This window comes from Pectinophora gossypiella, chromosome 16 (genome assembly GCF_024362695.1).
Source record: "Pectinophora gossypiella chromosome 16, ilPecGoss1.1, whole genome shotgun sequence".
In the NCBI taxonomy this organism is placed as follows: domain Eukaryota; kingdom Metazoa; phylum Arthropoda; class Insecta; order Lepidoptera; family Gelechiidae; genus Pectinophora; species Pectinophora gossypiella.
The window spans coordinates 2,358,815-2,475,774 of NC_065419.1; the positions used below are offsets into that span (position 1 = coordinate 2,358,815).

At 38.6% G+C, this 116,960-nt stretch overlaps 10 protein-coding genes and 1 non-coding gene across 17 annotated transcripts; 5 read left to right on the forward strand and 6 right to left on the reverse strand.

Moving 5' to 3' along the window:
• Window positions 1-390: 390 nt before the first annotated feature.
• Window positions 391-7,458, reverse strand: LOC126373975 (nucleosomal histone kinase 1-like). 3 transcript variants are annotated; one of them, XM_050020389.1, is made up of 6 exons: window positions 7,058-7,458; window positions 6,615-6,684; window positions 6,011-6,207; window positions 4,943-5,159; window positions 3,883-4,056; window positions 391-3,043 (listed from the first exon to the last, which is right to left on the reverse strand). In XM_050020389.1, exons 1-6 carry the CDS (start codon window positions 7,277-7,279, stop codon window positions 2,289-2,291), a joined length of 1,635 nt encoding a protein of 544 aa, XP_049876346.1. In that variant the 5' UTR covers window positions 7,280-7,458; the 3' UTR covers window positions 391-2,288. The 3 variants fall into 3 exon arrangements, with proteins under 3 accessions (XP_049876346.1, XP_049876347.1, XP_049876348.1); XM_050020390.1 differs by lacking the exon at window positions 7,058-7,458 and adding an exon at window positions 6,816-6,859; XM_050020391.1 differs by lacking the exons at window positions 6,615-6,684; window positions 7,058-7,458 and adding an exon at window positions 6,717-6,822.
• Window positions 7,459-8,505: 1,047 nt separating this feature from the next.
• On the forward strand, window positions 8,506-31,589 carry LOC126373990 (outer mitochondrial transmembrane helix translocase). 2 transcript variants are annotated; one of them, XM_050020423.1, is made up of 9 exons: window positions 8,506-8,812; window positions 10,536-10,644; window positions 13,385-13,529; window positions 14,250-14,417; window positions 15,256-15,384; window positions 16,016-16,155; window positions 16,630-16,761; window positions 17,565-17,744; window positions 24,606-31,589. In XM_050020423.1, exons 1-8 carry the CDS (start codon window positions 8,640-8,642, stop codon window positions 17,730-17,732), a joined length of 1,164 nt encoding a protein of 387 aa, XP_049876380.1. In that variant the 5' UTR covers window positions 8,506-8,639; the 3' UTR covers window positions 17,733-17,744; window positions 24,606-31,589. The 2 variants fall into 2 exon arrangements, with proteins under 2 accessions (XP_049876380.1, XP_049876382.1); XM_050020425.1 differs by having other exon boundaries at window positions 10,548-10,644.
• A 1,537-nt stretch (window positions 31,590-33,126) lies between these two features.
• Window positions 33,127-48,540, reverse strand: LOC126373994 (uncharacterized). Of its 4 annotated transcripts, XM_050020432.1 has the most exons (5): window positions 41,473-41,601; window positions 38,674-38,855; window positions 37,405-37,934; window positions 34,205-34,542; window positions 33,127-33,318 (listed from the first exon to the last, which is right to left on the reverse strand). In XM_050020432.1, the coding sequence occupies exons 1-5, from the start codon at window positions 41,476-41,478 to the stop codon at window positions 33,274-33,276; spliced, it is 1,101 nt and encodes a 366-aa protein (XP_049876389.1). In that variant the 5' UTR covers window positions 41,479-41,601; the 3' UTR covers window positions 33,127-33,273. The 4 variants fall into 4 exon arrangements, with proteins under 4 accessions (XP_049876389.1, XP_049876387.1, XP_049876386.1 ...); XM_050020430.1 differs by lacking the exons at window positions 33,127-33,318; window positions 41,473-41,601 and adding an exon at window positions 48,415-48,540 and having other exon boundaries at window positions 33,923-34,542; XM_050020429.1 differs by lacking the exon at window positions 33,127-33,318 and having other exon boundaries at window positions 33,923-34,542.
• A 5,666-nt stretch (window positions 48,541-54,206) lies between these two features.
• Window positions 54,207-56,256, reverse strand: LOC126373991 (uncharacterized). The gene is made up of 2 exons (XM_050020426.1): window positions 56,055-56,256; window positions 54,207-55,968 (listed from the first exon to the last, which is right to left on the reverse strand). Exon 2 carries the CDS (start codon window positions 55,883-55,885, stop codon window positions 54,737-54,739), a length of 1,149 nt encoding a protein of 382 aa, XP_049876383.1. The 5' UTR covers window positions 55,886-55,968; window positions 56,055-56,256; the 3' UTR covers window positions 54,207-54,736.
• Window positions 56,257-60,556: 4,300 nt separating this feature from the next.
• LOC126373689 (uncharacterized) lies at window positions 60,557-64,253 on the reverse strand. The gene is made up of 5 exons (XM_050019922.1): window positions 64,085-64,253; window positions 63,861-63,966; window positions 61,108-63,790; window positions 60,889-61,032; window positions 60,557-60,802 (listed from the first exon to the last, which is right to left on the reverse strand). The coding sequence occupies exons 1-5, from the start codon at window positions 64,251-64,253 to the stop codon at window positions 60,557-60,559; spliced, it is 3,348 nt and encodes a 1,115-aa protein (XP_049875879.1).
• A 2,145-nt stretch (window positions 64,254-66,398) lies between these two features.
• On the reverse strand, window positions 66,399-71,051 carry LOC126374040 (uncharacterized). The gene is made up of 3 exons (XM_050020493.1): window positions 70,783-71,051; window positions 67,640-67,860; window positions 66,399-67,082 (listed from the first exon to the last, which is right to left on the reverse strand). Exons 1-3 carry the CDS (start codon window positions 70,832-70,834, stop codon window positions 66,930-66,932), a joined length of 426 nt encoding a protein of 141 aa, XP_049876450.1. The 5' UTR covers window positions 70,835-71,051; the 3' UTR covers window positions 66,399-66,929.
• Window positions 71,052-71,205: 154 nt separating this feature from the next.
• LOC126374042 (uncharacterized) lies at window positions 71,206-78,684 on the reverse strand. Its single transcript, XM_050020495.1, has 3 exons — window positions 78,528-78,684; window positions 75,384-75,589; window positions 71,206-72,126 (listed from the first exon to the last, which is right to left on the reverse strand). Exons 1-3 carry the CDS (start codon window positions 78,580-78,582, stop codon window positions 71,989-71,991), a joined length of 399 nt encoding a protein of 132 aa, XP_049876452.1. The 5' UTR covers window positions 78,583-78,684; the 3' UTR covers window positions 71,206-71,988.
• A 10,175-nt stretch (window positions 78,685-88,859) lies between these two features.
• Window positions 88,860-91,298, forward strand: LOC126374038 (uncharacterized). The gene is made up of 3 exons (XM_050020490.1): window positions 88,860-89,037; window positions 89,864-90,028; window positions 90,895-91,298. The coding sequence occupies exons 1-3, from the start codon at window positions 88,971-88,973 to the stop codon at window positions 91,113-91,115; spliced, it is 453 nt and encodes a 150-aa protein (XP_049876447.1). The 5' UTR covers window positions 88,860-88,970; the 3' UTR covers window positions 91,116-91,298.
• Window positions 91,299-92,214: 916 nt separating this feature from the next.
• On the forward strand, window positions 92,215-95,652 carry LOC126374039 (uncharacterized). Its single transcript, XM_050020492.1, has 3 exons — window positions 92,215-92,377; window positions 93,180-93,362; window positions 95,400-95,652. The coding sequence occupies exons 1-3, from the start codon at window positions 92,332-92,334 to the stop codon at window positions 95,606-95,608; spliced, it is 438 nt and encodes a 145-aa protein (XP_049876449.1). The 5' UTR covers window positions 92,215-92,331; the 3' UTR covers window positions 95,609-95,652.
• Window positions 95,653-98,413: 2,761 nt separating this feature from the next.
• Trnal-uaa (transfer RNA leucine (anticodon UAA)) lies at window positions 98,414-98,497 on the forward strand. Its single transcript has one exon. It is a non-coding gene; the product is annotated as a tRNA-Leu (tRNA).
• A 4,884-nt stretch (window positions 98,498-103,381) lies between these two features.
• Window positions 103,382-116,275, forward strand: LOC126374004 (uncharacterized). Its single transcript, XM_050020449.1, has 6 exons — window positions 103,382-103,466; window positions 109,754-109,943; window positions 110,814-111,388; window positions 112,291-112,495; window positions 112,812-112,965; window positions 115,566-116,275. The coding sequence occupies exons 3-6, from the start codon at window positions 111,019-111,021 to the stop codon at window positions 115,737-115,739; spliced, it is 903 nt and encodes a 300-aa protein (XP_049876406.1). The 5' UTR covers window positions 103,382-103,466; window positions 109,754-109,943; window positions 110,814-111,018; the 3' UTR covers window positions 115,740-116,275.
• Window positions 116,276-116,960: the final 685 nt, after the last annotated feature.

A 116,960-nucleotide genomic window follows, 5' to 3' on the forward strand; every position in this document is an offset into this window, starting at 1 on the left:
GAGGCCAAAACCTACGATGAGATCGAATCCTTACTTCAATAATAGTAGGCGATGGATTAAACACACACGCTCACACACACACACACACAGTAGTAATTAGATAAGATAAAAATACACTTCGTAAATAAAATGTAAAAAACTATGCCACTCAGATTATTAGATGTAACTGGGAGTGAAGAGCGATGCCTCCTAACACAGACTTTGTAGTCTAAAAGGAGTCATCATCATGTGTAAAATAATATGTAAGTCTGTTTTAATTAATAAAGACATTTCAAAGATTTCAAATTTCAAAGCCAGAGAAAGTGAGAGTTGGTGGAGTGGAGTTGGTGTTGCCAGCAAATTTTGCTATGGGTTTGTGGTCTCTTGGGAATTTGAAAAGTTAAACGTGTATTGTACGAAATACTGTTTATTTTACACAATAACTTACAAAACATCGACATTTGTAGCACACATCGGTAACTCATCGACTCATATTCGAAACTTAACGTTACAGCTAACGATATTTCATTATAATAGCAATGAATTAACACAAACATACACACAACATTTAAGTAACTTAACAATAAATTGGTATTAAGATTAAAATAACTTAATAAGCGCCAAATCAGGCCAATGAGCCATGTCAGGGGCCTTTGGCGGCTCAATAACTCTGACACCAGGGTGGATGAGGTTGGTACTTTACCTCACAACCCACACGATAGATAGATAGCGCCAAAGATTTGAAGAATGCAGATCCTTTGTCGCTGGGATAAGCGTGGGTACTCGGTTCATTGTACGATGGATGTACCCCTGCCCAGCCCAATTGGGAATATAATCGTTATGTCTTGGCAACTTAACAAGTAAAAAAAAGTGAAATACACCCGTTATTTCTGGAAGAAATACATTGTTATTGATTTCTTACCGTTTTGATTAAATATTAGCTAAAATAATGTAAGAGGTTTACTGAAAACACAATAAAATGGTCTTACAAAAGCGAGAAATATGACAGATTTAGTCAAATGACAACTAAATAAATGCAAACACATTTGTTTTCTGGTCATGGTATGCAAATCATTATTTTACAAGAACCGAGTATCTTTTGTTACTAACCGCAGTTACTATGAGCGCCCGCGCATTCCAAATAGCTCGTACAAATCGTGTTGAAATTGACAATCGAGAATTTTCCAGAACTAGTGTCCTTTGACATCTGGAAAAGCCCTTGTTTTTCCATGATTCTAAATAAGTACCCAGAATTATACTCTGCGTCTAACTACAATTCGACGAAATTAATACATCCTTTTTGCAGACTATGTCCATTATCGATTGTATACCTAAAATGAGACTTTATAAGGTACATTCACCAAAAACAATACAGATGACAGTATAGCTTTAACGTGATAAATACCTATTTTCTCATTACTCGGGTAAATAATTATTCCAAAATACAATGCAAATGGCAGAAGCATATATAAAAATAACTGTTACTTGATATTTGGATCACAATATGTATAGAATTATGTTGCTACCTTTATTGCTTCTCTTGTTTGATCAGAATAATAATGGGTGGAAGATATAGATATAAAAAGGGAGCATTTATACCCAAAAACAAAGATAAAAGATGCATTGGCCCCGATTCCTGCAGACACCTCCTAATTTTATTTTAAGTTATACCCGTCATTTTCTTAACCGCCGAAAAGGAAAGGGACGGATGATTGACAGCTCTTAATTTTAGGAAGAATGAGTAAATGAATGAATAACCCGGGTGAATCAAAAAGGTATCTCGCTGGTATGCAAACCGTTTGACGTGTGTTGTCAGCTTATTTCTGTCGGGTTATTGGCTGATGTACAATTTTTAGACGGTTGTTTTAGATTTGTGCTTAAAATTGACGTGTGTTCCATAAATTTTATGCTTGTCGATTACCCGTCCCTTTCCTTTTCGGCGGATACGAAAATGACAGGAATAACTTAAAATAAAATTAGATGGCGTTTACAGGAATTAGCACCATTATGTCTGTTATCCATGAAATTAGAAGGTTCAGGAAGCTTCGTTTACGAAGGAAAAACTACAGCGCTATCTATATTGTTTTTGACAAACGTAGCCTGGAAAGTCCTTCATTGGAAATGAGAACGCTTACATAAACTTGCCAATCAAAATTATACAAACTTAAATAAGGAATGCAATTTCGAAATTCGAAAAAATAATGGTTATTTCTTATAATTTTGGCTGCAATTGTTTATTTAAATATAATATCGATTAATTTCAAGAGTACAAAGGATTACTCAGAGTGGGTTAGTATTAAGTATCATGTTTACTTGGGTGGTGAACGTCCATTTACAACTGTGGGCAAATCTTTCCATGATTTAGTAGAGGCAGTCTTCTTGGGTTTCATTGTCGTTACTTTTTTCTTAACTACCCTCTTCACTGTAACCTCTTCATCAGACAATAATCTCTTTTTAGGTCTGATCTTTTTGTCTTGAATTTCGAAGGAATCTTCAAATATATCTCCACTGGAGTTTGCCGAGATATCTTTTCTTGTTCTTAGTGATTTGTTGTCGCCAATTATGGCTGCGACAGGACTGTCAAAGGACACTTGTCGAGGACTCCGCTTTAAGTTCTTAGGTTTCTCCATCGATGTCTGCGTCGCCGTGTTTACGTGATTTTTCTTCACAGGCGGTGTCGCTTTTGGTGTCATTTTTGTCTTTTTCACTTTGACTACTACTGAGGGTTCTGTAGATTTCCTTTTAACTTTCCTTTTGACGACTTTTGGACTTTCTGGCTCCTGGTTCTCGTCGGCGTCTGAGCTTGATTCTACTATCGCTGGTTTTCTACCTCGTTTGGCTTTTGGCGCGTCACCATTTGCATTTTGTATAGGCGCGTCTTCGGTAAGACTTGCGTTGCTCTTAGTTTTGGACTTTTTCTTGCTCGGCGTGAACTCCAACTTGCTTGTACGCGTTTTGCCTTCACTTTTGAGGTAACTCTCGAAGAACGACCGGCATTTATTGTAATCCGGCGTGTCTTTTGGCTTCATGGAGTTTATGTACTCGAAGAATTTTATTAGAGCGTCTGAAATAAGAAAAAAAATGTGTTGATTCTAGGATTCTTTACAACCGTTTGGTTTAAAAATCTAAACGAATTATGCTAAATTATATTACTTTTGCCCTATAATTAAGTTTAATGTATGCTTCCACTGTTCACTTCCACCTGGAAATAACAGCTATTATATGCAAATTGAGGTATCAATTTCCGCGACATTGTTGGCGTGGCTATGTAAATTAAATACCAAAAATCTAAGCCAACTTACAATATCATTAACACGGTACAGATTTGCCGATCTTGTAAACATTATCACTAATTTAAGAGCCACGTTCTTGTCTATGTAGCATTCTCCTTTTTAGGAAAATTAGGGCAGTGGTTTCTCTCTTGCTATCCGCCCCGCAGTATTCTGTCTGATGCGAGTGGGATGGCGCCCAGATTAGTCTATTTAAAGCCGTACGAGGACTCCTGTCCTCCGCCTCTGAATAGTACTGACAGTTACTGCTGCCCCTTGTCAGGTTCCAGGTACCAGTCCCTGTGACTTGTCCTTCCGGCCTGCATTGCCGTACCGATGGCTTGTAAACATAGTTCTCTACAAATCTATACCTGCCCCCGCCGCGCAGCAGTCGCGGCGTAAATTATTATTAAAAATTCTATATTCGCGGTTGCGGTCAATCTAATAGACTTACTGAATGGTAAAACTTCGCTTTTCCCATTAGCTTTACTTTGTCAAGATTTATAAAATATAGACCTCGTAATTAATAGACAGTAATAATAATAATAATATGACATCGGCCCCACGCGTGCCTTCCAAAAGTCCAGGTTTTCATAGTCCCAAGAACACTACAATGATAATAAATATAACTCACCAGGCACTTGGCTGTCTTGTTTGGAGATGTTGCTCCGTACATTCTTCAGGAAGCTCTCCTTCATCTCCTGCACCTTCTTGGGCTGCGTAAGCACCTTCTCCCAGGGTAGCTCTCCGATGATCCACTGCAGCATGTTGTACCCCAGGATCTCCAGGTCTCCACGCATTGTTGACACTGAAAGGTAAATGTTTGAATAATGTTATAATGAGAAAACAGACGAAAAATCTTTTTTTTTATTGTAGTAAGTGCTTGTGTAAAATACTGTATTTTACGACAAAAAAACTAAACGCAAGCTCGGTAAAAGATGAACATGAGTCAAACCACATCTGCCAGCACCTCATCGCACTTTCCTATGCTTCAGTCCTTGTCTGTTACTCAAAACCGTCATTTGCTAGAGCGAGAGAGAGCGACCGCACGCGGCAGAAGACACGAGAACGTGTACGACGACGACGTAGCGTGCCGACAGGTTGGGTCATGGATGGACACTGCAATTTTATCTAATTCTCCACGGAGACAGGTTGTCTGCGACATAAAAGATGGATCCGCTCCTGGCCGACAGATGTGGTTTAATTTATTTTTGCTTCTGCTCATGATAGGTGTAAAAAATAATATTTTGTGAATGGTCAATATCCATCTGACAAGGTAGGTACTCTAGATGGGCGCGCGTGTATGATACGATTGATGAATGTAGAAACCATGGTTTGTGGTCAATCTTTTGACAAATATTATATGACCACAGTACAGTTACTGTAATCGTTACTTGTAGGGTCATAATCGACCTTCACATCATGCTCTTGTCGGTGTAGCATTATCCATGCTACTTTTTTAGGGAAAAATACGACAGTGGTTTCCCCCTTGCCTTCCGCCCCGCAGTACTCTGACGCGATTGGGATGGCGCCCAGAGACTAAATATTAAAGTCGATTTTTCTGAACATCGATGGCACTAATTTTGTCGGTGCATGTTTGAAAGATGTAATAGCGCATAGCGCTCTAAAGCTGTCCCAAAGACAACTCCTGTGTATAATTTTTCTGACAAGATTATGACTGAACAAAAACATACCTCCCAGATGCGCGTCCCGGCTGGTATACTCAATGGTCCCATTATGTGCACACTTGGGGTCTGGTTTGAACTCCTTGTCATTAACCCTCGTCGCCAAACCGAAGTCCACCAAGTATGCCTGGTTCTCCGTGCCCTTCTTAAGGCCTAGGAGGATATTGGCGCCCTTAATGTCAGCATGGACGTAACCCCGACTGTGAATGTACTCTAGGACGTCTAGCTGAAAGGTCACATCAATTTTGAAAAAAAATATGGCGACGTAACAGGTGGCCACAAAAAATGCCGTGGTAACCCAGTCGGTAGAACGCTCGCCTCTCACTTTGAGGTCGTAGGTGCATATCCAGCTAGGAATTTGTTTTCGAATTCATGTTTGGATCATAAATGATTATCACGTGCTCAGCAGTGAAGGAAAACATCGTGAGGGAACGCACATTCATTTTCGAAATGCATTTTCGGAAGTATGTGACCTGACCTGTATTAAGCTGATTTGTTTTACACAGACACTACACATTGACGTTATCGTACACATGCATCTGTGTGTGTGACGTCTGATGCTCATACGATTGAAGGCTAAAGTAAGACCGAAGAGGGTGAGGTAAACCTAGCCCTGCCTTTTTATTCTAATATTATAGTGTGTAGTGTTGGATATCTTATGAATCAAATATAATAAAACCTCGTATGTGCCTTTTTGAAAAAGCACATTCCAATATGATTTTTGTTAATTTTTATTAGGTTTAATCCAGGTAAAAAAAAATAGTCTCATTTTCCCACAGTTAAATTAAATTCATGAAATTGAGATTGAGTTGAAGAAAATTGAACTATAATGTGATTGATCAAATATATGCTTAGGTGTTCACTATAACCTTGTAAGGATGAGATTTCTAGACACAATAGTAAAACAATGGGGTGTAATTTTAATTAAAAGGACATTTGGTTTTACGACTTTTAACCTCTCATCTGCCGAGATACCAGACACAATAGATTTTACATTGTGTCTGGTCGAGATCCGCGTTCCGGCAGATGAGAGGTTAAGGCGACAATATTAAAAAGCCATTATGATAAAAACCTTACCATTTGCAGCCCTAACTGGAAGACTGTGGTAGTAGGGAATGACCGTCCACATTCTTTGAACAAACTCCACAAATCTTTTCCATATCTCTCCAAAACGAGGTATCTGTACTTCTCTCCTTTGTAGTCATGTGAACCGTTACCAAAGTATGTTGGCATTCCCAAACTCGACAGTTTCTTAGACTTCATATAGTTGGCAACTGGGGTGGAAATAAAATATGTGCATGAAAATAAATCTTATTTCTGTTAAATAGATTTGTTTTTTGGATAGTTTAATAATTAAAATGTATCATATTATACATTATAAAGTACTAATAAATATTATTAGTGTTTCCACCCTGAATCTCTGAAAGAATAAATAAACAAGACTTTTGTTCTTTTATTTTTGCCTTCACCTACCTATTGAAGATTTGCTTTCAACAAAATTACTCCATTACACTTTCTCTAGAAAAAAAACTTAAGTTTTTATTCTTCTTTTAATCCTGTTATCTCCAGTTGGGATTTAGGACTCTAACAACAGATTTCCACTGTTTGTAATCTTTTGCAGCATCTGTAACTTACTCCCTTAACAAAAAAGAAAAAAAACTGAAAATAATTCATAACTTACTATCATCCTTATTTGCATTTCTCACATAGAAGTGCTTTTCAACAAACAGCGGTCCATTTTCATGGGGTTCCTATGGATTAAGTAAAAATTATATCAACTTACAGCAAGTGGAAAAAACATTGTTATAAAGCCTTTTTTGTACTACAATTAGGCAATATTGGTCAATACAATAAGATAGGTACTAAGTAATGAAATTCTAACTTTTCTCAACCTCACTCCACTACACATATAATTTACATAATTTATCGAGTTTATCTACACTTGGCCTTGTTTCATTTAGTAATAGTAATAGGCTACTGAGTGAGTGAAACAGCAACAAGATATTAAAATCTTCCCTAATTGGAACACAAACAAAATAATGATAACACTCCACCACTGTCACTGTAGTTACTAATTATAATTTTGTTACAACTTAAAGCATTTAAATAAGGGAATATACTTACAATTTTGACTACAAATGGATAATTCGATCCTTTAGGCGAACTATCGTGGTCGCATGCCGAATATATCTCACCGAAGCCACCGGTGCCGATGGACGGGCCTATCCGCCACTTCTTCTTCATTATAGTATCGTGTATCACTTCTCCGTTAGCTATAGGAGCAGGCATCTTATAGCCATTAGCCTTTTTTCTAGGCGCTGCAGGCTTTTTAGCTCTCCCAGACATCTTCGCTTTAGGTTATCTACTTCTATTATTTTCACAAAAAGTGTTTCATAAGTACTAATTATTGTCGCAACTCCTTCACGGTTATTTAGTATTTAACGCTTCATAAACTTAACAAATACTACGAACACTATCAACAATCAAAACAGAAAATGAACGAATTTCCTCAAACGCTTTTGACATATTCCATTCCACGCCGAATTTTATACTGTGTAACCATAGACAACAGCTACATAAGTTTAAAAAATTCCAATTAAAACAGGAACATGCAAATTGCGCCAAATAATTTCATTTCTTATTTGTAATTATTATTTTAAATTTGTAAATTTTCCTATCTACTTCATATTTTCTGCATCTTACCAATTCTACTGTAAATAATTTCTACCTTAACTTTGCGTATAATGTAACGCCGCTGAAAAAAAGTAAATCTTGTCTATGACAGTAGAGTTGCAGTGATTAGTAAACGGAACTGCTATTAATACCATATAAATACTATGTTATTTTTTATATAAAACTACTTTAAGAGAAGTATTATTATTATTTTATGATTGGGTCTTAGCAGGCTAGGGAGCTCTTTGGTGTAAGAGATTATTACTTTAAATGTTGTCTTTATCCAAAAATTACATAATATAAGAGCTTATTATTATTGATTATTTAGTATTTCTGAGCACGAAAATTTCCTTCATCAACTGAAATTATATTTTAAAAAGACGACATTTCTGCCCACTATATGGTGAAAAATTTTCGTTTATGTAAGTTTTTAAACATACAAACAAACAAAACATGGCTGACGAGGAGTGGGTGTATATAATTATACTCCTATCCTCTGGATACCCCTTCGGGTGGGGGATACAGATGTGTTACTATGATTACATGTATATGCATGCATACATACATGGGCTTAAGTAAGTTATTTCCAGTTACCGACTCGACGATATGGGCATTTCATTAGATAGCCATGTATATTCCCTTCCCTTTATTTAGTATTTTTCATGTATTAGTAACACGTGTAAATTTGAGATACTTATTAATAAAAAAATAACTGCTAGGTAATGCAAAACTAAATTCAGAGGTCTTGTCAAATTTTATAGGAATCGAAATGCTTTAACTACTTCGGTAGAGATTTAAAGCGTGATTTGAGTTTATGTCAAATAAAACAATCTAGTATTTTAAATAATATATGAATCTGTTACTCATACTAGGTTCATCGAGCTCTAGTTTCGTTCAAATCCACAAAAAGCATGACGGCGAGGAATTTTTCGTGAAGAATAAACCTTATATTCCGCCGTTTTTCGAAGAGCACTCGCTGTTTAACAACAGCTCTGTGTTTAATTTGTGATAAATTACTTATTGAATATACGGCATGATGGTGGAGAGCTCCGCATTTACGAGGAATGATGTATTCCAAATGGCAATACGGGTTGCATTTGTGTCTGCAGTGACTTATTTCTCAATAAAATGGCTGGTGAACCAAATAGACCCAACTTCCAAGAGTCGGAAGAAGGCGGAGGAGCGAGCTCGTGAACAGTTACGCAAGTAAGTATCGATCGTGGTGATAGCCAGTTTCTGTCATTGTTTTATCGTGAACCTTTTAATTCTATCGTATTCCTTATTCTTCATCAGACGGTGTTTGTAAATTAGTGCGATGTTTGGAGTTTCCATGCTGTTTTCTCTGCATTGCATCATGTCGTGTGAAACTGAACTGTCTTTCCAAAATGAATATCAGTAGTAGATATTCATACAAATCATCAACTCATCTGTTTTGTTATCATTTAAGAACTACAGTTCTAACCATAAAAAAATCATAACCTACCTATTAACCTTTTAATTTCCAATGCAGTATGCTGTATGCATAATGCAGTTGTGATATAAGGATATGTCCATGCTGTTTAATAAAAGCACTATAAAACATTAATTCATTGTCTCTGTACTATGCAATTATATGACATTACAATGATAATAAAAGTCACTTTGTATTCCTAGTTTGGTTGGGACATTACAGGCTGATCACCTGGTTGTTCAAAAGTAAAATGATGCATGCTTCGGAAGGTGCGTTACGCTGTTCAGGTTACTACTTACTGGTGTAAGTAAGTAGTCATACATGAGCCTTTGCCTGCTCAACCCTGACACCAGGATTGCTGAGGTTGGTGATCCACCTCACAATCCATACAATAAAAGATGATAATAGAAAGAAATTGAATGTTATTTAAGTATAAAATTTTTTAGAGGCAAAATGTTATATTAACCTCTCATCTGCTGAGATTCCAGACACAATAGACTTTACTTTGTGTCTAGTTGACATCTGTGTTCTGGCGTTTGAAATTTAATCAAACTACAATTTAATATTCACAGGTATACTGGAATTAACAATATTAATTTCCATAAAAAAGAAGAATAAGATGTGAAGAAAAAGTTTTGGTGGTTTTAATCCAAGCCTATAGTGAAATATTGGAAAACGTCCAATATTTTGATAGGAAACCATCATCATCATCAGTAAGGATTTGCAATCTCATAAACTTGGTATTAAAAGTTACTAAGTATAACGAAACATCCCACATAATTATATATGAATAAATTACATAATTGTAAGTTTTAGAAAACTCTGGAAGTTCTGTTTTAAACACTGCCTAAGTTTACTTACTGTTTGTTATAAATTTAAATCCATAAAGTGAGGTAATAAAGTCCTCAATTATTTAACAAAATTGTGAGATTGCAAGTCTACATATTTATCATCTATTATAAGTATTATAACATCATCCTTAGATTTTTCCTGAATGTTTTTGGTGGCTGTTTCACTAACAATGTTTTGTTGGAGCTAAAATATATGTACAAATGATTCTTTACCTACTGCCTCTGGTGTCAAATGAAGGCTTAATTTACTTCCAAAATTGCAACTGTCTGTAGTAAATAAATAGTGAGTTTAATTTACGTAATCAGTACGTAAAGAATAATTGTATTCATCATTGTATTGTATTCTGTGTATGTGTATGTATTTTGTGTATGTATTCATTAGGTAACTCAGATTATTATAAATAATCTGGGAATTCTAACATTTCGCAAAAACCATCCTTTTTGTCATCATCCAAGCATTCTTTTTGCTATCACTCATTGCTTGAGCAACATTCAAAATTCAATTTTTTTTTTAATTTAAATTATCATAATTCTATACTACCGTTTTGTTTTTTTTTTAAATATTTAAAAATATAAAAAATAGTAAGCATAAATGAAACAGCCACTGAATAGAGTTTGCATTCGCAAGGGTGTCTTGCAGAGCGGGCCTGAGCGGACGGCAGTCCCTGCAGCTGGACAAGCTGACCGACCACGAGATGATCATCGCTTCACAGCTCGTCGTGCCCGATGAGATTAATGTAAGTGCAATTATATATGGAGTGTAACACATTCTAATTCACAATGTAGTCACGCGATGTCCAAAGTTCGCTATTATGTCAGACTATTATGAACAGGGATGTGCCGTTTCCAGGGAACGTTCCCACTTTGGGAATGTTGCCGGCGGTAAAAAAGTCGAAAAACGTGCGTAAAAGGAGCTTAATGCCTAACCTAACGCAAATAAAATTAGAGTATAAAAAAGAAAAGAAATGAGGTCTTTGCGTAGCATCTGCGGTGTGAAGTTGAGTGATAGAGTGAGAAACAGTGTGATAAGACAGAGATGTGGTGTAAAAGACGATATAGTGACTAGGATTGAGAAGGGAATGTTAGGTTGGTTTGGACACGTTGAGCGGATGAAGGATAATAGAATTGCAAAAGCGGTATATAAAGCGAAAGTTGATGGAGGGCTGGCAGAGGAAGACCGAGAAGGACTTACGATGATCAAATTGGAGATGTCCTTAGAAAAGGTTCAATACGATCTACTCTGAACCGGCGTGCGTGTATGAAGCGATTGATGAATGTGGAGGAAGCAAGAGAAGTGTGTCAGGATCGAAGCAAATGGAATTCTATGTATAGTCTCTGCTTACCCCGGTGGGAAATAGGCGTGAGTTTATGTATGTATGTATAAAAAAGAACAATTTGAAAAAGAAAAGCAGCCAATCTCCTAACTATTAAAGAGTTTTTACTACGGGAATTATTCCCGGGAACGGCACATCGCTGATTATGAATGAAAGTTCATTGACACGTTTAATGTCCCGAATTGTGCAAAGTTTGCTTTATTAAACATATTACCATTTATATTGAAGACGAAAATATAAGTATTACAATATTACTGTGAAGTTTTCATTTCTCTAATAACTTTCATGGAAATGATTCTTATGTACATTGATTGCTTTAGTCACACAAGCGGAGATGTTCGTCTATTAAACCAACCCGTGCGTAAGATCGTTTGAAATAAAACAATTTAGCAATGAATGACTTTTGTTTAGTGTTTTGTCTACGTAAACTGCCTATATACGTCCCACTGCTGGGCACAGGCCTCCCCTCAATCAACCGGAGGGGGTACGGAGCATACTCCACCACGCTGCTCCAATGCGGGTTGGTGGAGGTGTTTTTACGGCTAATAGCCGGGACTAACGGCTTAACGTGCCCTCCGAAGCACGGAATCATCTTACTTTTTCGGACAATCAGGTGATTCAAGCCTGAAAAGTCCTTACCAAACAAAGGACAGTCTCACAAAGTGATTTCGACAATGTCCCCATCGGGAATCGAACCCGGACCTCCAGATCGTGAGCCTAACGCTCTAACCACTAGACCACGGAGGCTGTGTTTTGTCTAATCGTCTTTAAATATTTACATTTTGTACTAAAGGCATAGAATAAGGAATAATACTACGTATAGAACGGTAACTCTCCGCTTCCCACCAGCGACTGAGCTAGGTTTTCCTCGACCGAATCGAACACAGTTTAGACTTGAATTGTATGGTGTCAGACGTCACACACGCAGATGCGCGTGTACGATAACGTCAATGTGTAGTGTCTTTATAAAACTAGGTTGTTTGTATGAAGTGTCCGGGGTGTGCTAATGGTCTTATTATATTACGCTATTCATCGGGTACGATACGTCGGGTGTAGGTATAACATGGGTGGCGAATTCGTGGGTTTTATTACACTGCCCGATCCCGACGCACCGTAAACCTTACAGTATTGAGAACCGGGATTTTTGTTACTGAGTCAATATTGAGGTTTGTCTTGCAGCTTCTTTTCCCCGGCTATACTGGCTGTAAGAAGCTGCAGTCGTTTTGGGCGGATGAGGCGTTCGTTATGTAAAAATTGACGGTTCAAAGTGTAACTATGTTACCTACTGAATAAAGATATTTTTGAATTTGAACCGGGATTTTCGGTACTGAATCAGTATTGAGTACCGGGAGTTTGGGTACTGAGTCAGTGTCGGGAACCGGGAGTTTTGGTACCTACTGTGTGAGTATCAGGTACCGGGATTTTCGGTACTGAGTTGTTACTGTCATAGTTATCGTTATCGTTAACTATCTGTGATAGTTATCGGCAACCGGGATTTTCGGTACTGATTCAGTATCGGCAACCGGGATTTTCAGTACTGTCAGTATCAGCAACCGGGATTTTCGGTACCTACTACTACAATACCGGAACCGCGTTACAGATATAAATTGCGGAATAACCTGGACGCTTTAACTGCGCTTTTTTGGTCATTTCCGAACCCAAATCTTAATAGTTGTTGTAGAAATTGTTGTAGAGCAATAAAGCCGCCTATGTTTTCTTGTTTTAAAATGTTTCTGGTATATGTGTGTAGTAGTGTAGAGGAGCTCGGTGGGGCAGCGGTAAACGCGGCTCGGTCTGCGATTGTTGAAGTTAAGCAACTTTCGTAAAGGCCGGTCATAGGATGGGTGACCACAAAAAAAATGTTTTTAACTCGAGCTCCTCCGTGCTTCGGAAGGAACGTTAAGCTGTTGGTCCCGGCTGCATTAGCAGTCGTTAATAACCATTAATCCGCACTGGGCCCGCGTGATGGTTTAAGGCCAGATCTCCCTATCCATCTACAGGGAAGGCCCGTCCCCAGCAGTGGGGACGTTAATGGGCTGATGATGATATGTATGTAGTTATGTACTTAGTTAAGAATATTAGATTTTGTTTGATTCAATCGATTAAGCTTTAAACTTTTTTTCAAACATGTCCCACATTTCAGGTGAACTGGAAAGACATAGCTGGCCTGGACAACCTGATCCAGGAGCTGCGAGAGACGGTCATCCTGCCGATACAGAAGCGAGAGCTGTTCGCCGACAGTCGCCTCACACAGCCGCCTAAGGGTGTCCTGCTGCATGGACCTCCTGGTAACCATGCTTTTTGTATACTTAAACGGAGCTCGTACCTTAGTAATATGACCTATCATATTACTCATCATCACCAGCCCATTAACGTCCCCACTGCTGGGGCACTGGCCTTCCCTATGGATGGATAGGGAGATCGGGCCTTAAACCACCACGCGGGCCCAGTGCGCATATTACTCAAAATAATAAAATCCCCTAGGATTTTACACATTATACATTACAATAACGAGTAATTACAAGCTACCTACTTCAAATAATTTGACAGACACTATATAAAGAAATATTAAGGAAAGCTTTGGGGTTAAAAAGGCCATGCCAAAGTAATTCACCTAAAAAGCAATATTGCTATTTGACATTTATTTACATTGCGCACTTACTTTTATATACGCAAATGTCAGATTGCAATATTGCTTTTTTAGATGAATTGCTTCGATGTGGCAATTTTAACTCTCCAGGGGGGTCAAAGCAGTTAACTTAAAAAGCGATATTGCTATTTGACATTTAATGAAGGCAGGCCTCTAATGAGGGGGTATTGCTTATAGTCAGTGGACCGATTGCATGTTTGGGCACAAAAATTAATAAAAAAAATACATTTGTTTGCATTGCGCACTTACTTTTATATGAGCAAATGTCAAATAGCAATATTGCTTTTTAGGTTAATTGCTTTGACCCCTCAGGTATCTTTAATATTTCTTACATAAACTACGTTGTTCGTGCCCTCAGGTTGCGGCAAGACCCTCATAGCGAAGGCGACAGCGAAAGAGGCGAATATGTCGTTCATAAACTTGGACGTGTCTCTACTCACGGACAAGTGGTATGGCGAGACGCAGAAACTTGCCTCTGCCGTGTTCAGCCTCGCTGTGAAGCTGCAGCCGTGCATCGTGTTCATAGGTAACTGATAACTTTTTATTTTTAATAGTAAAATAGTAAATTAAATAGAATAAAAGAATAGAATAGAATAACTTTATTCCCAAAACAGTGCAGTACAATAGTAAAGAAGATAAAGATAAGTATACAAATCAAAAATACACTGCCAGGGAAATGGGACTGACTCAGCAAATACGCTTCCTTTCTAACGAGGACGCGCGACAGCCCTAACGGCATCCTGAGGGCGTTTATTTATTTATTTATAAAGTACAACCACACATTAAAACATTGGTGCCTTTTCTCGCTCTTTGGTGCCTGACTCGCCTTTTCTTAAGGTAATTTGTAATTTGAATTTGTATTAGATTTTTACTATTTTAATTGTTTGTCGTATCTATTTTAATGTATGGATTTTAAATCTGAAATAAATGATATTATTATTATTATATTAAATACAATTAGTCACTTATAAATTAAAATTACGATTAATTAAAACATTTTAAATTATTGCACAAACACTGCAGGGCAGTCTAAAATACCGCCCCCTCTCGCACCTGGTTCAAAGTTGCCCATTATACTGGCCGCGTTACCGCGCACTATTGCCAAAGAATATATAACTGATAACTTATGTCTCTTCTATCGTGTGGGTTGTGAGGTAGATTACCAACCCCATCAACCTTGGTGTCAGGGTTACTATTGAGCCTCCTAAGGCCCCTGACATGGTTCATGTAACGGCTACTTACTTACATCAGTAAGTAGTAACCAACGGATTGACGTGTCTTCCATTTTTTTGGGTACCTATCTACCTACTAATTTAATGTATTAAAGATATTTGATCCAATTTAATACTGTAACTGTCTTGCAGACGAGATCGAGTCGTTCCTGCGCACGCGCACTCAACACGACCACGAGGCGACGGCCATGATGAAGACGCAGTTCATGTCGCTGTGGGACGGACTCATTACCGACCCGGGGTGCACCGTTATTATTATGGGTCAGTAATTGTGTATACTATCTCATCATCATCACCAGCCCATTAACGTCCCCACTGCTAGGGCACGGGGCTTCCCTATGGATGGATAGGGAGATCGGACCTTAAACCACCACGCGGGCCCAGTGCGGATTGGTGGTTATTAGCGACTGCTAATGCAACCGGGACCGGGTTTTTTGTGGTCATCCATCCTATGACTGGCCTTTGCGAAAGTTGCTTAACTTCAACAATCGCAGACCGAGCGCGTTTACCGCTGCGTCACCGAGCTCCTATGTATACTATCTATCTACTCAGCCTAAGTCCATCCACCGCTGGGTATAGGCCTCCTCTCTTTCACGCCATCCTTTTCGATCCTCTGCAAGTCTCATCCATTGCTTTCCGGAGTACCTCACAATGTCATCCGACCACCGGACTGGTGGTCTGCCTCGATATCCATATCGCGACGGAAAATTCCACTTGATATCAATTCAGAATCAAGGTCTCAATCATCTCTCAAAGTTTTCTTTAAGATGTCACGTAACACCCTGTATATATACTTTTTAAAGTGTGATTTTTTCCATAGTCGGGTTTTAGTTTTTAAACTTATATTTTTATTATAAATGTTAAAATGAGTGTTTGTTACGTACGTGCGCAGGCGCCACCAACCGGCCGCAGGACCTGGACAAGGCCATCCAGCGCCGCATGCCGGCCACCTTCCACGTGCCGATGCCCAACGAGACGCAGCGCGAGCGCATCCTGCAGCTCATCCTGCGCTCCGAGCCCGTTGCCAGCGATGTGTGTATACATGACTATATTTTTAAATATAAAAACCTTGTGGTCTAGTGGCTAGAGCGTTGAGCTCTCACGATCCGGAGGCCCCGGGTTTGATTCCCGATGGGGACATAGTCGAAATCACTTTGTGAGACTGTCCTTTGTTTGGTAAGGACTTTTCAGGCTTGAATCACCTGATTGCCCGAAAAAGTAAGATGATTCCGTGCTTCGGAGGGCACGTTAAGCCGTTGCTCCCGGCTATTAGCCGTAAAAACACCTCCACCAACCCGCATTGGAGCAGCGTGGTGGAGTATGCTCCATACCCCCTCCGGTTGATTGAGGGGAGGCCTGTGCCCAGCAGTGGGACGTATATAGGCTGCATATGTATGTATGTATAAAATATGAATGTGGTAACTGGCCCGCGGGCCACTTGCCACCTAACCCGTTGGAGCCGCAGTAGAGAAAATCGTGTAAGTTGACCCGACATTGTGTTCCCAGATTGAATACAAGCGGCTAGCGACGGCGACGGAGGGTTTCTCCGGGTCGGACCTGCAGGAGCTGTGCCGGCAGGCCGCCGTGTACCGCGTGCGGGACCTGGCAAGGGACGAGCTGGCCCGCGAACAGAATGAGGTACATTTTTTTTACGTGACTTATTGTAGATTTGCCGAAAATGGTATTCACTACTTGGATAAATGGGGAGCGCTGACGGCTCTCACTCGGTACAAAATTAAAGTGCCCAGTTGGGCGCGAACCTCGGCTCAGGGCGTCGTCTGAGAGGAAAATATTTGAAAGAATAATCGATAGCGATAAGCGCTGAATGAGGGACACCGTCGACCACGCCGGCGGGGTCGGTGTCGAGGTTCAGAAGTGTTTGTAGTCGTGCGCTGATTGGCCTCCATGGCTGGAGTAATCGGGTATATTACGTCAGTGGGTGTTAGTGACATCGTAACGAATACTAAGGGGGATGATACAGACCATGGTTCTGAGTTGATAACAAGTGGAATGAAAATTTTAGTGCTTTTTTAAAAATATTTTCAGTTCCATACTTTTGTAGAAAATTCCACTTGATATCAACTCAGAATCATGGTCTGAATCATCCCTCAATGCTATCGTTACTATGTCACTAACACCCTGTATAAGGAACTACTCTTCTATTCTTATCTATTCTTTTTGGGTGAATCTCAAAATTTCAAGTTTGGTGGCGAAATTTCATATTATTTTTTCGTGAAAAATTGGGTTCCGACATGAAAAAGATCCAAAAGGATCCTCGGTTCCGACATGAAAAAGGAATTTTTCAATTCCCAATTTTTCACGAAAAAATTATATGACAGTCGCCACCAAACTTGACACATTTTGAGATTCACCCTTTTCCCAACTATTCTTCTTCTTCTTCGTTAGTGTCTACTCATAATTATAATGTTTGGTTATTGCAGACGAAATCAGTGAAATCAACCAAGACTTCCTCGGAGTCCGAGGACGAGTTCGTGGACGCCGTGCGGCCGATCACCATGGACGACCTGCGCACGTCTCTCGCCAAGTTGCGCGAGTCCAAGATACAGTGCGGCTCGCTCGCGCCCACCATGAGGTTAGAGCTCGACTAGTACCTACTGTAGGTGAGTTATTGACAGTATTTTATAAAGTTCGTTATTTAAATTGGGTTCCATTGTGGGGTTTTGACGCGTCGTTTTAAGTTTACGCGGTTATTATCATAATTAAAACACATAATAGCGGGTTCTTACCGCGTTTGAAGCAGGGATATGAGACTCCCGATATTTCGACACTGTTGCAAGTGCGATGATCACGGGATGACTGATGAGATTTGAGTGGAGTAGGTAGATCCATAATTTTGTACGGGCTGACATATCTGTCTACCCTCGGGTAGACGCGTCGTTTGAATCTATAAAATTCATAAAAAGAACTCATAATTTAAGCTCTCCATATACAGAATATATTCGTGTATGTTGTGTGTTCTTTGCAATATCCCAATTGGGGTAGTCAGTGTAACCTTTGATATGAACTAAGTAACCATACTTCACCGAGCGTTTTGTTACACCAAGGTGAAAAAAAAGAAAATTCAATTCAAAAAGTCTAACTCGTTCGGGACTTGCACCGCTCTATATTATTATTCTATATTCTATAACGATGCGTCAAAACTGAAGTGTAAGTTAAAGGAATAATTTTGATAAGATAAAAACAAAGAAAAGGACCGCAGTATGCGCCGTCCTGTTTTCACATGATTGAAAAAAATGATGAAAAGATTAAATCGGCGTGGGTTGAAAATCAGTGTTGCCCTCTGGTTAAATTTTCACCGAACCCTGGCCTTTTTTGGTGAACTGCGGCACCCATATACCTTTATGTTTTCCAACTAAATATTAATTTAATGTGTGTATATTTCAATGTTGTAAATGTATATGTGTGTCGTAGATTTTGATGGGTTATGAGCCAAATAAAAGAGATATTTAAGATTAATGCGGATTTTTATTTGGTAACTCAAAATTACAACCGGCGGCCATACAGTGCAAGGAGCAAGAGAACGAGTGAGGTTATGAATGTCAATGTCAGATCGACAATGACACTGACAGATGCGTTTAACGTTCCATTATGCTGAAGTTTATTGTTCTACTAAATATATCTAAACATATATTCCAACACTAGCCCTTAAACTAATACATAATGGAATCCAAACATTAAGTATCATTAACATCTCAACAATATGTATGACACACTACACACATTATTTGAAATTACACTTAAAGTATAAACTAAGTTTCTTACAGTACAAATACTAAGTTCAAAAACCAAACACATCATAAATAACAATATCTACTAATAGCAAATTTATATAAACAATTGAGATACAAACTTAAAATGTTTCTCTTTTGTTAAAGACTTAGTCAAGACATCAGCTAACATGTCATCAGTAGGAATGTAACATAACTTAATGAGTTTCTTATTTACCAAATCTCTTATAAAATGATGCCTTATATCTATATGTTTTGTCCTGGAATGAGATACAGTATTGTTACAAAGTTTCTGTGCTGATTGATTATCATTATATAAATTAATCTCACATGTAATTCCAATACATTCATTAACAAAAGTTTGTATAAACAATGCTTCCTTACAAGAGTCAGAGATTGCCATGTACTCAGCCTCAGTACTCGAGAGTGCTACTGTGCGCTGCTTACGACTTTCCCAAGAAATTATAGAGTTACCAAGACTGAATACATACCCAGTATAAGACCTGCGATCTAGCTGATCACCTCCCCAGTCAGCATCTGTGAATCCTGCAATTTCAAATACACCTCTTTTAAAAACAAGTTTGTAATGTTGTGTACCTTGTAGATAACGTAAAATTCTCTTCGCTGCTTTCCAATGACTTTCACCATAGCAGTTATTGAATTGGCTTAAATAGCTCACACTGTGTGCTATATCAGGCCTGGAACAAACAGCCAAGTACATTAGATAACCTATAAGGCTTCTATAGTCAAAATTACATTGTGATACTTCTTCCTTCTGTAATTTCAGACCAACTTCCATAGGAGTCTTGATTGGTTTACATTCTGTCATCTTGAATTTTATTAGAATACGCTGAATGTAACTTGATTGATCCAATGTTATTCTACCATCTTGTAATTTAGTAATTTTCATACCCAAGATAGAACTTGCTGGACCTAGATCCTTCATCTCAAACTCTTCCATAAGTTTCTTCTTGATAATATTCTTCTTTTCTGATGATTTTGATGAAAATAATATAATGTCATCTACATATAATGCAATGATTATTATTTCATCATCATGGTTATAGATAAAAACACATGGTTCAGAAGATAACCTTTTAAATTGCAATTTATTGATTAAAACATGCTTAATTTTTTCATACCATGCTTTTGCCGCCTGTTTTAGGCCATAAATTGCTTTATTCAGTTTGTAAACTTTCTTTTCATTGCCTGGAAGAATGAATCCTTCCGGCTGTTCCATGTAAACGGTCTCTGTCAAATTTCCATTCAAAAATGCTGTCTTTACATCTAGATGTTCTATAGACATGTCCAACTGGGCAGCCAGGGCTAGCAAAATTCGTATGGTCGAATACCTTACTACAGGCGCAAAGGTTTCATGGAAATCGATTCCATATTTTTGAGTGTACCCCTTCGCTACTAACCGTGCCTTGTATTTGAGTAATTCACCATCCAGCCCCCTCTTTTTGCTAAAGACCCATTTACATTTTATTGGTCTCTGTCCTTCAGGCAAATCCACTATAGTCCAACATTTATTTGCAAGAAAAGAGTTATACTCATCGTCAATAGCTTCCTTCCATTGTATGGCCTCTCTGCTGTCCAATGCCTGTTTCACCGTAGTTGGAATGCCCTCCTCATTCAATATTTCAGCTAGCCCCGCTAACAGAGACTCGTCACTGACAGCGTCCTCGAAGGTTGTCGTGGTCTCCGATGTGGTATCTGGAACGTAAGTTAAATCGGACGAATCATCTGCACTTTCACTGTCTGCTGAGTCATCCAGCTGAAACATTGTCTGTCTACGGTGATTTATTGTGCCATCAGACTGTGTTTTCTCATCTACAGATGAATCTAACGTTATAGAGGTTTCATCTACAATGCTATCTGGATTAGTTTCATTTAAATCCTCATTGCTATTCTCATTAGATGAGCTTTCTGGCAATATGGCAGTATCTTGCCTTTTGTTATCATCATGTGACACATTTTTGTAAATAAACTCATTTTCCATAAATATAACATGTCTAGCACTGACACATTTCCTTGGACATGCTGGATCTATTAGCCTGTAGCCTTTACAATTTTCATAATAGCCTACGAAGACCATCTTCTTACTTCTAGTATCAAGTTTACGACAATTTTCTACTAAAGAATATGCTGTGCAACCAAAAATGCGCAAATGACTCACATCAACTTTCTTGGACGTCCACACTTCTTCTGGAGTGGCCCCTCGCACTGCTTTTGTTGGTGACAAGTTCTTCAGGTACGTAGCCGTGTTAGCAGCTTCGGCCCAAAACTTTTTACTGAGACCAGCATCCTCCAACATACAGCGAGCTTTGTCCATGATCGTACGGTGAGCTCGTTCCGCTACACCATTCTGTTGACTACAGTGTGGCACCGTGGTTTGATGTATTATTCCGCATGTCCTCATGTATTCCTGCAATGCACAGTTAATATATTCTCCTCCATTGTCACTCCGTAATATTTTTATTTTCTTACCAGTTTGATTCTCTACTAAAGCTTTGAATTCTTTAAATTTTTCAAATACTTCACTTTTATTTTTCATGAAATATATAAAAGTTTTTCTAGAGAAATCATCTACAAAAATCACAAAATACCGAGCACCATTATAAGATGGTGTCTGCATAGGACCACACACATCTGTGTGCACCACCCCTAATAATTCTGAGCTTCTGCTCTGACTTTTCTTAGGAAAAGGTAACTTTGTTTGTTTACCTAAGACACATGCAACACAGGACTCGAATGTAGTAGGATCAAAATTCATACCTGTTGCTAATCCATTTTTCATCAGATTCATGCTTCGTGAGTTAAGGTGACCCAGCCGTCTGTGCCAAACATCTTGTGAAGTCCTGTTCTCCGCAGACACTAGTGCAGCCGGTTCTACACCTTCCTGCATTACCGCACCTGCTGTAGGACTCTCACACACCGAGTTCATGGCAACCTCACAACTCATAGCATTCTTTACAGTATCTAACTGATAAATACCATTACATAAAGTACCTGTTGCTATGACTTCACTACCATCATAAATTTTACAACCATCAGATTTGAAAACAACACTATATCCCTTCCTATTTAGTTCACTCACTGATAATAGATTTGCAGAGAGCTGAGGAATGTAATAAACATTACTTATTGTCTTTAAACCTGTTTGTAACATGACTTGCACACTACCTTGTCCGCTAGTCATCACCTTGTCACCGTTAGCAACGTTCACCTCTAACTGTTTTGAGCACTGAATGTCAGACATCAAATGTTTGTTGTTGCACATATGATTTGTTGCACCGGAGTCTATATACCACACATCATTCCGTACATTCACTGATAATGCTGTCAACAAAGTCTTGTCCTTGGGCGGAGGAGTATTCTTTGTGTTGCTCTTCTGGTTCTTTGGACAGTCCTTCTTCATGTGTCCAGCCTTTTTGCACCTAAAACACTTGAAGATCTTCTTTGTGACTAAAGCATTCAAGTCAGAATGTTCAGATTTGTCGTCTCTCCGCTGTTGCTCCTGTAAAAGTTTTGTCTTCACAGTTTCACAAGTCAATTTCACACTTGAGTTCTCCAGAGCCATGATGAGTGGGTCGTAGTCAGTAGTTAAACCGCTCAACATAATCACAGCTAAAAATTCATCATCAAGTTTTGATCCGATATCATCCAACTGCTGTCCAAGCTCTATGATTCGTGAAATATAGCCTTGCATGCTCTCCGCCTCGCTCAACTTCATCCCAAATAGTGATCTCAGCAAACCCAGACGCCTACAAAGCCCTTTGTCTTCATATGCACGTTGCAAACACGTCCATGCCTCAAAAGCTGTTGTAGCTTTGCGAACATGATGCAATGCTGACGGCCCCACTGACAAGCAAATCTTAGCTAAAGCCTTCTGCTGCTTCTTCTCGTCTTTGCACGCCGCGGCCGACTCTGCTGACGCCACGCAGTCGTACAAGTCTTCATGCATGAGAATCATTTTTACCATGAATTTCCAAGTATTGTAGTCTTCGATCCCATGTAATTTTTCCACAGGAATGCCAACAGGAAATGAAGATGAAGCCATGGTATAACCACAGGGGTATTTGTCGAGTCACGAGATAGCCAGCCGGTGTCACGCCGATATGATCCACGAGTTTTATAAGTGAATAAATTAACGCGTATTTTACCAAAATAATTACGTTGTAGGGCGCAGTAAACGTCCCTGGGCCCATAACCTGATGGGTTATGAGCCAAATAAAAGAGATATTTAAGATTAATGCGGATTTTTATTTGGTAACTCAAAATTACAACCGGCGGCCATACAGTGCAAGGAGCAAGAGAACGAGTGAGGTTATGAATGTCAATGTCAGATCGACAATGACACTGACAGATGCGTTTAACGTTCCATTATGCTGAAGTTTATTGTTCTACTAAATATATCTAAACATATATTCCAACAGATTTTACCTAAATAAACTTTTTTATAATTATAATTATTAATAGAATAGAATGAAAAAATCATGAATGGGAAATTATTCCTTCAACAATATCATGTATTTAAGTATCTAGTTTTATAAGTAGTGCCTAAGTAAATTAATTTCAGTGTGTTTACTATCAACAATACCAAATTAGTGTTCATCATCATTAATTTAAGAGCCATTCTCTTGTCGGTGTAGCATTCTCCATGCTACTTTTTTGGGAAAAATAGGGCTGTGGTTTCCCTTTTGCTTGTAAATTAGTACTAGAAGTCGAAAATCATACATAGTCTTAGAATGAATAAAATACTTACTTTTCCTTCTCTATATATTTTAGAAATTTGTTCGTAAATACTAAGATTTTTTAAACGCTGTGAAGATCTCCCTGTAAAATATACATTGCGTAATCGAAAAGAAGATTAAATGTACCTATATCTAGACTGGTCCTACATTCTTCTAGCCCATATGTGATGTCTATCAAAATGTCTAACATACTAAAAGAAGAAAAAAGTGACAAAATCTTTATTGAAAAAAATAAAAGAACTTATTAATAAATAAATGTTACTACAGCACTAGTGGAAATACCGACCTGTGACATCATCAATAGAAGCTGTCAAATGTCGTACTCATTGTTACTTAATTCGTAAATAAAATTCGAAAATAAGTCTTAAAATAAAATGAGATTTATTTTTGATCATCTTATATTGGCTTCTATTTCTAGATTACATACATACATAAACTTACACCTATTTCCCACCGGGATAAGCAGAGACTGTGGAATTCCATTTGCGTCGATCCTATCACACTTCTCTAGCTCAATCGTTTCATACACGCACGCCGGTTCAGAATAGCTCGTACTAACTGTGAGCTACGGTGATAGCTGATATATATAATATATAATGTGGACTGTATTACTATATGAATGAATAACAAATACTTAGCCTGAGAGAGATTTTTGTATTGTCACCAACAAGAATTGTCAAAAAAGAAGAAATATAAAAAACATATATAAAGACTATAAAATCTGCGAAAAGTTCGCAACAAACCCTTTTCTAAGGACATCTCCAATTTGGTCAATGTCCTTCTAGGTCTTCCTCTGCCAGTCCTATCAATAACCTTCGTTTTATATACCTACCGTTTTCGTAATCCTATTCATGCGCTCTACGTGTTCAAAGTCCAAACCAACATAACATTCCCTTCTCAATCTCAGTCGCTATATTTCTAGATAAGCATTTTTTAATTTATTTTTGACTCAGACAACTACGCTATTTCTTTCCAGGTCAATGTTAAATAGCTATACGTGTGGCAAGTGCTTGAAGCGAGGCAACTACATATATGGCTCCATCTTGCGCGCGCTTGAGGCCATCGAGATGAGCAACCCGCTTCTACCGACAGACAAACAAACTTGACGCTTAAGAGCAACAGTAGGGTCTGCACGGCAACCGCGCCGAACGCGGCGGTTTATATCGAGGTCTTCGCCGTTTGACGTCCATCTACGTAGATAGCATTCGTATCGTTTACTAGCTTTTGCCCGCGACTTCGTCCGCGTGGCGTGTTATAAAAGAGAGATCATTGTGTGTGTGGGAGTGCATATCAAATTTCAAGCATCTAACTTATGCAGTTTAGATTTTTTCATACAGTTTTTTTTCCCGCTAACTCCCGTTTCCGTGGGAATTTTGCAATATCCTGTTGCAACTAAGCTTTAAGTTAACTAAGGTACCTGCATGCCAAATTTCAAGCGTCTAACTTAAGCGGTTTAGATTTTTTATACAAAAGGATTTTCCCGCTAATTCTCGTTCCCGTTGGAATTCCGGGAATTACTTTCTTAGTGCACCTCTACGGTACCTAATCTATGTCTCTTCCAAATTTCAAGTGCCTACGTTTAGCCGTTTAGGCTGTGCGTTGATATGTCAGTCAGTCAGTTTCTCCTTTTATATATTTAGAGATTGGTCTTGATTTGATTGGTCTTGATTGGATTGATCGTGATTGGATTGGTTGGCGCGGTTGTCGAGCAGACCCAGCAGGTATTTATTGTCAGTATCTCACTTACACTTACATCACCCATTTTGTAAAATTAAATGATAGATATAGACACTCCCGTATCCCTACCAGGGTGGGCAGACCTATGAGTCGACATAAAGCAACTTGCACACTTACCACCTTACAAATAAAAAATAAACCAGGGATGAATGCTGGTTTAAGTATTTGACAGCCAAGCAAAATTGAATCCATCATCATCATCATCAGCCCATTAACGTCCCCACTGCTGGGGCACGGGCCTTCCCTATGGATGGATAGGGAGATCGGGCCTTAAACCATCACGCGGGCCCAGTGCGGATTGATGGTTATTAACGACTGCTAATGCAACCGGGACCAACGGCTTAACGTGCATTCCGAAGCACGGAGGAGCTCGAGATGAAAACTTTTTTTGTGTGGTCACCCATCCTATGACCGGCCTTTGCGAAAGTTGCTTTACTTCAACAATCGCAGACCGAGCGCGTTAACCGCTGCGCCACCGAGCTCCTCAAATTGAATCCAATTATCATACAATTCGACTGAACTTTGCTTGGCTGTCAAAAATACTTAAACCCACATTCAGCCCTGGTATATTTTTTATTTGTAAGGTGGTTAGTTTTGCCAGTGAAAACTTAATAAAATTTCACAAAATGGGCTCTTTTCAGGTAGAATTTAAAATTGTGTTATATTATTTGTAATACATAAACTATTAATTTTCGAAGTATAAAAACTCTCACTTGCATCGTAGTGTTTGATAAGACATGAGAGTTTAGTTCGACCGCACATATATTTCTATGAAACTCTTTTGTTCTAGAATATTCTAGTTGTTTCTAGAAGGTTCTATAAGTTGCTCTTTAAGCGTTAAGTGGTGTTCGATACTTGATAATCTAAATCGGTATAATACAACTCATCTGATTTAAATATAAGGTCTTGTTAATGTACTAGCGGCAAACCAAAATGTTGTAATATATATGGTCATATGTTCATTAGAACCCTATCGCTTTAACATATTTAGATATTTAGTGAGACATTGGTAGACAGTATTTAATTTTATTTAAAGTTATACCTGTCATTTTCTTATCCGCCGAAAAGGAAAGGGACGGGTAATCGACAAGCATAAAATTTATGGAACACACGTCAATTTTAAGCACAAATCTATAATAACCCTATAAAAAATTGACATTGACCAATAACCCGAAAATTAAGTTGACGGACACTTCAAACTGTTTGCAAACCAGCGAGATACCTATTTGATTTGTCCGGGTTATTCATTTACTTTTTCATTCACAGCTGTCAATCATCCGTCCTTTTCCTTTTCGGCGGAAAATGACAGCTAATAATTTAAAATGACGAGGTTTCTGCAGGCATCGGCGCGTTCGTTTCAGTTTTATAAATAAGTTATACCTACCCTATTCAACGTATCTTGATTAGAGTAACGTATCTCTCGTCCCTTTCTTACTGAGCTGTGTACCGTTAGTGCGAAAGAGACGAAATCTCGCGTTTCCACGCGATGTACTTTATCACTTTCCTGCTGTCATTCTCAATCATGCTACGTTAAATAGTGTATAATGCGACAGGTTTCTAAAGTAACTATTTTACATGGCCGTATATTTGTTGGTTGGTGAAAGCCTAAGATAGAGTGAGATAGTTCGCCTTGCTCCATCACGGATATCTATACTAAACTTGTCTTGTTACCATAGACTTTTTTTCCTTTTGCCCATTTGAGGGTCAGGCTAAGATCATAAGACCATGCTGCCTAATTACCATAGACTTAAATTCGTCTTCTTTTCTTATTTTTCTATGTAAATAGCGCTTCAGTGATCATCTCTTTTCAATACGTTTTTTTTTGTATTGTTTTTTTATTGGTAGAACTAAATATAATAACTATGAATATTATGGCTGTTTTGGGCAGAGTAACTGTGGTTATGTCGAATTGTGCCCATATTTATAGTTAGCAAATGTAATTAACAACAACCCTTCCAACACGCGCAACGTGATAAAATTATCGATTAAGTCGATAAGTTTGTCGTTTTCCCTAACATGCGTGTCACACAAAATGCGCGATAAAATTACCATCACGATAAACTTTTATCACATCGAGAAACCGATGCAGCCATTTTGTAAAAAATACAGTATTTGGCAATATGCATACTTTTCGTATTCATTCATCCAATCCTTTCTCAATTCCACGTCAGTTTAAGCTAAAACACTTTAATCCAAGCTTATTTTTCTCATTAAAAAATAAAAAGTGACAGTTTGGACGTACCGCGTAGATGTGTCAAAAGTCCACAGAATGCGATAAAAATATGCTGCATAGTGATACCTTTGGTTGGACGCACTTATATGGACATTCTCTATGGACAAATGTGGTTCCTGTACTTGACATTGGCAGTAATGGTTGTCTCTACTCTATGACGACCGGTTGCCATGCAACCATAAAATTGAAGTTGAAATATGCTGCAATGTTAACGTTCATCGGCAATATATCACGTTGTGGTACAGAACACGACAGAACGACATGACATTTTTGGTTTGCCATCGACAAAACGACGTATATCGTCAAAATCGATAAAATGACCGTGACAAAATTTTATCACGTTGCGCATTTATCACGTTGGCTGGCAAAAGAACATCATTATAGAAATTGTAGTGTTATGTCTATCTTATAGGTATTAATATTGAATGTTTATAAGGCCTGTCAAGCGAGAGTTGGTAAATTAAATAATGTTTGGTTCGTAAATGTCTTTATAACTAAGTATCGCTTTAGCTAAGGCATAGCTTTGGTTAAGGATATTGATACCGACCGCGCCGGCGTGGTCGACGATTTCCCGCATTCAGGGCTTACCGCTATCGGCCCACTAGGGTCGATTAATTCTTTCAATCCAACAATATAATCCTCTCAGACGATACCCTGAGCCGAGGTTCGCGCCCAACTGGGCACCCTTGAGCCTGTTGTGTTAAATCTGGTACCTGGTGAGAGCCCTCAGCGCTCCCCATTTGTCCGGCCAAGTAGTAAATGCAATTTCCGGCAAATCTACAATAAGTTTTTTAAAAAAAGGCACTTTGGCCAGGCGCGCACTACGAGTTTTTCGCGGCGCGGCAGAAAAGAGCAGCGGCATAATGTCGCACTGTAATACTGCGCCGCTGCGGTGGCTCTGCCGTCAAGTGCGCGTAACACAATCTAAAACTGTTTGGTACAGTATTACAGTGCGACATTATGCCGCTGCTTTTTTCTGCCGCGCGGCGAAAAACTCGTAGTGCGCGCCTGGCCTTTGGGAGGCTGTTAGTGCTCAACCCACCAACGGATCCACAGCTAATCTTCACGGGGTTTCATAATACAGGCGGGTTAAAAAGGCCACATCGAAGCAATTCATCTAAAAAAGCAATATTGCAATTTGACATTTGCGCATATAAAAGTAAGTGCGCAATGCAAAGAAATGTCAAATAACAATATTGCTTTTTCAGATGATTTTTTTTGATGTGAACTTTTTAACTTTCTAGCTCTTTGAACGATCCTACAAGTTCTCTTCAGAAAAACTGTCAAAATTTCCGCCTTGTTCAGGACTACAGAGCATATACATGTTAATGGTCGTGACTGTACTCTCACCCTGGACATTCCATACAAAAATCTCACTCTTACCGTAAGTGCGAGCGAGACAGAGTCCACGCGCTGTCCCTTACCCCTTAGCGGCTTACGGTCACTTAAGACTAAAGTAAGACCCAGAACGCGGTGAGGTCGGCGTCGGTACGAATTGGTGCGCGGCAGAGAGTTACCGTTCTATACGTAGTATTCTTTATTCTATGACCGTACTATCAACTCTCGCTAGAAAGACCAGAGGGACGCCTCCCCAACAAGATACCTGATTAAATAAATTATCAAATCGTTGCTAGCTCGTATCGAATTTTAACGTGGTTCGAATAATGAAGATATTTACGTGTGTTTCAAATGGCAAATGTAAATTACGCTTCGGTAGACAGTTGTGAATTTTATATTTACATAATAAATATAATGAGTGTGTTCGTAAATGTGTAATAGAGTGAAACTAAGTACTGTTGTTGTAAATATATTCCTCTACGGCTAATAGTTTTGTCAAAAACAATCATAACTAGAGGTAAAAAATGTTTAATAATGGTGTCGATTCGTGCAACCACCAACTTAATATTAACTTAATTTGACTACTTAGCTGCATCTTTTTCTTGCACGTATTGTGAGTGAAGGATGGCAACAATTCATGTCAGTCTAAAATTAGGTTAAGTTTGTTTCCACCCGCATAGGCACTAATTGGCCGCGGTTTTGCACCAATTAGCCAAAAGATCTTTTAGGAATTTAATTTTATAATGCAACTAACAATGTTCCGTTTCACGTAAAATAATTTGAATATCGAATATTTTTGCCAAATATGCCAGATATGATTGCCAAAGTTTGGCCATATCATAACGTACTCATATTAGTTGCTCATAACGTCAAATGTTTCATTTTCATTGATCTGGCCAAACTACATCATGATTTGGCCAACGAGTGCTATTCCAATTCATGAAATGGTCGAATTTCTATCACGCTACTCCACTGCGGGTTGGTGGAGGTGTTTTTACGGCTATTAGCCGGGACCTTAACGTGCCTCAGGAGCACGAAATCTTGTTACTTTTTCACTGGTACTCAATATCACCATAATCATGTTAAATGATCGAAGTGCTTTATAGATCTGTTTTCACTTTTCCTTCATTCATTTGCTAAACGCATAATGCTATCAAATCGTGCCAATAGATAAAGTTCTATGTAAGTTATCCCAGTGTTCTTCGTCATCACAATAACTTGTCTTATCGTGTTTTCGCATGTTGCCTAGGGTACGCAGAAACAGCCACTTCTTGCGCCCTAGATTTCGGCCTTTTTGCGAATGGGACATTATGCTGTTTTAAGCCTAATTTAACCTCGTAAGAACCGGACTTCCAGACGCAAAATAGTAAAAAAAATAGCGTTAAATAATGGGATTCTCATTTTAAAAGGCGTCTGGTTCTTAAGAGGATAGTTTTCGTGGAAGTGTCATTTTCTAAGGCCTCGTTTATGACCAAGCGGTAAATTTTGCGGTGAATTCAAACATATGGCGATCCATAATAGCGTTCACGCAGAAGCGTTGTAATTAAGCACGCTCAGCTGAAATGATTATCACGTGCTCAGCGGTGAAGGAAAACATCGTGAGGAAACCCACATTCCCGCTAAATTTTCGAAGGTCTGTGACCTAACCTGTGTTGGGCTGGTTTTCCCTTCGCTGGTTGGAAGGTCAGAAAGGTAGTCGCTTCTGTAAAAACCGAACTTGTCAAAACTTCAGGTTACGTAAGCGGCGTGAAAAAGAAAAGGATGCTAGGCCGATGATGATGATGAAGCACGCTCAATACCTCGCGAGACCTAAGAAAACACCCCCTTTTATATAAATAAAGAATAAATAAAGAAATAGTGTTACATTGATGAAAGTATTTATTAACGCGTGCATTTGATGTAATATAATAATAATGTTATATTATGTTTGGTTTACAGAGTGATAGCTTTAGAATAGCACGGGCTGTGTAAATTGTTAAGTTATTAAGGCTTTTAGCTTTGTTACTTGGTTGTAATACTTCTAGTTGACGAATAGGATGATAGCACCTGGTACAATCAAAGAGCAAAAGTTCAGTCACTGAGCCTAGCGAATTATTTGTAAACATACACATACATACATAAACTCACGCCCGTAATCCCAAATGGGGTGGGCAGAGCCACAAGTAATCAAAGACAAAACAAAACATTAACGTTATTTGTAAACAGTGGTGAAATTATGAATCATTCGTTGTCATAATTATAAAATTCGTTTTTGTAGGTGTTTATGGTCTATTACAGAAACGACATGTAACCAGGTCTTAAGTGCAACCAGTTAATTTATTACTTTGCAAGAAACTGATTGGACTTTTGCAGCTTGTCGTACATTTAAACGCGTATTAACTTGGAAAACCTACTTCAGTACGTCACCGTCTGAGACGAAGTAGGATTTATAGTTTGGAAATCCTTGCTCAGTTCGTCTCCGGTCGATGGGGACATATTGAAGTACAGTTTCGATATACGCCGCCAGTTTCAGTTAGGTAGGAATGGAACAGCACCTGTATTCCTAGTTGTCTACAACAGTGGTTTTAGTAACTGTTAATGAGTCTCGTACGAATTCGAAAAAAGAATAATTACAAATGACTCTTAACTAGATACATGGAAAATGGCGGCCTTCGAGGAAAAGTTGAAAAATTTAAATTGAAAGATTGCGGGTACAAACTATAAGAAAACATTTACCTATAGGATGATTTAGCTGTCTATGGCACATTTCAAGTGAGTTTTTCAAAATGTTAACTTTCCATCAGGATAATAAGTAGTTACAAAACTCTATAAACAACATTTTGAAAAATTCAAGCGATGGGCATTATAGCTCATATAGGAGAGAAATGCGATTCGAATCTTACCGATCCTGGGATTTGAATCACTCTTTTAGTTCAGTAGCTCTTTTAGCTCATTCAGCTCAGTCGTTCCGCATTAAAATATAAGCTTCAATAGTACGGTGTTAGCGTACATTATAAAATGCATTTACCCGGTAGGTCTTCCCTACGAGCAACATCAAGCGTAGCTATCGATCTCGTTTACTCTTGTTCATGTACGGTCACAAGCATTAATATGTATACACTTTGGTACCATGTCACATTAACTTTTTTGACAAATTGAACTGTAAGTCTCACTAAATGTCAAATATGTTAGTGCGACAGAGTCCTAAAGTGGGTACATTATATTGCTCATCACTGTATATATTGTCGTCTCTGTCTATTAAAGTTACTAGACGGCGAACGAGAGCCGATTGTAAAGAGTGAAAAGGACTAATACGATCGGCTGTGAGCTAGTGAGCGAAAGATTTACTGAAGAACTCTTTTAAATGACTCGTTCGCGAGCTACCCATCGCTAAAAAGTTCATACCAAGGGTTGTGCACAAAATAATTGCTCTATGTTCTTTGTATATTCACGTTATATTTGCCTCAGCTATGAATCACCCAATAAGTATCCAAGGCCCTTTGCTATTAAAAATATACTGTTAGTGCTAGATATCATCATCATCAACAGCCTATATACGTCCCACTGCTGGGCACAGGCCTCCCCTCAATTAACCGGAGGGGGTATGGAGCATACTCCACCACGCTGCTCCAATGCGGGTTGGTGGAGGTGTTTTTACGGCTAATAGCCGGGACCAACGGCTTAACGTGCCCTCCGAAGCACGGAATCATCTTACTTTTCGGACAATCAGGTGATTCAAGCCTGAAAAGTCCTTGCCAAACAAAGGACAGTCTCACAAAGTGATTTCGACAATGTCCCCATCGGGAATCGAACCCGGACCTCCAGATCGTGAGCCTAACGCTCTAACCACTAGACCACGGAGGCTGTTATCTATATAGTATGTATCAGTTAAACAGATTTCTACTTAAATTATGTGAGGGCCAATTTGCTTAAAGTTGTGTAAAATATTTAGATCATTTTTTTTCTTGTTGTGTGGTCGATGCGGTCATATTTTTTTTGTACATAATTACGGTGTGACTGCGTTTGGTTTTCTTTGGTTTCGATTGTGGAAGGGGTGATGCTGCATCGTTAAAAATGTTAAAATTATCATCTGTGTTTCTGACTTACCGTGTTTATCATCGAATATTTAATCATTTAAGAAGTAATCATCTTTCATATCTTCGACTAGATGCATCTACTAATATATAGATCGAAGTAGGTGAGACGAATATAGGCCATTTACGTTACGAAGTCTATATTTTTTTAACCATGTCGTATCACCCCCAGAAAAGTACTAAGTATAGTACTGGATTATTGGATGGCGGTTATGTTTATTGTGTAAATAAAAGCATTGAATTATAATAAAATTGTTTTATTATCACCAGGTACCGACTCGAATTATTCTGTGGTAATCTTCGTATGTCTGGAAATATGGAGAAACTGTTAAAGTTGGGTCTACTTTGCTATATTGGCGTCTGCGGGCCTAGCACTGTAACCACGCGACTCTTTCTCGCCTCGACAGAGATCGTCTGTCTCTGTGCAGTACTGTGAGAGGGTGACGGGTGACGTATGTCGAGGCGAGAAAGAGTCGCGCGCGTACGGTGCTGAGCCCGCTGATAGTGAAAACCACGGAAGCGCCATTCAATTAATCACTTCGGGTAAAATTATATACTTACAAACTAATATCATTTAAGTAATCACAACATACTTCAGTACAGTATACACCATAGAATTGCCATAAGGTGATATGAATTCAGAATCATTTAGTCAATGTAATTATCATGGATAAATACGTCATTTCATTTCACTATGTCGCTTTTCGTAATCGTTTGGGACTTGTAACGCGACAAATATGTTATAATAAATAATTTATATTCTATTCTTATAAAATAGGCTACATTATGCTATGATGCGACAAAACAAGACGAATTAAATTACGATGATGATTGAATTATTTTACCATGTTTTTGTATTTTATGTATTCTCGCAAATACATTGATTTGATTTGATGTTACGTTACTCTGTTATCTACGTGGTTTATCGTTTGATGTCCGTTATATTTGTCACGATTCATGGATCAGTGGGTACAAAAAGGCCATATTGAAGCAATTCATCTAAAAAGCAATACAAAAGTAAGTGTAAATGTGAGTACTAATAAATAAACAATTGCGCAATGCCAATAAATGTCAAATAGCAATATTGATTTTTAGGTTAACTGCTTTAAAGTGGCCTTTTCAACCTCCCACGCAATTACACTAAAGATGTATATTTTCAACAGGATCAATAAATTTCAAAAAATGCGTAAGTACCTTCTTTTTCCGCTTTCTCGGTTTGCCTTTCCTCTTGTGTTTTCGTTTCTTCAACTTCTTATGTCGTGCGGTTTTCCATTGCTTGTTGCTGTGTCGCTCTCTTTTCGACTGCGTACTCCGTGGAGGCGACTGTGTCGGTCTGTGTGTCGATATCGGACGATGTGTGGGATGAGTTGGTCGTTGAGTGGGATGGGATGGACGCTGTGTGGGATGAGTTGGCCTTCGAGCGGGATGAGTTGGTCTTTGTGTAGAGATTATTTGATGGGAAGGATATTGTCGGATAGACTGTTGGTTGTGAACTGGCGAACGGACTATCCCTCGGAGAAGATTAAGCAGACCTGCACACAAGAGTAAGTACAATCAGGAGTACTAATATGTATATACGTTGAAACCACGTCATATTAACTTTTTTGACAAATTAAACCGTATGTATGTCTCATTAAATGTCAAATATGATAGTGCGACAGGGTTCTAAAGTGGGTAGGTACATGATATTGCTCATCACTGTATGTTTTGGAAAGAAATAAGAACTTGTAAGATAAGTTGGATTGACGTCTGATGTGATTTTCTTCAACAAATCCTCGATTTCTATCAATTATTTTTGATTTTGTAGCGGGGCCTAAGAATAATAGAACCTATATAACGGTTCGGTCGGGCCGTGCAGTCGTTCCCCCTGTGCGCCTGCGCGAGTAACAAGCGAGAGCGCGCTCATTTACTATCGCTCACTCTCACTCACTCAGTTTACCGTCGAGCTTCACACGCGATAGAACGTTTTTCCGCGCCGCCCGAGCGAACCGTCCGCGTACGCGTTACGCCGCTGCGCCCCGTAGTTTAAGTTACTCTATTGCAAAAGCCGTTGCAGTGTTCACATTTAAAAATAAAACTAGTGTGGCGAACTAAACCCGATTTTCAATTACATCTGTACTACCCCACGCTAGAATTTCGTGTAAAAATTAACAACACAAATTCTTACCTGGATTGAAACTAGCTTGCCTATTGCGAGGTTTTGTTAACAAAAATCACATCCGAATGTGATTTTTCAAAATGGCATTTACATGGGTCACTATAAGGCGATGATATGTGTAATTAGTCACGCTACCACCCATTCAGTGCAATTTCCCCACCCAGTCATGAGCAATATCATGTACCCACTTTAGAACCCTGTCGCACTTTCATATTTGACATTTAGTGAGACTTACGGTTTAATTTGTCAAAAAAGTTAATGTGACATGGTTTCAAAGTGTATACATATTAGTACTCGTGACCGTACCTACCTAGAGTCCGCGTCACGAAACAAGTCCCGCGTCTGGGAGCTCTGCCGTCGCAGTATCTGCATAGATTGAGGATAAAAACTAGAAGCTCAAATGTAGGCGGCAGCACTGTTGAGTGTTCCTAAATTTTGACAGTTCCCCATACTGTCCAGCTAAAATTCGTGAAATATTAAAAAAATATATAAATAAAAGGTTTTCCGAGTTTTCTTCTTTTCGATCTTTAGGGGATAAATATAAAACTATGGTTTTGCAGTAAAATGCTGCGCGAAGGGTTATAGTGTAGAACTATAACCAAAATAATATGTTTGTGTACTCAAATAGTATGGGAAACTGTCAGAATTTAAGAACTCTCAACAGTAGCGGCACCTGATGGGAGAAATGGGCAGTTTTTATTGGTGACTTTGTATGATAGTCAATTAGTTCCATTAAAATCCGCGGGATTTGTTTCGTGACGCGCGTGCGTACTCTGCTTACATTACCTACAGTGAAATTAGTAAGAAAATAAACTTTATTTTTACAAAAACCTTTTATTACAAACAATAAATAACTTAATACAAGATTACTTATTAAGTAGTTAACTACATTAAAAAAGTGTTTGATACAAATAAATGGGATACAAAAATATAAATGCGCCTTTAGACTATTAAAGTAATTATATTTTAGTACTGCTACCACTCTCCACAGCCTCCGTGGTCTAGTGGTTAGAGCGTTAGGCTCAAGATCTGGAGGTCCGGGTTCGATTCCCGATGGGGACATTGTCGAAATCACTTTGTGAGACTGTCCTTTGTTTGGTAAGGACTTTTCAGGCTTGAATCACCTGATTGTCCGAAAAAGTAAGATGATTCCGTGCTTCGGAAGGCACGTTAAGCCGTTGGTCCCGGCTATTAGCCGTAAAAACACCTCCACCAACCCGCAGTGGAGCAGCGTGGTGGAGTATGCTCCATACCCCCTCCGGTTGATTGAGGGGAGGCCTGTGCCCAGCAGTGGGACGTATATAGGCAGTTTATGTATACTGCTACCACTCTAAATATGTAAGGCACCGATCAATATACTTGTAGGTATCCTATTTAACACGATAAACTTTCAAGCAGTAAAATTACTTCTTCTCCCTTCTTCTAATCCTTTTGTTGGGATGAAGGGCTCGAATAACACATTTCCAGATCCGAGATCTTACGCAAAAATTACGCTTCAAAAAATTTAAAATGTTTTGATACATGCAAAATATACTGTTTTACTATATTCGATGTAACACAAACTGAAATTTTGCAAGAAAAAATATTTGTCTTTTTTGATTCATAATCCTAGTAGCTAATTGTTTAAGAAACAAACAAAGAACATGTATATTAAAAGGTGAGCTTATCTCCGGCCAATCCTGCATGGTGGGAGATATTCATCATCATCATCAGCCCATTAACGTCCCCACTGCTGGGGCACGGGCCTTCCCTATGGATGGATAGGGAGATCGGGCCTTAAACCATCACGCGGGCCCAGTGCGGATTGATGGTTATTAACGACCGCTAATGCAGCCGGGACCAACGGCTTAACGTGCCTTCCGAAGCACGGAGGAGCTCAAGATGATTTTTTTTGTGGTCACCCATCCTGTGACCGGCATTTGCGAAAGTTGCTTTGGTGGGAGATATAATGGAGTCGAAATGGTTAGGTATGCGAGTGCGTACTGCGGGGTTAAAAAGGCCATAATGAAGCAATTAACCTTAAAAAGCAATTTTGCTATTTGACATTACTTGGCATTGCGCACTTACTTATATATGCGGAAATGTCAATTTGTAATTTTGTTTTTGGCTTCGATTTGGCCTTTTTAAACCCCGTCATTGAAATCTACCATTGTGATTCTAACAGTCTACAACACTTCTTCTACCATGTCTACTTCTTGTACCTCCTCTAGATCATTACCAACCACCTCATCCTTACCTTGCTGGGCATCGAAGTATCCATTCTTCATATAATAAAACAAAGGATACGGGATCTCGTCATTGTCAGGCATTTCTCTTAATCGTTGCTTAGACATTCCTATTGAAATGTCTGAACACGCCCCGAATTGCTCTTGCGGCCCGCAGCCGAGTCCTTGAGTCCCGTTTTGGCATGTACCCCAGTTGTTCCCAGCGGTGTACCTCCACTGGAGCACGCAATGGTCACAGACAAGGCCCTTAGGAAGAACATACGTCACATTATACTTCACGCTTCCTCGATCAGGGTAGTATTTAGTGCTCCCATCTTCGAGTTCTAGCACGTGTTTGTCGAAGCATTCTTGGTCGTTTGCCTCTGGGTCTGCGCATAGTTTGAACTGCCAGAACCCTCGGTGGGAGGTGGTCAGGTCTACAGTGGTGCTGATGAGGGAGCCTGGGAGGTAATGGGCTACTATGATGCCCACTCCATAAACTCCGCCGAGTTCGTGGGGCCGTGGAGGCGGTATACTGTACGCGTCTCCGCAGATGCCGCATCTGTAAGGAATGAATGAATAAACACTATTGCACACGCAATGAGGGTCTTTCTAGGCTACGTTCCCCAATAATACATAGATGGCGCTGTATAGATTTAATGTGATAATTAACTTTTTTCTCATTGCTCGGGGTACATAATTATACAAAAGTATAATGTAATGGCAGAGGCATTATTTCAAAATAATTATTACTTGATATGTTGATCAGATATGGTATGTATAGAATTGTGTTGAATAATAATAGGTGGAAGATGTGTTGCACCTCCGTTGAAACAATGAAAGAATCTTGAATTATAGAAAGTCGATGGAACATGTTATATTCCAGACTGCCATGTCGATTTCTTCGCCGGATTATGGCTAGCATGATTGTGCGTATAAATTCACGTTCGTAATCTGTAATGGGTAACCTAATCTGTAAGTAAGTCAATGTGTAGTGTCTGTGTAAAACGAAGTGCCCGGGGTGTGTAAGGCCGGGTTTCCTGACTGATGCGGAGATGGGCGGAGAAGAGCCGAGATGTGCGGATTTGACCAATCACAGCGTTCGAGAGAGCGAAAAACGAAGACGCTCTGTCACTCTCTCCCTCACGGTGATTGGTCAATTCTTGCACATATCCGCTCATTTAAACTAATCGGAAATGCTCGGCTGAAAATCGGCTGAGGGCGCCACTTTGAGGTATCGCACCACCTGAATATTTTGCTAGAGCCGCCACTGTGTAAGTAAAAGAGATCGTGGCACTCACTTGCCGCTGTTGCTGACGTGTTGCACGGAGTAGCCGCCGCAGTTGGCGCCGTCGTCGTCATAGTCTGCGGGCACGGGGTACCCGTATCGCCACGCCGACGCCCGCGACGGAGGTTCCAGCACGCGGCCATGACCAGACGCGGATGCCAGTGCACTCGCGACGAGGAGCAGGGCTGGCCACATCTGAAGCAAGTGACGTGGCGAGGTGAGAACTTTTTATTTACCCAATCATTAGGCTCACAAAACAGATTTTATACAAATATAATAGTAGCGAGTTAGTGCATTCTAACATAATATATAATTCAAATTCAAAAATATCTTTATCAGTAGGTAACATAGTTACACTTTGAATCGTCAATTTTTACACAACGAATTTCTCATCCGCCTAAAACTAGTGCAGCTTCTCACAACCTGTATACCCGGGGAAAAGAAGCTGCAAGAAAAACCTCGGCACAGGGCCCTAGACGTTCTTTAAAAAAAAAGGAACAACCTACATGAAATAAGTACATTAAACTATTTATATTCAGAGCTAGAGGTACAGAGCGTAATGAATAGTTGCATACTGGTATAGGTTGTCAAGAGGCCTTAAAGCTAATTAAACATTGGCGACATTATTTTTGGGTCAAGATTACACTATAGTTCGCATAAAACAAAAGATACAATTGCAACAAATCGTCCTATTATAACTAATTACCGTAATGTTTACACATGTGTATCGTAAGTTGAGTAATATAGTAAAGTAAATGATGTATTTAACTAAATATTACTACATTTTACAAAAGCAGATAGTCTTTTCAGTGCTTTTTTACATAATTAGTACAAACATAAATAACCCTCATCCAAAAAAAAAAAGATTAGAAAAGAATAATAACACAGAACAAAAACGCGGGAGTTTTTTTTTTTTTTTTTGAGTTTGGTCGAGTACTAGGTTCAAGATGAATTATGAAAATATGAAATTCTCATTACTAAATAAAGACATCTAAAACTAACGAAAACATTTTCTTTTTTCTATTTAACTTATTTATGAATTTTAAACAAAAAAAAGTACTTAATAATAAGTCCGACATTTTATCACTTTTTCTACGTCACGCGTCACAATGTGCTTTTTCAAACATTTTCCACAGTAATTTCGTGTTTTGACATTTAATTTGGAAACTAGCCTATTATACATTTCTATAATCAAATATATGTATAAGCAGCATAGTAATTTTACCCAATGCGGATTGATAGTAGGGGGTCAATACAGGCTAGGATGGAAAAATATGGGACTTATGAAGTTATGTCAATCCTTTATCATTTTGCTAATTTAATTTTGAGCGGGAGAAAGTCGTAAACCGAAAATAAACTTAAGGAAGCAAAGAATATAATTCAATAAAAATAATAAGCATATTTTCTTAATTTTGCGTGAAAGTATTTTTTGGTAAGTAGGTACTTATTAAAAATATTAAAAGTAAAATTACCTTTTTTGGGAATTGGTAAACTTATGCAAAAACTTGTATAAACGCTAAGTAGTTGTCGACTCAACTGAGCACAGAAAGCAACCGTGTCTTTCTTCCAATATCCCCTGCGTTATATATCAGAATGTTCGCTTACTCACCCTTGGCGTTATCTCACATACTCCACATTTACTCCTTATTGTTATGATAGCGAAATTGTCACAGTAATCCTTAGAAATTAAAATATCAGCCATTATCTTTGTATATTCATCAAAATTACTTGATAACATAAATCTGGGCTTCGTTTGCTTACGATAGAGTTTTCCTTGAGAAGTTGAGAGTTTAAGATTTTCTTTAAGATGAAGGCGCCTTAGGGCTCTCTACGGATGTTTATATTATGGCTATTTTAGGACTTCAATGTGTAATGATTAATGAGGTCTTGCGTGTCACAAAAAATATTACCAGACGGCTCAAGGTGGTCAAAAAATTTCAGCTACACGATATTGGGATTTCAAAGATTAGTATCATGTTTGGAAAAAAATGTTTTTTTTTTAAAGTTTATGGCGGGAATCAAGATACTGTTGTGAATTTATAAACATATTTGTGCTGTGCTTGTGTTACGTACAAACTAAAATAAGTTAAAAAACATGAAACGAAGACTTGGTCCAAAGGTAAAAAATGGTCCGCGGAGGTTCGTGTTGCTCTATGTAAAAAATATGGCGATTTCTCTAAGGTATAGAGTCTCCTTTGTCCTCTGCCTTTTGGAACAGGCTGACTTTGGGTGAAAGACATTTTCTTTTGAAAAGATTGTTTGAGCAATTTTGAGTTTTTGTTCCTTCCTTGGTTCACGTTGCCTTCAAATTGTATGATATTTTTCTATGTTTTTAAGAACACAATAAGTACATATCGTCGAATAACGAAATATGAATATGAATAACGAAAAGGCGTAGCCAAAAATATACCGATTTTTATGTAGCATTAACTTTTCATTGTTAAACTGGTGATCACCGAACAAACACTCCATGAGGGAATCTACTTATTGCAAACGACGGTTTTCATTTACCTACCTTACTGTCCCTGACTACACTGCACAGAAAGAAAGACCCAACTGACTTTACTGGTTTTTGCAACTCTTGCCAACTTTTTTTCGAAGGTATTTTTTTGAGCACTGTTCGGATAAATTAAGTATTTTTTAAGGACAAATCTTCATTGAATAGGTCGATATTCAGATTTATTGTGCCCGAAAGTATGTAAGTATGTAACATAAGCTCAAGTCACGACTATATCCCAATTGGGGTAGTCAGAAGTACATCGATCGCAAGTATGTGTAATGATAAAAAATAAAAATGTCTGTAAATACCTACTTGCATGTACTTCTATACTACGATCCCGACGACCCGATTACTCTAGCCATAGAGGCAGCCAATCAGCACGCGACACCAAACACTTCAGGACCCCGATACCGGCCCCGCCGGCGTGGTCGACGATTTCCCTCAATCACCGCTTTTCGCTATCGACTCACTAGGGTCGATTAATTCTTTCAAATATTTTTCCTCTCAGACGACGCCCTGAGCCGAGGTTCGCGCCCAACTGAGCACCCTCAGGCCTGTTGTCTTAAACGTTGTACCGGGTGAGAGCCTTCAGCGCTCCCCATTTGTCCGGCCAAGTAGTTAATTCCATCTGCGGCAAATCCACAATAAGTCAAGTCAAACAAAAAAGAAAGTATGTACTTCTATAGTGGAATACGTTCGAGCACGTTGTGAAGAAGCTTCGCGGTAGAGCCTTCAAATTAACAAAGTGTCCATTTGTTCTTTGTCTTTCGCTTTTCCTGGAAGGGGAAATCACAATGTCAACGTATGCATCATTGAATGACTAACATCTTTATTGTCTCGATGCAACACTCAACGATATGTATTGCATGTAGATAGTTGCTAAACTTTATTACGTAAGGTTTTCACTTGTGATTTACCTACATTATCGTCATCAGCCCATTAACGTCCCCACTGCTCGGGCACGGGCCTTCCCTATGGATGGATAGGGAGATCCGGCCTTAAACCACCACGCGGGCCCAGTGCGGATTGGTGGTTATTAACGACTGCTTATGCAGCCAGGACCAACGGCTTAACGTGCCTTCCGAAGCACGGAGGAGCTGGAGATGAAAACTTTTTTTTTTGTGGTCACCCATGCTATGACCGGCCGGTCAAGTTTGCGAAAGTTGCTTAACTTCAACAATCGCAGACCGAGCGCGTTAACCGCTGCGCCACCGAGCTCCTCGATTTACCTACATACTAAGTCCATTTAGTCTAATAATGGCCCCGATTCCTGCAGACACGTCCTAATTTTATTTTAAGTTATACCTGTCATTTCCTTATCAGTGTAAAAGGAAAGGGACGGTGATTTTAAAATGAATGAGCGAATGAATGTATAACCCGGGCAAATCAAATAGGTATCTCGCTGGTATGCAATCCGATTGACGTGTGCTTAACTTAATCCTGTCGATTATTGGCTAAATGTAAATTTTTTAGACGATTGTTTTAGATTTCTGGTTAAAACTGACGTGTGTTCCATAAAATGCCTGTCGATTGCCTGTCCTTTTCTTTTCCAGTGGATAAGGAAATGACAGGTATAACTTAAAATAAAATTCGATGGTCTGTACAGGAATTATCACCACTAAGTACCTATGAACCTACTTAATTATTTATTCTGTCTGTAACGGCGGCCTCTGTGGTCCAGTGGTTGAGCGTTGGACTCACGATCCGGAGGCCCCGGGTTCGAATCCCGGTGGGGACATATATCACAAAAATCACTTTGTGATCCCTAGTTTGGTTAGGACATTACAGGCTGATCACCTGATTGTCCGAAAGTAAGATGATCCGTGCTTTGGAAGGCACGTTAAGCCGTTGGTCTCGGTTACTACTTACTGATGTAAGCCATGTCACGGGGCACGAGCCTTTGGCGGCTCAATAGTAACCCTGACACTAGGGTTGATGAGGCTGGTATTCCACGTCACAACCTACACGATAAGAAGATTTATTCTGTGGATAGAATAAAGAATATTATTATACATATAGAACAGTAACTCCGCCCGCACCCTCTGGGCGTTAATTTACCCTTAAATGGCCGTAAACCGCTAAGGAGTAAGGGAGAGAGCGCGCGGACTGTGTTATCTCGCTCGCACTTAGCCACGAAAATAATGACTTTTTATATGAAGTGTCCGGGGTGTGCTAGTGGTGTGAGGTCTTCTGTTTATTTTTTTTAAATACAAACGGTAATGAGGGTTACCCCTAGCATTATCCCGTTTTTCACAGGGTCTGCTTACCTAAGTTGAGCATTTGACAGGTCCGTTTTTTTTACAGAAGCGACTGCCTGTCTGACTTCCAACCCGCAAAGGGAAAACCAACCCATTACAGGTAACATACCTCCGAATACGCATAAACGGTAACACTATTTTCACTGATCATTTCACTACGTAAACATAGGTTGTTTCCGGAGGCTTTGTAGGTGTCATCATTTTCATCACCAGCCCATTAACGTCCCCACTGCAGGGGCACGGGCCTTCCACGCGGGCCCAGTGCGGATTGGTGGTTCTTAACGACTGCTAATGCAACCGGGACCAACGACTTAACGTGCCTTCCGAAGCACGGAGGAGCTCGAGATGAAAACCTTTTTTTTTTGTGGTCACCCATCCTATGACCGGCCTTTGCGAAAGTTGCTTAACTTCAACAATCGCAGACCGAGCGCGTTTACCGCTGCGCCACCGAGCTCCTCAAGTTCTCTGTAGCTACAACTCCTTTGTAGGTGTATAAGTATCTAAATAAGTATACCATCAATACAAGCCTTTACGTATTAAACAATCGGTAAGGAATTTATTGATAAATTGTATCAGTACAGCACTCGTAAGAAGTATGACATCAATTTATAATAACTTACTTGAGAATTTCCATAAGTACGTAATAATAATAGATTAAGGAAAATAATTTCCCGTTCACCAAACATCTTTGGTTACATCTAGGCACGTCCTTCTAAAATATTAACCGTACACCCATTTTTTTTTAAACGTTGGGAAATGCGTTACGCTTACCACGCCGCCCCGTGCACGTGGTTATGTGGGACTCCCCGGGTGTCGCCACCCGGTATACCCACTAAAACCCAACGGTGTTCCTCCTTGCCGCCGTGTGGCGGGGATACGGGAACGCAATTGCACACACCGCGTCCCCGCCGGCCCTTGCGGGCCCAGCGCCCATGGGAGCGCGTCAAGCGCCTCCCCCTCCGCCGAGGGCTGCCCGGAACACAGGGGAGCCCTACGGCACGGGACCTATGTTGTGGGCGGTGGTCCCCCGTACACCCATAAAACTATTTTGCTACAAGTAAACAACTCTGCCAACAAATTATGTAGCACCAACAAGTTCAAAACTAGCACCAAAATTTAACACTTTATTATTTATTTATTTTTTTACTGTCTTTTTTCTTTCCTTTTGTCTGTTTTATTGTGTACATCATCCCCCTAGCATTATCCCGCTTTTCACAGGGTCCGCTTACCTAACCTGATGATTTGACAGGACCGATTTTTACAGAAGCGACTGCCTGTCTGACCTTCTAACCCGCGAAGGGAAAACCAGCCCAAGATTAGGTCACATACCTCCGAAAATGCATTTTTCGGGAATGTGGGTTTCCGCGCGTTGTTTTCCTTCACGTTGAGCACGTGATAATCATTTATGGTCCTAACATGAATTCGAAAATCATTGGTTTAGGCCTGTTCTGGATTCGAACCTGCGACTTCAAAGTGAGAGGCAAGCGTTCTACCAACTGGGCTGCTACGGCACGGTTTTATTGTGTACAAATAGTTTCATAAATAATTCCGTTGTGTGATTTTCTTCAGCATTAACCTCGATTTTTTTAAAGCCAAAAGAAATCTGCAAAGGATTTTTTTTTAATTCTGTGTAGGGGGGGTAACATGACCACATGGAAGCAATTTATGTAAGAAAGCAATGTTGCAATTTGATATTTGTGCATATAAAAGTAAGTGCACAATGCAAACAAATGTCAAATAGCAATATTGCTTTCTTGGATGATTTGCTTCGATGTGGCCATTTTAAACCCCCCTGATACCCACCACATATTAGGTAATAAGTAGTTACTACGCACAGAGTATTGCCGATACAGAGGATGTTGATAGACAGTTTACCTACAAGGTTTTTTTTTATTTCTGGTCTGTGATAACATTATGTATTTAGCAATATAACAGGAAGTGGGTCAAATCTGTATACATGTGTTGTCATGGTCAGGAAATGTTTACTTGAACTTGAGGTAGGATTTACAATTAAGAAGTGACTTTACCAAGGTTATAAGTAGAGTACGCATCACGAAAGAAGTCCCGCGGATTTGAATGGAACTAAATGACAAGTCATAATAATTCCATGGTATAAGAAGACCAGGTATGTTCAAAAGTGACAGCTAACATTTCAAGGTTAGCCTAGCTGACGTCATCCCACCCTGCGTTGCCATTTCGTAAAAATTAAATTACCCACCAACAATGATTTTATATTTATTTTGCAAGAAAATTTTGAACTTTTAGTAAAAGAGTTACAGTTTTATTGATTTTTATATATGTGACAAGGAATAGTAATTAAATACATTAGTCAGTAATTCGATTAATTTTCCATAATAAAATTTAGGTACGTCCTTGGAATGTTGGAGGTACCAATTTAATGGTAACACAGTGGTAACACTTACGTCATCAGAGGGCTAGCAATGGCGGCTTGTTGGCACCTACTTGCTTTTATTACTTAAGATAAAATTCGTTATCACTCGTTATTATTTGCCCACCGGTAGGTATTGTAGAAAATTTACATTTAATAAGGAAACGTGAAGTTTACCACCGAGTACCCTCAGGGACGTTGCCAGGAGAGGACGTTCAGCGCTCTCCATTTGCTCGGGCACGTGGTGATTGTCATCCGAGGCAGGAAGTAATGGTGAATATCTATACATATACGTACATAAACTGACACCCATCATTCTTACGATGGTGAGCAGTAATACAGGCCACTAAAGGAAAACTTACAGGGTTACTTGGTACAACATCATTATATAAATAGTATGACTGGAGTCTCTCTCTCTTTATTTAAGAGCTGCGCTCTTGTCGGTGGAGTAATCGCCACTCCTCTCTTCTTCCCGCCAAATCCTTCACCTCCTGATACGACACGACCTGTACCTTATCTTTTATTTGACTGGAGTACATACTAAATAAGTGAAAAAAATAATCGATAAATAATTGATTAGAGATTACCTATTGGTTATTTCCGTAAAAGTTTGTCCTGAACAGGAAAATACTATCTACTACAATATTTGTAAACAAACCCATAGATTTAAGATAAACTTACAGTTCACAACGGAATATGATAAGATAATAATCTTATCAAAGTGAAACACCTATTTATTTTATCATTGTTGGGTTCATTTCACTCAGTTACCTAATTGTTTTAATACTGTTTTATGAAAGTGTACCTAATAGATTTGGTACGTACCTACTGACAGGAAGACCTAGAAAAATTGGAGATAAAACTGAAACTCAAAAATATTTCTTGTTTATCGATAAATTGGGTAGTATCCTAGGTCAAAAATACATAACATAACATAAACAGCCTATATACGTCCCACTGCTGAGTACAGGCCTCCCCTCAATCAACCGGAGGGGGTATGGAGCATACTCCACCACGCTGCTCCACGCTACGCTGCTAGGTCAAAAATAAATTATGAAATTGTTATTACTAAAGTAAGACAAGTCTAAAAATGTCGTAAAGCACTTTTTTTTTTCTATTTGACTTATTTATGAATTTTAATCAAGAAAAACGAAACAATAAGTCCGACATTTTACACCATTTTTCTATGATGTCACAGTGTTTTTATACAAATTCCATAGTATAAATTTCGCGTTTTGACGGTTAGTAAAAAGTAACTGATTTGACTAGTTTGATACTGGCTGCCACAGATTCCCGCCTTTTGAAAACTGGAAGAAAAGTATCGAGAAATAACGCTATGGACGGGGTGTTATTAAGTTTGACGTGTCTGTGTGTGTGTGTGTGTGTGTGTGTAAATGTGTATGTGTCTGTCTGTAGCATCGTAGCTCCCAAACGGATGCTCCGATTTTAATGCCGTTTTTTTGTTTGAAAGGTATATAGTCGAAAGTGTTCTAAGCTATGTTTGGTGGAAATCGGTTCAGGTCTTCAAGGTCATCAGGTCGTTTATTAAGTGTGATATGAGTGTTACACACTCAGTTTGCTTGCAAGCATATGTGGAATAAGTTATTTTTTTGCTTTTTATAGGGTTTAGCATTTTTAACCTTTTGTCATAATAATTGAGTACTTTTTATGGTCGGGGATTTTTTTAATTTTTTATTTAATTTTTTCAACGTGACTTAGAACAAAAATGTCTAGAACCGCGTTGCAATGCGTAACTAACTAACTATGTTACTCGCCTCTCTATGTTAACTAGTTCTACCCCTAGAGTGACACGGACCTCCGCGAGTTCTACTTGTGAGGAACTTTCCAGATGAAGTTCTTTGAAAATCACATGGCGTTGTTGAGTTTAGAATGCTGACAGTACGGCTAGCGGACAAAATAACAAAAAAAAGGCTATGGCTTATAACCATACAACTTCCTAAACTGAGCAACGCCATCTATGTGATTTTTAAAGAACGTAAGCTGGAAAGTTCTCTCATTCAAGAACAATAACGCTTAACTTTTTAATCCAATTATTCTGTGCAATTATCTAAGATTTATGGCAGATATAAAACTTAAACAAACTCACAATGCTTATTGTTCTCAATAAGTAGGTAAGTACACAAAAGTACGTAAAATGATGTAGGATAGTTTATATCTTTATTTCCGTTTAGCAACAAAATAATTTTAATAATCTATGGAAGTGATTTGTACGGCTAATAACCGGAACCAACGGCTTAATGTGGTCTCCGAAGCACGGAATCATCTTACATTTTTGGACAATCTTTACCAAACAAAAGATAGTCTCACAAAGTGATTTTGACAATTTCCGTATCAGAAATGGATCTCCAGATCATGAGCCCGACGCTCTAACCACTAGACCACGGGGGCTGTTTGGTAAATAAAGAATTATTTATTTATTTATTCTTTATGTAATAAATCTTCTCTAGTGCGGGTTGTGAGATCAATGACCTACCTCATCAGCCCCGGCGTCAGGGTTCATTAACTGAGCCGCCAAACGCTGACTACCCGAATGCGTAAAGCGTAAGTAAATTGTGTTTATGTAATAAATACTTAGTACGTACTTACCTTACAAATTAAAATAAATTGAAGATCTTTTTATTTTGACTCTACATCTTCGAGTTTACACAGCATTCACTTCACATGTAAATATTTAAATTTTTTAACAACTTATATACGCTATGTTTAAAAAATAAATAAATAATAAACAGTTACATAAGTTGACGTATAAAAACAATTACATTTTAGTTTATGAATAAAAATAAAATACATAAATAAAAATACTAGAATTATTCGCGCGCAAAACTTTTTCTTTTTTAAATTATATTTGGCAAAGGTTACATTACTGGCCACTAAACTAGTGTTATGTCGCGACACGGTCCGCGTCCAACTGAAGGGAAACGTAATTTTCCGTAGGCTTCCCTTTCCATTTTGATATAAATTGATTTGCAATTTGCGCCTGCTTTCTCCTAAATCAAAATTATCGTGGTTGGAAACGGTTTACAATTATTTATTGTTATCTAAATGAACGCGATAGATACTTATTATGTATTTTTTAAGAAAAAAAAACAGGCGTTTTGACAAGATTAACTATGCTTACCTAGTAATGGCACGTTTTTATAGTAGGAAAATAAAAACAATATTCCAAGCAAAACAGACTAGGCTGTCTGTATGGACTCTAGTCCCTTGCCTTCCCCATATTATTATGGGATTATTTTCTTTGTGATTTATATTCCCTTTGAGCCTACCTTTTGACTTGAGTCATTGAGATTACTTTTTTAATTTCAGTAAGTAGGCTTGAAACTTTTAAAGACTTCGGATACTTACGTCCAACTCTGCTATTTATTTTTTTAGAACCTATTGAGCTATGTAAAAAACGTGTGATTGGAATTGTAATAACACGCAATCTTAAATGTATTACGTAGATAGTACCGAAAACTCGAAATCTATCGAATACTAATCACCTGATTTAATATTCCGAGCGTTAATAGAAAACAGTTACATAGGCTAGACAGTTTTTTTGTGTGAGATTTAGACCGAAAAATATCGGTCCACATACTTACAACACATTTAAACAACGGTAGAAAGAAGCTACAATGAATGAGAATGACAATTTTTCCTTCAAATCTGTCTGTCTTGCAATCTTTGAGGGTCTATAAGCCTATAGGCTAGTATCCACTGTACTTATTAGTCAAATCAGTGACTCTTTACTAAACGTCAAAACACAATTACTTTGGGGAAAAGCACACTGTGACGTCATAGAAAAAACGTGATAAAATATCGGACTTATTATTACATTCCTTGATTAAAATTCATAATCATTTTTCGTAGTTTTAGCTCTGTCTTTATTTAGTAATCAGAATTTTATAATTTATCTTGAACCTAGTACACGACTTTTATAGGATATTTCTAAAAGTTTAAAACTTAAGTTAATAAAATATGAATTAAATAACATAAAACATAAACTGCCTATATACGTCCCACTGCTGGGCACAGGCCTCCCCTCAATCAACCGGAGGGGGTATGGAGCATACTCCACCACGCTGCTCCACTGCGGGTTGGTGGAGGTATTTTTACGGCTAATAGCCGGGACCAACGGCTTAACGTGCTCTCCGAAGCACGGAATCATCTTACTTTTTCGGACAATCAGGTGATTCAAGCCTAAAAAGTCCTTACCAAACAAAGGACAGTCTCACAAAGTGATTTCGACAATGTCCCCATCGGGAATCGAACCCGGACCTCCAAAATGAATTAAATAATTAAAATTAAAGATTATATGTAAGTATCTTATTGTTTATTTAACGATCGGTAAATGCAACGAATATTTAACACGTTCCATATACGGGTCATGACTCATGACAGACTAGCTCCATGCGTCCGTGACCCATACATGAGTGAAGTGTTTAGAATACATGAATTATTATTTACATTTTTAACAGGACGTTTAAAAATTGCAGTAGGTAACATGGGGGACTTAAGTCAAAACATTTTGTATGGGTACTGTCAACGTGTAAACATGCTCTCGTTGATGTCTTTTGCTCTAGTAATAGACTCACGTGGGTTTGCTTTACTAACCACCAGGGTATCATGATACCCCTGGTGGTATCGTGGGTCCAATTCGATTAGTAAAGCAAACCCACGTGAGTCTATTACTAGAGCAAAAGACGAGAACATTATTAACAATGATACCAGGGGTATCGTGGGTCTTTTCGAACAGGGGTATCGTTTAATTTTAAAAGGCCGATACCACCGGGGGTATCGTCGTGAGCATCAGAATGACTGCCCAAAATGACAGATCAGCTTTAAAATATTACTAACATCCAATACCTTTTAGCTACTATTTAATACCTTTGTATAGATATTTTCTACCTAATTAATAAATAAGAAAATTTATTTTAAAAATGGCCAGTCATTCTGATGTCTGAATGACCACCCACATTTAGAATCTCCACAAAAAGGCTCCGAAATGTAATTTCGCCTACACACAAATTTAGTACCTATTCAATACCTAAACAAATATTTTTTTTTGATTTAAACAAGAAATAAAAAAATATGAGCAAAAAATGTTTTAACGAAAATGTTAATTGTTTATAATATACTTTATTGCACTTAACAACTAGTTACATCACAAACAAGAAATGGACGTTTACAAGGGTGGACTTATCTCTAAGAGAGATCTCTTCCAGCCAACCCAGAGGTAGTATTAGAGTAACTGCGGAAGAATAAAAAGAGGTGCAATATATTAAATACATTATAATAATTATATCTACATATAAAACCGTTTAAAAATATATATATATACACAAACATATGCCTAAGCCTCTATAAATATATACACATATAAAATATACTATACCTACATACATACCTATTATATATATAAGATTTATATGGATTTTGGCTAATATAATAAGATTATGTGTTGCTCTGTAATCAAAGAATTTTATTTCTTTACTATAATGTTATCATAACAAAATACACTTAATAATTAAACATGCTAACTAAGAACATACCTGTAATCAAAGAAACGACATTTATGCTTATTTTTAAGCCAGTTAGAAATATTATTATAAAATACAAATTAGTCTACGTAACTTAAAATAATCAAGTGTCAGATGTCAACTTTGACACTTGAAAAAAAAAACAAAACAATTATTGCGTTACAGCCAGCGGCAATTTCAAGGAGATTATTTAAAGAGATTTAATCTCTTTACATCTCCCCCCTTAAGGAGAAGAAAATTTACATTTTAATTTTCTTCCAATATATTTATTTCATCTTGAAGTCCTTCTGATGCTGGGACTGGAATAAGTTTTGTAACATGGAAAAGATTTGATTCCGTCTTCTTGTGACCTGTGTTTATTCTGTATATTGTGTTTGAAATTTTTTCCATTATCTCATAGGGACCAATTTTGAGTTCATCTAATTTCCTTCTATTTAGCTTGTTTCCATTTTCCACATATACCATATCTCCTATATTAAATTCGTAGCATTTTCTGTTTTTGTCAAATAGTGTTTTGTTGTAATTGTGTGTTCTAATTGATCTTATAAGTGCTGTTTTTCTGTCTGTGATCCAATTATTGAGTATTTTTTCCTGTTTTAGTTCTTTTGGTAAAACCGTGTCATCTGTACCATATAAAAGATATCCTGGTGAAAAACCAGTAGATGTGTGAATTGTTTGGTTATAAACCTTTACACACTCTTGAGCTATTTTTGTCCAGGCCTTCTTTTTTCCTGTCTCATTTACTTTGCATCTTATTTTGTTCACTATAGTTTGATTTAGCCTCTCATTCAATCCATTTGAGAATGGTGCATTTACTGCTGTAAATATAATTGGTATATGCTTTTGACTCAAGAATTTTTTGAATTCCTTCGAATTAATCCCTGGGTATTGATCTGTCAGAACCATTCCAATGTCTGCGCCTTCCGTGTCTATTATGTTTTTAACCAACTTTATAAAATCATCTGCATTTTGTGTCTTAGATGTTAATATAAATGCGTATCTAGTAAAGTGGTCTACCAATAAATGTAAATATTTCTTTGTTGATCTTGAACCTCCGAAACCTCCAATTGTATCTATAGAGATAATATCCCAAGGTTTTGTAGCTGGACCGAGATAGGACATTAGACCATACTTGTGATGTCCTCTAGATTTGTTTTTTATACAAGTTTCACAGTTTGTACAAACTTTTTTTATATTTTTTATCAAACATTCTGATGTATAGAACGGACTAATCGTCTTCTGCATTTGTCTAATGCCAATATGACATAAATCTTCATGTATAGTTTTTATTATTTTTTTGCTAAATGTTTCTGATAAGATTATTTTTTCTTTATTTTTGTAATTTTTAAAGTATAAATTGTGTCTTCTTATTAATTTGTTTTTATTTCTCTGTATTTCTTCGTTTTCATTTTGATCTTTTATAATGTCTTCCAGTTTTATTATATTAACAACTTTTAATTGTTCATCAGTATTTTCATTTGATTCCAATACTGGGTTCCTGCTTAGGCAATCTGCTTCTAAATTTTGTTTTCCTGGTGCATATTTTATCTTAAAATCGTATTGTGATAAATAGTAAGTTAGATCACCCAGTTCTTCATCGGTTCTTGATTTTAGGTTCATATTTTCCAATGGTTTGTGGTCAGAATATACTGTAAATGATTTACCAATTAACCAGTATTGCCAGTATTTTACCGCTTCTTTAATAGCTATACATTCCAAGTATATTGCTTTTTTCTTTTTTTGGGTCTCATTTAATTTTTTTGAAAAATATGCCACAGGTTTTTCTTTTCCGTCTGTCTGTGTTTGTTTCAAGATGGCTCCAATTCCTTCTATAGAGGCATCTGTATAAATATTAATTGGTAAATCAGGATCATAAATTTCTAGGATTGGTTGGGAGCACAACAAGCTTTTTATCATTTCAAATGCTTTTTGACATTCATCAGACCAAATGAATTTTTGATTTTTCCTGAGTAAATTATGCAATGGATCTAAAATTATTGCACTCTTTGGTATGTACTCATGATAGAAGTTGATTTTTCCTAGAAATTGTCTAACATTCTTCTGTGTTTTCGGAACTGGGAAATTTTTTATTGAAATCAAATTATCTTTTAATGGTTGAACTGTATTATTTTGAATTATATGCCCTAGATATTTTACTAAATTTGTTGCAAATGTGCATTTCGTGAATTTCAATCTAAAACCTTCTACTTTGATGGCTTCTAGCAACCTTGTTAAATGCTCAATGTGTTCTTCAAACGTTCTTGAAAATATAAGAATGTCATCAATATAATTCACGGCAAAATTAGTAAGTTTATACTTTCTCAATATATTGCTTAATATCCTTTGAAAAATTGCCGGTGAAGTTTTAAGTCCAAAAGGCAGACAAGTCCATTGAAAGTGCCCTTCTTGTGTTACGAATCCTGTCTTTTGTCTATCTTCTATTCTTAAGGGAATAGACCAAAATGCTGAATTTATATCCAAAGTTGAAAAGTATTTGCATTTTCTGGTTTTCGTCATTAGGTCTTCAATTAAAGGGAATGGTTGCGCTTGAGGAACTACTATTTTATTCAAGTTTCTGAAGTCTATACATAATCGAGATTTTCTGTTATCTTCTTTTTTAAAAGCCAAAGTGACTGGTGCTGCAAATGGACTACAGGATTCTTCTATCAACTGATGGTCTAGTAATTTTGCTACTTGTTCTTCTATCTCTTTTTTATCTTCCATAGTACACCTGTACGGTCTCTTACTGCAATATTTGTCAACCATTAAATCTATCCTCGCTTCATATCCATTCACTGTGCCCACGTCATATTTATGTTTTGCAAACACTGTTTTATATTTGTTAACCAGCATATCTATTTCTGCTTTTTGATGTCCATTTAAATGTCTTATTTTTATTTCAAAATCTTCTTCTTTAAAATGTTCATTAAAATTTATTCTGTACTCCTTTATTGACTTGTTTTTATTTTCCAGATTTTTAATTTCTGTATGTACTGTTTCTATTTTCGTATGTTTTTCTTCCGCTTCGTTTTCGTTTTGGTCCTTTTGGTACTGTTTCTGGGTAATTTTTAAGTCTTCATTTTGGGTCAGTTTAAACATTTTTATCATGTCCAATCCTATCAAAAAATCATATTTGAAATTTTGTTCTTCGATAATATATACATCAACTGTTTCTTCTACCTCAAATATTTTTATTTTTAATTTCGTCAAGCCACTTGTCTTTTTAACACCATTAATCGTTACTAAATCCGCTATGTTTAAATTATTTTCTGTTCGTTTTAATTTCAATAACTTGGAATTTATGAGAGAAACGTTTGAGCCTGAATCGTAAATTCCATATATTTCTAATTTATCTTCTAATAGCAGTTTGATTTTAATTAATGGTGTTATTATTCGTTTTTTTGTTCAGTTTCATTTAATTCCGCTTCTATCACCGAATTGTTTACGTGTTTAATGAAGTTCTTTTTCATCTTTTCATTTTCTCTTGTTTTAAACCAACATATAGCTTCAGGATGATAACGTGTGCCTTTGTTAAGTTTCTCACATATTTTACATGCTTTTTTCTCCTCAATTTTCTCTGCTAGATTTTGGCTTTGGCTGGCATATCCATACCTTCTTTTTACAACATAACTCTGTTTATTTATCATGTTTTCATACTTGCTTACCTCATTGAATAAATCAATGGTGTCTTTAATTGCTTCTCTATTAATCTTATTTAGTATAAATTCTGGTAAACCAGTTGCAATAAGATCCACCAAGGTACCAGTATCTATTGTTCTTCTCATATCCAGTAAAAGTTTTTCTTTCCTTATAGCATAATCCAACAATGATCCATCTTTATATTTAAATAATAGTGCATATGTTACTGGGTTCCATCCTTTGTTTGTAAATGTTTCACAAAATTTTGCTTTCCACATTGACCATTCTGCATTCATTGTAAATCTTATTAGCATGGAACTGTACCAGTCTGCACAACTCTTGTCCATAAATAATCTCAATATCTCAATCTTCTTCTCATCTGTTGTTACTTCGAAACGTTCACATTCTTTTTCAAAAGTATCGATCCACAGGTTTGCATTTGAATTTTTGCTTGTAAATTTTTCAATTACAAACTTTTCTGCAATATGTTTTAAGCTTTGATGTTTACTTTCCTGTGTTTTTTCCATAAATTTCTCTAATAACTTTTCTAATGTACTCGTTCCTTCTTGATGTGAGACAGCAATTTTTTCTTGATGGTCCAGTTCTTCTAAATACTGATTTCCAAACTGTAAATTACCGTCTTCATCCATATAAATCTTACTTAGTTCTTCCGTCATTGTTATCCAAACTCTTCTTATCTGATGTCTTTTTGCCAAACTGTTTTTAATTTTAGCATAAGCAGTTGTTTTTGTTATTTCTTTATGATAAGCAGCAGCTTGAAGTTCCAGCGGTATAGCATATATTTTGTTCTCACTTGTAGTGATTGAGGTTATGCACAAAATATTTGATTTTCGGTCTTCTGATGGCAGTAATGTAAATTCAAATCGTAATTTCTCCATTTCTAAGCGACTTTTGTATATAAATATGTCGTTTTATAAGATTTATATGGATTTTGGCTAATATAATAAGATTATGTGTTGCTCTGTAATCAAAGAATTTTATTTCTTTACTATAATGTTATCATAACAAAATACACTTAATAATTAAACATGCTAACTAAGAACATACCTGTAATCAAAGAAACGACATTTATGCTTATTTTTAAGCCAGTTAGAAATATTATTATAAAATACAAATTAGTCTACGTAACTTAAAATAATCAAGTGTCAGATGTCAACTTTGACACTTGAAAAAAAAAACAAAACAATTATTGCGTTACAGCCAGCGGCAATTTCAAGGAGATTATTTAAAGAGATTTAATCTCTTTACATATATATAACAATATACTTAGACTACGAATACTCTATGGATAAAAAGTGCTCTTTGACTCTCTTCTTAAAAATTAGGTAAGAGGAACTCTCCTGAACTACCCTCGGCAGCCTATTCCAGAGCATTGAGCATGGCTGCACGGACGGAAAATGAGTGAAAGCCAAAATTGGTATTGGTCCTAGGTATCTCCAGCATCTTAGTAATACATGGACGCCTAGAACGTGAGGGAGGGGGCAGGAGGTGGAAGCGGGACCGTAGATAGGAAGGGGTACCAGGATCATAGAGAATTTTGTAAAGGAAGGAAAGGATGTGCACATCACGGCGAAGTCGGTTTATTGTTTACAACTCAATTATGCACATAATACAAATTATGAAAAAGGAACAAATGCAATAAAAGATTAATATGTTCCTTTTTTATAATTTGTATTATGTGCATAATTGGGTTGTAAACAATAAATAAAAATAAAAATAAAAAATAAAAAAAATAAAAAAATAAAAATAAAAATCATTTATTCTCAGACTACAGTCCATAGATATGTTAGTATGATTAACTTACATGCTATGTTAGTAATAAACAATTAACATTTTCGTTAAAACTTTTTTTGCTTATATTTTTTTACTAGCTTTTGCCCGCGACTTCGTCCGCGTGGCGTGTTATATAAGAGAGAGATCTTTGTGTGTGTGGGAGTGCATACTTATGCAGTTTAGATTTTTTCATACAATTTTTTTCCCAATAACTCCCATTTTTCAAAATACAGCCAAAAATAAACTTTATATTTACTAAGGTATGCATGCATGCTAGATTGAATTAATTGATTGAATTGATATTTTTTTTAATTGATTGTTCATTGAGTTTTAATTTTAATACACACTTCCTCTCTTCCCTTCAACGTTGCTGTGCCCTACAGGGTCCATGTTTTAGTTCCTATGCCTATGTAACACCCCATTGTACTACATGGAATGCAATAAATAATTTAATTGAATTGAAAACATCTATCTTACGCGGTTTCGATTTTTTCATACAAATGTTTTTTTCCCGCTAACTCCCGTTTCCGTGGGAATTTTGCAATATCCTGTTGCAACTAAGCTTTAAGTTAACTAAGGTACCTGCATGCCAAATTTCAAGCGTCTAACTTAAGCGGTTTAGATTTTTCATACAAAAGTATTTTCCCGCTAATTCCCGTTCCCGTGGGAATTTCGGGAATTCCTTTCTTAGTGCACCTCTACGGTACCTAAGCTATGTCCCTTCCAAATTTCAAATGCCTACGTTTAGCCGTTCAGGCTATGCGTTGATATGTCAGTCACTGAGTCAGTCAGTTTCTCCTTTTATTTAGATTTGATTTTTTCATACAAATGTTTTTTCCCGCTAACTACCGTTCCCGTGGGAATTTTGTAATATCCTGTTGCAACTAAGCTTTAAGTTTACTAAAGTACCTGCATGCCAAATTTCAAACGTCTAACTTGAGTGGTTTAGATTTTTCATACAAAAGGATTTTCCCGCTAATTCCCGTTCCCGTGGGAATTTCGGGAATTCCTTTCTTAGTGCACCTCCTAGGTACCTAAGGTACCTGCATGACAAATTTCAAACGTCTAACTTGAGTGGTTTAGATTTTTCATACAAAAGGATTTTCCCGCTAATTCCCGTTCCCGTGGGAATTTCGGGAATTCCTTTCTTAGTGTACCTCTACGGTATCTAAGGTACCTGCATGCCAAATTTCAAACGTCTAACTTGAGTGGTTTAGATTTTTCATACAAAAGGATTTTCCCGCTAATTCCCGTTCCCGTAGGAATTTCGGGAATTTCTTTCTTAGTGTACCTCTACGGTATCTAAGGTACCTGCATGCCAAATTTCAAACGTCTAACTCGAGTGGTTTAGATTTTTCATACAAAAGGATTTTCCCGCTAATTCCCGTTCCCGTAGGAATTTCGGGAATTCCTTTCTTAGTGCACCTCTACGGTATCTAAGGTACCTGCATGCCAAATTTCAAACGTCTAACTTGAGTGGTTTAGATTTTTCATACAAAAGGATTTCCCTTCACTACTCTGCTCCTATTGATTGTAGCGTGATGAAAAGTATACTATAACCTGCCCAGGAGTGTGAAGAATAATTGTACCAAGTTTCATTAAAATCCGTCCAGTAGTTTTTGTTTCTATAAGGAACATACAGACAGACAGACAGACAGACAGACAGACAGACAGACAGACAGACAGACAAAAATTTTACTGATTGCAGTTTTGGCATCAGTATCGACCACTTATCACCCCCTGATAGTTATTTTGAAAAAATATTTAATGTACAGAATTGACCTCTCTACTGATTTATTATAAGTATAGATTTGTCGTTTTAAAAATCTAAAAAAAATATTTGTTAAGGTAGGTACTGAATAGGTACTAAATTTGTGTATAGGCGAAATTACATTTCGGAGCCTTTTTGTGGAGATTCTAAATGTGGGTGGTCATTCAGACATCAGAATGACTGGCCATTTTTTAAATAAATTTTCTTATTTATTAATTAGATAGAAAATATCTATACAAAGGTATTAAATAGTAGCTAAAAGGTATTGGATGTTAGTAATATTTTAAAACTGATCTGTCATTTTGGGCAGTCATTCTGATGCTCACGGTATCGTGGGTCTTTTCGAACAGGGGTATCGTTTAATTTTAAAAGGCCCACGATACCACTGGTAGTAAAAAGGCCCACAAAATACCGCTTTTACCACGTGGTATCGTCAGGGTTCCGTGGGTCCCAAATGTTTATAATGTGTGTGTGAGTGTATGTAAGTACCTAGATGTGTAATGTAATAACTAACAATGAAATCATTTTATTATTTGATCTTTGAAATGTTGGTTATTTAACTTGTGTCTGGTTGATTGTGTTGAAATGAAAATCGGGTAATACAAAACAACTCTTTTATTATCATAGGAGTTCCTTGCCATAATTTTAGGTAAATAAGTTAAATAATAAAATCACAACTTAATGAATACTTAAAATTAACTCGAACGTCCTCGTATCTAATTTGAAATTTGGAATTTTCAATCATTTCCAACCACTCAATAACTGTCGAAAATTAGGGTCAAAAATAGACGTCGTAAGCAATTCACTTATTTTCTATGGCAGGTAAAATGGACTCAAAAATCATTTAAAAAAATATTTAAATACCAATGCGGGGCCACCAAATGAACAAACTTGATAAAAAATGCGGAGCGTTATAAATATATACCTTAAGACGTTTAGCATTTGAGATGATGAGCAGAGTAATGAAGGGGACGGTCGAGCGGGGTGCGCCAGCGCAGGGGTGGCGATGTGCGACTTGTGCAACTAGCGACGCACTAGGAACGTCGCACATAGACACCCCACACCGGGCCGCTTATCATATATACATGCCGCAGTCGCCCGATACGCGCTGGTGCGCTCCACTCACCCGTCGTTACCCACCTCATCAACAACTATTACAAGCAACAACTATTTCAAACAACAGCACAATCATTGTAAACATCAATGTACTCATGTACTCAGCACACGGCGTCAGGTTTCCATGACAACTTAAACATTTAGCTCAAATTTTATACAGTTATATCTTTTCTATTTACATGTCTTGAGGGAATCATATAACTAGTAATTAAGCGTGAAAAACGATTCAAATTATCAACTTTTACCTAAATATACATCACAGATCGAGATATAAAAAAGAACTAATATCTATTCCATGAAGGATCGGAGCTAGCGTGTGTCTGTTGAACCGTGGGACAAAGAAAACGCAAAGAACTATACGTTTGACGCATCAAAACATAAATTTGTTTTTCTGCACACAAAATCAACTCAGATTCAGCAGTGAATGAAACTAGAAGAAACGAAGAAAAGCGTAGAAAAATGAAAATTACATACTAATCGCGCAAGGAAAGAAGACAAGAATTAAGAAAGAAATCAAATTGCCCCATTTTGGAAGCTAAAAGTCCATTCAAAAAACTGGCAAGCACTTACACATTAAATTGATAATCTTATGTATTATAAGTTCTGATAACTTCACTGACATTTGTTTTAAAAAATCATTCTGTTTGACTAGATGTTCCTTATTTTAACCTATGTATCGATGCGATAGGATTTATTCTTTACAAAGTCGATTTACCATTTAGGGTGTCATGCGACCTCGCTCCAGCGACTACGTCGTTCAAAGAAATAAATATAAATAAAATATTTTAAACAAAATAAAATAACAATCCAAAAACCGGGAAATTCCATTGGTTAACTACACTCATAAATTTTCGTTAACAGCCACCGAAGTAAATATTGGAAACTCACTTTATTTTTTGTCATCTCCACTGGTTTTAGACTCAAGTTTCTTACTTGCATCGTCCTGCTTGTTGTCAGTGGTGTGTGTTTCACATTCCTTCTCATCTTTCTTATTTTTAGAAGTGTCCTGCGGCTCAGCATTGTCCTGGGACTTGGGTTTGTTCTCCCATTTACTCTGAAACTCTTCGTTCAAAAGTTTCTCGAACTCGCTTGAGATTTTATTTACATTTTTCTTCATGGTGATGTCCGGATAGCTCTGTGGAAGCAACAGAAACTTATTATTTCGTTATTTGTTCAATAATTAAAAATATAGTCATTTTAGTTCGATTAACTTTTGTGTACCTTGAGATATAATCGGACATTGTTGAAAATTCGTCTAAAATCCTGGACGACTTGTTCGTATTCAGTGTAGGATGAATTTTTCAGTTTAGTTGATATATCGTGAAGACACATTGGGTACTTTACCACCTCGTAAAATCTGGGAGCCTGGAATGGAAAATATTACTATCATTATATACTTCAAACTGTGTTCTTCAAATATTGTAGGTATAAGAATCTTACCACTTTGATATCCATATCATGTTGTATGAAGACAGATTCGTTAAGTTGCGACAAATTGGCGAGTACTGCTTCAAACTTCTTCACGGTACCTGCCGGAAGAGGCTTCTTCTTCTTAGGATGGTACCACATACCAGACACGGCCACCTTGGATTTGCCGCTGGATTTCTTCTGATTATCATCGCGCACATAGTTCCCAGTGTGATCAAAGTTAGGACAACGAGTATTCTCCTTCGTCTCTTCACTTTTGTTTTCCGGAACATCAATATGATCATCTGGATCTAAACCCTTCTGTTCCGAGTCAAGGTATTTGGAGTCATTACTAAATATCAACGGATCTTGACTTTTAGGTAACACGTAATCCTGCTTAGCTTGTTGTTCCCATAGGTTGGGCATATCCTTCGGCATAAAATGATTCGTTGGTAAACCGGTGGCCCATGCTGTGACTTGCTCCATTCCGAGCTTTACTTGCTTCAACTCGTCGGAATACTCATCGGCAGCGCTCAGACCTAAAGCATCATACAATCGTGCTGTATCTGACTTGGATCCCTCATGAATAAAATCCATGAGCTTTGGGGCAGATTGTTTTGCTGCCTCCCACGCACGATCTGACGTCATAGAACTCAAAATATCCAGTGAATCAGCAGTCCTCATATCTAAACACGGTATCCCATGTCTCGTAATCATTTTGTGGTCTTCACCGAAGATATCGTCCATGCGCCTTGACATCAAACACGGCCAGGAATCCATGTTGTACTTCGGTTGCGGGGCTAACGTCACAGAAGGAAATGGAATCTTCATTTTCAGTGGAGCCATGTCATCTACAACAGAGTTATCATATACAACTTCTTGTGAGGTGCCCGCTACGAAAGGAGATATTGGATCGGCAGGTTTTATAGGCACCTTGTAACTTCCAGGTTTCATGTACACTTTAGATATTTCGTGAAACTCATCGTTATCTGGGTCAATAAATTGCACGGGGCCAGAGATATTATTAGAAATCGTCACAACATTCGATGGAATTTGGACGTTGTGAGAGTGATGAGTTATAAAATCGCTAGGTTCTTTTTGGACCATCTGACCCCACGCCGCAAAAAAATCAGCCTCTTCCTTAGTGTCACCGCAGCTGTTGTTCTTCTGCACGTAGCAGCCGCGCATGTCCGCGGCCGCCGCCATACTCGGTATGAGCGTCTTCTCAACATGGCTCAACGGAATCATCTTAGCCTTGAGCTCCATATCTCGACGCTGTAATAAATCACACGGCATGTTACCCATAAGCGGCTGACCGGGAGCTTTCCCCAGTTCTGCATCCATCTTATGTTTCAACTGTGTGTATAATTCTCTTTGATCTGCGTGACACATTCCTTCCAGAGTGCGAAAGTCTGGCACATTTGTAATAGTCCACGACTGCCGAGGTTTTGCTTCGCGAACGCTGCAAGGATCACATTTGTACGCCTTCTGGAAGGTATCCATATCAGTTTGATCGTTCAACGGATAAAAGTTGTGCGAGTTTGGAGGAGGCACGACGGGAAATTTTTTGAAGGTGACACCTGATCGAGCTGGCCATGGGCCTTCATTAAAACTTTGAGAAGTACCTTGAGTTTGGTTCTGCACCCAAGGCGGTTGCACCGCATTGAATGGCTGCGGAGAAGCATTAACTGGTCTCGGAGTACTAATATGAGGCTTTACAGGTTGAAATTTATTTTGATTCTGATGTCGAGGTGCGGCAGAATTTGTAGCGTAATAATTATGAGTGAAACTCTTCTGTTCCATGGTAAACCCATGATCTAGACATTTAAAAGTTTTGTAGATGTGCGTGAGCATCTCCTTAGTAACAGCTTGCCATTGTACAAAACATTCTCTTATATTAGGACTATAGTATTTATTTTCGATTCTGGAGAAAGTGTCGTGTTTCTCACTGAGTAATTCTTTGACACCCTTCCATCCGTCCAAAATTCTAACAAAGGAGAATATAAAGTTCTTAATGACCCATGGTATGCCTTGAGAGTGCAGATTAGCCACGGCACTATCTGGCTTCTGAACATTTGATCTAGTTTTGGCACAAATTGAATGTATATTCTTAAAACAGGGTCTGTTGTGGTGGGCGATTGCGATGTTCTCAGCGTCGGTGCAGGCTTCGATAGCAAGTTGAACAATTTGGTTGGGAATCTGGTCATGGATAACGATCTTGTCTAACGCAGTCAACAGGACTTCCGAAGAACCGGATGGTTTATTCTTTTCTTCATCTTGTGAAGATTTCTGATTTTGTTTTTGATTGCTTTCGTTCCTCGAGTTAGAGTCAGGTATGTTGCAGAGTTCCGACACCATTCTCTCACCCTCAGCGAAGAAATCTAGACTGGAAGTTGATTCTGAATTTAAATTTCTATCTTGTTTTCTTTGACGATCAGTCTCGGTGCTACTATCTTTGTACCTTTCGTGGTAGCGAGGGTCAGCGTTGTAGGCATTGCGCTTGTCCTGGCTCTTGACTATTTTCTTTTTGGCACCAGTACCGATCGGTTCCTGGTTGGAGATGGACCAGGAGCTCTGCGAGCGTCTGTCGGAGTTTACGCCTCGGTCGCCTATCATGCCAGGCCCGCTGTAGTTAGGTGAAGACGGATCGAACACTAAACCCACTAGCGGAGAATTTGGCGGCGAACTAAACGTAGGGGCAGACGAGTTGTTGTATCTGAAAGGTTTAGTTGGATCAGATACTGAAGCACTAATTAAAAACGATTCTGAAAGTATCATGAGAGAACCTCGGGTTCTGGTACTGCTGGCTAGAAGCCGTGGCCTCGTAGATCCCGGTCGCTACCCGGCAGTACGTCGCCATATTCGGATCGGACAGGTCTTTGTTAGAGCATCCTGAAAATAGTAAGATTTTCTTACTTATATATTAGGACTAGCATATTTAGGGTGTAAGACTGAACTGGTAACTTGAAGAAAGAAACTTCTAGGAGTATCTAGAGAACCAGTTGCTAACCATAAGTTTTCTGCTGCATCACAGCATGGAGGTGATGCACGGGGTACTCGGCGGGGTGCCGCGGGGTATCCCCCGCGTCGCGGTACTCCCCGCCGGTGGTGCCCGCCGCGCCCCCACCCGCTGCGCCGGCGCCGCTTTTGCTCGATACGCCGCCTCCATATTCTTGCATTTGGCTTGCCTTAATCTACAATTATTCGAGGATATTTTAGTTTAGAATTTCACCATGGGTACTTGTTGTGGCTCGAGTGTCCTATGAAGGTTAAAGTTGTATGAACCCTGCATAAACTGAGAAGGGGATTCGAGGATGTATGGAAACTTTTCGTTAATGTAGAGTGGAAGTTTGTAGCTAAGTATTTATGGAAGTAGCAGGACATGTTTCTGATCATGAAGGTTAAGCACTGAGTAAGGCTGGTACTAAGTAGGTACCACCAGTACATAGGATTACGTCTTATTCGATTTTTGAAAATACTAAGATTCCAGACGAGGTTAAACCTGCTCAATCCGAATGTATATCAGAATTGCATCTTCATTGGCTGTTTTCTTGACAAATTGTTTCTGGTCGCATTATAACGGATTGAAAGCCAATACTTAAACAGATTTCACAGAGACGTTCCCGTCACAAGCAGTCTTTCGTTTTGTATAAATATAGTCTTGGTAATATTATATCCAAGTTTTTCCTCTTGTTATATTGAAGGCATCTGAAATTACATGCGGTAGACCTATAAAGCAATGAGAGATGTGTTTAAAACGTTTTAAGTTCTTTATTGCAACATCGTTACTGGACATCTTTGCTGTTTCATCCTAAGTTGAAATATTTGTGATATTTTATAAAAAATTGTGCGTTTAATCAATAAACTACTTTGCTAAAGAAATAAATCAAAGTTAATCCCATTCCTACTGCATATTTTTCAATTAAACGATCGGAGAAATCGACGAACTCCTTTCGTAAATGACGTCGTAGATTCCGAAAAATTTTCATCTCCCTAATACAATAAAGTACGCCTGTTCTATAAAGTAAAACAATGACTTCAATTAGATTTTCCATTTTACTAAAACTATTCTCGGAATTCTCTTAAATATATTCAAGCTATGAGGCTTTGGACAAAATCTTTTTATGCTTGTGACGTAACAAGATCGGTTCAGATCTAGTTGGTGTCTGAAACTATCACGATTTCAGTTATTTTCTCCGAAATTTTCCAAAATAAAGCCTCCCAGTGCTGCAGTTTCCGGATTTACAGTGCAAAAATGAAATCTACTTTGCGTTTTCATTACACCACAACGCACGCTAATTTCGAGATAGGCCTACGGACTTTGAGAAAAAATGTGTCTTCACTTACCGATGGTTATGTCCTCTATCCCTCTCCCGGAGGTACTTTCGCGTTTAGAACATATTATTAAAAAAATAAAATATCTCCTACTTAACGGTTATGTTGCCTGTCAAAAAATATGTCCTATTCTATTCTTACGAAATAACCGTTATGATTTCACTCGATTGAGGTGATTTTGGGGCACTTTTCTTCCTTATTTCCTAACTAATTTGTCTCTTTAGGAGTTTTATATCATCTTTCACTTCGATGAGCTGTGAATAGTGTGAGACTTGCCAAATAATTGAAGCCAACCATATGATTTCGTTCATTTGTTTCTGGCAGTGTCATTCCATATTTGCTTTTCAGTTGCCGTTTTCCGGCCTTTTCTTTTAATGTAACGGAACTTTTTACATTCAATTATTATCATTTTCTTTTTAAATGGACCACCTCTAGTTTCGTTAATTAGCCATTATTTACAAGTAGAATATTGCGAATTTAAACAGAGATAATCGAATTAATATTTCGCTTTTTTCATGTAAATGTTGATATACTTAACGAACCTGCATAGTTAAATTACACAAGGATGTGAAGTAAATTAAAGAGGCTAAATATTTTATGAAGAATCTTTTTGAAAATATCTCGTAAGTCTATGTCTTATTCAAGGACAAGGATAGGAAGTAACAAGTAGTAGGAACAAAGAGGATATAATTCAATACTTTTCTAGGAAAGGATAATGCGGAATCATATAGCAACACTGGTCTGCGTAGTGATTTAAGTATTCTCTTTGATGGACTACTTTTATCGTAGAAATCACACGTCTCACAGCTGATCGGGGGCCATCTCTTGTCGATCTTAGGGGCTAAGTACTAATCGTAAGATATTGGCGACGTGGTGAACAGCGGTATCTGTCAAAATTCGGTCGGTATCCATTCCTCTCTCGTGCCACTTTTACCGGTTCTATGTTCAAAGCTGTACAGAACCTGAGAATGATATAAAATAAAACACACTTTTCGATACTTGTTTAATTGTAAAACAACATAACATTATAAAAACTAAATATCCAAGGCGAAAAGTTTCTTTATGATTTTATAGGTAAGTAAGTATATCATTTCTTTTAGTATCGTGTGGGCTGTGAGGTTCTTAATTCGTCTTATTATAAAGTAATTATTTTCAGAAAAAATATAGGCACCCAGCAAATATAGGCACAAATTCGTATTCATATCATATGAAATATTTGCATATATTGTTCTTCCAAGAAGAGCTTACATGGAACAGATTAAAGATAAACTGAACCACGTCTTTTATAAGGAAGAAGAAGAATTGGTCTTTGATAGTCAAGAATGAAGAATGCGACACCGGCAAGAGCGATGCTCTTAAATTAGTGATGTAGTGATGTTATTCTTCTTCGGTCGTGTGGGTTGTGAAGTGGATCACCAAGTTCATCAACTTTTTTATTAAATATAAATACTTTCGCGAAACCCCGGTGGTTTTTCTAAGGAACCTACAGAACCCAGTTTAGGAATCGCTGAGTACCTATATCATTCGCACAAATACTTCTGCATTATCAGATAGATGACGCTGATGAGGAGTGGTGTGGAGGCGGTTGTCTCTGAGGATGCGTTGCAGAAGTCAGTGGTACACGAGCACACCTCCTGCCGCCCACCGTACCCTGCGCGGTGGTAACACGCACCCTGGGTACAAAGAAGGACTGATCATAACTCAAGCAAAAGCAAACTGATACCATTATTATTATTGCGTATGGCAGACAAAAATAAAATATCCTGCTTAAGCTCCCCTAACCAAGTCTCTGCCGCATCCGACACACAATGCAGCTCGGCTATGCCACCTGAGAATTTATGGGGTGGGAATTAGAACTACCTCTTCGCGGTCCACCCTGGGCAACGGCTTAGCCGGCTATACGTTCTCGACTGAAATGGCTCACCGGACCCCGGAAGCAGGCAGCTGGCCGTTGAAGTGTTGCACGATCTTGCGGCACTCACATGAAGTGAATAGTTCTCACCTTGTACTTGGTCTCGTCCCAGCCGCAGCTGCGTATGACCCCGGAAGCAGGTAGCTGACCGTTGACATGCTTCACGATCTTGCAGCACAGCATATGAAGTCAATAGTTCCCACCATATAGGTACTTGGTTTCGTCCCATCTGCAGCTGCGTATGACCCATCTGGCGTTAAGCGTTCCGTGACGTGCTGCACAATCTTGCGGCACTCACATGAAGTGAATAGTACTCACCTTGTACTTGGTCTCGTCCCAGCCGCAGCTGCGTATGACCCGGCTGGCGGGCAGCTGCCCGTTGACGCCGTAGTCGACGTGCTGCACGATCTTGCGACACAGCGTGTGCGTCACGCCGCGGTCGTGCTCGGAACAGTTCCGCTTCAAACTCTCTGGGAGCATCTTCTCGCTGCAGAACGAGTTGATGGCACTGTTGCACTCGTAACACATTATTGGGGATCCTGGAACAGTGAAACGGCAATAAAGACATAATATTAATGTCATCCTTGCCGTTTTTGGCAACGGCGACTTTACTGTATTACGTAGTTGAGCTTCGGTGGTGAACAGTCATGAGCAATATAATGTACCCACTTCAGGACTCTGTCGCACTAACATATTTGACATTTAGTGAGACTTACAGTTCAATTTATCAAAAAAGTTAATGTGACATGGTACCAAAGTGTATACATATTAATGCTCGTGACCGAACTCTGACGTGACTATTATACTCTATTTTGGCGGTAAATGTCCGCGAGCAATGCGCACACGTTAGGGAACCGTTGAGAATTATAAAATATGTTGGAAGGCGGTTTGTTCTTTAGTTTAGTGTAATAAAGACATACAAGTTCATAAGATCATGCAAATTTCCTTTAAGGGTTTATTACACCTACCTGTCCAACGGCCTCAGTGGTCCAGTGGTTAAGCGCTGGACTTACGATCCAGAGGCCCCGGGTTCGTATCCCGGTGGGGACATATCACAAACATCACTTTGAGATCCCTAGTTTGGTTAGAACATTACAGGCTGATCACCTGATTGTCCGAAAGTAAGATGATCCGCGCTTCGTAAGGCACGTTAAGCCGTTAGTCCCGGTTACTATTTACTGATTAAGTGAGTAATCGTTACACGAGCCATGTCAGGGGCCTTTGGCGGCTCAATGAAGTTGGTATTCCACCTCACAACCCACACGATAAGAGGAAGACCTACCTGTCCGACAGTTTAGATGAGTCAAAGTCAAGGTGGTTGCCATGGTCACTCCCCACCAACTCTCGTTTCCCGATCAGATCGTATCTAGTCTGTTACCATGGAAACCACCAGCGAGTCAGTGGGGAGTAACCATGGTATCCACTCGTGACCTTGACGCAACTAGCCTTGTGGGCAGGTAGGAGTAATGCAAGTACTTATTATGAGGAATGTGGAGAAAGCAACAGAAGTGTGTAAGGATCAAAGCTAATAGAATTCCATAGTCTCTGTTTACCCCGGTGGGAAATAGGCGTGAGTTTATGTATGTATGCTAGGAAGATGACTTGTTGCCTCGACCATTATAGACGGCGATACCGCTCACCACCTATCACGTTGACTTAAAGCTCGGTGACGCGTGGGTACTTAGTTCATCTTGCGATGGATGTGCCTCTGACTACCCCAATTGGGATATAGTCGTGAGCTTGTGTTATGTTGTTATGGCTTATTGTAGATTTGCCGTAGATGCCATCAACTACTGGGCCTACTACTTTGGTACAAGTCCGGTACCGTGCTTCGAACCGGCGTTCCCCATTAGTGACTTACGATCTCGCCAATAAAAAAAGTCACACATATAACCTAATAAAAGATTCATCATCATCGGCCGTACGACGCCCACTGCTGGGCATAGGCCTCCCCCAAGGATCTCCACGACGATCGTTCCTGCACTGCCCGCATCCAGCGGCTTCCCGCGACCTTCACCAGATCGTCGGTCCACCTTGTAGCGGGCCTACCCACTGAGCGTCGTCCGACACGTGGTCGCCATTCCAGAACCTTTCCGCCCCAGCGGCCATCGGTTCTCCTCGCTATGTGTCCACTGCCACTTCAGCTTTGCAATTCTCCGAGCTATGTCGGTGACTTTAGTTCTCCTGCGGATCTCCTCATTTCTGACGCTGAGCGACACCGAGCCTCCTCACGAGACCCATAGTAAGTAATAAGTAGTAGTAATAAAAGGTTAAACCAACTCAATCCACAAGTAAGAGGTTACGTTATGAAGGAATGTGAACTATAAGCCGAAGTCTAAACAATTTAAAAATAAACTTCACGCGCGATCAATTCACCGCGGTCGGCGCGGGCGCAGCCGCAATTTTTCACTTTCCAAAGATTGCCGCAAATTGGGGTCTCCCGCCGAACTCACTTAAATAAGTCAATCATTTTATTTGGATCATGTCTAATAATAACAATAAGTACAATTTCGTGTAATAAAATGCTATAAAGTGAAAATGAAGTTATTTGCAGCGAGATGTGTGACAAAATTATTTTGAATAGTCTAGTTACCAACTAGTCAAATCAGTTTTACTTTTACTAAACGTCGACACACGAAATTACTATGTAATTTGTATTATAATTATTATTTATTTTATTATTTATTTATTATTATTAAGCCTTAAGTATAACATGACGTCATACGTTTTTTAAGCCTGCTCTGAGATAATACAGGGTGTTACTGACACCAAGGGATGATTAGACCATGATTCCGAGTTGATATGAAGTGGAATTATCCGTTGCAATGGAACTGAAAATAATAAAACCAACTAAAATTTTCGTGAATTTTCCGACAGAAAGTTTCACTTGACGTCAACTCAGAATCATGGTCTGAATCATCCCCCATAGTGCCACAAGAACCTTTTATATACCTCCTATAAAGTTTACCTTAGGTGGTGAGAGGAAGGGGAAAACCAAGAAGAGCTTACATGGAACAGATTAAAGAGAAGGCGAACGTCATGTCTTATAAGGAAGTGAAAGAATTGGCCGTTGATAGACAAGAATGGAATGGAATGGATATTTCTAATAATTGACAGTAATTATTGGATGAAAGAATCGCGTCAAAATTATTTCATAATTACCATATAATTTCGAATGCTTTCATGTGGAAATTGTTTTAGAATAAAAAGTTATTAGTACTTTCTCAAAATAAGATAAAGAGAAAAATTATACTTATCAATAATGTTTTTAATTTATTATTTAGGGTGTTAAAAGCTAAGTAAGATAAGTACTTACTTAAAAACTACTTTTAATTTGTTTAGCAAAACACAAAGTATTACTTTTCAAAAGTCGAAATAATTATGTAAATTACCACGATTAATTTTAAAATTAGAAACCATATTAAAAAAAATAAAAGGTATTAAATTTTTAAATAACTTACCGTATTCGAATAGTCCGCAAAGAATTACTACACTTAGCCCGAGGTACTTCATGACTTGTAGGCTTCACTGCTTTCTACCATCTACTATTCAACATTGCTTGGACCATCAAGGTCTAAGGCCTTAGTGACCTGACCTATTGTGTCACCAAAGGAAGTAACTCGTTGGATCAGGCCCAACTATACACAGGATGAATACAATTTAGATCTGTTAGCCGAATCAGTGTCCTCATAGATACAGTTTTGATTTGGCAATCTTTTTTAATAATCAGTGGGGTAATAGAACACGTTCTATTTTGGAATACTTTAGTAAATTTGAATATAGAACTATTTGTAAGTACAGACGCCGTTTTTAAAATTGAACAGAGAAAATAAAGGTCAAAGATTAAAATTCCAACAGACTGCACACTTAATTGAAAGTCTATAAATACTGTAAAACGTTTAATAAATACATTCGCAGATAACAAACACAACAAAGCATATTGGCATTATAAAATTTACAGCGTTTTCTACATTTATACGAGGTGTAAGGACTAGATTGTCTACAGATTTTTTTTATCTATTTATTGTAATCTAAAAAAGTTCATCCTTAAACAGTATCGTATGTCTATCTATGTGCCAATTTTCACGCAAATCTATCCGGCAGTTCAGTTTTGACGTGGTAACAGAGATACGGACAGACAGTGACTTTCGCTTGTTTAAAATTAGTTTGAATCTGCCTCAGACACGCATTCACTACTTGTCTATAAGACCTTCGGTTACAGTGGCAGACATGTGTGAATTTCAGAGCGATTATCGCTTATATACACGTCACAGTGCTAACATATTTAACACACTCTCTTTAAATTTTACACTACCATTAACAATATGGAACACAGAGGGATTTATCTTACATACATACACTATTCTAAACATCTATTCTATAATATTTTGACTAAATTGTTTGATGCACTGATAATTTTTACTTTATTCATTAACTAATTTCGAGTTTGATAATAATTGAAATGACAATATCTACAAAGATTTTACGTTGCAACTCATTCTTAAAAGAAAGTTCAAAATCCTTCAGTTAAAAAAAAAAACTTGTACGTGTTTTATTCCCTTTTACACAATAATTATTCTTCCATATTTTCTCAAATAAATCCAAAAATTTACTACAATAATCAGGCTACTTTGAACGTGTCAGTTTTCCTCTCCCTACCTCTTATACTAGAATCTCAAGATGGCGAATGTAACGAGCATGAGCAATGTGGCACCAACTGGCACTGTAGCTGAGTTGCAGCCATCTTCCAGGCATGAGCATACCTCCTGCCGACCGCCAAACCCTGAGCGCTGGTAGCAACGACCCTGAAGATAAAAAAATTACATCATAAATATCGTCATCTTGTCTAATCCCATTTTCAAGGGGGGGGGGGGGGATAAAGTATTTATTTATTAATGGTTTTAGTCATCAATCATCATCATCATCTCCCTAGCATTATCCTGTTTCAGAGAGTCCGCCACAGGTCCGCTTATCTAACCTGAAGATTTGACAGGTCCGATTTTTTACAGAAGCGGCAAAACCAGACCGATACAGGTTAAGTCACACACCTCCGAAACGAATATCATACATACATGAGAGGGATGATTCATCTGATTATTCTGAGTTAATATCAAGTGGAATTTTCCATCGCAAAAGTATAGAATTGAAAATAATTTAAAAAAACTAAAAAAAAATCATGAATTTTGCGACGGAAAATTCCACTTGATTTTAACTCAGAATCATGGTCTGAATCATCCCCTTCAGTATTCGTTACGATGTCACTAACACCCAGTATGTATCATCTGTCAATCTTCGTATCTTGTTGAATTGACTTGTGGCATAGAATAAGGAATAATACTATGTACGTGTGGCTTTCTTCTGTCTAGGCCCATGAGTTTATGGTTCATAAGAACTTTATACGTACTTACAAGTATTCCCATGCTGCACTATACCGCTATATTACATAATATTCAATATCTCCTATACTTAAAGGTTGCCTGGAAGAGATTGCTACTTAGCAATAAGGCCGCCTATTGTAATCATTAATCTATTGTAATATTTCTCTTTTGTTTTTGTATTTTGTTTTTTCCTGTTTGTGCAATAAAGTAATAATAAATAATAATGATAAAAAAGTTTATTTAGGTAAAATCTACGACACATATAGGTAACATTTAAAATTAAAAAGTATAAAAAAAGTAAAAAAATGTAAAAAAAGAAGAAGTTTTATAAAGTATTTGTTATGTTATGTTATCTTCGCTAAGGATCCGAAAGCACTCCGAAACGGATACGGTCACAGTCTGTTTTTGAAGAAGAAACAACACCCGCTATATGAGTTTCCCATTTAGTGTTAACGTGGGTTTAAACGTGTGGTTTGAAGTAATATTACGCGACTGGTCAAATCTAGTTATATCAGGATTATGTTATTATCTACATCTCTATAATTAAAACACATAATAACGGGTTCTTACCGCGTTTAAAGCAGGGATATGAGACTCCCGATATTTCGACACTGTTACTGTTGCAAGTGCCATGATCACGGGATGACACCCCGTCAGGGTGTCGTGGGTCCCGTCGCGTCGTCGGGGTGTCATCCCGTGATCATGGCACTTGCAACAGTGTCGTAATATCGGGAGTCTCATATCCTTGCTTTAAACGCGGTAAGACCCACCATAACATGGAAATAATAAATGCTACGGAGAGAGAAACATAGTTTTGTAGAACGCGTAGTTTTAATTAGACTTTGTAGGGCTTTTAATAGACGTATCGTACTTTGATTACTTGTGGCTCTGCCCACCCCAGAAGGGATACAGATAGATAGATAGATAAAATACTTTATTGAGCACAATGGACACAAAATACAGAGATAAGGACAGCATATACAGAAAAGCACAACAGGCGGCCTTATTGCTCATGCAGCAATTTCTTCCAGGCAACCTTTGGGTACAGGAAAATTTTAACAGGAGTAAGTTTATGTATGTATATGCTAATAGTTAGATAGCGGGTGTCGGACGACGCTCAGTGGGACATTTTTGTTTTCTTTTTTCTGATAGTTTCTAGCAGAAATATCTTCCGATAGACCGGGAAAGACCACAAGTGTATCACAACTGGGGTGGGCAGAGGTACGTCTATCGCAAAATGAACTAAGTACCCACAATCACTAGCTTTCTGATAGACCAACGTGATAGGCGGTGAGCCGTATCGACGTCTATAATGGTCGAACAAGAAACAAGAAACAAGAAACATTTATTGAGAAGCTGTGTAGGTACATACATGCAGGTGTCAAACATTATAAAATTGTCTCAACAGCATGTCCATGTCGGACGTACAATATTACAAATAATGTCAGTATTGAGCATCAAGGAATTAAGTAAGTACCTAATAATTAGTCACATTATAAACATTTGTCAATTTTAAATATCATTGTTCAACTTCAACTTTATGGTTGTATGGCAAATATCATTGTTGTTGAAAATATTCATTCAAGTCATAAAATTCCATATCAACTAGCCAATTTCTCGAGCCAACTGTGTTAGTGAAAACTGCACGTAAGATAAATTAATAACTCATTGGTGCAAGTCCGGTTTAAACCGGCGCTCCCCGATACAGGAGTACAGCAACTATAACCACCATGGTATTAGTGACATCGTAACGTATTCGGGGGATGATTCAGACGATGATTCTGAGTTAGTATCAAGTGGAATTATCCATCGCAAAATTCATGTTTGTTTAATGTTTTTAAATTATTTTCAATTCTATACTTTTGCGATGGAAAATTCCACTTCATATTAACTCAGAATCATGGTTTGATCCAGCCCTTAAAGTTTTCGTTACGATGTCACTAACACCCTGTATATAGACCGGAAAAATATACATTTAAACTAAAAACGTTTGTTTGTATAACGTTCTCTCCAATTTGACAGAATAAAATTAAACTAAAAATAAAGTTTATTAGTTATGAATAGTTTTAGTCATCAATCATGATAAAAATTTCAAGAATTGTGGGTGTTACCATGTTAAGGACACAGGAACGAAAAAAAAACTTTTTTTACGTGACTTATTGTAGATTTGCCGCAAACGGGATTAAGTAGGTACTTGGCCAGACAAATGGGAAGCACTGGGGGCTCTCACCCGGTACAAAATTTAAGACAACAGGCCTAAGGGTGCCTTAGGCAGTTGGGCGCGAACCTCGGCTCAGGGCGCCTGACAGGAAGAATATTTGAAAGAATTAATCGACCCTAGTGATGCGATAGCGATAAGCGCTGAATGAGGGAAATCGTCGACCACGCCGGCGGGGTCGGTATCGGGGTCCTGAAGAGTGAGAGCAACCACACGCTTAGGCACGCTATCGCTTCGTCGATTCTGCCGCGTGCGGTCGCTCTCTCTCGCTCTAGCAAATGACGGTTATGAGTGACAGAAAAAGATAAAAGCATAGGAAAGTGCTCAGGTGCTGCCAAATGAGGTTCAACACTAAAGTCGGTGTCGGGGTAAATAATAAGATACCTTGTAATAAGGTACCTTGTGTGGGTTGTGAGGTGGAATACCAGCCTCATCAACCCTGGCAAAACAAGAAGAGATAACATACCTTGTAGTTGCTCTCATCCCAACCACAGCCTCTGATGACGCGGCTGTCGGGTGGCATGCCGTTCATTTCGAACTCCACCACCTGCTTGATCTTCCGGCACATGGTGTCCTTAGGGCCGCATGGCAGCCTTAAGGAGTCTGGCAGCTTATCCATTAGACAGCGGGAGTCGTTGTGACTGTTGCATTGGTAGCAGGTTATCGCTAGGCCTGTGGAAGACAAAAGTATTTAGAATGGACTTTAAGTAATCAAAACGAGGAGCTCGGTGGTGCAGCAAGTTAAGCAACTTTCGCAAAGGCCGGTCATAGGATGGGTGACCACAAAAAAAAGTTTTCATCTCGAGCTTCTCCGTGCTTCGGAAGGCACGTTAAGCCGTTGGTCCCGGCTGCATTAGCAGTCGTTAATAACCATCAATCCGCACTGGGCCCGCGTGATGGTTTAAGGCCCGATCTCCCTATCTATCCATAGGGAAGGCCCGTGCCCCAGCAGTGGGGACGTTAATGGGCTGATGATAATCAAAACACATGATAACGGACGCGAAACCAAGCGTCGCGTTGATTCCGCGTTGATTTAAACGCGGTAAGGACCCGTTATTATGTGTTTTAATTATGATAATAACCGCGTAAAGTTAAAACAATGGACTTTAAGTAGTAGCATAGAATAAGGAATAATACTACGTATAGAACGGCAACTCTCCGCTTGCCATCGGCGCCTGAGCTAGGTTATTACCCCCCTCCACCCCTCGGTCTTACTTTAGTCTTCAATCTTATGGGCGTCTGACGTCATACACACAGATACGTGTGTACGATAACGTCAATGAGAAGTGTCTGTGTAAAACGATTACCGGGTGAGAGCCTTCAACGCTCCCCATTTGTCCGGCCAAGTAGTTAATGCCATCTGCGGCAAATCTACCATAAGTCACGTCAAAAAAAATGTAAAACGAGGTGTTGTGTATGAAGTGTCCGGGTGTGGTCGTAGGTAGCCCACAAATAGGAAATTTAAATCGAAAAAATAATCTGACTCGGACGGGACTTGAACCCGCAGCTCTTACCAAGCCGGGACGAGCGTGTTAACCATTACACCACCGGGTCCTCCTATATTCAAAATTAGAATTTTTTGGCACAAGACGGTCTTTTGGTCCAGACGGTCTTCCCACATTGAGCTTATCTTAAATTCATTCTCTTCTATTGTGTACGTTGTGAGGTGGAGTACCATCCTCATCAACCCTGGCGTTAGGTTGGCGTTAGGGGCTATTGAGCCGCCAAAGGCCCGTGACATGACTCACGTAACGACTACTTACTAACATAGTAGTAACCGGGACCAACAACTTAACGTGCCTTCCGAAGCACGGATCATCTTACTTTCGGACAATCTGGTGATCAGCCAGGGTAATTCATTTATTTTCTATAATTGATGATTGCTTTGTTAATCTTATTTTTTTTAGTATTCTGTCTATTTCAGTATCTAGAATATTCATTTTTTTTCAGTATTTTTCTTGTAATAAAATTGTTATGCGAGTAAATACTCATTCATTCAATTCATTCTTGTTACCATCGTATATCTTCACATTCATTACATACATTATCTAACAATAAAGTTTTATGTAGTATTTATACGTGATATAATGTTATGAACAGAGCCACTGAAAAGAGAGTAAGGCTATGTAAAGTTATGTATAGAGCCACTGAAGAGAGTGTGGGCTAAATAAAGTTATGTATAGAGCCACTGAAGAGAGTGTAGGTTATAAAAGTTATGTATGGACTCACTGAAGAGAGGAGGTCTGTGTTACTCTATGAATGGGACGGAAGTAAGATTTTTTAATGTAAGTGGTTGTCTATGCTTATTTGGTCAGAGTGTAAACAAAGGTGTTTTTTTGTAAAAAGGAGTAAATCAAAGGGTTGAAGATAAATAAAACATTTTATCATCATCATCATCAGCCAATTTACGTCCCCACTGCTGGGGCACGGGCCTTCCCTATGAATGGATAGGGAGATCGGGCCTTAAACCATCACGCGGGCCCAGTGCGGATTGATGGTTATTAACGACTGCTAATGCAGCCGGGACCAACGGCTTAACGTGCCTTCCAAAGCACGGAGAAGCTCGAGATTTTTTGTGGTCACCCATCCTATGACCGGCCGGTCAAGTTTGCGAAAGTTGCTTAACTTCAACAATCGCAGCCCGAGCGCGTTTACCGCTGCGCTACCGAGCTCCTCCAAATAAAACATTTTATACTTATCACATATTACTACTGAGTAACTTTTCATAATTCCTTTTGATCAATGCTCTATCAATGTATATATTTTTTGTTTGGTTTGAACAAAATTGGCTATTTTTAACGGGTCGATACGTGATTGAATGTTAAAAAGGTTTAAAAAAGCTTTCAAGTACTTATTCATGAAAAATCGAAACTCAATAAAAGGATTAATATCCTAGAGTCGCCTTTTAGTAATTTATCAATCAATCACTTATTGTCTATTTTATATGTGTATTTTTGTTTTGACTTAATAAATGAACAAAAACTTAAAGAATATAAATACATTGGATAAGTAGGTCTCATATATCAATCACTATAAATACCAGACCACACCATAACGCAATTCACCTAAAAAGAAATATTGCTATTTTGACGTTTGTTTGCATTGCGCACTTACTTTTATATGCGCAAATGTCAAGTTACAATATTGCTTTTCGGATGAATTGCTTCCGTGTGGCCTTTAACCCCCAAGTTATCTCTATAAATATTTGAGTACTTAATCCAACACTGCTTTAGCTATGTCCTTTATAATATGTTACTACCGAAACAATAAGTATAAATAGTTTTACGACTACAGACTATAAAAGCTTTTATATACTAAGACGAATCGCGAAAACGATAAACTTTTTCCGATATTCGCTCGACGCAAATACCACCTGTTGATTCCTAATGAAATTTTATTTATGTAAGGCATTTATATTCACATTTAGTACGAGATATAAACTGAAATAACATTATAGTATAATAACATGTCACATTGAAGAGTTCACAATACTACAATGCAGTAGTTAAGTAAGTCTGATTAGCAGGAATGAAACTAGAAAAATCCGGTTAAAAAGCCAAGTACGTTGACAGCGAAAACGGCTCGTGATCGATTAACAGAAACCACAAACCTGTGTGTAGCAAACTGCATATTACCGCCAGGAAGCAAATTGGTGCTAACGCCATCTTGGAACTGAGTTTTCACCAGTTAAGTCCAGCTAAGACCGTTCGCGTTTGTGTCGGGTGGAATACTGACGGGTAGGGGCTTCCATACGTTAGCTAGTCGCTATATCTATCATCTAGTTCGCTTATCCAATTGTAGTAATAACAGTCATGCCTTGATAAATTGAACCGGAGTTTATTGCTAGATTCTTTGACAATGGACAGGATGGGTCGCAATCTGACGCACGCACCTGATAGGTGACCTAGAGTTTACATTCAATTAGGTAAACTATACCTACTCACACACAAACACCCACACAAATCCACCCGAGAAATGCGTTTTCGGAGGAATGTCACCTAACCTATATTGGGCTGGTTTCCCCTTCGCGGATTGGAAGGTCAGACAGGCAGTCGCTTCTGCAAAAAACCGGACCTGTCAAATCTTCAGGTAAGGTAAGCGGACCCTGTGAACGGGATAATGCGGATAATGATACCTACTTGGACTCATCTTACGTTATTTATTACTAAAATTAAAACACAAAATACCGGGTTCTAAGCACGTTAAATCATAACATAACGTAGCATAGAATCACGCCCGTATTTACCTTTGAACAGTTTTAAGACAGTAATTAAACAGAAACTTTGTAAAAATGGTTAATAGTGATTATTTAGAAGATATGAATGCATAGAATAGCTGTCTGGAAACTAATATTAGGCAGCCATATTACTAAATTGTATAACAATATTTTATGTTTTCTTAAAAGAACGTCTAGGGTCCTGTGCCTAGGTTTTTCTTGCAGCTTCTTTTCCCCGGCTACACAGGTTGTAAGGAACTGCAGTAGTTTTAGGCGGATGAAACATTCGTTATGTATAAAATGACGATTCAAAGTGTATCTATGTTACCTAATGAATAAAGATATATTTTAATTGAATTTGAATATCCCCGAAGGGGTAGGCAGAGCTGTGTAATTTAAGTGCATCTACTTTTCGCTAGCTATTTTTCTTTCCCATGTAATAGGGGGCAAGTCTATACCATTAACCGGGCACCGACCAATCAATCAATTAAAATAGGTGTCCGATCATTTGGCAAAAAAACAAATAATTAATTTTCATGGTCCTTATTAGGAGCCGGCCCTTAATCGGTGCAAGTACCTTATGTCAAATGATTGTTGTTAAAGTAATATGTTTGCGAAATAAAAGTATGTGAAATTATTAGTTTACCAAATGTTGTTTGTGAAATGATTTTTTATGATACGTTTTTTGTTAAACAATAGTAAACCATTGAAATCATCAATCGGTAATTGTTTTTTTTAAGACCGCTATATCTGCTATTTAGCGATAAACAACCGATCGTATCGCTTCTGTGTGTATTATGTATTTGTCCTTTTTGTTAGGTTGGTATTTGTGCGTGTTTTACATTGTACACATTTGGGTTTTTACAGTACCCACCTCGCTTTATGATTTCCAAACAATTAAATTACCTGTCCAAATATTTGTTTGGTGATAAAGAGTTACATAGTGGTTTAGCTGCTATTATTGCAGTCGTTATTAGTAGGCGACTACAAAATAAGAAAGGCTATTGCAACATTTCTTAATAAAAAAATACCTATAATCATCGTCTAACTTGAAGATTTCACAGGTGCGGTTTTTAGGGAAGCGACTTCCTCTGTCCTTTCAACTGTCGCGAAGCGAAGGGAAATCCAGCTAAATACAGGTTAGGCCACATACCTCCGAAAAGCATTTCTCCGGAATGTGGGTTTCCTTTACCGCTGAACATGTGATATCACTTTTCAAACATGAATTCGAAAACTTTGAAACATCATTGGTGTAGGCCTGTACATCTTTTCTGACATTTATCCTTCTGGTTATTATTGAGCCGCCAAAGGCCCCTGACATGCACCGATTATAGCTCATGTAACGATTACTTGGTTACATCAGTAAGTAGTAATCGGGACCAACGGCTTAACGGCAAAAAGTAAGATGATCCGTGCTTCGGAAGGCACGGATCATCTTACTTTTTGGACAATCAGGTGATCAGCCTTGGTTAGGACATTACAACTAACCAAACTAGTAATTTCTGTGATATGTCCCCGCCGGGATTCGAACCCGGGACCTCCGGATGGTGAGCCCAACGCTCAATCACTGGACCACGGAGGTGTTTTGTAATAAAGGATTCTATAATTTCTATTCTATAATTTTTATTCTATAATTCTATTCTATAATTGCGATATAGTCGTGTTCAGCCAGTTAATGCTATCTGCGGCACACAAAAACAAAACAGATAATAACGGGTTCTTACCGCGTTTAAATGGGGATATGAGACTCCCGATATCTGTCTGCCCGTAGAAAATTATGGATCTACCTACTCCACTCCAATCTCATCAGTCATCCCGTGATCATGGCACTTGCAACAGTGTCGAAATATCGGGAGTCTCATATCCCCATTTAAACGCGGTAAGAACCCGTTATTATGTGTTTTAATTATGATAATAACCGCGTAAACTTAAAACAATGTATACACAAAAACAAGACTATAACGTCACTTACTTCCACATAAGAATAGGCTACTTGCCAACCTAGTCAAATAAGATACTTTTTACGAAAAGTCAAAACGAAAATTTTCTTTGAACTTTCTATGGAAATACTGTCCTGTGACGTCATCAATAAAAGTGGTCAAATGTTGTACTCATTGTTACTTAATTACATACATAAACTCACGCCCGTAATCCCTAATGGGGTGGGCAGAGCCACAAGCAATCAAAGACAACTTGCAGCCACTGTTGATACGATGTCGTAAGCTGGATATGATGAACCTTATGGTGATAAGGGATCAGCCTATCGCCCATAACATAAGTTCATCATGTTAGAGGACACAATCCCTCTGTCGGTTTTTACGACATGCCCGGGAAGACAAGCAGCTGAACGTGTTCTATGTTTTTTATTTGCTCCCAGAACAGCATAGAAGCAACTGTTAGTTAATTCGTGAATAAAATTCGAAAATAAGTCGAAAAATAAAATGAGATTGATTTATATTTGTAGATTAGAATTTTATAATTTATCTTTGACCCAGTCAAACACCCAATTACAAAAGAGCAGAACGGATGTTCATTGAAATGATCAGCAGGTAGTGGACGTCCTGAAGTTTGTGAACCCTGGTTTGATAAGGACATTAGCGGGTGAGAGCCCTCAGAGCTCCCCATTTGTCCGGCCAAGCAGTTAATGCCATCTGCGGCAAATCTACAATAAGTCACGTCAAAAAAAAGATATAGTCGTGAGCTGTTATGTGAGAATATACTCCAGGTTGATACCTCGCGTGTCCCCGGCCCACGCCGGCGGCAATTGACAATGTCGTATCCTGTGTACAGTCATGAGCAATATCATGTACCCACTTTAGAACCCTGTCGCAATACAATACAATACAATACAAATACACTTTATTGCACCAAAATAAAAAGAAATAACCGACAGAGGGATTGTGTCCTCTAAAATGATGGACTAATGTTATGGGCGATAGGCTGATCCCTTATCACCATAAGGTTCATCATATCCATCTTAGGACTTCGTATCAACAGTGGCTGCAAGTTGTCTTTGATTACTTGTGGCTCTGCCCACCCCATTTGGGATTACGGGCGTGAGTTTATGTATGTATGTATGTATGTAAAAAGAAATAATTACAAAAAGTCTCTTAACTAAGTACATGGCAAATGGCGGCCTTATCGCTTAAAGCGATTTCTTCCAGACAACCATAAGGTGAGGAAAACGGTAAAAAAAAATTAAAGATTGCGGGTACAAACTATACATACAACTTAACAACAAATACATGCAAATAAATATATAACATACTTACAAATATAATATATACCTAACCTATATACATAACCTAGCATATATACCTACTTATATAAATAGTACACACAAATTACCTAATAATAAGCAAATCAAGAGATTTCGCACTTCACTTTTGCCATTTGCACATCTTAATTGACATTTAACGAGACTTACGGTTTAATATGTCAAAAAAGTTAACGTGACATGGTTTCAAAGTGTATAAGTACATATTAGTACTCGTAACCGTACATTCGCGAGAAATATTGACCACGAGATGAAAAAAAACATAACTAAAACTCACGCCTATATCCCAATCGGGGTAGTCAGAGGTACGTCCATCGCAAGATGAACTAAGTACCCACACCTCACCGAGTATGTATAAACATAACATAACATAAACGGCCTATGTATGTCCCACTGCTGGGCACAGGCTTTCCCTCAATCAACCGGAGGGGGTATGGAACATACTCCACCACGCTGCTCCACTGCGGGTTGTATATACGTACTTTTTTAAAGAGTAGACAGACCTACCAGTCAGTAAAAAAAAAAAAACGAGCTGTCTATATGTAGATAAAATACTTTATCGTGCACAATGGACACAAGATACAGAAATAAGGACAACATTACAGAAAGGTCAACAGGCGGCCTTATTGCTCACGCAGCAATTTCTTCCAGGCACTTTGGGCATACGTAGTATGTATTATTCCTTATTCTAACTATGCTTTGGGTAGAGGAAAATTTTAGGGATTTTTGTATACAGGGTGTTAGTGACATCGTAACGAAATTATTCTGAGTTGATATCAAATGTAATTTTCCGTCGCAAATTCATGTTTTTTTTTTTAGTTTTTGGCGGCTCAATAGTGCATAATCCTGACACCAGGATTGATGAGGTAGGTCATTGAATTTCCAGCAAGAAATTCCAGTTGATATCAACTCAGAGTCATATTCTGAATCATCCCCCTCAGTCTCAGTATTTGTTACGGTGTCTTTAGTACCCATACGTACTTGTATAGTAACCTGTACGTACTTGTACGGGGTGTAAGTAACATCGTAACGAACACTGAGGGGGATGAATCAGCTTATTATTCTGAGTGGAATTTTTCAATGTAAAAGAATAAAATAGAATAAAAAATAATTTTAAAAAAATGCACGAATCTTTCGCTAGAAAACAATCTTCTTGATGAGCTGAATCATCCCCCTCAGCATTCGTTACGATGTCACTACCACCCCGTATGTATGTACAGTTTAAAAAAGGAACAAACAAAAGGATCTAAAAAAAAGACATAAATCGAAAATCCATTCCGCCTGTACGGTCACGAGTACTAATATGTATACACTTTGCAACCATGTCACATTAACTTTTTTGACAAATTAAAACGTTAGCCTCATTAAATGTCAAATATGTTAGTGCGACAGGGTTCAAAAGTGGGAACATGATATTGCTCATGACTGTACGGTCACGAGCATTAATATGTATTCAATTTGGTACTTTCTTCCCATTCCTCAACTTTCTACGCCAAGTCTTTCACGATGCAAGCTGTCCGTTTGTGGAATTCTCTGCCTGAAAGCATTAGGAGAGCTTCGTCATTGGAGTCCTTTAAAGTGCAAGTCAAGGCGCATTTCCTTACCTCTATTTCCTCTTCATCTTCATAATCTATCTACTCCTTTTCTTCCATAGTATATGTAGTAGTTTAAGTAGTGATATTTATTTATTATAACAATTATAATTATGTGTATTATTATTATGTAGTTTATGTAGTCGAAAGTGTATTTATTTTTATATGTACAAGTATTCCCATGCTGCACTATCCCGCTATATTACATAATATTCAATATCTCCTATACTTAAAGGTTGCCTGGAAGAGATTGCTACTTATCAATAAGGCCGCCTATTGTACTAATTCTATTTCTCTTTTGTTTTGTATTTTGTTTTTTCATGTTTGTGCAATAAAGTATCTGTTATGTTATGTTACTATGTCACATTAACTTTTATGACAAATTAAAACGTAAGCCTCATTAAATGTCAAATATGTTAGTGCGACAGGGTTCTAAAGTGGGTACATGATATTGCTCATGACTGTACACGTGAGTATTGCAGCAGCGGCAATTGAAGGCGGCGCTTCCTGCGCGGGCGGCGGCGGCTCACTCCTTCCTGCGCATTATGTCGTTACATGCTATGTCTGTACTGTACCCACCACCGCTACGATGACACGGTCCGTGATACCTTGCTGAAGGATCTTATGTTGTCACACCTATTCCAAAATACATGTGAAGCTTCATCATCATCATCATAAGCCCATTAACGTCCCCACTGCTGGGGCACGGGCCTTCCCTATGGATGGATAGGGAGATCGAGTCTTAAACCATCACGCGGGCCCAGTGCGGATTGATGGTTATTAACGACTGCTAATGCAGCCGGGACCAACGATTTAACGTGCCTATGTGAAGCTTAGTTTATGTAAAAAAACTTATTATAAGATTAAAGATTTCCTAAATGATAAAACATCACATAACACACACACACCTCGCATCTATGATGTATGACATCATAGAAGGGAAGCTACTAGGAAAGAGAGGAAGGGGAAGACCATGAAGAGCTTACATGGAACATTAAAGAGAAGGTGTGTCGTATCTTATAAGGAAGTGAAGGAATTGGTCTTTGATAGACAAGAATGGAGAATGCTACACCGACAAGAGCGTGGCCCTTAAATTAGTGATGATGAAATGTTAAAAATGCTTGATATAAAATGTGTTCCTCTAGTTCATTGATTTAAAAGATGTGTTGCTGTTGCGGTTTCTTGTCATTTATTCCACTCAGCCATAACACCTTGCCTCCCCCCCCCCGCATTGTCACCAGGTTACAGACAACCTATTTCCGTAGATAATTAGATAAAATTGCAGTGGCCACCCATGACCCAACCTGTCGCCCAGGGGGTCATGACCCCCATGCCATGGATCCGAACATGACAACAGGCTTTGAGGGTGCCCAGTTGGGCGAGAACCTCAACTCAGGACGCCGTCTGAGAAGATTATATTCGGGACAATTAATCGACCCTAGTGGGTCGATGACGATAAGATGTTTACACAAACGACTAAGTAGGTACGCAACGCAATTACCTAGTAAAATACAGATAACATGATTTCACTCGTTTTGGATTCGCTCTAACAAATTTTTCGGTTTAATCCGGCCTACATTCCATGGTTTAAAATGAACATTGGTTTATTTCAAGTTATGGGAACAATTGTAGTTTCTGTAATGTAATACTATTACCATCAATGAGACGAAATAGACTCTTGCTAAAGCGGATTTCGTATATTGTTTTGTTGTCAATTTGTCTCAGATCGCGTTCACTATGTAGCCAGATAATTGCGGCCAAGCAGAGAGAATGAATGAAAGAATATTAAGAAAACTTATTTATGAGATCAGTGGTAGTGGTGATTTTTTATGGGCAGTTGGTAGACACGGAACACAGATTCAAAAACATATTTCTTCATTAGGCTAATTACACTTTGAATCCCAATTTTTTACATAAATATGTTTTTTGTCGAACGGAGCCGTGGTAGCCCTGTTGGTAGTACGCTTGCCTCTCACTTTGAGGTCGCAGGTTCAAATCCCAGCAAAAGCCTAAACCAAGGTCCAGAGGGGGTGATGTAAATGTAGCTCGGCACCCGATATGAAATAGTGCGGGGTGGATTTTTTTATTTTTGACTTGACTTATTGTGGAGATGACATTAAATACTTGGCCGGATAAATGGGGTGCGCTGAAGGCTCTCACCCGGTACAACGTTTAAAACAACAAGCCAGAGGGTGCCCAGTTGGCCGCGAAACTTGGCTCAGAGCGTCGTCTGAGAGGAAAAAAATATTTGAAAGAATTAATCGACATTAGTGGGTCGATAGCGATAAGCGCTGATTGAGGGAAATCGTCGACCACGCCGGCGGGGTCGGTATTGGGGTCCTGAAGTGTACGTTTTAAAGAAAGACCACGTCAAGAGTACACTAAACCAGCGAGCATGCATGAAGACTTTGATGAGAATGGAAGAAGCGAAGGTGGGGTGCCAGTTTAAGAGGAATTAAAATAAAAAAAAATAAAATAAAATAATTGTTTATTGTCATAGAAAAGATCGACACAACATTGGGTGCTACAGCTGGACACACAAATGCTACAGAAGTATAACCCTTATATAATTCTGTAGCCAATGGCCACCAATGAGCTATTAATTTATCTTAAGTACAGTTTTTACTAACACAGTTGGCTCGACCATTATAGAAGGCGATACGGCTCACCACCTGTCACGTTAGTCTAACAGAATTAAGATCGTTAGGGTGTGGGTACTTAGTTCATCTTGCGATTGATGTACCTCTGACTACCCCAATTGGGATATAGTCCTGTGCTTGTGTTATGTAATTTGATCATCATCACTCATTTTAAAGCCATGCTCTCCATGCTACTTTTCTAGGGAATAATAGAGCAGTGGTTTCCTTCTTGCCTTCCGCCCGCAATACTCTGTCTGACGCGAGTGTGATGGCGCCCAGAGTAGTCTATTTCAAAGTATTAGGACTCCCGTCCTCCGCCTCTGAATAACTGCCCCCAATCCAAATTGGGACATTGTCGTGAACTTATGTTATGTTAAGGTTTTATAGAAAATTCACTTAAACTACCGCACTAGGTTTAACATAACATAACAAATACTAGTAGTGTGGATTCTGGATCAGAAAAGATCCAGAACCCCCAATTTTACCATTTGAATTTTGAAACAGGAAAAAACAAAATACAAAACTAAAGAGAAATAGAGTTTATTCCTTTTAAGTGTTTTTTTTTTTTACAGTAGACGTGAGGTTATGTATGTATGTAAGATACAATACAATGTAGTTGTGTTCATAATAAAGTGTCACTTGCAGTCATAAATCTTATATTGACGGTATCCTGTTTTGCAGTGTCAATCAGATTCGCAGACGTGCACTTGATGCATTCAATGAAACATTTTCATGTAAAATGTGCCAAGAAATCATATTGATCGCCAAGCATTGTTTCTTATGTAGCTAAAAACAGGATTTCCTTATTTGATGTCACGCCTAAATCACAAAATTGCTTGTAAACATCTAGTACATGTTATGTGAGTGTAGTTTAATGTGAGTTGCATGTCAAAACTTCTGCACGACTTATCTTGTACCATTTCATGAAAAGCCTTGCCGGGATCTCTGGACCGTGAGCCCACTGGTCCACGGAGGCCATTAGTAGTGAGTGAAATAGTGGTGGTTTAGTTTCCCAAAATATGTCAATCAGTCTATTGTAAATACGGAAATGAATAAAGATCAGGGGGGTTAAAATGGCCACATCGAAGCAATTCATCTAAGAAAGCAATATTGCTGTTTGACATTTGTTTGCATTGCGCACTTACTGTTTTATGCGCAAATGTTAAATTGCAATATTGCTTTTTTAGATGAATTGCTTCGATGTGGCCATTTTATCCTCCTGGTATCCCCGCACCATATTCTTGATTTGATTCATTGTACGCGAATAGACAACTTTATAACCGACTACCGTCCGATATAAAACGTATTGACTCAGATCGATCAATTAAGGCCATACTTTCCCATTCATCATCAATTTAAGAGCCACGCTCTTGTCAGTGCAGCATTTCCCATGCTACTTTTTAGGGGAATATAGGGCCTCTCGCCTTCCGCCCTTCAGTACTCTGACGCGAGTGGGATGGCGCCCAGAGTAAGTAGTCTATTACAAAGCCATACTAGGACTCCTATCCTCCGCCTCTGAATAGTACTGACAGTTTCTGCTGCCCTCTGTCAGGTTCCAGGTTACAGTCCCATTATTAGTCCAAAATATTTCTATTTAGAGCATCCTATAACTTTATCTCTGTATAGCATCGTAAGTATAATCATAATTATTATTACGTAAGTATTTCTTATGTATTTCTTATGTGTGCGACTGTAAGTCTTTAATAAGAAATAAAGACTCTATGAACCTATAGACGGGTTATTGATAGATTAGGTTGTCTCTGTCTACAGAAGACCTATCGTTATTTTAACGTATATGTTGATGGTAGTGGAAATAGCGTTGCTATTCAATAGCAAATAGGCGCAAAGGGGACCTGTAGTGACAAATCAGATGTTAAACTGCTTTCAATTTCCTCAAATCGGTTTACGCAGGTATTCACCAAGTCTGACTACAATACGTTAGTGCGAATCCAGCAGATCTTTATTAACGTTTCCTTTCTCAATCTCATGTACCTTTCTACAGGATTAGATCCGAATATATCCAGTTCAACCCTTTGTTGCTCCATCGCCGCGCCACAAAGGACGCTCGAGTTATAACCCCAACACAATCTGCATGACACACAGTTCAAAACCGACTTTAGCTGAAGCAGAACGAATCTTAAGTTGGAAAGTTACAATTTAATGTACCTGACCTGTAAAGTACAAGATTTTTGTAAAATAAAGTTCCTAATGAGTTAAGTGAGAAGCGCCTGAGAAAAATATATTAGCAAATTATTAACAAAATACAAATATTTTATTGTTCAATCAGGCACTAATATTGATTTTAAGTGTATAAATTTTTATTTCAATTATGGCTGTGAGAAACAGAAACCATTTATTGCTCAGCGTTATAATAACTTTTTTCTTCTACCAAACAAGTAAGTGATCGTAAAGCTTTGAATTTATTTATTACAATTTATAGTCTATTTAGCGAAAATGTTATTTATTCTTTAGGTAACATTGGTGCTAATTCCTGTAAATACCATCTAATTTTATTTTAGGTTATATCTGTCATTTTCTTATCCGCCGAAAAGGAAAGGGACGGGTAATCGACAAGCATAAAATTTATGGAACACACGTCAATTTTAAGCACAAATCTAAAACAACCGTCTAAAAATTCGCCCGGGTTATTCATTTATTTACGCATTCTTCCTAAAATTAAGAGCTGTCAATCATCCGTCCCTTTCCTTTTCGGCGGATAAGAAAATGACAGGTATAACTTAAAGTAAAATTAAGAGATGTCTGCAGGAATCGGGGCCAATTACTAGCTAAAATTAGCTCGGTACGAAAGGAAACATTTTGATTCCAAACAATTGATATGGATGGATTAAACTTTGCAGAAATTTTTATAGACTTTATGTCGGCACAAGTTTCATAAGGTCAAAAGTGAAAGGCTAAGGTGAACATATATACCTTATTAAAAATTGAGAATTTTTCAAGGCCAGTTTAAGAATAAGTACTCGAAAGTAAATCGAAAATTCAGTGTCAAGATGATAGCAATTGAAACTTTTCAGGGGTCAGTTCGCATAAAAAAATGTTTGTACTAATTTCATTTGGCCTAACGCCAGCCAAGCCTACCTAATTTATTTTTTGTATGTTGTATTACATATAACATAGCATCACGCCTGCATCCCATAAGGGGTAGGCAGATGAACTAATTGATCTTTTGCAGCTTATCGTACTTATTGACTATACCGTCGCCAGGTGAAGCTGTGAAGTGCTTCCACTGCAACAGCGCGAACAACTCGGCGTGTCTGGATCTCCACCTGCAGAAGATGCACGCCATCATCCCAATAGTGGACTGCGCCAAGTCGCTGCCCAGCTCGCTTACCAAGGACGGGTTTTTCTGCAGAAAGATCACTCAGACTAGTAAGCATTACTTAATTTTGTTTTATGACTCCTTTTTCTTTGTGATCTCTAATTTGGTTAGGACATTGCAAGCTGATCACTAGCCATAGAGGCGGCCAATCAGCTAGAAAGCCCTCAGCGCTCCCCATTTGTCCGGACAAGTTGTTAATGCCATCTGCGGCAGATCTACAATAAGTCACGTCAAAAAAAAAACCACCTGATTGTCCGAAAGTAACATGATCCGTTTTTCGTAACTTGACGCAGATTTTGTAGCAGTGAAGTGCGTGGTGAGGCGTTATTTGCGTGTCAGCTTTTGTATTTATTTATTTTTTTATGTGAGTTATTGTAAATTAGCCGCAAATGGCATTAACTACTTGGCTGGATGAGGCATCAACAGATTACACGCAATTACAATGCGACCTTGCCTACCGCTTCACTGCTAACCGCGTTGGTACGCGGTCTCGTATGAGAATCGCCTTTATAGACTGACATTTATTTGAATTTAAGCAACATATTTGTTAGTAGCTCATTTATAATAGCAGTTATCTATTGTCACAGGTTTTGTGCTAATTTGGGATTGGCACAAAAGCTAATGGTCGCAAAAAAGACACTCCCATTTTCAGGCTTGTCCCGCCAAACAGTGCGTGTCAAAATGGCGGAATTACGGACAAAAATGCGATCGAGATGCGATTTGGTTTTGACATTTTTAATGTATTTTTGTTGTACTTAACTTTACATCCATCCATCCATCCATCGTTATATATTATATAAGTAACTTCGATGTGTAGCACACCAGACAGGGCTCCCGGGATCGATTCTAGTCAGGCCAATTTGGGTAAACTCTCAAAAAAACCTGTGACAAATAAATATCGTTTCGCTCTTTCTAGTCCTCCACGTGGACAAGACACCCGAAGTTCGGATCACTAGAGGCTGCGGCTGGATAAAGCACAAACGTGAATGCTACAAGAATGACAATAAGGACCATTTAGAGACAGTATGCCAGTGTTTTGGAGACATGTGCAATGGCGCCAACGCGCGGGAAATCGAACTGTCAGCTGTTGCCGCGGTCGCCATCTTGACGACCTTCAGGACATGGCGGGGAATTTGAATTTTGGAATATTTACTTTTTCTAATTAAAATTTTTTAAACAGCCAGCAACAGAATTTATTATTTAAATTATTTTTTGGGACTGATAAATGGACTTTTCAGGGATGTGAAATGACAGTATAAAAGTACCTTCAATATTTATTGTAAGATGTTACTATCGAATAAAAATTACGAATTTGTTTTATATTTTTGTTTTTTCCTGATAAGTAGTTCTCTCTATCAATCTTATGACTTCCTACTACTACTTCGACATAGATAGGTACATAAATATATAAACTCACGCCTATTTCCCACAGGGATAAGCAGACTACTGCTTTAAAATGTACTTAGTTTGTTTATTGTTTCAACGAAAGGTTAACTATATAGATTGCCGATATCGGCAAGGGGTCAAGAGGTCTTCCTAGCAAAACGATTATAAACTGCAGATAGATATGTTTAGGTCATTCCATTTATTCATAATTCATTAGGTATTTACCACATACTTAATAAATCGACATAAGTATTACGTCTTTCTTTTCATGACAATTTTAATTAAGTCACAATATACCTAAATAATGTAGATAACCAACTACATGACTAATAAGGTTCATCATAACTATCTTAGGACTTCGTCAGGTAGGTCTAATAACCCTTTAGGCGGATGTTACGTTCGGTATGCAAAAAATTAAGTTTTTCAAAGTGTTTCAAAAAAAGTTTCAAACTGTAACTACGTATGTTTCCAACTGAATAAAGATATTTTTTAATTTGGATTTTTTCAATAACCCGACAGAATTAAGTTCACGCCACATGTAAAACGGATTGCATACCAGCGAGATGCCTATTTTATCGTCCGGCTTATCCACAAAGTACCTATAATCAGAATAGTAATCAGAATTCATACATAATAAAATCCGCACAAGCTTCGTCTTCGTATTTGAGTTATCTGTGATTACTCGTGGCTCTGCCCACCCCCATTGGAATTAAAGGCGTGAGTTTATGTATTGCAGCTCTGCTTACTCCCATAGCGGTATGCACGTGGTTATATGTATGTAAGTTGGTAATCAGAATAAGGACGCGCCGTTTGAATGCATGTGAATAAACTGTGAACAGTATAGTATTTACTACACATTATAGTGACAGTTCAGTATCGTTCAGTGATTGCTTAGTGCCAAATGTATTTAATTACTAAATCACTAATATAAATCGCTAGTGTAAAAATAAATAATAGAGTTATAAAAATGTTTTTGAAAAATATTGTGTTTTTGTTAGCGTGTGTTCATTTTGGTAAGTAGTTTAGCGAGGGACTATCCAGGCTATGTTTCCCAAATACAATATAGATGGCGTTGTACAGATTGCATGTGATAATTAACTATTTTCCAATTGCTTGGGTGCATAATTATATAAATATAACGTAACGGCTGAGGAGTTGAGGAGCTCGATGGCGCAGCGGTAAATGCGCTCGATCTGCGATTGTTGAAGTTAAGCCACTTTCGCAAAAGCCGGTCATAGGATGGGTGACCACAAAAAAAAAAGTTTTCATCTCGAGCTCCTCCGTGCTTCGGAAGGCACGTTAAGCCTTTGTTTAAGGCCCGATCTTCCTATCCATCCATAGGGAAGGCCCGTGCCCCAGCAGTGGGGTCGTTAATGGGCTGGTGATGATGATGAACGTAACGGCAGAGGCATATATAAAAATATTGTTTATACATTGTTATAAGTTTACGCGGTTATTATCGTAATTAAAACACATAATAACGGGTTCTTACCGCGTTTAAAGTAGGGATATGAGATCTCTCGTGACCATGGCACTTGCAACAGTGTCGAAATATCGGGAGTCTCATATCCCTACTTTAAACGCGATAAGAACCCGTTATTATGTGTTTTAATTATAAAAATATTGTTGCTTGATATTTGGATCAGAATATATGAATATATAGGGATATGAGACTCTCGATATTTCACGGGATGACCATCCCGTGATCCTGGCACATGCAACAGTGTCGAAATATCGGGAGTCTCATATCCCTGCTTTAAACGTGGTAAGAACCCGTTATTATGTGTTTTATCTATCTACTTTCTGAATCCTCAGGGTCCTCGATTAAATGCTTCGAATGCAACAGCGCCAACAACTCGATGTGCCTCAACCCGAATCTGTACGACCCTGAGACAATTCACAACTTCCTGCCTATCACCGAATGCCGGCATGGCGTGCAGGCCGTTTCCGGGGACGCCGGGGGATACAACTTCTTCTGCAGGAAGATTGAGCAGACCAGTTAGTTTTTATCTCTATACAGAATACAGGATGTTTAAGACATCGTAACGAAAACTTTCGTTTTGATACAGACCATGATTCTGAGTTGGTATCAAGTGGAATTTTTCAACGCAAAATGGAAATATTCCCGTTGTAAAAACTCTTTAATACTAAGGATCCTAGCTGCTTTCCTTTTTCAAATTGTTCTTTCTTGTACTCTGGTTTTATTTGCCTAAAAGTTAGGTATAAAGCTAATTTTCCATAACTTTTTACTATTTACTGCAGGGAACGTTCCCAAGGAACTTTCCCGGGAGCGGCACATCATTCTATCGCGTGGGTTGGGAGGTGGAGTACCAACCTCATCAACCCTGGTATCAGGGTTACTATTGAGCCGCCAAAGGCTCATGTAACGAGTAGTCGTTACATGAGAGTAAGTAGTTACTTACTTAACATCAGTAAGTACTAACCGGGACCAACGGCTTAACGTGCCTCCCGAAGCACGGATCATCTTACTTTCGGATAATCTGGTGATCAGCCTGTAATGTCCTAACCAAACTAGGGACCACAAAGTATTTTTGTGATATTTCCCTACCGGGAATCGAAACCAGGACCTCCGGATCGTGAGCCCAACGTTCAACCACTGGACCACGGAGGTCGTTAGCCGGAGGCAACAGAGCGGGATGGAGCATTTTGGTGGTTTTTACTATAAGGTGATGTGTCTATTTCTCATCCAAATTGGTTCAGCAGATCCTTTTCTTTTTTGACGTGACTTATTGTAGATTTGCCGCAGATGGCATTAACTACTTGGCCGGACAAATGGGGAGCGCTGAAGGCTCTCACCCGGTACAACGTTTAAGACAACAGGCCTGAGGGTGCCCAGTTGGGCGCGAACCTCGGCTCAGGGCGTCGTCTGAAAGGAAAAACATTTGAAAGAATTAATCGACCCTAGTGGGTCGATAGCGATAAGCGCTGAATGAGGGAAATCGTCGACCACGCCGGCGGGGTCGGTATCGGGGACCTGAAGTGTTTGGTGTCGCGAGCTGATTGGCTGCCTCTATGGCTAGAGTAATCGGGTGTTCAGCAGATCCGAGCATGTAAACATTTATTGTTTCGTACAATAAATGGGTAATGTTATGTAATATAAAAACAGGAAAGCGCTAATTCATTCAGATTTTCAGATTACTTTGTTCGTACCATTGTGTATGAAAAACAAAGATCTTATAACGCGAGCTTTTGTGTGTAGCATTTTAAAGTGATGTTATTATAAAGTATTATATGTTGCTGATGTCACTAACTTACTGGTCTACAAATAATATCTTGTTCAATAAATCCAGTCAAACTCAAATTTTAGAACAATATGCCGGTCTTCCCCACACTGGCCTTAAATCTGAAATTTTTAGCGAATCTGATTTGCACCTTTTGCTTTTGTCAATAAGACCCGGGTGAGAGCCTTCAGCGCTCCCCATTTGTCCGGCCAAGTAGTTAATGCCATCTGCGGCAAATCTACAATAAGTCACGTCAAAAAAAAAAAACAATAAGACACTTTTTTAGCAAAATATTGCAGATACGCCTGTTTGCGAAATCAGATACGTAATATGGCCGGCCCAATTACACTTCAATGAAGCAGACATAAGGTTCGATTCCCGATGGGGACATTGTCGATATCACTATTTGAGACTGTCGTTATTTGACTAGGAAATTGATAGATAGATAGATAGATAAAATCTTTATTTAGGTTTAAGACGTTACATTAACTACTTAATATTAAAATTTGAACATATATGAAATGTAAAACTTAAAACTAAAAAGGGTACTAGCTGGGCTAATGTCGTATCGGCCCACATCAGGAGCAACACGAAGCCAGAAAGCCAAAAAATAATACAAGAAAGAAATAGCTGCATTACTTGATTGTCCGGAAAAAGTAAAATATTTTCATGCACGTCGGCACGTGCAGAGCTACGAACTCAAACGCGTCCCTAACCCGCACTGGAGCAAGGTGGTGGAGTGTGGTCAGCAGTGGGACTTAGGCTATTTATGTTATGTATTGTTTGCCTTCAGTACTCCACAAGCACTACGAGCCAGAGGTGCGTGTGACCCGCGGGTGTGGCTGGCGGCAGCATTACAAACCCTGCTACAAGGCTGATAACGAGGACCACCTCGAGACCGTGTGTCAGTGCTTCACCGACGCCTGCAACTCTGCTGACGTCACCAGCCAGGGCCGAGCCGCCGCCATCTTTGTATTGCTATCCCTTGTTATGTTAAAGTAGAATTATAGAAGTAGTAAAATTACAGTATTTTTGCTGCATAAAAAGCGTTTCATTTACATTTACCCATACATAATACCTCTATATGTATCTACATTTATATTTTGTGTTTTCAATTTTATTCTTCCTCAACAGCCTCCGTGGTCTAGCGGTTAGAGCGTTAGGTTTACGATCTGGAAGTCCGGGTTCGATTCCCGATGGGGACATTGTCGAAATCACTTTGTGAGACTGTCCTTTGTTTGGTAAGGACTTTTTTCAGGCTTGAATCACCTGATTGTCCGAAAAAGTAAGATACCGTGCTTCGGAGGGCACGTTAAGTCGTTGGTCCCGGCTATTAGCCGTAAAAAAACACCTCCACCAACCCGCATTGGAGCAGCGTGGTGGAGTATGCTCCATACCCCCTCCGGTTGATTGAGGGGAGGCCTGTGCCCAGCAGTGGGACGTATATAGGCTGTTTATTTTATGTTTTTATGTAATTTTATTCTTAGGTTAAGTAAGTCTTGTTGTTAAATTGTGTAAGTAAATGTATGTGTGTGTTGTGGACGTTGTGGTTTGTCAAAAATAAAAGTTTTATTATTATTTGTAGTGACGAGTCTCAACTAACTATCGGGGCCACAGGTGGCGGATAGTGGAATACTCCTATAGTATGCAGGATAGCTGCGAGTAAGGTGAATACCGAATAAGCAGTCCCGGACCGAGGCGACAGGGCTATCAGGATGCGGGCGGGGTATCTATTGGCACAGATATCTGCAGCAAAACTCGCACTTTATCCAATGACGACCCTGTGACGTGGCGAGCTAGCACCGCCATTAAATAAGTGCTTAGCCCGGTCAGAGGGAAGCAGCCTGCCAGCCCTTCATCAGGCGGACCTTGTAGTGAGGAGAATGGAGTCCCCGTGTGTCAGTGGGGCCGAAGCCAACACGTCGAGGCACCTTAAGACAATTGGGTCGTGTTTTAGGTTAAAGATACATTATGAAATTTTGTATAAGTACTAAATTAAGACAGACACGCCCACCCCCGCGGCGAGGACGCGCCGTACAGGAATTGCCCCAGTGGAGGGCAGAGAAGATGACTAGTCCCCCCTGGAGCCGGGTGGTACATAAATAAATAATACTTAGGTAACTACATCTCTACTAATATCATCATCATCAGTTGGTTGGGTAGTTTGGCTCACTTTAAAGTCCCAGGTTCGAATCCAGCACAGGCCTAAACCAATGATTATCGAATTTGTTTCCGAATTCATGTTTGGATCATAAATGATTATCACGTGCTCAGCGGTGAAGGAAAACATCGTGAGGAAACCCACATACCTACCAGAGAAATGCATTTTCGGAGAGAGGAATGGCGATTACTCCACCGACAAGAGCGCAGCTCTTAAATAGAGGGAGAGCATTTTCGGAGGCATGTGACCTAACCTGTATTGGGCTGGTTTTCCCTTCGGGGGTTGGAAAATCTTCAATCTTCAAATCTTCAGGTTATGTAAGCGGACCCTGTGAAAAAACGGGATAATGTTTAGGGAGATGATGATTTTTTGTTATGGAACCTAGTCGGACTTATATTTTAACTAGCTTTTGCCCGCGACTTCGTCCGCGTGGCGTGTTATAAAAGAGAGATCTTTGTGTGTGTGTGGGAGTGCATATAAAATTTCAAGCATCTAACTTATGCAGTTTAGATTTTTTCATACATTTTTTTTTCCCGCTAACTCCCATTTTTTTCAAAATACAGCCATAACTAAACTTTATATTTACTAAGGTATGCATGCATGCTACATTGAAAACATATATCTTACGCGGTTTCGATTTTTTCATACAAATGTTTTTTCCCGCTAACTCCCGTTTCCGTGGGAATTTTGCAATATCCTGTTGCAACTAAGCTTTAAGTTAACTAAGATACCTGCATGCCAAATTTCAAGCGTCTTATTTAAGCGGTTTAGATAAATATTATTAGGTAACTACCCCGTGTCCGAGGACGGGTCCTGCGTCTGGGTCCGGCACCACCACGAGTAGGTATAGCTGTAACCATAGCGAGTATACCTGGTCTTCTTATACCATGCAAGTGCCACACTCGCATCAAGGAACACAGTATAGTATATGGTTGCAACCAGGGCACCCAAGTAGGTGGCACCTTCTCGATTCTTCTTTTTAATTTTCTTGTCGTTATTTTTAATAATTATTGAGTAATTAGACAAACGTACCTATATGTGTTTTAAGAACAAAATAAAATGATTGGTTTGATGTAGTGGTTTGTTTATAGCTGGTATTAAGAAGAGGAGTTTCCATGGTCTTTGCTTTGAATGAACCACGCTGCTTTTTTTTTTTCAGAAATCGTCTCGAACTAAATTTATATTCAAAAAATACAATATTTTATTTAGCACCGCCATCTAGCGAACGACCGTAAAACTATTTGCTTGCCATGCCAACCCAATTCACTCTGAGATAAGTAAGTGAGGTATGAGTCATAGAAGTTCGTAATTAAAATAATAGATGGCGCTATGTATGAAATAATGATTTTTAAATGAATTAATTTATAATGATAAACCTACGCACCTGTAGTACTTTCAGTTCATATCTGGAACTAGTATTATTTTATTCAAATGGAATTTGCTTTCCACTCAATGATATTAAAGTTATGTCTTTTATTTTTAAATCATATGTATTAAATACAAAAATGTAATGGAAATAGTACTCAACATAGTAATTGTTAAAAAAAATGGTACAAAATTATAAAAGAATGAATAATGATGCAATAAAGTCGGCAATGAGCCAATATTGAAGCAAGTATACGCACATTTTAGCGTCTTCTCAACGAGTCAGGTTGGCCGAGTGGTCTAAGGCGCCAGATTTAAGCTCTGGTTCCCGAGAGGGAGCGTGGGTTCGAACCCCACACCTGACAAACCGTACTTTTTCTTTTAGATTTTTTTTTTATTTTAGATTTAGCTTAATAAATAGAAATTAAACTTTATATTATGGGAAAGGAAATGACAGTAGATTTACTTATTTTTTAACTTATGTATGTATGTACCTAGTGAGTCAATAAAATCACGACTGTGATCTCTTGTGGGCTCGACAGAGCCATAAGTAAGTGCTAATTAGGAGACAATTTGTAGTCACTTTTGATACAAAGTCTAGTATGGGGAGTGGTCAATGGTGAAGCGGTGGTTGTAATGCTGATAACAGTGAAAAGATAATATGGGAACCGAGGAATGCACGTCGGTTTCTGTCGGTTTTTACGACACTCCCGGGAAGAAAGAAACCGACCGCGTTCTTTGTTTAATACTTACTCCATCCATTACGTTACGTATTTTAAAACGATATCGGAATAAAAATCAAACAGATACCCTATCTGTTAAATCAAAAATTGATTGAAGTTTGAAAGTCATTCAATTGGATCGTTGGTAGGTACATTGAAAGGGCATGAAACTGCGCAGTTCGTATTGAATTACATAAACAAGAACCAGGGAAAATTACCAGATATTGATGTGTCTAAATCCAATATAAACCTTATCAGGAACAATGCCAACTTACATTTGCAGCTGCGAAACCGGTTGACGGTACAATATTGTACGTAAACGCGGCGATCGTAGCAGCAAATGTAAGTTTATTTCGCACACATACAAATTTCATTGACAAACAACACGCACACTATGAAACTCGACATGTGCTCACGCACACAGACGCACCTGGTGTTTGAAAATAGAATGTTCCAGAATATGAAACGTAAACATACCAAAAAATAAATCCATCCAGCTGAGAAGAAAATTTGACATTGGCAAATAAATTATAATTACCTAGTATTTTTGACCCCGAAACGTGTTCCATTTTGTTATCAAAAACAAAACAGCTGACAAACACGTGCGATATAAATACAACGATAAAACATCACTGGAAAAACATGATAATGATAATTAATTCAAACAATCGAATCAAATCGACAGAACTTGCTTCATTAATTAAATGAGTTGAAAATACTGTGTTTATTAACTAACGGACTTTGAAACAAGTAATGTTATTTTATTTTAGGGTTTTCAAATAAAAACAAATACATTATTTTATTGTAGTCGTTATAATAATGATATGAAATTGCCAAATACGGACCCCGAGACCTGTGCCCTGGTTCTCAAAACTTACAAGCCTTGTATTACAAGAAATTTTCTTGTAAAAATTTGGAATATTACAAGAATGTATTTATCAAAACTACATGTAAATTACATGTTACAAGTTTCAATATATATTTCACAAGTATATTTTACCATCCCTCTACTTTTTTTGACAGACGTAATTTACACGTACTTGTAACTTGTAGATTGTGAGCGTGTAGACTTATAAGTTTTGATAAACAGGCCAGAGGATTGAAAAGAAGATTTTAATTTATATTTCTTGACTCGAATGGCACTATAAAATAAGTAATCCTAGTACTTAATAGATACATCCATACATAATCCCTAATGGGGTGAGCAGAGCCACAAATAATTAAATACAACTTGCAGCCGCTGTTGATACGATGTCGTAAGCTGGATATGATGAACCTTATGGTGATAAGGGATCAGCCTATCGGCCATAACATAAGTCCATCATGTTAGAGGACACAATCCCTCTGTCGGATTTTACGACATGCCCGGGAAGACTAGCAGCTGAACGTGTTCTATGTTTTTTATTTGCTCCCAGAACAGCATAGAAGCACTTAATAGATAAACACTATATTTTATGATTTATAGTTTAGAATGAGCATATCTTTTTTATTACTAAGGTGTATATTTGCTAAGGTGTTATGTCTCATCCATTATCACCATTATCACGTTTGTCTACACTCTACTCTTGCTTATACATCATTTTATCTTTATCGTTATCCCTTGTAAATATTATGTTCTTAGTTACTTAGTGACTGTTTTACTGTGATTTTGAACCTTCATATAGCTACTTTTTGAAAATAATTTAAAGTAATATTCTAAGTCTATGCTCATCATATGATATGATGTAGACCGGGTGAAGGCCGTCAGCGCTCCCCATTTGTCTGTCCAAATCTACAATAAGGGTGGTATTAATAAACTAATCTCAGCTTCGAGACTGCCCTTAAGACCATGTCAATGTGACAGTTCTCATATAAAAACAGAGACTTGAGCATGATCTTGAGGGCAGCCTCAGCTGAGATTCGTTTATTAATACCACCCTTAGACACGTCAAAAACAGGATAAAAATAGAAGTGGGATAAGACTAACTAAGATCAGGAATTAACTAGCACCATCATCTGTCTAGCATTATCGAGTTTTACACAGGGTCCGCTGACGCCGAAAGAAAACTCCACTTGATATTAACTCAGAATCATGGTCTGAATCATCCCCTCAGTTTTCGTTACGATGTCACTATCACCCTGTATGTATATTGTGTGCTACAATTACGCAATTATTTATTTATTTATTTATTATACCTTTTACGTTCACGACATTACAGTGTCGAAGCGTTTGTCGGGGAGGTGCAATAAACGTCATCATCACCCTAGCGTTATCCCGTTTCTCACGGGGTCCGCTTACCTAACCTGAAGATTTAACAGGTCCAGATTTTACAGAAGCTACTTCCTTTCTAACTTCTTCTTTGGGCTGGTTTTCCCGCGAAAGAAAACCAGCCAAATACAAGTTAGGTCACATATCTCCGAAACGCATTTCTCGGGAATGTGAGTATACTTTTAGCATTATTTGTCTACGTAAGATTATTGGTCTTCTTGGAATTTTCTGACGTGTTTAACTCGTTTTGTCTGGGGTGAAAATATCAACATAACATCAGCTCACGACCCTAAGGGGTAGTCAGATGTACATCATAAGTAAGTACCCACGCCTCGTCGAAATTTCTGTTAGACGAACGTGATGAGTAGTGAGCTGTATCGCCGTCTATAATGGTTGAGCCAACTGTGTTAGTGAAAATATCGCCATGCATAATACGAGAATGTCTCAGCCCTTTGGAGTCTCATCATTTGCCTAAATGTTATGCTACTTTTTTAAGGAAAAAAGGCAGTGGTTTTCTTCTTGCATTTCGCCTTGCAGTACTCTGTCTGACGCGGGTTGGATGGCGCCCAGACTCCTGTCCTCCGCCTCTGTATGGTACTGATAGTTACTGCTGTCCTCTGTCAGGTTTCTGTCACACAAAAGTACACCACGCTAAAGTAAGAAAATAACACATTACGTTTCGTTAAAAAATATCTCTCTTACCATATGCCACCTTGCTGAAGTGCGAGCGAGACAGACAGTTCTCCTCTTTACTCCTTAGCTTACGACCATTTAGACTGAAGTAAGACCCAGAGGGGGTGAGGTAAATCTAGCTCGGCGCCCGATACGAATTGGTGCGGGGAGGAAAGTTACCGTTCTATACGTATTATTGATCATTATTCTCTGCGTATGAAGGCCTATGGTTAGTATAACGGTGTCTAGCAAACTTGTATAGTTACCCGAAAACTATTGATCTGGTCTATTTTTAGTGATGACCACGTTTTCCATTTTCCAAGAAAGACTACAGAAAGCCATTATGGCGGTCATTTACACTGTTGAATACGTATAATGATGTTGGAAGTAAAGTTTATGTTGGTACCCATATTGAATTTTCTTTTGTTTCCGAGACTGTTTTGCGAAATAATTTGGTTTATGTTTATGGTTGGTTGTTATTGTGTTTTGTTTGTGGTCTAAGTTTAGTTATGCATATAATAAGTAGTCACATATTCATCATCATCAGCCCATTAACGTCCCCACTGCTGGGGCACGGGCCTTCCCTATCGGATCGGGCCTTAAACTATCACCCGGGCTCAGTGCGGATTGGTGGTTATTAACGACTGCTAATGCAGCCGGGACCAACGGCTTAACGTGCCTTCCGAAGCACGGAGGAGCTCGAAATGAAAACTTTTTTTTTGTGGTCACCCATCCTATGACCGGCCTTTGCGAAAGTTGCTTAACTTCAACAATCGCAGACCGAGCGCGTTTACCGCTGCGCCACCGAGCTCTATCAGTCATATTATTAGGTATGTGTACTTATTTCTTTTTCTTGGCATCTAGTTAGTATATTATTTTTCTGTTAATTTCCCCATGAATAAATAAATAAATAATAATTACCGTAGAGAATTCCACTCCTTAGCAGTGCGCATAATGAAGGACCATGTGAAGCGCTTTGTGCGAATAGTTGGGATATCCACCAAATAGGGATTGAACCCGGCCGTACGTCTGGAAGTCCGAAGATAAAAGAAGGATGGTGGAATGAGTTCGTGTAGATCGCGGGCACACTCCCCGAAGTGCAGTCTGTAGAATACCGAATACCTTAGGTAGGTACATTTTTTTCCAGTTCAATGACCTCTACAAAGGAAATTAATGGATTCTTTTACAGTTATAAAGTGACGCCCCATGACCGCCCGAGTCGCCCTTGAATTTCACAGGTACCATGAAATGATTCATACCTAGGTCACCGTTGCTAAATATCGACCCAGGTTCTACTAAAAACCACACGGCTTCAGCACGTGCTATCACCTCACGTTTTCATATCACCATACCTATTATATGACACAGTTATGGGAATTTGTATATATAACTTTGTATACATGTAAACAAACTTGCCAACAACGCAGCAATACTTAGTGTGCGTGTAATATGACGCGCACACGCACACATGCAAACTTTATCGCTGTGTAGATACAGTGTAAGCTACGCACACTTAGGAAAAAGTAGTGTGAGGATCTCTTGAATGACGCATGTCGGCGAAGGGGTCGGGGAGGGAGGGGAAATACGGAATTGGCGGTTTATATAGACCGCGCTCGCGCAGGGATAACCAGTTTCGTTCTAGAAGTAAACAAATAAAGAGCTTGGAGGATCGTCCGGCTAGCGCCATTATGGGTATGTTTACCTTCCTGTTTTTATTTACAGCTATATTTAGGTGTCATAAATCATTCGCGTTATCAGGAATTTTAATTAGGTTAGTTTTTTCGCGATAATTCTCCCATTTGCTTCGTATGGAAGGAAGGAGTGGCTATTTCAATCGCGTCTGACCTTTTCGCCGTGTTTACGTCTGGAAATAACGTCTGTTCGACGATAATGTCGTCATGCGCATTTGGTTCCTGCTTCCTACAGTTGCACTTTAACTTTTGGGTGAATTTCAGAACACCAGAAGACAATCATTAGTCATTAGTGTCATGAGGCTGGTATTCCACTTCACAATCCAGACGATATGAAGAAGAATGTCATTTCACGTAAACGGCTTCCGTGGTCCAGTGGTTGAGCGTTGTGCTCACGATCCGGAGGTCCCGGGTTCGAATCCCAGTGGGGACATATCACAAAATTCACTTTGTGATCTCTAGTTTGGTTAAGACATTACAGGCTGATCACCTGAATTTCCGAAAGTAAGATGATCCGTGCTTCGGAAGGCACGTTAAGCCGTTGGTCCCGGTTACTACTTACTGATGTAAGTACGTAGTCGTTACATGAGTCACGTCAGGGGCCTTTGGCGGCTCAATAATAACCCTGACACCAGGGTTGATGAGGTTGGTCATCCACCTCACAACCCACACGAAGAAGAAGAAGAAGTGTCATCTCAAATATATCCTAGAATCGGTTGTCTTTTTTTATGAAATGAAATGATGTACCTACAAATATGACCTACTTATAGGTCACTTTACTGCTGGATCTACTTAACTGATGGTTGTCGCACAACTTCTTCTCCAAGGAATTTCTCTCAAGCTTCCAGAAACCAGAACCCACATCTTACTTTTTTGCTAGTTACCTATAGTTCCTCTTGCCTTCCGCTCAACAGTACTCTGTCTGACGCGAGTAGGATGGCGTCCAGAGTAGTTTATTTCAAAGCCGTACTCCTGTCCTCCGCCTCTGAACAGTTATTGCTGCCCTCTGTCAGGTTCCAGGTTTCAGTCCCTGTGACTTGCCCCTTCCGTCCTGCATTGCCGTACCGATGGCTCCCATCTCCGTCTCTGCAACCGTTAAGGTCTTCACCCATATCCATATTCCTCCCTAAAAAAGTAGCATGGAGAATGCTACACCGACAAGAGCGACAATGGCTGTTTTTGTGATGATGACCGATAAGTAGATTTGTCTCGATTTTTACCGACTTCAAAAAAGGAGGAGGTTCTCAATTCGACCGTATATTTTTTTTTTTTTTTTTTTTTTTTTTTTTTTTTTTTTTTTTTATGTTTGTTCGGGCATATCTTCGTCGTATATGAACCGATTTTGATAATTCTTTTTTTGTTTGAAAGGAGATATACCCAAGGGGGTCCCATGTCAAGGAAGTCAGGATCTGATGATGGAAGACCAGAGAAATCGAGGGGAATTTTCAAAAATCGTAGGAGCGACTAGTGCGTTTGTAAAGTCATATTGATCGGATCGATCTTTAGGCTTCGGGAAAACTTCCCGACCTTCGAAAACTGGTCAGCATCAGGGAGATACCCTATGGCCTGGCAAAACTATACAACCTGGAGCAATTTTTCTTTCACGAAACGTATTTAAATCTTGATCAAATTCAATCGCCGGTGCAAAAAAACAAAATGGCGGAAAAAAAAGATGGCCGCCATACAAAATTTTGTCGATTTTGGAAGAAGCCCGTTTGGGTAAAAATAATGTATGGGGCGCTTACTCAAAACGTCATGTAGAGTACGGAAATACTTTCTGGTCACCAAAAACTGCTCCGCATCAGAGAGATACTCTACGGCCTGGCAAAACTATCGCACGTGAACCAATATTTCTTTCAGAGCACTTATTTAAATCTTGGTCAAATTCCATAGCGCGTAAAAAAAAACAAAATGGCGGAAAAACAAGATGGCCGCCATACACAATTTTGTTTTTTCAGAAAATGTCTCGGGATATAAAATATATATCGGGGTTGTGATCGGATCGTCATGTTAAGTATGGAAATACTTCCCGATTTTCGAAAACTGCTCCGCATCAGGGTGACACCCTACGGCCTGGCGAAACTATCACACCTGAACCAATTTTTCTTTCACGAAACCTATTTAAATCTTAGTCGAATTTAATGGCCGGTGAAAAAAATACAAAATGGCGAAAAAACAAGATGGCCGCCATACAAAATTTTGTTTTTCCAGAAAATGTCTTGGGGGTAAAAATGATGTATAGGGGTGTGATCGGAACGTCATCTTTGAAAACTGCTCCCAATCAGGGAGACATCCTACGGTCTGGCAAACCTATTGCACCTGGATTTTGTTTGTTTCCACGACACCCATTTAAATCTTGGTCAAATTCTGTCGCCGGTGAAAAAAAACAAAATGGCGGAAAAACAAGATGGCCGCCATACGAAGAGGGACAGTTTCGAATAAACAGGACACGCGAGCTGCTTTAGCAGCGAGCGAACCACGCGAAATCTACTGTATCTATATGTATGCGTGAGTGTGTATGATAGCAGCTTCCACTGACAACCACATGTGTGTATGTACACATACACATGTGTGTGTGTGTGTGTGTGCGTGTGTCTGTGTGTGTGCGTGTATCTGTGTGTGTGCGTGTGTACGTGCGCGTGTGCTCGTGTGCGTTAGCGCGTGTGTGAGTGTGTGTGTGTAAACATGTTCATCAATAATAATTGTGATCACTACTAATAATATATTATATTATTATATATGAATATAAATCAGAAAATCTGTCTGTCTGCATCCTTGCTCGGTCTAACCATCACTTAAAATCGTAAAATAAAATAAAATTTTTAACAAAAAAAAAACCGACTTCAAACGCAAAACTAAAAAGCAATAAATAAATTTACTTCGCACAAAGTAATTAGTACGTATTTTCAATTAGTTAATTAATTTATAATTCTGAAGTCGGTGCCAAGTAAATGCTACAACAACCCTACTACAATATCAAATTACTATGTACACACAATATTGTTTAATACCTATATCAAAGCAATTACAAAACAATGTCAAACAAAAAATTACAAAACAATCAGTATTGAAAAATATATGAATCGGTACTTCGTTGTAGCATTTCCTTGGCACCGGCTTCAGAATTATAAATTAATTAACTAATTGAAAATACGTACTAATTACTTTGTGCGAAGTAAATTTATTTATTGCTTTTTAGTTTTGCGTTTGAAGTCGGTTTCTTTTTGTTAAAAATTTTATTTTTTATATCATACTATTTTCACTTCTAATCATATTCAGATGGTTTGTTCGTTGGTTTCTATGCCCGTCTATAGTATACTTGTATGCGTCATTTGGCATTGAAATCGTATCAACCGGAAGGTATACACCACTGCAATGCAGATATTTGATACATATATGTACCTAGGATTTTCTATAAAAATGGTGATAACTGTTAGGTCTGAACACACAAACACATACACTGTTTTTTATTGAATTGAATTCACGGTCTATCTGTGTGTTGGTTTAATTATTGGGTTCTAAAGACCTAAAATGTTATCTAATTTAATTAAAATTGGAATATAAGTTAGATAACTGGATCAAAGATAAATTATAAATACTTAAATAAATAAAATGCTAATATAGAAATAAAAGCCAGTCTAAGACAATTAAAAACCTATTGATCATTTGTCTTCTTGATTGATTTAGGTTACGATTTTTATAATAGTAATTACATGATAGGAGAATTATAAATCAGGAAGATGTTTGAAACGTTTATTGATGACGTCTGTACATTTATATCTTCCACAAAAGTGACGTTTCGTAGAAGATATAGTAACAGAATAATATATTTGAGTTTGAACCGCATAGCGCGTGCATATTGTAAATATATGTCATCGGTTACTCATTATTCAAAAGAGTTCTATTCTACAGTTTTACCTGTCGTCAGTGTAATTAAAAAAATATTAGGTAAACATACAATACAATACATACATATAATGAACTTGACCTTGCCAAAACGCGATCAATACCTTGCATCGCGTGACTTGAACGAAACGATAGCATGGGTCCATTGTTTTTGCAAGTAGTTTGAAATAAAAATTGAGAAAACAACAAAATAATACTTAAAATTCCCCTTTGGAATAGAAAGTATAGGCAATGCGTTCACCAGTTTATCGTCACGAGCAAATACCAGACGGTATTATGAATACGGCAGAAAATAAACAACATTTAATCTTATAAGATTAACGATTACCTAAATGATAAAAAAATGCCTGCGGGGACCAATAGAAGCAGCGATGGCTGTTGATCGAAGCCGTCGATATATTTCGCGCCGCGATATAATTCGGGTGTTATGCCGCGAGGGCTACACTATATATATATTATACATATTATATTATTATATAATAATGTAGTGTTTGAATGAAGTGAATATTCCAAGTGTATATTTGAAAGACGTGTTGCTGTTTCTTGTCATTCCTTCTCCTCAGCCATAACACCTTGTGAAATGACACAGATTCAACTAGTGTAAAATTCACCGTAAAACTACTGGCTACTACTTTATGTTTTATATCATGATGATGGAAAATTTTATTGCCACAATGACATAATTGAGGTAGAACATATACCTACTGTGGTTATAAAGAGCGATGAGGCAGTATCATTAGAAATGCCGGCATTATTATGGTTTTTCTATGAGGATAATTGGTTTTCCTTGTTAACGACGATTTCCCTCATTCAGCGCTTATCGCTATCGACCCACTAGAGTCGATTAATTCTTTCAAATATTTTTCCTCTCAGACGACGCCCTGAGCCGAGGTTCGCGCCCAACTGGGCACCCTCAGGCCTGTTGTCTTAAACGTTGTACCGGGTGAGAGCCTTCAGCGCTCCCCATTTGTCCGGCCAAGTAGTTAATGCCATCTGCGGCAAATCTACAATAAGTCACGTCAAAAAAAAAAAACCTTGTTAACAATTAAGCCAGTACTTAAATATAAATTATTTACTTGCATCCAAGTTTATACCGTTGTCATTAAAAAAGTCCCAAGTTGACGTTATTGTAAATTGTATAGAATAGATTAGAAATAGTTTATTATAAAAGGACGCAACACACAAAAACAAGACAATAACAGCATTTAAAATTTTCACAAAACATTTACAAAAAAGCAAAACGAATGTTCGTCGAAATGATCATAAGGTGGTGGTGGACGTCCTGCTCCTACTATCTACGGCTTCTACTATCTACTGTATGTATGCATGTATGTATACTATAATTATATCCTTGTTCGTATCTGTAGAAATGTATAATAGCTACATTTAAGTATCTAATTCAATTAAACTAGTTAGATAAAGACATTTCTGTCGCGTGACCTAACCGGTTGCTGTTTCTAATTGGATTGTCATGACTTCTGCGTAACTGCGCAGTTAGCAGGCTATTCCATTTACTAGATTGGTTCCAACTAGGGTTTGTGTATACTCGTTTGAGCTGGGTAGAATGTCTGGTCTAGTCATTGGTCAGTTATTACTACTTCTATAGTGAGTAATTTCAAGGTCTATGTTATTAATTGGTAACCTCTGAATATATTGCCCTACTGGGCACCCTCAGGCCTCTTTTCTTGTTGTACCGAGAGCCCTCAGCGCTTCACATTTGTCCCGCCAAGTAGTTGTTGCAATACCGATGAATTCACTTTTGACTAGTAGGTACCAGTGGGTAAGGTCTATCCAGATTCTTTTATGTGACTTACGTATCCAAAATATGTTGCAGTCCAGCATGGCAAGCAGTGCGATGTACAAAATCAATAAAAAGTTCAGTAATCACAAGGTGATTTTTTGTGATTTGTCCCCACCGGGATTCGAACCCGGGACCTCCGGATCGTGAGCACAACGCTGAACCACTGAATCACGGAGGCCACATCTCCCTAGCATTAACCAGATTTTCAACAGGGTCCGCTTACCTAACCTGAAGATTTGACAGGTCCGGTTTTTTACAGAACCAACTGCCTGTCTGACCTTCCAACCCGCGAAGGGAAAACCATACCTCCGAAAATGCATTTCTCGGGAGTGTCGGTTTCCTCATGATGTTTACCTTCGCTGATCACGTGATAATCATTAATGATCCAAACATGAATTCGAAAACAAATTCGACAATCATTGGTTTAGGCCTGTGCTGGATTCGAACCTGCGACCTCAAAGTGAGAGGCAAGCTTTCTAACTGGGCTACCGCGTCGTCGACTGACCCACGGAGGCCGTTAGTAGTAATTAAGCTTTAAAGTAATCAAGAGTAAATAAACTGACTTTACCTTTCCTTTTCAGATACGTTAAATATAAAACCGTTAATTAACCATCATTCGTGGTCTCCGGACGCGCCTGCTGGCGTGGAGGCCACAGGAGCCGCAGGGTCGTATGCACCGGGCTCCGCCGTCGCGTCCACCTCGTCTGAGGAGCGCGCCATCCGCCGCGTTATGGGCCGCTGGGGCGCCGAGTGGTTGAGCTGACTCGACAGGTTTGTATACCACTTTAAGATATTTATTTCAATGAGAGACTTTCCAGGCTATGCTCCTCAAAAAATTGAGAGCCTTCAGCGCTCCCCATTTGTCCGGCCAAGTAGTTAATGCCATCTGCGGCAAATCCACAATAAGTCACGTCAAAAAAAAAAGCTCCTCAAAAACAATATAGGTGGCGATTTTAGGCTGATGAGATTTTCCTTCGTTTAACCTTCTAATTTCGTGGAAAACAGAAAACAGACATATGCATCTGTGTATCTATGCATTTATCTTTGATTTTATTACACTTAGGCATTATTATTCTGATCAAAATAAAGAGAAGCAATATATAGCGACATAATTTTATACATAACTAGCGACCCGCCCCGGCTTCGCTCGGGTGCAAAGCTGAGGAAAAAAATGAAATGATTTACGACATCACATTAGAAACCTCAAAAATAACAGTATTTTTCCACTATTTAATGGATGTTATTAAGTATACATATAAACCTTCCTCTTGAATCACTCTATCTATTAAAAAACCGCATCAAAATCCGTTGCGTAATTTTAAAGATTTAAACGTACATAGAGATATAGGGACAGAAAAAGCGTCTTTGTTTTATACTATGTAGTGATGTGATACAAATATCAAGCAGCAATTATTTATATAGGTACCTATACCTATTATGCCTCTGCCATTAGATTATATTTTTGAATAATTATGTACCCCGAGTATTGAGAAAATAGGTGATTATCACGTTAAATCTGATCAGCGCCATCTATATTTTAATTGAGGAACGTAACGTGGAAAGTCTCTTATTGTTTTTAGAATGCAATATAAAAAAAGTTTTTGTTTTTTGTACTATAATATATTTATTTTGATTGGACAGCCCGGCCTCCCCCCTTCCCGGCCCCCACTGGCCGGCAGACCACCCCCTGCCGCCCCCGCGGTGGGGGGCTCCCCGCCCGGCGCTGCACCTCACCCTCCAACAGTACGAGGATCTGGTCGCGAAAGCCGAGGCGCTGCTGAGCCGTCTCGTCGTCTCAGAAAACTATGACTCTGTCAACAACTTCCTTACTCTCTATGACGCGTACATGGCCTCTCCTGACCCGGCACTTCACGAATTCTTCCAAAAATACAACCCGCCAATCAGACCCAAGAAGAACACCTGTGTGGGATTAGGCATGGAAGTGATGAAGAAGCTTAAAGTTCTGGAGAAGGACTTCCCGGGGATTACCAAGTCGATGATGCTGGTGTCTTGTGATGAGAATATTGAAGACCTGGTTGACTACGCGACGTCGTTCCCTGGCCCACAAGGGTTTCTGATCGAGACAGAGAAGGACCACGTGATGGCGGCGATTCACGTGAGAATCGCCGGCCGACCTGGCGTGTTCCTCTCTGACCTGGGCTACCACATCTCCAGGGTCGTCACCGTTATGGCTGATCGATGCTACCCTCACACTGGTACGTATATAAGCAACGTTTTATAAGATGCATTTTTCTGTCTGTGCGAAACACATTATCTTTACTGACAAAATAACAAAGAAATATAAAAAATATGTCAAGTATCATTTCCCATTATTATCTACAAGTTTGGAGGTAAGAAAGACACCATTAAAATCATTCCTAAAAAAATGCTGGTTAGAAAATACAAGCAATAAGATCTCACATTCTGATATAAAGTCTTAAACCTAAATAGAGATTTGATTTATCTATCATTCTTTTCGCTGACCGGTTTCTATTGAAACCCTATGAAACTTTCTAAGAGCCAAACTCCAATCCTGAATCTTCTCTTCTTATCGTGGGTTAAGAGGTGGATTACCAACTCCATCAACGCTGGTGTCAGAGTTACTAAATTATTAAGCCGCCAAAGGCCCCTGACATGGCTCATGTAACGACTACTTACTTACATCAGCAACTTGTAACCGGTTCCGAAGCATGGATCATCTAACTTTCTGGACAACCAGGTGATCAGTTTGTAATGTCCTGGGGCCTGTTTAATAAAACTTACAATTGTAAATTACAACGACAATTTGATGTTCATTACGTAGCTAATATGAAACTGCAAAATATTCATAATCACACACTCCGTAATGTCATTGTAATTTACAATTGTAAGTTTTATTAAACAGGCCCCAGATTAAACTGGGGATCACAAAGTGATTTTTGTGATATATCCCTACCGGGATTCGAACCTGGCGCCTCCGGATCGTGAGAGGTTGAGCGTTGCAACCACTGGACTACAGAGATCCTGAATGATTCTGGATTTATCGATCTTTCCCCTCTATCAGTTTTCCCTGAACATAAGTAAGTGCTATAAAATATCTTTATCCTTATCCTTATCTTTATCTTTATCCTTCCTCCAGGTTGGTTCACCCAATCAGACGAGCCCCACTGCCGCAAGGAGTATATGTACCAGCTGAACCTCCAGAACACCAACTACATAGAGTGGCACGAACGGGAGACCAGGGGTGCCAACGTGAAAGAGCGTCTGTCTCTCATCTACGTCGCTAAAGCCTACCTCACTGCAGTCAGTGTCACCGAGAAGAGAAACCTGGTCTGGGACTTAAGGTATGCCTTTATAATCTATAGTATCGTAGAACCCCCGGAACCGGACTTGGACCAAATTCGTCTTAAGTGCAGTTTTCACTAACACAGCTAGTAAGTGCTAAGTTTTAGTTAGTTGTATTTACGTGTTATATCTGATTCTTAAAATGAATTTCTGTGCTATAAACTCTATTTGATTCGTAATAATTACAAGTGCAATTGTGCATGTGTATTTAGTACCTCAATCAGGGACTTTCCTTTATAACTATTACAATTTCCTTTATAATTGTCATTATAACTGTCACCATTGGCCATAATTTTCTTTCCTCCGTGTTTCCAGGAGTCTTCTGGCCAGGGACCCCAAGGGCCGTCTGACCGCTGGTATCTACTTCCCGCTGAAGCCCAAAACTGTGGAGTTCACCATCTTCTACGAAGGCAACAACGGCAAGCAGAGGAAGAAGATGAAGTTTGAAACCTTCATGGAGCTGCAGAAGGTAAATTTTACTTTGACATACTTAATTCGATCTTGAAACTATGTGTGAGTGCGTTCAGCTGCTTATCATCCTGGCTTCGTTTCAGGAATAGGTAGACAAAATGTTGGACTGGTAACCTGCCAAGGCTCATCATATCCTTTACTTTACTTGATTGAACAAATGGAGAGCCGTCGACGACTATTCCTCATCCATAAATCACTATTGGCCCACTAGGTTTGATTTCTTTTTCTCTCTCTGACGACGCCCTGAAGCAAGTTTCGCGCCTATTCTCTTAAATTGTTGTACCCTCAGCGCTCCCTACTTGTCCGGTCAAGAAGTTAATGGCATTTGTGGCAAAAGAAAAGTTATGACTATACAATGCACCAGATTAATCGTACGGCAAAAATAACTAAAAGTATTTGAAAGCTTTTTTGGATAACCTTTGCCGTTAACCTGTCAGATAAAAGCACCTGTTTATAGATGTTTTTAAACACCTGATGTGATATTTAGAGATACGGCCAACCTTCGGGCCAATGAATGATAAAGAAATGATACGGGTAACTACCTAGACAATATCATCATCATTAATTTAAGAGCCACGCTCTTGTCGGTGTAGCATTCTCCATGCTACTTTTTTAGGGAAAAAAAGGGCAGTGGTTTCCCTCTTGCCTTCCGACCCGCAGTACTCTGTCTGATTCATTTATTACATGTCAGAAACATAATTGAAGTGGAACGTAGTGTGAAGGTACCTCTCAAAGTTCATTCTGTTTCCAACTGGATAAACTCGTCCAAATGGGATAACTCTGTTCTCACTTAAAACGATCAAACGTAAATGATTTAAATGGATTAAGGGGAGGGTTAGCACTGGCCAAGGGTATTATCAAGGGTACAACCCTCGTGTAGGGTGTTTTTTGTACTGTTTTTTTGCAGCAGACAGTAAAATTCGATCAAACTTTAATCGAGAAGGGGATGATCCCTACCGTTGGATAAAAACATTCCAATAGGTAAGGTATCCAACTCGTAACGGAGATAAAAAAACATTGTACTGGTCATTTTAGTTATAAAATGTCTTGACAAGTGTAAGATTGACCAGATACACACAATACGATATCGGTATCAGTATACATAAATCATCCAATCAATCAATCAATTCTTTCAATTTCAATTTTTACTTTTTTCCTCGCCTTATAATTTAAGCTTCTTCTTCGCTTTAAGCGATAAGGCCGCCATTTGCCATGTAGTTAAGAGTCTTTTGTAATTATTTCTTTTTATTTTGGTGCAATAAAGTATATTTGTATCAATCAAAAATAAGACAAAACCAACAGCGTAACATGACAAAAATCACACACATTTTAATCTTTTGATCCGACTATCTTATGTCTAAAAACATTCGACAAAGTTGCTATGCAAAATAATATAAAATAAACCGTTTAAAACTTAATATCCGTCGAATTTGCAAAGAATTCGGCAAAAGATATTTATGAAGGCTATTCAGTCAAGATTGGCGTGTATACGTCATCAGGTTGGTAGACAGCCAAGTTGCCAAGATTGGAGATTCCTACAGACGGCGTAAACCGAAATAGGTTGGATGACGTCATAGAACCGGTTTTAACCGGTGTAAAAACGGTATAATCGCATGGATACTAAAACATGGTTGTGGCAGAAAACGTGCTACAACATGTGTGTCGAAACGAGCTCGTATCTGTTGACGTTGATAAAATACGTAGGTAGGTGTAGGTACTTTAAAAGCTAGTTAGCGGGCAACAGATATAGGTACAATTTATTTTGGTATCTGTTTGAATTATGTTATATTATATTATTATGTTCAAATGAGATACAGTAGATTTTAATGAACAAAGTAAAAGCTTTTCAATTCTCCTCTGATGAATAAAGCCTTTACTTTTAGGAGATATAACTTAAGTATGTTCTATCTAAAAAGGCGACATCGAAGCATTTCATCTAAAAACCAATATTGCTTTGCAACTTGGAATTTTGGAGATACTGATTTAATGGTAACACTTACGTCATTAAAGGGCTAGCAATGGCGGTTTGTCATAGGATTGAGCATACCTGTAGGCTCTGCACGGTAACCGCGCCGCGCGCGGCGCGAATTATATCGAGGTCTTCGACCAATAGTCGTTTGAAGTCCATCGTAGATAGCATTCGTATCGTTTATTGGTCGAAGCGCTCAATATAATTCGCGCCGCGCGCGGCGCGGTTGTCATGCAGACCCGGCTGGTTTTATTATACCATGGAATAAGGAATACTCTATGGTCAGCACCGGGTGAGAGCCTTCAGCGCTCCCCATTTGTCCGGCCAAGTAGTTAATGCCATCTGCGGCAAATCTACAATAAGTCACGTCGAAAAAGAAAAAAACTCTATGGTCAGCGAGGGCAATCATGGACATCAACATAACCTAATCTACAACTAAAACTTAACTTTTTTTATCTTGCGGTCAGTCTCATTGACTATAAACAGATGAGTTGGGTTTATATGGCATGGAGGACGTTACTCCCAGCGAAGTCAGTCCTTTCTTAGATGTAGTCATTCGGCCTGACTGTCCTTATCAAAAATGTCTAGTTATCGAAACTACAACTAATGCAACAATTTCATCCTTCCAGATACCAGATGAAGTAGTAGACGAGGTTGAGCAGTGTAATGACCAGCTCCGCCTGCGTGATGGCGAGTTGCTCTCCATCCTGAAACGCCTCGCCACCATCGTGTCAGACGACGAATATATGGAAGAACTCCTCGAGGTGAATAACAAGATCGTTCAGCTGTCCGTTGGTGCGTAAGGATCCTGGGACTTCCAAGGAACTAACGTTGGATGGGAATTTCGAAGAACTGGAGAACTTGGGAAGGAACCAATACCGTTGGGAAGGAGTTTTGAGGAACTGAAGATTGGAATGGACGGAAAATTATTTGAAATTGGAAAGGGATTCTCTATTCCATTGCATTGAATAGTTTTTTGAAATAAGAATGAAAACTGGAATCTCATGTTTTTGAAATTGGAAAGGACTTTTTTAGAGATTGGATTGGCTTTGATGAGAATTCTTCACCAATCTCTTTTTCGTCACCGGGATTTCTTCATCTTCTGGCGTAATGGTTCCAGAAAACGTCACCTAACGTCGTCTTAGAGTAAAGCAGAGGGTTTATTATCTTCTTTCTTTATAAAGTAGTATTTCTTCATTAGTTCTTCACGGTTTCTCTTTCATTTAGATTCATGTAATATTTAGTTGCTTAGTAGTCGTAGAAATTAACAATCTTTCTGAGACATTAAAGAGACGGTTAGCAATGGGAAAAATAAATAAAAAAATGTTGAAAAACATAATGAGTTACTTTTATTTCGGCCTCAAGAGCTAAATCCTATATCCTGTAAGTTAAAAAGTCCCCTAAATAAAACAATAGAACATTTCCTAAAAACATTAATTCAATATAAATGTGAAGGTACTTTACTCTGTCTGTCTGTTACATTTTCGCGCCTAGACCGCTGAACCAATTTTGAAGAAATTTGGTACAGAGATAGACTAGACTTCGGAAAACAAAAATGGATAGCTTTTATTCCGAAAATCAGCCCCTAAAGGGATGAAAACGTGGGTGAAAGTTAATGAGCTGATAACATGTCACCATATGCGGTGATGGAGGTGATGTGGTGGATGTAGTAGTGTACTATCTATCTATCTACTAAGCCTGTGTCCACTGCTGGGTATAGGCCTCCTCTCTTTCACGCCATCCTTTCCTGTCCTGTGGAAGTCTCATCCACTGCTTTCCGACGTAAGTACCTCACAATATCATCCGACCACTGGGCTGGTGGTCTGCCTCGATATCGCATACCATCCCTTGGCCACCATTCAGTAACAGCCTTAGTCCATCTGTTGTCATCCTGTCTAGCCAAGTGTCCTGTCCATCTCCACTTAAGCCTAGCGATTCATATACCTACATCTTTGACTTTAGTGCGTTGTGGTGACACATATACACACCGACACACATACTGTGCTTACCACAGTATGTATTAA

Coding starts and splice junctions, on each gene's coding strand:
- LOC126374004 (XM_050020449.1), top strand. CDS start 111,019: ATGGCCTCTCCTGACCCGGCACTTCACGAATTCTTCCAAAAATACAAC. Junction 111,389..112,290: donor TCGATGCTACCCTCACACTG/GTACGTATATAA, acceptor TCCTTCCTCCAG/GTTGGTTCACCCAATCAGAC. Junction 112,496..112,811: donor AACCTGGTCTGGGACTTAAG/GTATGCCTTTAT, acceptor CCGTGTTTCCAG/GAGTCTTCTGGCCAGGGACC.
- LOC126373991 (XM_050020426.1), bottom strand. CDS start 55,885: ATGGAGAAATTACGATTTGAATTTACATTACTGCCATCAGAAGACCGA.
- LOC126374042 (XM_050020495.1), bottom strand. CDS start 78,582: ATGGCGTTAGCACCAATTTGCTTCCTGGCGGTAATATGCAGTTTGCTA. Junction 75,590..78,527: donor ATGCAGTTTGCTACACACAG/GTTTGTGGTTTC, acceptor TGTCTTCCACAG/GCCTAGCGATAACCTGCTAC. Junction 72,127..75,383: donor GGGATGAGAGCAACTACAAG/GTATGTTATCTC, acceptor TTTTATCTTCAG/GGTCGTTGCTACCAGCGCTC.
- LOC126373994 (XM_050020429.1), bottom strand. Junction 37,935..38,673: donor CACGTCAGCAACAGCGGCAA/GTGAGTGCCACG, acceptor CATTCCTTACAG/ATGCGGCATCTGCGGAGACG. Junction 34,543..37,404: donor ATACTTCGATGCCCAGCAAG/GTAAGGATGAGG, acceptor TCTTGTGTGCAG/GTCTGCTTAATCTTCTCCGA.
- LOC126373990 (XM_050020423.1), top strand. CDS start 8,640: ATGATGGTGGAGAGCTCCGCATTTACGAGGAATGATGTATTCCAAATG. Junction 14,418..15,255: donor GCCGTGCATCGTGTTCATAG/GTAACTGATAAC, acceptor ACTGTCTTGCAG/ACGAGATCGAGTCGTTCCTG. Junction 15,385..16,015: donor GTGCACCGTTATTATTATGG/GTCAGTAATTGT, acceptor GTACGTGCGCAG/GCGCCACCAACCGGCCGCAG.
- LOC126374039 (XM_050020492.1), top strand. CDS start 92,332: ATGTTTTTGAAAAATATTGTGTTTTTGTTAGCGTGTGTTCATTTTG. Junction 92,378..93,179: donor GTTAGCGTGTGTTCATTTTG/GTAAGTAGTTTA, acceptor CTGAATCCTCAG/GGTCCTCGATTAAATGCTTC. Junction 93,363..95,399: donor CAGGAAGATTGAGCAGACCA/GTTAGTTTTTAT, acceptor GTTTGCCTTCAG/TACTCCACAAGCACTACGAG.
- LOC126373975 (XM_050020389.1), bottom strand. CDS start 7,279: ATGTCTGGGAGAGCTAAAAAGCCTGCAGCGCCTAGAAAAAAGGCTAAT. Junction 6,208..6,614: donor AAATGCAAATAAGGATGATA/GTAAGTTATGAA, acceptor TTTCCACCCCAG/TTGCCAACTATATGAAGTCT. Junction 5,160..6,010: donor TCCAGTTAGGGCTGCAAATG/GTAAGGTTTTTA, acceptor GTGACCTTTCAG/CTAGACGTCCTAGAGTACAT.
- LOC126374040 (XM_050020493.1), bottom strand. CDS start 70,834: ATGAAGTACCTCGGGCTAAGTGTAGTAATTCTTTGCGGACTATTCGAA. Junction 67,861..70,782: donor TTGCGGACTATTCGAATACG/GTAAGTTATTTA, acceptor TCACTGTTCCAG/GATCCCCAATAATGTGTTAC. Junction 67,083..67,639: donor GGGACGAGACCAAGTACAAG/GTGAGTACTATT, acceptor CTTTGTACCCAG/GGTGCGTGTTACCACCGCGC.
- LOC126374038 (XM_050020490.1), top strand. CDS start 88,971: ATGGCTGTGAGAAACAGAAACCATTTATTGCTCAGCGTTATAATAACT. Junction 89,038..89,863: donor TTTTTTCTTCTACCAAACAA/GTAAGTGATCGT, acceptor TACCGTCGCCAG/GTGAAGCTGTGAAGTGCTTC. Junction 90,029..90,894: donor CAGAAAGATCACTCAGACTA/GTAAGCATTACT, acceptor CGCTCTTTCTAG/TCCTCCACGTGGACAAGACA.
- LOC126373689 (XM_050019922.1), bottom strand. CDS start 64,253: ATGCAAGAATATGGAGGCGGCGTATCGAGCAAAAGCGGCGCCGGCGCA. Junction 63,967..64,084: donor GATGCAGCAGAAAACTTATG/GTTAGCAACTGG, acceptor TACTATTTTCAG/GATGCTCTAACAAAGACCTG. Junction 61,033..61,107: donor ATGATATGGATATCAAAGTG/GTAAGATTCTTA, acceptor TTTCCATTCCAG/GCTCCCAGATTTTACGAGGT.